Here is a 121896-nt window from a genome sequence, read left to right as displayed (position 1 = left end):
CATGGCGTGATGCTGCACAAACGCAGAAAAGGTTTGGCGTGAGCAGCATGTTGCAGGATCTTAGGGCGTTTTTATTTGCCGTTGGTGTTTTGATTGCATTGCTTTGTTCATTAAACCAAGCTTGGCTGTTTATGAAACGGTTGACATTAAAGACAAAAATAATCGTACAAAGGAAGATCGTATTGTGGCTGATCGACCAAAGGTGTTTGGTATTGTTTGGTGCAAAAGCTATAACATTTCTTTGGAAATTTAAATTAGTGCTCTTGTAATTTACCAGCAGCAATTTTTGTACTTTACATATGTAAGTACCACCGAAAATTGCCCGAACAGTCTCTCCTAATGGTAAATCCATAGCTAGTAAACCCTATGTCCAATTAAGGCATATATTTTTTAATGGGTGGACATCGCGTCAACTGTTGGCACGGCCTTCGGCGATTAAGAAGACCAGGTAACAATTACACTCCACCAATGACTACTTCTGGTTTAATCGGACATTTGTCTGTCCAAATTTTTTCAAGCAAGAGCTATTATCGACTTGTTTCACCTATCTGTGCTATTTTAAGTTTACGATGTTACGTGAATTGGTTGAACAAAAACAGGATTTTTGTGACTGAAAGACGTTTTGAAAGTCCACGTGTTGTACACAAATTACGTAAAAAACCTTTGTGGGCATTTTTTTTATTGCGTCACAATTGCATTTGTGTGACGTTTTACTGCCAACATAGATCACCTGCGCCGATTGTACGTACTTTTACGACGTTCTGAACGTTGTATTCCCAGCTATTATCCAGTTCTTCCCCTTGTTCACAAACGGGCGTTAACTTCCACACGTGAAAAGGCAATACTTAGATTAATGTTTGCAGATAGTAAATGCATTACAGGAGCATGACTTTACAAGCCTTGCATATTTCAGGATATTGCAATTTCAGAAGTTTTGGTTGATGTTTCCACTGTAGCATTAAAGGAACTTGTATGTTATAGTTGCAGTGCTCTTTGCGAAAATAAAATATATGTAGATTCTAAGGTAGTCAGAACACAGAGAAATTAGCAATCCGAAATTAACTCATTTTGTAACTCGACCTGTGAATATAATAAACTAATAAAAAAATTAATATGAATACTTTGGAATTGTAGTAATTCTTCTTTAAGGAGATTGCAACTAATACCCAAAATCCTATATTAGCAGGATAATCTTTTCAACGCATTAGGTTCCTAGTTAAACAATAACACATCAACATGTCGGGTAAATCTGGTCGTTCAAGCTACAGAAATACCTTCGGAAGCCAAACAGCTTATTCCACTGCTGGGTCGAAGAGCTTTGGCAGCAAATCAGGATTCGCCGTGGAGGAGCCTGTGACGTCAAAGAGAGTGTCGTACAGTTACTCATCTTCGTCTTCTGGTGGCGCTGGTGCTTCAGGATCAGGTAAATGTGAATACCGGAATGACGTTTGTTGGCATAATGTCTAAGATAATGTGGAATTTTGAGAGCAACTGCAGTGATGCAGATTCCAAGGTCATCACGATACGCCAGAAGAGCAATCCTGTTTGAATTGTTTTCACGATTTGTTTAAACCCATCTGACCCACAACAAAGTGCAACCTGCCAAAGTGATATTATGTCTAAACTATATATATGTACTTAAGTGTAGGAAATCAAAAACTGAGTTTTGGCTTGGAAATCCCAAAGAACTGATGTCACTTTTCGCATTTACATGTATACCACTTTTGTGTTGTAAGGTCATGGCGGCGGATTTTCTTCTTTCGACAACGATATGTCCCGGCTCAAGCTTAACGAGAAGGAAGTGTTAAATGGAATCAACAACAGATTTGCAAATTACATCGAGAAAGGTAAAATATCACTACCTTGATAATTTTTCGTGTTTGCAACATTTTGACATTGCGACTTTATTGGTGACATTGGTTTCAGTTCGTTACCTGGAACAGCAAAACCAAATGCTCGAAGAAAAAATCAGATTGGCTGGAGCTAAGAAGCAAATCGAGCTTGGGCCAGACAAGCTTGAAAAATTGCGCCGTCTTCGTGCACAGGTGGACGAAGCGACTCTGGCCAAAGTGAGAACCGAAATTGCGAGAGATAATCTTCGTGGAGAAGCATCTGAACTCAAATGGAAGTAAGTTTCAGACAGCAAGTGCTATAGCAGCACAACAGGAAATAACAGTGTATCAAAAACTAACTGTTAAAAATCGGATGAGGTTTTGTACGAGGCTAAGTTGCCTGGTTGCATGCATTATCTTTGGTGTGAATTAACGTTTGGTCATTCTGAGGTTATAGGTATAAAGTAGTTATTGCTTCACATTACCCCTGTTTTGTATACAAATTTGCCGAGCAACGTTATTTTGTCGGGGTGAACGCCCTGCATGACACGTGGCAAGCATACACGTTCGGGCACAGACTGCTAAATGGAAAGACAGCCGCAACACCAGAGGATAAAAGCTCATGCGTGGGAGTCATACGCCCAAGGCTAAAGCTGACATACGTTAAGTCGCTGCGGCTACGGATCGTCGAATCTCTCGTCCGGTTGTTTGTTTAATCAATGTGGGATTCAATTATACATGCAGTAAAATGAGAAGAGCGCTGTGGTCATTGTGAGGTCTTATCTGTTTACTCCAAACTTTATCTTATTCGGATTAAATTTATTTATGTTTTTGCAATCCGTTTATTGCAATTATTCGGGTAGGCGACGAAACATAAACGAGCGTTCTCCAAAATCGCAAAAGTATTTTTGCAGATTGGTTTTACTCCGTGACTCCATGGCCAAACAACCTTAAAACCAGCAAATAAAGCAGTGCCAAACTCTCTTGTCGTTTCCGTTGTCTTTCATGCAAATGTCAAACTGTGAAATGGAGTCTGCGTAACAGCCCTCAGGGGACATTTTGCCGGGTCATGTGTCGCCGTTTACGTGAAATCCATCACTACAAGCGAACTTTGGTGGTTATAAGATCGTATATCAATGCTCCTCTGTGTGAAATTACTTAACACAGACCGATTGCACTGAACACGATAACAAATCGATTTGATTTGTGATATCAGAGAAACTTTAAAATATCGAAAGCCCCGACTGAATAATTTATTCTGGTGTTGAACAACTTCCACGCTGTAAATCGTGTAAAAACATGTTTCATTTATTAAAGATCTGCAATTTTTTCCTCTATTGAAACTGATGCTAAAATTGCCTTTGTGACGTCACTATAGATTGGATCATGAAGGCCGACTTCGATCCGAGCTCGACGACGAACTTGGAAGATTGAGGAAGGACGTTGATGACGCAACAATGGTGCGCGTTGACGTGGAACGAAAGATTGAGACGCTCCGTGAAGAGCTGGAATATGGAAAGAAATTGCATGAAGAGGTAAGTGTAACTGTCGAGCACGTATAACAATTACATGACCGCATCCAGTTCTAATAGTATTTATTGATATCTCCGCAGCGTCTTTAGTGTTTACAAAGGTGAAAGACTTAAAATTCTACTTTGAATCCCCGAAAAACTTGCTATTTTTGTGCCAATATAACATAGGGGTACTCAAAGGAGAAACTCCACGGTGTGATAAAATTGAATTTGTTTTAGGAAATTGAGGACTTGAAGGAACAAATCAAGAACCAAGGAGTAAGCGTGGAGGTTGACGGTATCGCACCTGATGTTGCGGAACTTCTCCGACAGATTCGTGCTCAGTATGAACAGATGGTTCTTAAGAACAGAGATGAGGCCGAGCAATGGTACAAGACCAAGGTATAGATAATTGCTAATATTTTCTGATAATCAGGATGTACATAAGTAATATTTTAAGGATCTCCATGTGATAACATACAATAGCTTGCGGGGCAATTTGATTTTAACAATGTGTATCCTCCAAAAAAAGCTTTGCAAAAATTTTGTAACTTACTTTAACCTACAAACACATTTTTGCAACATTACCCTTCAACAATAAAGCAATGACAGTTATATAAGTGCCGCTTCTCATTCAAAACCGATCAGATAAAGGCGTCAAGTGAGTGCAAAACACTGGCAGGATAGTCCGTGACGATATGACGTTGTGTCTGCGTTTTTCACAGTCTTGTTTGTAAATTCCATAGCTTAATGTCGGGTGCATATCAGTGATGACTCATTGGCCGACGCCTCGGGGCGCATGCAGTGCCGGTCTGGTTTTATGTCTTGCGAAAAAGCAATAAATTATCGGTGAATTACGTGCGCCGAAGTGAATGCGTTGCAACGTGTTTTTCGCAATGAGTTTCTTAAGCAAATCAACTCTCACTTTATAGTGTTGTCAATAACAATCAACCTGTATTATTGCCGTATGGACATGGAAAGTTTGCATAAGGTTTGCCTGCTTGAGTTGCAAAGGCATATGCAACCTCAATCTCCGGGATCCACTCATCTGTTGATGAAAGTTCATGCATGTCGATGCCTAGCAACATGCATCATTGCAATTAGTACCTTTTTCCACTAACGACTCTAAACATTGCTTGCCTTATATCAATGGTTTTTGTAGCCACGAACCCTGCGTAAAATGCATCTAAATCTAAAATGCATCAGTAACTGACTTAGTTTTACATTTCTTTAAGTGTGGAAATGGGGATGACGCAATAAGTAAATTAGAAAAAATTGGTAACCTATTCTTTTTTAATTAACAACAAAAATAAGAACACTAAAAATACACAAAAATATACGTAAATTTGAACGAAAAACCATCTCTTGCTTATCCCCGGACCCCTGCAACAATCTCACGAACCCACTGGGGAGGTCTGCGAACCCAATAGGGTGCAAATAGTAATAGAGCCAATCATGAAAAGTACACATACTTGCTAGTTTGCTGGCTTCGCAGCCAAGGCATTGCCGCCAAAGCTAGAATGGTCATTTTTTCGGAGCAAAATTTGAAATACCAAGCTCCTGGTATTTGAATTGAGTGTTTTCTCAATTATTAAATACTTGCACCACTTTTCCAGTTTGAGGATTTGGAGGACCGGGCGAAATTGAACTTGGGCGAGTTGGAAAAGGTTCAAGGCGAAATGAACGATTACAGAAAACAAGTCACTCAACTCGAAATGGAGTTGGAATCTTTGAGAGGAAGCGTAAGTTATTGCACTAACAATCAAAACATCCGGTTATAAACATTATTGCAACTATGCACAATCAAGCTCACTTTTAGTCGTATAGGATTCATTGATCAAAAAATATGATCAAAGTGTTACGTTTTAAACTTATTTTTAAACTTTATATATCATATATATCACATATAACTTGGTAAAGACACCGCTTATAAGCTTACCTGAATATAACAGTTCTAACTTAAACGCTGTAAAAATTAAGCGCGAATTATAAATACATATCGCTGGGAAAATTGCCACCTTCCAGTAGTCGTCACCCCGCGTTTGCGCAAGGTCATGCCGGTTTGATGTATTTAACTTGTCACAATTACACGATACTAACATCATAACAATTGTATAGGTTTGTGAAGCAAACTCAAATTTTTATAAATTTATAAACACTACAACTGTCCTCAGCCTTCTGCTTGCGAATCTTTCATCTACAAAATTTGGTGAAATTGAAAACATATGTTTTTTTCTCGATGACGTCATTCAGATAAACCTTCTTACCTTGCGCTGGAAGGTCAAATAGGTTGGCAACGGCATGTAAAAATGAGTGTCGCAAACAAATGGGCCTGTGCCATTACCTTTGGAGATAATGTCGCTTCGAAGAAGTTGATGCAAATAATAGATCGCTGTGTTTGCTATATTATTCCATCGACCTTTAGTTCGAAAGCGATTTGCGTCAAAACTTCATTCACACGCAAACATGGCATTCTCAGTCGGTGGCGTACCTGTGTGCGTAACAGCGAAAAACCAAAGAGAGACCGGCTTACTTCCATATAAGGTCACCTTGAATAGGCTTATGCTCCAATGCGGAGAGTGATATCAGGTTTGCCTGGGGGGTTTAATACATGGACGTCTTGCCGTGGCATTGGCAGCCGGCTCATCCCGACGATTATCGGCAGAATCAAACCAAAGCCAAGTGTTCGTGCTCTCTTCGTTTGTTGACAACATAAACTTCTCAAGATAGCGTTATTATCACATTACCAATTGCAGTAGATTTCTTAAACTTGATTTAGTGTCTTGGGCGGGAAAACTTACGACTTGGTGATGAGCACAAACGGTATATTGAAGGCAAACTTTGCTGGCACAATAAAGTGTTTGTGAATGTTTTGCTAAATGATTCAGGACTTTATCAAAATTTGCTTGGTGATAAAACGCAAATTAAATATTAGTAGCAGACAAAAGAAGAATATATCTATCGTTTTGCAATCTAATAATAAACAATCCTAGTTTAATTAAGCATGAAACCAAACATATGAATTCAGCTCACAAGATCCTGGTTTGGTTTGGATTAACTGTTGCGCCTTTGTCCTCGGATGATTATAATCCTGACGTTCATCACGGCAGAGAAACAAACCCTGATCAACTATGGCCGACCGATGATGTTTTCGAATGCTTTTTCCAAGATAACAATTTCAAAGTGATTTTTTACAGAATGAGTACCTCGAGCGCAACCTAGCGGATGTGGAGAAGCGCTACGAAACCGAGGTGTCAAGATACCAGGCGAGGGCTGGTGGGCTAAGCATGGAACTTGATCACGCTACGTCCGAGATGAGGCGCCATCTAGCGGAATACAAGAGGCTGATGAGCGTCAAACTCTCTTTGGAGAAAGAGATTATGACCTACAGGATGTTGCTTGAGGGCGAAGAAAAAAAGTGAGCTCAACATTTAGGAAATTTCGATGTTGGAAATTAGGATTGGATAAACGTGTGCAAACGCTCAATTCGCAATGTGAAAGTATTCAAACAATACATGCAAAACTTCGTTTCAGATTGTCAAGCAGTGAGAGTGAGAGCGATTCCGATAGTGAATCTGTTGTCAAAACTAAAACCACAAAGAAGGTTATCGTGAAAACAATTGAGACCAAGTAAGTAAAATGACACAAATCAGTGACGCTTGTTAAATCGTTTACAAAAAGTAAGATCAAGAAACAACATATACCTTCGCACAAATAACAATAATTTTTTATATATATTTTGCCTGTGTTGTGCATGCCGGGCGTGGCCTTAAATTAATTACATTTTCAGAGATGGAAAAATTGTATCTTCTTCTGTATCCGAGAAGCAATTTGTTGAGGGTGGCTCCGAGTCTGGTTCCTCTTCTTCCTCCTCCTCCTCCTCCGACGAGGAATAAATACAGCCGTAAATTCATCCGCCCGTCATATATATCCGTATTGCATTACGCCTACACGCTTTTGCAAAACCCTTATTTAGTAATTTAGTGGGGTAGCTTTGTACAGGTTTTACGTGTGTTTTCCACCAGTAAAACACAAAAGGTTTGAATGCACTTGGATACAGACTATTTGCCCAAACAGCATGCAGGTATTTGCGACTGTTTGCTTATCATTAAGTTTAAGGCGAGTACTTGTCTAAAATGCTGCACAAGCTACGCTGCTTTCGCAACTTCTTGTAAACGAAATGTATATAAAGCGATTTGTTGTACAGATCTGCAAGATAAAGCTGTTTAAATATGAAACAACTTTCGAAAACTTTGAAGCAACAAATCACTCACATGTAAAAAATATTGTATATTTTTGGTCTGAATGAAGGAAAAAAATATCCTGTACATGTTGGAAATAATTTTGACATTGGTCAGAAGAAATTTTGCCAAATATGTCTCGTGGTTGCCGAAGAAAATTGCCAGTACATTTGTAATCATCTGTGATTTTCTTTTCATTGTTTGTACAGCCAGTGATAACCCCACAAAGTTCTTGAGTTCAAAAACTCGCTTTCTTGTATAATCTGTAGCCTATTGTACAACATACAAACCATCGTCTGTAATTAGTATAAATACTGGCTCATTTATACATTTCCAAAATGACATCCCCGATGTGCTGTATCTGTATGCTGTACATGATGTGTCCGATACGGTCGTACTAAATGTAGTGGTGTGTCCTTGCAAATACATTTGCTTTTCTGAGTACAGTATACACTATGCCGAAGCGCCTTGGCGAGTTGCTTGCATTGTAGCGATTCCTAAATAAAAGTCAATTTATAAACGCTTTTGTCGGTGCGATTGTTTCGACCGAGGTCAGCCAGTTGAGTAGTCCTGTTATTAAGATTGCCACAATTCCGAATCCAAAAACTTCTGGAAATAACGGAATCCTAAAGGCCCGTTTACACACGAACACAGTTTGGCACGGCACAGCACAGTCAGGCACATCCCATCCCAGCACAACTCAGCACGCGCGCACAATAAAACAAACACGGAATCGTCTGTAGTGTAAACGGGCCTTAAGTTACCGATGCCAAATTTTCCACTGTAATTATTACCCTGACTTCTTCAGTCTATTTAAGTTTAGTGTAAACCCGTACAACTACCGCTAAATATGTTCGAGCATGGTGGTTCACATTTATTTGTGAACATTATTGTTGCAGTACTAACTCTTTTTTTATATAATTTTTTTCTATTTGCCAAGTGGCCTAAAAAGTGGTTTTCTACCTTTGCTTTTTTGTGAGCGTTTGTTTGTTTTCTATGACTGGTGGAAATAATATTGGCGGGAAAATTGTTTCACAAAATATTTTGTGCGCAAAAAATAAAAACAACAATAACACGAAAAGTCGCTTGTAAAAAAAAACGGAATAGTACTGACGGTCTACAAAAGGTCAAGGAAGTATGCAGGAGTTTAGCAATTTTGCCGACCGGCTTGATATAATTAAATTCGTTTAGTCTTGTTGATATTTTAAAAACTAAACTTAATTTTTTAAGGCGTGCCATTTTGTTTATTAAATGTTAAGGAAGTTAAAAATGGATGTTGATGAAATGAGAACGCCAGTTATGTTGAAACATGACAGGATAAATTCACTTCGAAGTCAACAAGATTCTCCCTGCATTAGAATTCCTGCTTCCCCATTCATGAAGCACCTGGGATTTGGCACAGGTTGATTTCACTTTTTTAAATTTCTATAAAACTCATTAGGAAAACAAAAAGTATTTTAAAACAATAGTAAAATAGATTGAAAAAATGTCACTTTTGCAAAAACAGTTAAAAAGCCAATGCATTAACACACGATAAACATTCTGATGATCCTCGTTTTGAAAATTGCGATTTTATTGACTAACAAACAAAAAAATTTTATTTTTCCAGTTGAAATTGAACAAATCTAAAGGAACATGATAATGTATGGATAATTTTCTTTCATTTTTATTTTTTGTTTGGCACATTTAGGTGTGAATGTTTATCTTGTTGAGCGATCTCCCAAACTTGGTCAATACCGATCACCCTGGGCAGTTAAAAAAATCAACAAAAAATGTAACAGTGATGGTGTTTTGATGGAGAAAAGGTAATATCAACTTATTGTGCATAAACAGTTTAATTGTTTGATTTTATCACACAAAGACTTCAAGAGGAAGCAAGAATTTTGAAAAGCCTGAAACACCGTAACATTGTTGGATATCGAGGATTCAGCAAATCTGTTGATGGAACAAGCTGCTTGGCGATGGAGGACGGAGAGAAGTCTTTAATGTCATTAATTGAAGAACGCATGGAAAATGGCTATGGTAGGGGGCAACCAAAAACGATATCAGAGTTTAACAATGTGACAAGCTAACATAGAATATTTGATAATCTTGCATAAAACAATTATTCGTTTGTTTTTTTCAGCGTTGTGTTAATAATGAATATTGTGAATATACATTTTTTGCGATAGATACATTCCTATCTAACATTTATATTTAATATATACAGGACCATTTCCAGCACAAGTCATCCTTTGTGTAGCCCAGCAATTGTCAGATGCTTTGTTGTACCTTCATGAGGAAAGGAACTTGCTTCATGGTGATTTGAAAAGCGGAAATGTTCTGATTCGAGTAACTCCCAGTTTTTCTTTGTCAATGTTGAAATTTTGATAACCGCAACAGGATTTTAAAACTATAGGGTAATTTTGAGGAGGTCAAGCTATGTGATTTTGGAGTTACTATTGAACTGAACAAAGACCTGAAAGCAAAGGATCACAATGCTCACTATGTTGGTACTGAGTCGTGGTCAAGCAAAGAAGTATTAGAAGGTGCAAGATAAATTACATGTCTTAATTTATGTGGGCAAGTGGAAAGTTTTAATGAACACAAATTTTTTGTATTTACTTTTCTTCCAAGTTATGTTTGACAATTGTGGTAACTGTTTATTGTTCAGGAACTTTGATAAGTGATAAAGCAGATATTTATGCATTTGGAATGATTTTATATGAAATGTTGACCCTTGGAATACCGCATATGCATGTCTTTCCCGAGGAAACCGATTTTGACAATTCACAAGAGTTTGAACGTGAATTTGAAGCTGCCGAAGTTGAATATGAAGAATCATTAGGTACGTCAGTAACATAGGCATGTTGCAGAGCTGTTATCCCGAACATTAATGAACAGGTTTTTAAAGAAGTTTTAAACGCAGTGAATTTTATTTTGCGATTGAAATGTTGTGTGCAGAATTTGGATGAAACCCACATGTTTTTCACTGATGTTGGTGAAGCTTTCCAATGTTGTAATAATAGACATATTTTCCTACCTTTTTGGGAAGTGTTACTTTTTTGTGCTAAAACTAATACAAAAAGGGTATATTCGTTTTTATTTTCTCTTGTCACGTCAATGCAAACAATCATGCAAGGTTCTTGTTGTAGGGACAAGGCCACCACTTGTTAACTATGAGTTTGATATGTCATATACACCAGTAATTGAGCTCTTCTGGGCATGTTCACACCAGCAACCCTCAACCAGACCAAGTGCAAGACAAATAGTGAATATTTTTCAACAACACATCCATTGTACTGAACCTTTGATGCCTGATCCAAAAGGAAAATTGGAGTTTTAATGCATCGTAACTTTTTTAACTATTTTGCCCTGCCATTTTTGTAGTCACGTTTGTTTTTAGATTTCTTTCGGTGTCCTGCCATTCAATGCCTCAGTAAAGATTTTTCAAGCAAAATCATAGTCATCTCTTTCATCGTTGTACTCCAAAATGTGTTGACGTATCTTTGAGGTATCTTTCCATGTGACAAAATCTTCCAAGGATCTGAAGAAAAACATAGTTTTATTTATTTAGACACAATAAAAAATACTGGATTATCTATATCACACACCTGGTAACGAGAAATGCTGGGTCTAAGACCACTTTTGTTCCAACTCGAACATCTAAATTTAATTGTCAAAGAATCTTGAACTAAGAAAAATATGTCAAAAATCAAAAACATCTGTTAAATACAAAATTGGAAAGTTTTGCTATTGCGCTGAGGATTTTTTCAGCGCGTGTTTATTGTAGTGATTACCAAAACATTTTTTCTATGTTGATTCATTAGAAAACTCATTTTCCAATCTGGGGATGATAACATATCATTTTAAAGGATACGACCCTGTTCAATGAAAGTGGTAGCATTTTTTAAAGACTGTGCCATTTTCAGCTTGACCATGACAACAGGCAATCTTCGACGGCAAAATGAGGATGCCGTTACTTTGTCTGCAAGCTCTAAATTTTCTTTTGTTGGTATGACACCAAGATTGTAAAGTTTTTCTACCAAGTCATCTGTGCATCTGGTTCTAAATGGGTCGTTCTGATCAAGATCACGTATCTTTCTGCAGATTGTCCGAACCTCTCTGCTCAATTTGTTGTACCTATATATTACATAAGAAATCAGGTAGGTTAAAAGCAATATGACCGCAATGACTTGTGCGGTTTCAGTTTTAACTAGGGCAATACTGCATCAAATTGATAGTGCAAGTGCACCACAACTAAAAAAGATAGTGCAAACTTACGCAGTGTAGTGTTCTCGCTTCTGTATTCGGTATTTTCGCATTATTTTTACTTCGTGCAAATTGTTATCTGCTTCCCATGAGAAGAAGTCAACCTTCTTCAACAATTTTTTTTCATGAAATCGTAGTTTTCTCATTTTGTATCGCACACAAAACCGTCACAAACTTCACTAATGCGACTCACAAACCAACACAAAAAAGATCTCAAAAGTAAGAAGCGTGTGTTGTGCAAACATTTACGTATCCTGCAAAATTACCAGCAACAATATTTTAAATTTTTGTAACGGCGGCCCATAATTTTTGCCCGAGTTACACCATAGAATACAACTAAGACAGTATTCTAAAGCAAAACGCTGTTTTAGGAAGAGTGTGTGATTGATGACATTTATTAAACCGAATGTATAAAAATGTTTTATTTGCAAAAAGGAAAATAATTAAGGATGATCTCCTTTTAATTCACAGGAAAATGTCAATGAATGTAAAGTTTGGTATCAAGATATTGTTTTTAACCGCAGGCTTGTGAAATGACCTATTAACTTACAAACTCATGAAGGAAGAAATTCTTTTCAGTTTTGTCAGCTGTGTACTCGTGTGTAAAGTGTAAAATACTTGCCAGCTAGCCAGCGCCAAGCAGTTTCGGCAATCAGTTGTGGTTTGCACGTAAACGGATAGGAAGTGTTGTTGCCATTGACCGAAGAACGTCTTGGATGGGTACGTACAGTTAATGTTTAATTTTTATCACTGGGAAAGCTGTTTTCACTAAAGCGTTGTTTTTTAAACATAGATGGAGCGTCCTTCGCACGTAAACAAGAAGAGATGTCGGACAAGAAACAAGATCAAACTAGTAAAGCAGCAGATTGAATTTTTCTTTGGTGATGCAAATTTGCAAAGAGACATGTTTTTGCTAGGAAAGACTGGACCATTAGGAACGAACTATGTTCCTATTAACCTTTTGTTACAATTTAAAACAATCAAGAATATTGGTGCCACTACAGAAGCCATTATTACAGCAGTTGAACAAATCAACTGGCTTCAATTGGATGAGTGTAAGCAGCATATCTGCCGGAAATTTAAGCTGAAACCTTGTGTAAGCAATGATCATTGCACAATATATATCGAGGGTTTACCTGACGACGCCACTGTAGATTGGATGAAGCAAGTTTGCCGTAAACTTGGCAAAGCAAACCATATTTATTTGCCAAGGTTTAAATCTGGACTTGTCAAAGGGTATGCCTTTGTAGAGTTTGATCAAGAGGAAGATGTTTACAGAGCTTGCAATATCCTGAACTCACCACCAAATAATTTTTTTCCCAATCGAACGTCAAGTTTTCTTATGCATCATAGCAAAACTGTTAGTTCACCCATAAATAGCCCAACTTCCCCAAAGTTATTAGAGTGTGATTTCCTAACAAAGAAACGGTGTTCAAATGCAAATGTGAGGCCATTTTACACTTCATCCTCCACCGGTTTAGGTCCAAATACCTCTCGCACTGAAATCACTGACCACACCTACTTGGAGGACTGTAATTTAGATGAGATGTTGTTCGAAGAATTTCATGCTTCTGAAAGTGATAAGGAGGATGTTTTGCATATGGATAATAAAAGTGCTCTTCAACAGACGAGCAATCATTCTGAAGCCAGTGTTATGTCCAACTCATCACGTAAGCGAAGTGTAAGTGAATCAATGGTAAATACTAATGATCACAAAATGAAAAAGCTGAAATTTACCAATTCTTTACTAATGGAAGATCCCTCGAGTAGCAATGGTGCAGCAACCACAGACTCTCTGCCAAATAAACTTCAAAATCATCACCCCAGTCGAAAAGACAAGTCAAGGTTGCTAAATGTTGAGGGTATTGTTTCATATGGTCGGTTACTTCAAAAAAGCATGCAGAAATCTGAAATTGCTGTAAGCCATGTAAACAGTGAGACTGTAAACAGTTGTGGTTTAATGTCTGTTGTAACTGTGCCAAAGACTAAAACCTCAAGGAAAAAAAGGAGCAGAAAAAGAAAAATTGATGTGCCGAAGCAAAAGACTTACCAAAACCCGCCACACATAAAAGCAATACCAAAAATTATATGGCTTAATTTAAGGAAAACCTACATATCAACACAAAGAGAGGAAATGGGAAAATTAAAAAGTATACTGCAACACAATGCATTTTCGAGTTGTTCTGCGTCAACATTTATACACAAGCATTTGGCATTAGAAGAGAATGTATCATCAGAAGAAATAGCTTTGCCGTGCAATGATAATCATGATGTTGCAGCTTCAAGATCATTGCAACCTTGTATTAAAGGACCAATAGGCAAATGTGGAACAAATTCATTTGTGCCTGGAGTAATTGTCCATGTTAGGAACTACAAGGTGGAAAACGATCAAAATAACTCAGTTCTTATCAGCCAAATCAAGCAACATTTTTGCTCATATGGACCAGTAGCTTATGTTGACATTCAGCGTGATAAAGGATGTTATGTCAGATACACAAATGCACAATCTGCCCAACACGCTATACTAGAAGAACAAGACTATAACTTATGTTTACTGACAGGCGTAGCTGAAGAAACATATTGGGATTATCTGTTGGCTTCGAAACAGGCAAAAAGGAGCCGCGAACGTCCCAAAACAAGGGGACGACAAAAATTGGTGATGAAAGCCATGAAATTAACGTGCCAAACACGAAAACAACACATTAAATTTAATGAAGACTACTGAGTAATGCAATCGAAAAGTTTATGGTAATGATTACATTGTGTTGGTGCATTGTTATGCATGAAATAAAATCTATTTAATTGAGTTAACGTAAGAGTATGTCAACTTCTCAAGTAAGATGTGTTTGTTCACAAAGGAAATTAGCAAAACAGCCTACTAGTGTGCATGGAGTAGTAACAAAAACCTCCTAAGTCGGTTGGAAATTCGTCTAAAATTGTTTTTATTTTAAAAAATAACGGATTAATTCTCGGAGAGAAGGGATGATATGTTTGTTTTTTTAGTTTGCAGAGCAATTTTTTAAGTCCTATGTTTGTTGTAATTCATGACCTTGAAGTTTACCCAGCGTCTTTTTTGCTGGCGGCTATCATGAAAAATAGCCTACTTGCATTGTGTCGTCATAAACGCTTGTCACACAATATAACACACAGCCCAACAACGTGCTTACTCTTTACTGGTATAGTTGTGGTAGAGTACTTGATTAGAAAAATTAGTAATGCACTGTGTCAGTTATTGCATTAGATCAACCGAAGGATTAAGTAGCATTTTACGAAATTAAACATTTTTGGCTGGTTTGCAAAGGTTTCCGTAAAAAACTGTCAGATGGCGTAACAAAATCAGTTGTAACATCTGGGCTTCTGCAATCACTATGGAACTATAAGGTAAACGACTAATTTATTTTTGTGGCAACTAAGTAAGTTTATGATAAAGTGCAGATATTTGTTAAGATTAGAGATTGTTTTATAGTCGCCGTTGCACTGATATGTGGAAGTACTTTTTAATTAGGAAAACATTGTAAGTATCATAACATACTTTAGCTTGTGACGCCAATGTAAATCTTGTCAACTCTTATGACCGATTTTTGTTTCAAAGGATCGCTCGGAATTGTAGCTTTTTGGGGTTGGCACAAAGTCAAAGTGTCGCTTTTCGATAGTACTGTTTTTTATGAATATGACTGAAAAGGTGCAGTAAAGTTAGGCTGAAAAGAATACTACTGGAAATGCTTCAAAAAAACTTCCACAAAGTTCACTAAATAGTAAAAAAAATCATTTGTCACCAAAACATCCACCATAAAAAGATCTTTTTGCTGGTGCGATGTAGGGGAGACCGGAGATACCTCGTACACGGGGATACCTCGGACCAGGTATTTTACGTCACAATTAGGTATTGTTAAGACACTTTTACAAAAGCTTTATGTCTCCATCAAACGTTAACAGGAACTTTGGAATTAAAATCATGTCTGCTTAAAAAGTTATAATCGAAAAAGTCAATTTATCAGTGAAACCAAGTTTTTTAATTTGTATGTGGAAGGTTATATATCTGTCACAGTTAATCAAAATGCAGTAATTTTGGGTTCAAATATGTATTCTTGGATAGGCCAATGATGATTTTGTGTAACCTTTACAAATACGGCCATATTTTAATAATTTATATGTCGTCACGTGGTCGGGGATACTTCGGACATCATGGCAAAAAATCACGAGAAGGCAACAATTTTTGAGTTTTATGAAAAATTATCGGTCCTAGTAGAGAATAAACAGAGGCTGGATGAAATGATTGAATTTCGACAGTAAGAAAAAGTCCCAAAGATAAAAAATCGTTTGTTGACTCTAAAATCTATGATATCCGTGCTGCCGTTAAAAGTACACGATTTACCCAAAGCATGAACGTGTGGAACGGTCGAAACGATAAGTGGCCACGCCCCGATTCCTGAAAGCTTGAATGATATTTTATGTGCAAATGCCCCAATGCTGATATTGCGCCAAGTTTGATTTCAGTTATTTGTTAAATAAACAAAAAAAAACTTGCTGTCCGAGATATCCCCAGTCACGTCAGATGTTACCACGGTACCGGGGTGACTTCGGACATTTGAGACCTGTTTAAAAAATGGGCTGAATAAACATTTTTAGTGAGCTAAAACGAACGAAAAACCTTTTGTTTTTGAGTAATGCTTTACTTATTACAACAAAATAAAATTTAAGAATGTGGTTCATAATTAAAAAAAAAATATGAGCAATTTTCCCAAAACCGTCCGAGCTATCCCCGGTCTCCCCTATTGATCTCTACCTCACGCCCTGCATTCTATGAGTAAAATGCTGTGGGTTTTGACGTGTGTTTTAGTGTGGACAGAGGTATTCTTGGCTTATCACTGTGGCAGTCTGGGCTGCATAATTTGATGTTGTTTCCTTTCGTTTTATAATCTTTTGGCTTTTTAGAAGTACTGCCTGCAAGCAGTTTGATCGAACTGCATACTCCAATATCTGCGATTGCTAGTTTATTGGCAAGGGTATGAATAAGCGCTTCAAGTTTTACGTCTTTGTACACAAGAAAGACTCAACAACGTTGACTTTCAATAGAAAAAGTCTATTCGGATGTCAGGTGGAGAATTTCAGTATTGCACACTCCAACACAATCTTATCCAACATTTTGTACCGTTTGACGATCCGTTAAGCTTATATACAGAAAAGCGTCGATAACGTGCATACATTTCGGAAAAAAATCTACGTTAACATGTGCACAAGCTGGTTATACGTTGCAATGAAAAACAATACAGATATCGTGTCAGTTCAGTTCCATTTTGGTCAAATATCCTTTAGGTTTCTTCACACAACGTCTGTGTACAGGAACACGCCATCACAACCGAAAAATCGTAGCTCCTGGCGACACGGTCGTCGCATATAAGGCTTTCGGTCCGGTTAAAGCTCATCGTAGGCAAACAACACTGGCATTCGCCTTGTCAAAAAAGTGGATCGGTTAAATTTACGCAATAATATTTAGGTATTTTACTGCAAAATGCCACTGTCGTGTTTAAACAGCAACTTCTTTTTTTTGAGCGACCTTAATTCATGTGTATTAAGCTAATCTGATGTCGTAAGGTAACACTAATTTGCTTTGTGGCGCTTTTTACTGAATGGCATTTTACCTTCCATCAATCCGGTGGCCAAGTTGATTGAGTGCTTGGTAGGACATGAACCAGTGCAGTACTTTACAAATATTTCGCCGGTGGAGGTGCAGCGGTGTCCATCTATATCAACGGCGAGTACTTTCCTCTCCATGCCCACCTCGCAAGGGTATGTCGCATTTTCACCTGTATGAGCAAGTATAGACTTGTATATCGTTGGCTGTTAACTTTTGGTATGTTAAAGTGGTCTAAATTTTGCAGAAGTTTGTGAAGTGTTAATTTATAGGATTCAAAAAGCGTCCTGAACTTTTCGATACCCTAAAGATAAATTAATTGCTTACGTGCGCGTGTTGTATTTCATGTAAAACTGTTTTGAATCTTTAATAACTCACAGTAATTGCAGCAGGTCGTTGCGTTGGTTCGTACCTTTCCTCCGATCTGTACACAAAAATTCGACGAATTAGAGCAGAAATTAAAAAGTGAAACCACCCTAATTTGTAAACACAAAAGTTATTTCACCAGTTTCAGTTTTATTTACCTTGATGCAATCCATTTGGTCGAAAGAGGGGCATACTGTTTTTTCGGTAATTTTTACTTGTGGACATTGTGTAGTGGCATTCAGTACACACTCGCCCTTATAGCAATGGTTGTCCAAGTTGATGGTTGTGTTCACCTATGATAACAAGACAAACATAAATTGCCGGTCAAAAAGTCGTGCCAATACGCCATCAGCCCCTGCATATCTTTAACATGAAAACTTGTCCGGTCATGCTTTTATCAATTTTAGCCTTTTGCGTTCTACCCGCGTCGCACACCAAACTGACTCTGTTTTTACACTTCATGTGTTGCGTTTCGCTTACCTGGAAATCATTCCCTTCGTAAGCGCATTTGTCGCATCTACACTCGTATATTGGACAGCATTCAGATTCATTGTTAGTTCGCACTCGTTTTTCTCCAAGTGAACATGAGTGATTCCAGTGTGTGCATGTCCGAGCAAGGTCAGTAGTTGACAGGCACTCACATGTGTATCGCGGGCAACAGTGACCTGTAGTAGCGTTTCTAGTCTGTATCTGTAAAACAACGCAACAACAAGTGAAATTTGGAAAAGGAGTTACATTTTATACAAAAAACTACATTCTGCTAATTCACCTGTAGAACCGCTTAAAAATTAATACAAAAAGAGTCAGTTACCGTGACTCGCGATTCTCCAATCGAACACGTGTAGTCTTCCCATTGGTCACATTTTGTTTTTAATACTGCGTCGTCTTGGCAGATACACCTGAACCGTGGACAACAGTCTGGAGAATCTATTTCTTCGGCAATTTCGTCAAAATGACATATTTCGTTTTCAAATTTTTCCTTTGTGTCACATGTCTTCTTCTGGTCGTATGTTGTGTTCAGCTTGTAGCACGATCCTATGTCAGTTGTCTCCATCTGATTGGTACAAATGACTGTTTTCGCGCATTTGTTCTCGTCGAAAATTCCCTCTATCTCATCAATTTTGATGTATCTTCCGCTTGGAAGTTTGCATGTGTCACAAATGCATTTATAGGATGGACAACAGTCATCTTTTTTCGTTACGTTTACTTTTGTTTCGTTCAATCCACAACTGGTTTCGTCAGCTTTGCACTCTTTGCACGTGCATTGGAACACGGGACAACAAGGGTCGATTGGATCTTTTCCGGCGGTAAGGTTTACTGATACCTTCATGTTAGGGTCTGTGCACTTATCGTTTGTGTCGTTGTATCCTGGACATTCTGATTTGAGTTTCTGCATGTCTGTACCACATTCGCAGCTGTATGATTTGTGACAGTGAGTTGAGTTTGGTTCGTGGGTTTGTAGTGTTTCCCCTGGCTTATCGCAAGAAGGAGTCTCTGGTGCGTTTGTGTAGTTGCAACCTGTGAATACAAATTTGAAGCGATTAATTAATTAATGCCCTGCTAGCTATGTTTTGTGTTACTTTTCGATTTTTGGTTAGGTTGGATGTTTGTTACAAAAATTTACTACTAACAACTGCAACATTCGTGCATAATTACAGCGTACTGCAAAAGCAGAGCCATATACGGTGTGATTTCTGTGAAAATTATTTAGGACGTACTATTGACATATGAAATTTAGTCGTGTTCCATATCATATCGCGTTACTTATTGCCTGTAAATACTCGTTTTCAATGAAATGATTGTAAATAATAACTTACTGCATTTGTATTGTTGGCAACAACCCATGGAGGCGATTTCATTTGCAGTTTCGCCAACTTTACATGTTTCTTCAAATTCTTCCTTCGTTTGGCAGGTTTTACTCTGGTCGTATGTTGTGTTCAGCTTGTAGCACGATCCTATGTCAGTTGTCTCCATCTGATTGGTACAAATGACTGTTTTCGCGCATTTGTTCTCGTCGGAAATTCCCTCTATGTCATTAATTTTGATGTATCTTCCGCTTGGAAGTTTGCATGTGTCACAAATGCATTTATAGGATGGACAACAGTCATCTTTTTTCGTTACGTTTACTTTTGTTTCGTTCAATCCACAACTGGTTTCGTCAGCTTTGCACTCTTTGCACGTGCATTGGAACACAGGACAACAAGGGTCGATTGGATCTTTTCCGGCGGTAAGGTTTACTGATACCTTCATGTTAGGGTCTGTGCACTTATCGTTTGTGTCGTTGTATCCTGGACATTCTGATTTGAGTTTCTGCATGTCTGTACCACATTCGCAGCTGTATGATTTGTGACAGTGAGTTGAGTTTGGTTCGTGGGTTTGTAGTGTTTCCCCTGGCTTATCGCAAGAAGGAGTCTCTGGTGCGTTTGTGTAGTTGCAACCTGTGAATACAAATTTGAAACGATTAATTAATTAATGCCCTGCTAGCTATGTTTTGTGTTACTTTTCGATTTTTGGTTAGGTTTGATGTTTGTTACAAAAATTTACTACTAACAACTGCAACATTCGTGCATAATTACAGCGTACTGCAAAAGCAGAGCCTTATACCGTATGATTTTTGTGAAAGTTATTTAGGACGTACTATTGACATATGAAATTTAGTCGTGTTCCATTTCTTATCGCGTTACTTATTGCCTGTAAATATTCGTTTTCAATGAAATGATTGTAAATAATAACTTACTGCATTTGTATTGTTGGCAACAATCCACGGAGGCGATTTCATTTGCAGTTTCGCCAACTTTACATGTTTCTTCAAATTCTTCCTTCGTTTGGCAGGATTTACTCTGGTCGTATGTTGTGTTCAGCTTGTAGCACGATCCTATGTCAGTTGTCTCCGTCTGATTGGTACAAATGACTGTTTTCGCGCATTTGTTCTCGTCGGAAATTCCCTCTATCTCATCAATTTTGATGTATCTTCCGCTTGGAAGTTTGCATGTGTCACAAATGCATTTATAGGATGGACAACAGTCATCTTTTTTCGTTACGTTTACTTTTGTTTCGTTCAATCCACAACTGGTTTCGTCAGCTTTGCACTCTTTGCACGTGCATTGGAACACAGGACAACAAGGGTCGATTGGATCTTTTCCGGCGGTAACGTTTACTGATACCTTCATGTTAGGGTCTGTGCACTTATCGTTTGTGTCGTTGTATCCTGGACATTCTGATTTGAGTTTCTGCATGTCTGTACCACATTCACAGCTGTATGATTTTTGGCAGTGAGTTGAATTTGGTTCGTGGGTTTTTAGTGTTTCCCCTGGCTTATCGCAAGAAGGAGGCCCGGTGGTAGTTTCGTTGCACTCTATAAAAATATGAAAAATATTTCAATTAGTTTGTGAGGAATGTAGTTAGTATGCACAATACGCAAGTGCCATTTTATCGGTTCTTTATATTGGCATTCAAGCAATTTGTCTTTCAATCCGTCATTGCTGTGTGCATTTGTTTTATTCTTGAAATTTGTTGTTTTCGATTTGATAAATGCTAAGCAGTATTCCCGGCGATGGACAAAACATGTTTTTTTTTTAATGCCGAAAATGCGATACGTTTACGTTTCTATTCAGCGGTGTTTTTAAAGTAAGCACCAACGTCCATTTTCCTAATTAAGCCTCGAAAGATTCCGACTGGTTAGTATATAGTGCTTACCACACGCGTAAACGCCACAGCATTCATTTGGTGTTGTGTTGTTGGCATATTCTCCTGCTTTCTCGCAATACAGCTTCTCGTATTGCTCTTTGGTTCTTAAGCATGATTTTCGAACTGAAACAATTCACGGTTTTCGTTAAAAGTATTTGGAAACTTTTACCATCGTTAATGAAATACTTGCATATATAACGCAAAATTATTAAGCCTCCTTGTGTGTGAACGTGAAGTTGCAAAAAAATAAAACATATAGCAGGAAAATAAACATACCGCATTGGTATTTAGGACAACAAAGTTCCGGGTTGTCCGAAGGACTTTCAATTTCTTCAAGTTGCTCACATTTAGAGCAGTTTTCAGTAGGGCAAATGGGCTTCCTTTCGGGAATAAAACATCCTTCGTCATCTTTCTGATTTGTTTTAGAGCAGGTGACGTTAAACTCGCATTTGTTTAAAACACTTTTCAAGGTTGTTCCAACCTCCACAGTCTGGTTACCAATTTTACACGATTGACAGCGGCAGTCCGTTTCATTGCACCCGCACTCGTTAGTATAATTGTAAGACTTAAAGCCAACGTTACAATTTTTGACTCGTGTTTCGTTGCATTTCTTGCATTGGCATGTGTATTCGGGGCAACAAGGTTCATCTTCGCGGGGAGTGGAAGGAGTGGAGACGACCACCTCCTTTGCGGGTTCATTCCGACATTCCCTTGCGGCATAGAAGTATTCAAGGCAGACTGTTTCGTAAATACCGGAGTCGTTGACACACGCACATCGAGAACATTTTGTTGTACCTTCCTCGTAATGTTGTACCACTTGGCCGTTATAGGAACAACTCGACACGTTTCTGCACCCTGTAAAAATATTATGATTAATGTTGCGCTGCTGTATTTACTATTTAAAAGTGAAGATACTCAAAACAAATATTTTAAAAAGACTACGGTTATGTCACCAAAACTACATAACTTTGTCTTTTTGATCATCGCCAAACAACAATAATCTTACGGCATTCGAATTTCGGGCAGCATCCTGAAGAAGCAATTTCAACTGCAACTGTATCGTTTTGGGAGCATACGTCTTCTTGGAATTCATCCAGTTTTGTGCACAAGTGGCTTTGGTTTTTCAACACCATTTTCTTCAAGCATGAGTTCGCTCCGTTTACCTTTTTGTTGGTGCAAAGGTAGTCAATAGAGCATCCGCGCTCGTCGGTTTCGTTAAACTGTTTTCCGACTTCGATTGGTCCAGCTACTCCCTCACAAGAATTGCATGTACAATTCGACCACTCCGAACAACATTTCATTTTCGTTTCGACTGACTTGTATCCATCCTTGCACATTGGTTCTTTGTCCGTGCACTCTTTGCAGATGCATTGGAACACGGGACAACAAGGGTCGATTGGATCTTTTCCGGCGGTAAGGTTTACTGATACCTTCATGTTAGGGTCTGTGCACTTATCGTTTGTGTCGTTGTATCCTGGACATTCTGATTTGAGTTTCTGCATGTCTGTACCACATTCGCAGCTGTATGATTTGTGACAGTGAGTTGAGTTTGGTTCGTGGGTTTGTAGTGTTTCCCCTGGCTTATCGCAAGAAGGAGTCTCTGGTGCGTTTGTGTAGTTGCAACCTGTGAATACAAATTTGAAACGATTAATTAATTAATGCCCTGCTAGCTATGTTTTGTGTTACTTTTCGATTTTTGGTTAGGTCTAACAACTGCAACAATCGTGCATAATTACAGCGTACTGCAAAAGCAGAGCCATATACGGTGTGATTTCTGTGAAAATTATTTAGGACGTACTATTGACATATGAAATTTAGTCGTGTTCCATATCATATCGCGTTACTTATTGCCTGTAAATACTCGTTTTCAATGAAATGATTGTAAATAATAACTTACTGCATTTGTATTGTTGGCAACAACCCATGGAGGCGATTTCATTTGCAGTTTCGCCAACTTTACATGTTTCTTCAAATTCTTCCTTCGTTTGGCAGGTTTTACTCTGGTCGTATGTTGTGTTCAGCTTGTAGCACGATCCTATGTCAGTTGTCTCCATCTGATTGGTACAAATGACTGTTTTCGCGCATTTGTTCTCGTCGGAAATTCCCTCTATTTCATTAATTTTGATGTATCTTCCGCTTGGAAGTTTGCATGTGTCACAAATGCATTTATAGGATGGACAACAGTCATCTTTTTTCGTTACGTTTACTTTTGTTTCGTTCAATCCACAACTGGTTTCGTCAGCTTTGCACTCTTTGCACGTGCATTGGAACACGGGACAACAAGGGTCGATTGGATCTTTTCCGGCGGTAATGTTTACTGATACCTTCATGTTAGGGTCTGTGCACTTATCGTTTGTGTCGTTGTATCCTGGACATTCTGATTGGAGTTTCTGCATGTCTGTACCACATTCGCAGCTGTATGATTTGTGACAGTGAGTTGAGTTTGGTTCGTGGGTTTGTAGTGTTTCCCCTGGCTTATCGCAAGAAGGAGTCTCTGGTGCGTTTGTGTAGTTGCAACCTGTGAATACAAATTTGAAACGATTAATTAATTAATGCCCTGCTAGCTGTGTTTTGTGTTACTTTTCGATTTTTGGTTAGGTTTGATGTTTGTTACAAAAATTTACTACTAACAACTGCAACATTCGTACATAATTACAGCGTACTGCAAAAGCAGAGCCATATACGGTGTGATTTCTGTGAAAATTATTTAGGACGTACTATTGACATATGAAATTTAGTCGTGTTTCATATCATATCCCGTTACTTATTGCCTGTAAATACTCGTTTTCAATGAAATGATTGTAAATAATAACTTACTGCATTTGTATTGTTGGCAACAACCCATGGAGGCGATTTCATTTGCAGTTTCGCCAACTTTACATGTTTCTTCAAATTCTTCCTTCGTTTGGCAGGTTTTACTCTGGTCGTATGTTGTGTTCAGCTTGTAGCACGATCCTATGTCAGTTGTCTCCATCTGATTGGTACAAATGACTGTTTTCGCGCATTTGTTCTCGTCGAAAATTCCCTCTATCTCATCAATTTTGATGTATCTTCCGCTTGGAAGTTTGCATGTGTCACAAATGCATTTATAGGATGAACAACAGTCATCTTTTTTCGTTACGTTTACTTTTGTTTCGTTCAATCCACAACTGGTTTCGTCAGCTTTGCACTCTTTGCACGTGCATTGGAACACAGGACAACAAGGGTCGATTGGATCTTTTCCGGCGGTAAGGTTTACTGATACCTTCATGTTAGGGTGTGTGCACTTATCGTTTGTGTCGTTGTATCCTGGACATTCTGATTTGAGTTTCTGCATGTCTGTACCACATTCGCAGCTGTATGATTTGTGGCAGTGAGTTGAGTTTGGTTCGTGGGTTTGTAGTGTTTCCCCTGGCTTATCGCAAGAAGGAGTCTCTGGTGCGTTTGTGTAGTTGCAACCTGTGAATACAAATTTGAAGCGATTAATTAATTAATGCCCTGCTAGCTATGTTTTGTGTTACTTTTCGATTTTTGGTTAGGTTGGATGTTTGTTACAAAAATTTACTACTAACAACTGCAACATTCGTGCATAATTACAGCGTACTGCAAAAGCAGAGCCATATACGGTGTGATTTCTGTGAAAATTATTTAGGACGTACTATTGACATATGAAATTTAGTCGTGTTCCATATCATATCGCGTTACTTATTGCCTGTAAATACTCGTTTTCAATGAAATGATTGTAAATAATAACTTACTGCATTTGTATTGTTGGCAACAACCCATGGAGGCGATTTCATTTGCAGTTTCGCCAACTTTACATGTTTCTTCAAATTCTTCCTTCGTTTGGCAGGTTTTACTCTGGTCGTATGTTGTGTTCAGCTTGTAGCACGATCCTATGTCAGTTGTCTCCATCTGATTGGTACAAATGACTGTTTTCGCGCATTTGTTCTCGTCGGAAATTCCCTCTATGTCATTAATTTTGATGTATCTTCCGCTTGGAAGTTTGCATGTGTCACAAATGCATTTATAGGATGGACAACAGTCATCTTTTTTCGTTACGTTTACTTTTGTTTCGTTCAATCCACAACTGGTTTCGTCAGCTTTGCACTCTTTGCACGTGCATTGGAACACAGGACAACAAGGGTCGATTGGATCTTTTCCGGCGGTAAGGTTTACTGATACCTTCATGTTAGGGTCTGTGCACTTATCGTTTGTGTCGTTGTATCCTGGACATTCTGATTTGAGTTTCTGCATGTCTGTACCACATTCGCAGCTGTATGATTTGTGACAGTGAGTTGAGTTTGGTTCGTGGGTTTGTAGTGTTTCCCCTGGCTTATCGCAAGAAGGAGTCTCTGGTGCGTTTGTGTAGTTGCAACCTGTGAATACAAATTTGAAACGATTAATTAATTAATGCCCTGCTAGCTGTGTTTTGTGTTACTTTTCGATTTTTGGTTAGGTTTGATGTTTGTTACAAAAATTTACTACTAACAACTGCAACATTCGTACATAATTACAGCGTACTGCAAAAGCAGAGCCATATACGGTGTGATTTCTGTGAAAATTATTTAGGACGTACTATTGACATATGAAATTTAGTCGTGTTTCATATCATATCGCGTTACTTATTGCCTGTAAATACTCGTTTTCAATGAAATGATTGTAAATAATAACTTACTGCATTTGTATTGTTGGCAACAACCCATGGAGGCGATTTCATTTGCAGTTTCGCCAACTTTACATGTTTCTTCAAATTCTTCCTTCGTTTGGCAGGTTTTACTCTGGTCGTATGTTGTGTTCAGCTTGTAGCACGATCCTATGTCAGTTGTCTCCATCTGATTGGTACAAATGACTGTTTTCGCGCATTTGTTCTCGTCGAAAATTCCCTCTATCTCATCAATTTTGATGTATCTTCCGCTTGGAAGTTTGCATGTGTCACAAATGCATTTATAGGATGAACAACAGTCATCTTTTTTCGTTACGTTTACTTTTGTTTCGTTCAATCCACAACTGGTTTCGTCAGCTTTGCACTCTTTGCACGTGCATTGGAACACGGGACAACAAGGGTCGATTGGATCTTTTCCGGCGGTAAGGTTTACTGATACCTTCATGTTAGGGTGTGTGCACTTATCGTTTGTGTCGTTGTATCCTGGACATTCTGATTTGAGTTTCTGCATGTCTGTACCACATTCGCAGCTGTATGATTTGTGGCAGTGAGTTGAGTTTGGTTCGTGGGTTTGTAGTGTTTCCCCTGGCTTATCGCAAGAAGGAGTCTCTGGTGCGTTTGTGTAGTTGCAACCTGTGAATACAAATTTGAAGCGATTAATTAATTAATGCCCTGCTAGCTATGTTTTGTGTTACTTTTCGATTTTTGGTTAGGTTTGAAGTTTGTTACAAAAATTTACTACTAACAACTGCAACATTCGTGCATAATTACAGCGTACTGCAAAAGCAGAGCCATATACGGTGTGATTTCTGTGAAAATTATTTAGGACGTACTATTGACATATGAAATTTAGTCGTGTTCCATATCATATCGCGTTACTTATTGCCTGTAAATACTCGTTTTCAATGAAATGATTGTAAATAATAACTTACTGCATTTGTATTGTTGGCAACAACCCATGGAGGCGATTTCATTTGCAGTTTCGCCAACTTTACATGTTTCTTCAAATTCTTCCTTCGTTTGGCAGGTTTTACTCTGGTCGTATGTTGTGTTCAGCTTGTAGCACGATCCTATGTCAGTTGTCTCCATCTGATTGGTACAAATGACTGTTTTCGCGCATTTGTTCTCGTCGGAAATTCCCTCTATGTCATTAATTTTGATGTATCTTCCGCTTGGAAGTTTGCATGTGTCACAAATGCATTTATAGGATGGACAACAGTCATCTTTTTTCGTTACGTTTACTTTTGTTTCGTTCAATCCACAACTGGTTTCGTCAGCTTTGCACTCTTTGCACGTGCATTGGAACACAGGACAACAAGGGTCGATTGGATCTTTTCCGGCGGTAAGGTTTACTGATACCTTCATGTTAGGGTCTGTGCACTTATCGTTTGTGTCGTTGTATCCTGGACATTCTGATTTGAGTTTCTGCATGTCTGTACCACATTCGCAGCTGTATGATTTGTGACAGTGAGTTGAGTTTGGTTCGTGGGTTTGTAGTGTTTCCCCTGGCTTATCGCAAGAAGGAGTCTCTGGTGCGTTTGTGTAGTTGCAACCTGTGAATACAAATTTGAAACGATTAATTAATTAATGCCCTGCTAGCTGTGTTTTGTGTTACTTTTCGATTTTTGGTTAGGTTTGATGTTTGTTACAAAAATTTACTACTAACAACTGCAACATTCGTGCATAATTACAGCGTACTGCAAAAGCAGAGCCATATACGGTGTGATTTCTGTGAAAATTATTTAGGACGTACTATTGACATATGAAATTTAGTCGTGTTCCATATCATATCGCGTTACTTATTGCCTGTAAATACTCGTTTTCAATGAAATGATTGTAAATAATAACTTACTGCATTTGTATTGTTGGCAACAACCCATGGAGGCGATTTCATTTGCAGTTTCGCCAACTTTACATGTTTCTTCAAATTCTTCCTTCGTTTGGCAGGTTTTACTCTGGTCGTATGTTGTGTTCAGCTTGTAGCACGATCCTATGTCAGTTGTCTCCATCTGATTGGTACAAATGACTGTTTTCGCGCATTTGTTCTCGTCGGAAATTCCCTCTATGTCATTAATTTTGATGTATCTTCCGCTTGGAAGTTTGCATGTGTCACAAATGCATTTATAGGATGGACAACAGTCATCTTTTTTCGTTACGTTTACTTTTGTTTCGTTTAATCCACAACTGGTTTCGTCAGCTTTGCACTCTTTGCACGTGCATTGGAACACAGGACAACAAGGGTCGATTGGATCTTTTCCGGCGGTAAGGTTTACTGATACCTTCATGTTAGGGTCTGTGCACTTATCGTTTGTGTCGTTGTATCCTGGACATTCTGATTTGAGTTTCTGCATGTCTGTACCACATTCGCAGCTGTATGATTTGTGACAGTGAGTTGAGTTTGGTTCGTGGGTTTGTAGTGTTTCCCCTGGCTTATCGCAAGAAGGAGTCTCTGGTGCGTTTGTGTAGTTGCAACCTGTGAATACAAATTTGAAACGATTAATTAATTAATGCCCTGCTAGCTGTGTTTTGTGTTACTTTTCGATTTTCGGTTAGGTTTGATGTTTGTTACAAAAATTTACTACTAACAACTGCAACATTCGTGCATAATTACAGCGTACTGCAAAAGCAGAGCCATATACGGTGTGATTTCTGTGAAAATTATTTAGGACGTACTATTGACATATGAAATTTAGTCGTGTTCCATATCATATCGCGTTACTTATTGCCTGTAAATACTCGTTTTCAATGAAATGAGTGTAAATAATAACTTACTGCATTTGTATTGTTGGCAACAACCCATGGAGGCGATTTCATTTGCAGTTTCGCCAACTTTACATGTTTCTTCAAATTCTTCCTTCGTTTGGCAGGTTTTACTCTGGTCGTATGTTGTGTTCAGCTTGTAGCACGATCCTATGTCAGTTGTCTCCATCTGATTGGTACAAATGACTGTTTTCGCGCATTTGTTCTCGTCGAAAATTCCCTCTATCTCATCAATTTTGATGTATCTTCCGCTTGGAAGTTTGCATGTGTCACAAATGCATTTATAGGATGGACAACAGTCATCTTTTTTCGTTACGTTTACTTTTGTTTCGTTCAATCCACAACTGGTTTCGTCAGCTTTGCACTCTTTGCACGTGCATTGGAACACAGGACAACAAGGGTCGATTGGATCTTTTCCGGCGGTAAGGTTTACTGATACCTTCATGTTAGGGTCTGTGCACTTATCGTTTGTGTCGTTGTATCCTGGACATTCTGATTTGAGTTTCTGCATGTCTGTACCACATTCGCAGCTGTATGATTTGTGACAGTGAGTTGAGTTTGGTTCGTGGGTTTGTAGTGTTTCCCCTGGCTTATCGCAAGAAGGAGTCTCTGGTGCGTTTGTGTAGTTGCAACCTGTGAATACAAATTTGAAACGATTAATTAATTAATGCCCTGCTAGCTATGTTTTGTGTTACTTTTCGATTTTTGGTTAGGTTTGATGTTTGTTACAAAAATTTACTACTAACAACTGCAACATTCGTGCATAATTACAGCGTACTGCAAAAGCAGAGCCATATACGGTGTGATTTCTGTGAAAATTAGTTAGGACGTACTATTGACATATGAAATTTAGTCGTGTTCCATATCATATCGCGTTACTTATTGCCTGTAAATACTCGTTTTCAATGAAATGATTGTAAATAATAACTTACTGCATTTGTATTGTTGGCAACAACCCATGGAGGCGATTTCATTTGCAGTTTCGCCAACTTTACATGTTTCTTCAAATTCTTCCTTCGTTTGGCAGGTTTTACTCTGGTCGTATGTTGTGTTCAGCTTGTAGCACGATCCTATGTCAGTTGTCTCCATCTGATTGGTACAAATGACTGTTTTCGCGCATTTGTTCTCGTCGGAAATTCCCTCTATCTCATCAATTTTGATGTATCTTCCGCTTGGAAGTTTGCATGTGTCACAAATGCATTTATAGGATGGACAACAGTCATCTTTTTTCGTTACGTTTACTTTTGTTTCGTTCAATCCACAACTGGTTTCGTCAGCTTTGCACTCTTTGCACGTGCATTGGAACATGGGACAACAAGGGTCGATTGGATCTTTTCCGGCGGTAAGGTTTACTGATACCTTCATGTTAGGGTCTGTGCACTTATCGTTTGTGTCGTTGTATCCTGGACATTCTGATTTGAGTTTCTGCATGTCTGTACCACATTCGCAGCTGTATGATTCGTGACAGTGAGTTGAGTTTGGTTCGTGGGTTTGTAGTGTTTCCCCTGGCTTATCGCAAGAAGGAGTCTCTGGTGCGTTTGTGTAGTTGCAACCTGTGAATACAAATTTGAAACGATTAATTAAATAATGCCCTGCTAGCTATGTTTTGTGTTACTTTTCGATTTTTGGTTAGGTTTGATGTTTGTTACAAAATTTTGCTACTAACAACTGCAACATTCGTGCATAATTACAGCGTACTGCAAAAGCAGAGCCATATACGGTGTGATTTCTGTGAAAATTATTTAGGACGTACTATTGACATATGAAATTTAGTCGTGTTCCATATCATATCGCGTTACTTATTGCCTGTAAATACTCGGTTTCAATTAAATGATTGTAAATAATAACTTACTGCATTTGTATTGTTGGCAACAACCCATGGAGGCGATTTCATTTGCAGTTTCGCCAACTTTACATGTTTCTTCAAATTCTTCCTTCGTTTGGCAGGTTTTACTCTGGTCGTATGTTGTGTTCAGCTTGTAGCACGATCCCATGTCTGTTGTCTCCATCTGATTGGTACAAATGACTGTTTTCGCGCATTTGTTCTCGTCGGAAATTCCCTCTATCTCATCAATTTTGATGTATCTTCCGCTTGGAAGTTTGCATGTGTCACAAATGCATTTATAGGATGGACAACAGTCATCTTTTTTCGTTACGTTTACTTTTGTTTCGTTCAATCCACAACTGGTTTCGTCAGCTTTGCACTCTTTGCACGTGCATTGGAACACGGGACAACAAGGGTCGATTGGATCTTTTCCGGCGGTAAGGTTTACTGATACCTTCATGTTAGGGTCTGTGCACTTATCGTTTGTGTCGTTGTATCCTGGACATTCTGATTTGAGTTTCTGCATGTCTGTACCACATTCGCAGCTGTATGATTTGTGACAGTGAGTTGAGTTTGGTTCGTGGGTTTGTAGTGTTTCCCCTGGCTTATCGCAAGAAGGAGTCTCTGGTGCGTTTGTGTAGTTGCAACCTGTGAATACAAATTTGAAACGATTAATTAATTAATGCCCTGCTAGCTATGTTTTGTGTTACTTTTCGATTTTTGGTTAGGTTTGATGTTTGTTACAAAATTTTACTACTAACAACTGCTACATTCGTGCATAATTACAGCGTACTGCAAAAGCAGAGCCATATACGGTGTGATTTCTGTGAAAATTATTTAGCACGTACTATTGACATATGAAATTTAGTCGTGTTCCATATCATATCGCGTTACTTATTGCCTGTAAATACTCGTTTTCAATGAAATGATTGTAAATAATAACTTACTGCATTTGTATTGTTGGCAACAACCCATGGAGGCGATTTCATTTGCAGTTTCGCCAACTTTACATGTTTCTTCAAATTCTTCCTTCGTTTGGCAGGTTTTACTCTGGTCGTATGTTGTGTTCAGCTTGTAGCACGATCCTATGTCAGTTGTCTCCATCTGATTGGTACAAATGACTGTTTTCGCGCATTTGTTCTCGTCGAAAATTCCCTCTATCTCATCAATTTTGATGTATCTTCCGCTTGGAAGTTTGCATGTGTCACAAATGCATTTATAGGATGGACAACAGTCATCTTTTTTCGTTACGTTTACTTTTGTTTCGTTCAATCCACAACTGGTTTCGTCAGCTTTGCACTCTTTGCACGTGCATTGGAACACGGGACAACAAGGGTCGATTGGATCTTTTCCGGCGGTAAGGTTTACTGATACCTTCATGTTAGGGTCTGTGCACTTATCGTTTGTGTCGTTGTATCCTGGACATTCTGATTTGAGTTTCTGCATGTCTGTACCACATTCGCAGCTGTATGATTTGTGACAGTGAGTTGAGTTTGGTTCGTGGGTTCGTAGTGTTTCCCCTGGCTTATCGCAAGAAGGAGTCTCTGGTGCGTTTGTGTAGTTGCAACCTGTGAATACAAATTTGAAACGATTAATTAATTAATGCCCTGCTAGCTATGTTTTGTGTTACTTTTCGATTTTTGGTTAGGTTTGATGTTTGTTACAAAAATTTACTACTAACAACTGCAACATTCGTGCATAATTACAGCGTACTGCAAAAGCAGAGCCATATACGGTGTGATTTCTGTGAAAATTATTTAGGACGTACTATTGACATATGAAATTTAGTCGTGTTCCATATCATATCGCGTTACTTATTGCCTGTAAATACTCGTTTTCAATGAAATGATTGTAAATAATAACTTACTGCATTTGTATTGTTGGCAACAACCCATGGAGGCGATTTCATTTGCAGTTTCGCCAACTTTACATGTTTCTTCAAATTCTTCCTTCGTTTGGCAGGTTTTACTCTGGTCGTATGTTGTGTTCAGCTTGTAGCACGATCCTATGTCAGTTGTCTCCATCTGATTGGTACAAATGACTGTTTTCGCGCATTTGTTCTCGTCGGAAATTCCCTCTATGTCATTAATTTTGATGTATCTTCCGCTTGGAAGTTTGCATGTGTCACAAATGCATTTAAAGGATGGACAACAGTCATCTTTTTTCGTTACGTTTACTTTTGTTTCGTTCAATCCACAACTGGTTTCGTCAGCTTTGCACTCTTTGCACGTGCATTGGAACACGGGACAACAAGGGTCGATTGGATCTTTTCCGGCGGTAAGGTTTACTGATACCTTCATGTTAGGGTCTGTGCACTTATCGTTTGTGTCGTTGTATCCTGGACATTCTGATTTGAGTTTCTGCATGTCTGTACCACATTCGCAGCTGTATGATTTGTGACAGTGAGTTGAGTTTGGTTCGTGGGTTCGTAGTGTTTCCCCTGGCTTATCGCAAGAAGGAGTCTCTGGTGCGTTTGTGTAGTTGCAACCTGTGAATACAAATTTGAAACGATTAATTAATTAATGCCCTGCTAGATATGTTTTGTGTTACTTTTCGATTTTTGGTTAGGTTTGATGTTTGTTACAAAAATTTACTACTAACAACTGCAACATTCGTGCATAATTACAGCGTACTGCAAAAGCAGAGCCATATACGGTGTGATTTCTGTGAAAATTATTTAGGACGTACTATTGACATATGAAATTTAGTCGTGTTCCATATCATATCGCGTTACTTATTGCCTGTAAATACTCGTTTTCAATGAAATGATTGTAAATAATAACTTACTGCATTTGTATTGTTGGCAACAACCCATGGAGGCGATTTCATTTGCAGTTTCGCCAATTTTACATGTTTCTTCAAATTCTTCCTTCGTTTGGCAGGTTTTACTCTGGTCGTATGTTGTGTTCAGCTTGTAGCACGATCCTATGTCAGTTGTCTCCATCTGATTGGTACAAATGACTGTTTTCGCGCATTTGTTCTCGTCGGAAATTCCCTCTATGTCATTAATTTTGATGTATCTTCCGCTTGGAAGTTTGCATGTGTCACAAATGCATTTAAAGGATGGACAACAGTCATCTTTTTTCGTTACGTTTACTTTTGTTTCGTTCAATCCACAACTGGTTTCGTCAGCTTTGCACTCTTTGCACGTGCATTGGAACACGGGACAACAAGGGTCGATTGGATCTTTTCCGGCGGTAAGGTTTACTGATACCTTCATGTTAGGGTCTGTGCACTTATCGTTTGTGTCGTTGTATCCTGGACATTCTGATTTGAGTTTCTGCATGTCTGTACCACATTCGCAGCTGTATGATTTGTGACAGTGAGTTGAGTTTGGTTCGTGGGTTTGTAGTGTTTCCCCTGGCTTATCGCAAGAAGGAGTCTCTGGTGCGTTTGTGTAGTTGCAACCTGTGAATACAAATTTGAAACGATTAATTAATTAATGCCCTGCTATCTATGTTTTGTGTTACTTTTCGATTTTTGGTTAGGTTTGAAGTTTGTTACAAAAATTTACTACTAACAACTGCAACATTCGTGCATAATTACAGCGTACTGCAAAAGCAGAGCCATATACGGTGTGATTTCTGTGAAAATTATTTAGGACGTACTATTGACATATGAAATTTAGTCGTGTTCCATATCATATCGCGTTACTTATTGCCTGTAAATACTCGTTTTCAATGAAATGATTGTAAATAATAACTTACTGCATTTGTATTGTTGGCAACAACCCATGGAGGCGATTTCATTTGCAGTTTCGCCAACTTTACATGTTTCTTCAAATTCTTCCTTCGTTTGGCAGGTTTTACTCTGGTCGTATGTTGTGTTCAGCTTGTAGCACGATCCTATGTCAGTTGTCTCCATCTGATTGGTACAAATGACTGTTTTCGCGCATTTGTTCTCGTCGGAAATTTCCTCTATCTCATCAATTTTGATGTATCTTCCGCTTGGAAGTTTGCATGTGTCACAAATGCATTTATAGGATGGACAACAGTCATCTTTTTTCGTTACGTTTACTTTTGTTTCGTTCAATCCACAACTGGTTTCGTCAGCTTTGCACTCTTTGCACGTGCATTGGAACACGGGACAACAAGGGTCGATTGGATCTTTTCCGGCGGTAAGGTTTACTGATACCTTCATGTTAGGGTCTGTGCACTTATCGTTTGTGTCGTTGTATCCTGGACATTCTGATTTGAGTTTCTGCATGTCTGTACCACATTCGCAGCTGTATGATTTGTGACAGTGAGTTGAGTTTGGTTCGTGGGTTTGTAGTGTTTCCCCTGGCTTATCGCAAGAAGGAGTCTCTGGTGCGTTTGTGTAGTTGCAACCTGTGAATCCAAATTTGAAACGATTAATTAATTAATGCCCTGCTATCTATGTTTTGTGTTACTTTTCGATTTTTGGTTAGGTTTGAAGTTTGTTACAAAAATTTACTACTAACAACTGCAACATTCGTGCATAATTACAGCGTACTGCAAAAGCAGAGCCATATACGGTGTGATTTCTGTGAAAATTATTTAGGACGTACTATTGACATATGAAATTTAGTCGTGTTCCATATCATATCGCGTTACTTATTGCCTGTAAATACTCGGTTTCAATGAAATGATTGTAAATAATAACTTACTGCATTTGTATTGTTGGCAACAACCCATGGAGGCGATTTCATTTGCAGTTTCGCCAACTTTACATGTTTCTTCAAATTCTTCCTTCGTTTGGCAGGTTTTACTCTGGTCGTATGTTGTGTTCAGCTTGTAGCACGATCCCATGTCTGTTGTCTCCATCTGATTGGTACAAATGACTGTTTTCGCGCATTTGTTCTCGTCGGAAATTCCCTCTATCTCATCAATTTTGATGTATCTTCCGCTTGGAAGTTTGCATGTGTCACAAATGCATTTATAGGATGGACAACAGTCATCTTTTTTCGTTACGTTTACTTTTGTTTCGTTCAATCCACAACTGGTTTCGTCAGCTTTGCACTCTTTGCACGTGCATTGGAACACAGGACAACAAGGGTCGATTGGATCTTTTCCGGCGGTAAGGTTTACTGATACCTTCATGTTAGGGTCTGTGCACTTATCGTTTGTGTCGTTGTATCCTGGACATTCTGATTTGAGTTTCTGCATGTCTGTACCACATTCGCAGCTGTATGATTTGTGACAGTGAGTTGAGTTTGGTTCGTGGGTTTGTAGTGTTTCCCCTGGATTATCGCAAGAAGGAGTCTCTGGTGCGTTTGTGTAGTTGCAACCTGTGAATACAAATTTGAAACGATTAATTAATTAATGCCCTGCTAGCTATGTTTTGTGTTACTTTTCGATTTTTGGTTAGGTTTGATGTTTGTTACAAAAATTTACTACTAACAACTGCAACATTCGTGCATAATTACAGCGTACTGCAAAAGCAGAGCCATATACGGTGTGATTTCTGTGAAAATTATTTAGGACGTTCTATTGACATATGAAATTTAGTCGTGTTCCATATCATATCGCGTTACTTATTGCCTGTAAATACTCGTTTTCAATGAAATGATTGTAAATAATAACTTACTGCATTTGTATTGTTGGCAACAACCCATGGAGGCGATTTCATTTGCAGTTTCGCCAACTTTACATGTTTCTTCAAATTCTTCCTTCGTTTGGCAGGTTTTACTCTGGTCGTATGTTGTGTTTAGCTTGTAGCACGATCCTATGTCAGTTGTCTCCATCTGATTGGTACAAATGACTGTTTTCGCGCATTTGTTCTCGTCGGAAATTTCCTCTATCTCATCAATTTTGATGTATCTTCCGCTTGGAAGTTTGCATGTGTCACAAATGCATTTATAGGATGGACAACAGTCATCTTTTTTCGTTACGTTTACTTTTGTTGCGTTCAATCCACAACTGGTTTCGTCAGCTTTGCACTCTTTGCACGTGCATTGGAACACGGGACAACAAGGGTCGATTGGATCTTTTCCGGCGGTAAGGTTTACTGATACCTTCATGTTAGGGTCTGTGCACTTATCGTTTGTGTCGTTGTATCCTGGACATTCTGATTTGAGTTTCTGCATGTCTGTACCACATTCGCAGCTGTATGATTTGTGACAGTGAGTTGAGTTTGGTTCGTGGGTTTGTAGTGTTTCCCCTGGCTTATCGCAAGATGGAGTCTCTGGTGCGTTTGTGTAGTTGCAACCTGTGAATACAAATTTGAAACGATTAATTAATTAATGCCCTGCTATCTATGTTTTGTGTTACTTTTCGATTTTTGGTTAGGTTTGAAGTTTGTTACAAAAATTTACTACTAACAACTGCAACATTCGTGCATAATTACAGCGTACTGCAAAAGCAGAGCCATATACGGTGTGATTTCTGTGAAAATTATTTAGGACGTACTATTGACATATGAAATTTAGTCGTGTTCCATATCATATCGCGTTACTTATTGCCTGTAAATACTCGGTTTCAATGAAATGATTGTAAATAATAACTTACTGCATTTGTATTGTTGGCAACAACCCATGGAGGCGATTTCATTTGCAGTTTCGCCAACTTTACATGTTTCTTCAAATTCTTCCTTCGTTTGGCAGGTTTTACTCTGGTCGTATGTTGTGTTCAGCTTGTAGCACGATCCCATGTCTGTTGTCTCCATCTGATTGGTACAAATGACTGTTTTCGCGCATTTGTTCTCGTCGGAAATTCCCTCTATCTCATCAATTTTGATGTATCTTCCGCTTGGAAGTTTGCATGTGTCACAAATGCATTTATAGGATGGACAACAGTCATCTTTTTTCGTTACGTTTACTTTTGTTTCGTTCAATCCACAACTGGTTTCGTCAGCTTTGCACTCTTTGCACGTGCATTGGAACACAGGACAACAAGGGTCGATTGGATCTTTTCCGGCGGTAAGGTTTACTGATACCTTCATGTTAGGGTCTGTGCACTTATCGTTTGTGTCGTTGTATCCTGGACATTCTGATTTGAGTTTCTGCATGTCTGTACCACATTCGCAGCTGTATGATTTGTGACAGTGAGTTGAGTTTGGTTCGTGGGTTTGTAGTGTTTCCCCTGGATTATCGCAAGAAGGAGTCTCTGGTGCGTTTGTGTAGTTGCAACCTGTGAATACAAATTTGAAACGATTAATTAATTAATGCCCTGCTAGCTATGTTTTGTGTTACTTTTCGATTTTTGGTTAGGTTTGATGTTTGTTACAAAAATTTACTACTAACAACTGCAACATTCGTGCATAATTACAGCGTACTGCAAAAGCAGAGCCATATACGGTGTGATTTCTGTGAAAATTATTTAGGACGTACTATTGACATATGAAATTTAGTCGTGTTCCATATCATATCGCGTTACTTATTGCCTGTAAATACTCGTTTTCAATGAAATGATTGTAAATAATAACTTACTGCATTTGTATTGTTGGCAACAACCCATGGAGGCGATTTCATTTGCAGTTTCGCCAACTTTACATGTTTCTTCAAATTCTTCCTTCGTTTGGCAGGTTTTACTCTGGTCGTATGTTGTGTTCAGCTTGTAGCACGATCCTATGTCAGTTGTCTCCATCTGATTGGTACAAATGACTGTTTTCGCGCATTTGTTCTCGTCGGAAATTTCCTCTATCTCATCAATTTTGATGTATCTTCCGCTTGGAAGTTTGCATGTGTCACAAATGCATTTATAGGATGGACAACAGTCATCTTTTTTCGTTACGTTTACTTTTGTTTCGTTCAATCCACAACTGGTTTCGTCAGCTTTGCACTCTTTGCACGTGCATTGGAACACGGGACAACAAGGGTCGATTGGATCTTTTCCGGCGGTAAGGTTTACTGATACCTTCATGTTAGGGTCTGTGCACTTATCGTTTGTGTCGTTGTATCCTGGACATTCTGATTTGAGTTTCTGCATGTCTGTACCACATTCGCAGCTGTATGATTTGTGACAGTGAGTTGAGTTTGGTTCGTGGGTTTGTAGTGTTTCCCCTGGCTTATCGCAAGAAGGAGTCTCTGGTGCGTTTGTGTAGTTGCAACCTGTGAATACAAATTTGAAACGATTAATTAATTAATGCCCTGCCAGCTATGTTTTGTGTTACTTTTCGATTTTTGGTTAGGTTTGATGTTTGTTACAAAAATTTACTACTAACAACTGCAACATTCGTGCATAATTACAGCGTACTGCAAAAGCAGAGCCATATACGGTGTGATTTCTGTGAAAATTATTTAGGACGTACTATTGACATATGAAATTTAGTCGTGTTCCATATCATATCGCGTTACTTATTGCCTGTAAATATTTGTTTTCACAGAAATGATTGTAAATAATAACTTACTGCATTTGTATTGTTGGCAACAATCCATGGAGGCGATTTCATTTGCAGTTTCGCCAACTTTACATGTTTCTTCAAATTCTTCCTTCGTTTGGCAGGTTTTACTCTGGTCGTATGTTGTGTTCAGCTTGTAGCACGATCCTATGTCAGTTGTCTCCGTCTGATTGGTACAAATGACTGTTTTCGCGCATTTGTTCTCGTCGGAAATTCCCTCTTTCTCATCAATTTTGATGTATCTTTCGCTTGGAAGTTTGCAGGCATCACAAACACATGTCCAATTGCTACAACACTCATTTCCCCCAGGGATTTTGTGCAGTCGTTGCCAGCTCATGCAAGTCGGTTTTTCTTCACATCCGCAACCTGTGCAGAAAGTCGTCTTTGCTTTTGTTAACTGCATTTGTGGTTAAGCCTTTAAAGTTTTATACATTTGAATATAGACACATAGCTAACGCAAAATTGTTGAATAATATTGAAATAAACTTTAGGTTGAAAACACACGTGTTGGTTTGATTAACACCTCGTAATCTCGCTTATCCTTTCCTGTACGTACATTCTTTTTTGATGCATTTCGTGGATCCAGCGTTTGGCCTGACATATCCATCCTTGCAAACACATCCAGATACGAGGGCGTTGTTAGGGCAATCGCCCAAATATCTTTGGTAGTTCTCACATGTTTGGTCCACCTGGCACACGCTAACGCATGTTTTGTACTCTGTGCCCTCGATTGTGCATTCCTCGACTGCCGCGAGATAAATAGTGTAAAAATGACAATACAAACATGTCTGTATTCATTAAAAATCGAACGCTCTATTTAAATTAGCAATGCATTGCAATAGTAGTAATTAACGTTTGCTGTCGGTTGTCTTAAAATGTTTTTTTCTTGAGAAATAACTTTAGCAGTAAACAATAGACAAAGAACGTACGCAGCTGCGCTATTTTGAAGCTAGTTTGATGACCACGATTAGTGCTGAAAGAAGGCACCACAATGGTCTACTACACCATGATAACTGTTGGACTGAAGTTTCGTACCTGGGCAATCTGATTGTTTTCGCCAATCGACACAGATTCCATTTGCAAGGCAAATGTCGGCGAAGCTCGACACAGCGCTTGAGTTGCACACAGAACACTGCAAAATGGACATTGGTTTATACACGGCAAGTTATATACAACCAGCGCGCGACAACTGCTGTTTGTTTGAACGATTGACATAAAATATGTTTCATCAACTCTTGCATGCGGTTGTCAAGAAAGGCATGATTTTGCGTAAATTTGGCTTGCGTAATTGTCTAACTAAATATTTGCCAGATGCCATAGATAACAAACGACAATCGTTGTATGCCCAAGTGTTCCTATGTAGATATACTACAACTAACCCGTTTGGTTTTGTTGACGTCGTACACGCAAGCTTTTTGGTATTCGTTGGCATCGGCCATATGCTCGCATTTCTGTAACTCGGTTTGGTTGAAGACGTTGCAGATATCGGCAGAACACGACTCGTTGGAGCATCGCTGCGGCAACGGCAGTCCCTCCTTTTCCAGCCTATTGTGAAGAGATATTTGCTTGGCGTTGTCGGCTAACAACGCTTGAAAACTTACTCTTCGCAGGTCTTGCACGAGTCGCAGACTTCACAGTCTTTACCAGGGACCTTCCAGTCGTAACCAAAATCGTTTATATTGTCAATAACGGTATTGTTCCTTATTTCAAAATCGTCTTCTTTTCTGTTAGAGCAAGTACCTGTTGAATGGGTACCTCGGTTAACGAACAGTGTAATCAGATTTCAATAGTTGACTAAAACACATGATCAATTTCGTGTACTCAATAGCAAAATACTGAAATGGATTTTAAATAGGTTATCAATTGACATAAAGCTGCAGGTTGGACTGTAGGAAAAAATATTATGCCATGTATTATTTTTGAAGGAAAACGGATATATATATGCGATACGGATTGTTAACACAAGTTTTTAAATAAACGATGACTCTTATCCTGTGTTGTCAAAATCAAGCATAGCAATATTGCCTGCATATTTCTGTAAAAACAAACAGCAAGTTACCACACAATCCAACAGTTCTGTTGAAGAGAGTCGATGGGTCCATGTTAATCAATGCAGACGGATATGAGTACTTATTCGCGCTGTAGAGGAGCCACAGGTTAATTTCGGGTATGACAACCTCTATCCTATTAGCGAAAATATCAATCAAGATTCCCCCGTCTTGCCAAGGCAGATTGATGGCTTCATTGTTTACCCAAACCTGAAACACAAATGACTCCGTGAAAGCGAGAACCTCCAATTTGGTTTGACAAACAAAATAAAAGATTTTTTTTCAGAAATGATATTACGAAATTTGGCTTAATATTTGTGAAAGCTTTGTGTTTGTGTGTAAATACGGTCAACATATAGTAGGGGTATCTGCTATATCAAGAGGAAGAAAGACCATGATTTAAAGTATGTTCTAATGGTAACTAAAACTTTGATAGAGCAAAAGCCTACGGAGTTCTCAATAAGTGCGTCTTCCTTCCGATAAAGTTCAACCAGGTTTTCCTCCCATTTGACGAAAATCTTTTTGATGCACGTGAGTGGGATTCCGTTATTTTCATAAGCGCACACTGTGTTTTCGCTGCAAAAAATGTTAATGTGAAATGACAAGGTGAACTGGAAGTGAGCAATTTGAACCATAAAATAAGCAAAGTGGAGCCAATAATATGAATTGTGTAAGCTGCAGACAGATGGCCACTGTTTCGACCTAAAAGGTCTCATCAGTGCATCTGGTGTGGCTTTCAGACGACTTTGCTGACCAACAGTGTGTAGGCTACTATATATGGAACATGGAAGCTGTTGTGCATTTATAATTAACATATAGACACATAAGGCTTGGACAGAACATTGTCAGTCACAAGTCAAAGCCACGTTTGTACCGGAACAGGAGTATACTTACATGACCAAAATTTGACCCTACTGTAAATTCATGAACCATTTTAATGCTGTTGAACAGTTTGATCAGATATATAAGTTTCTGAAAACCCACAGAAAAATCAGAAGTTAAGCTATAGGACCTAAATCAAGTACCACATCAAATTGGAATGACAACAAACGCAGACAATACCTGTAAATGTGAAGTCGATCTGTATCCCTGTAAGTAACCAGTGTGTAAAAGCAGTCTCCCATGAAGGTATATACCTGTCCGTCGAATGTATTGTAATGTGGATCACCAAACGCTGTACAAATACCTGGCAATACACAATGGCTTTCAGTGCTTTGCGATGTAATCTTTCGCAATACGACGTATTAATGTCTCCGTTTTATGATAGAAAGTTGCACGAACGAAAGGTTTACTTGGCAGAATGACAAGTTTATAAAAATATATTAGCAAATATAGTCATATACAAAATATATTAGTAAAATAAAAACGTCAAACGTAGAAATTGTTTTTTTGGGGGGTTGTCTACAAACAGCATAGATAGTTATTAAGGCCAAATATTTTAATTTTTAAACGTTGTTTTTCAGTTTCAGGCAATAGTTTGATAAGTGAGCCTTACCTTATACTGGCTTAGCGCTACTTAATTGAATAGTGTTTTTTTTTCACCACAGCTTAGCTTGTAACTTAAGTACGGAAATATGTGAAAGAAAAGCTTTATCATCACGGAACTTACATCGACATTGGTAGTTAGGGCAGCACGGGTCGTCAGTTTCCACCTTGTTTCGCTGCATGCCGTTCACACATGTAGGTTTTATTTGACCCTCGCAAACAGGCGGAATCTCCTCTATGTGACAATCTTGGTTACAAGCATCACACACACATCTTTTCTTCAAGCAGTTTCCAACTGTCCAAGTCTCGTCGTGCTGAAAGATTTTGGTGCGTAAATACGAATTAGGGTACTAGCTATGCACATAAAGAGGCAATTATTAATTACCCCATGTAGGCCCATAGTGTCGTAGCAACCTTTTACGCAGCACGTGGATTCACAGCAGTCATTGCTTTCATTTGCATTGTGGATGCGGACTTGATCGCTGTTGCAATCAGGGTTAGAGCAGTTCTCACGGAGATCTGTGCTATTGATAATCACCGGACAAGGTGGTGCAGCAATGCATTTCTATTACAGAGGGTCAGTGTTATGGATGCTTCTGCTTTTGTACATTTTACATTAGAAAATGCAGAGCGTGAATAAGAAATAGTCCGATGGCTTGTAGAAAAGTGTATGATGGACTAGATGGAACTCAACCAACATTTGTTAAATTACTCAACTGCAAATTTGTTTTTCATTTACAACATATGGAATTAGCTAAGTGATAATGAACATTTGTGTGGATGTGGGCATAAACTCCCGATTTAACAGATACTGCAAACCACCTTTCAATTGGTATCTAACATATCACAAACATTTCCAAACACTGCATTGTTAATCCTCTAATTGTTAAATACCGTTAAACTTAAATGATCTTGCACGGAAAAACAAAAAATGTAACACTTGCATGGAAAAGCTTGCCGACCTTTTTCGAAACTTATACCTGTAAACGGCAAAAATCCTTGGGGTCATTCCACGAATCGCCAATTTCGTGTGGTTCACCATTTCCATCTTCGCATCTGACACACTTGCATATCTTCTTGTCGCAGCATTCGTTAAGCTTGCCGTCCTGTCATGAATTTATCGATTAATTCGCAAGTCGTCACAGAGGCACAACGTTTTCTTCGCGATATTATCTCTTTGTGGAAAATGCCATGCTGTGTTTTGGCGGTTACATGAACAAGAATCAGATAAACTTGGGAACATGTCATTAAGACAACAGGAATCATCCTGTTCTGTTTGATGGTACCGAAGGATCTGTCTTTTATTCTATTTGAAAAAGTACAAAAACTGACGATAGCGTTTGGGTAAAATTAATATTTTTGGTGACAGATGAACGTGTGTTTAAAGTTGTCCATTGCTTGAAAATGCAATTTTCTCAGTTTTGCCCACAAAGTGCGCAAAATTACAAATTATTGGCTTTTTAAAGTGTAAGGAAGAAAATAACTACGAGGTTCTCTACCGAAACGAGATCATCCGCGACATTGCAGCTTGGTTGGAATTCTTGGCACTTTGTATCGTTGCACGTACAGTTGTAGGAAGAACAACATGCGCCTTCGGGCATCCAAGGGATCTGAGAAAACGAAACTGTGGGAAACTGCAACGCATCAGAGCGGTTTGCACAATTCGCCATCACATATTCAAACAATGATCGAGATTTTTAACTCTGATGTTTCACCTAGTTTAACTCGAAAGGCAACTAACTATATAGCCAGTCTACATACCGTTGTTGCGTGATGACTTTACAGTTGTTCCAAAATCTCATAACTTACCAATGTTCGCATGCAAGGGTAAACTAACCTTATCCTGGTAATCTTTGCAAGTTGTATTGTCTTCCTCGCAAGTAATAGAAACACATTGGTACTGTGGACAACAAGTGTTGTCCTCGCATCTGGTATCGTTTTCTCCAATAACGTCACCTGGGGTCGTTTTCAATTCCTCACATGCGCTGCATGTGGTCGCGAGAGGGCAGTTGGCAGTGTTGCAAACTAGCATTGTAAATATATTGGTGAAGAAAAACCTAATCGAAATTCGTGGCCAGGATATCTGGGTTCGAATCCCGGGTTGGCAAAAAATTCCGTTGTGGAATATATTCACTTTTAGCAAATGCTGTTTGTTGCTCCGTTTCTGTTCCATTTTTGCCCAGGCTTACACCAAGTAATGAATAAGCCGTTTGCAATGACTGTGTAATTTACAGTAGCGACTAGTTTAAAAAAGTGTCGTGTGAACAACATTCACAAATCCAAGTTTAAAAAAGCATAACACAGTTTGAAAAGACCAATGCCAGGTTACCCTAACATCCAAAAACGAATCATTAAAGTGTCATGCATAAACCTTGGCAACGGATACGAAGTAGGGTAGGGTATACGTCGCTTAGTATACAATATTACTATGTTTACATAACATGGCGTAGTTTAGCTGGTAGACTAGCAGGCACACAGATTTTCACTTTGTGGTACCTTTCGGTCAATCGTCGATATGTTGAGTACCAAACTAGATAGCTGGTCTACCAGCTGGCCCTGTGCCACAGTCACCAGCTGCCCTGATAAGACCTTACAGGTCGAAACAGTGTGTACACCTATCTGCAGCTCTCATTAACTATTATGGCTCTTTTGCGCATATAATATGACGCATTTTTTTTGTTAAATGCAAATTTGTTGAGCGAATACACAATGCTGCCTTTAATTGAAATTACGAGACTTACCGCATTCGCTAGACGTCGTACAACCGCAGTTTTCTTCACTGGTAGAAGCACAACCATCCGCCGGACATAGGGTTTCATTCACACAGTGGTTGTTTATCATTTCGTCTTGTTCGGGGCACACGCACGAGGCTTTCTTGCATACCAACTCTCCATCGGTAAAGTTCTCCACATATTTGTAATGGGGGAAAGTGCATTCCAAAGCATCGGCTATTTCGGGATCGTGTTCGTAGTTGCAAACTGCAAACAGAGTTTTCGGGGTGATGAAAAACGGACAAATTAACAACAATGCCAGAGAATAGCAAACACGGAAACCGGTATTTTGTAGATTGAATAACGACCAAAACGTCGATCTAATTTTGCCAGAAGAGCTTTTATGTTAGTTATCTTCCTCCAAATATTCAAGAAATATGTTAAACTTGATTTTGCGCAAAAACAAAAGAAAATCCGATGAAGCTAACCTCCAGGAAAAACCAAACATTTTAATTGATAATAAATTAAAACTTCACTATCATATTCAGCATGATAAAGCCTTATTTCCTCGACTACGTTACGGTTCTTTCTTAACCACACAACTTACCACACGTTTTAACATCGCAGCAACCGTCTCCACTACGACCATTTGTTGTCAGTGTGGAAAAGTCTTGACAAGTTGGTTCAGGACAAGGGACTATTCGGGTCGTGACGTCATAGCACCCATTGTCATTACTAGCACAGGTGAAAATAGTGCAGTTTTCTGTCCACGTTGTATTTGGGTCCTGCGTCATTGACAATAACCTTAAGTCTGCCGGATTTAATTTCAGGAGAGACTAACTGAATATACTTGCCGTAAGGGTGTAAGGCAGTTAGCACGTGACACATATATATCAGATTTCCTAAGGCTGTTAAACGGCTTTATAACAGTCTGCACATTCTCGTCAACTGACAAGAACAATTCCTTAATACAACCACTTCTTCTAACCTTGATTTGGTTGTTATGGTAACAGCCAATACATTTGCACTCGTATGTATCACAGCAGGAGTCTGAACTGTTCGTCACTAACTGCTCGTTGGGCTTGCACGTGGGTGCTGGTTCGCAGTGGGAATCGTTGCACTTGGGCGGCACGCAACTGCAGCAGTTGACCTGAATCTCGTAGTCGTCACAAAGTCTAGCGTCCTGTGAAACAAATATATACATAGAAAGAACCTCTTTTTTGATGCTGTACGTTGGCCACCATTACGACGAAGGCTAAGTTTCATGGTATAAGTAATTTTCTGATTGCGGAATTTGAATGTCTGTGAGGCGGGTATTTGCTTGACTTTATATGTCAGCACATATAAGGTTGTTGTTGCAAAATCGCATTAGTAGTTGCATAATAACAAGAATCCATTTCTTGTAAGCCTAGATTTTGCAAGAAAGCAAAAGTATAACGTTTTTTATTTAGGTTTTTGCAGGGGATGAAATGAATGTACACTGCGTTACATTATCCAACGTACCGAATTGTGACAAACCAGACCGTTTTCAAAGTCACAGGTCACATTGTCTTGAAGGGCCGCGTCGTGGTTTAACTTTCTGCGGCAGTTCACATTCCTGGCATAGTAAGGGCATTCTTTGCCCAGATTTTCCACCGCCGTCATCGCGCTCTCTACTTCAACCGACTTAAGTATAAATGGTTTGCTGTTGTCTTGCCATTCTGAGAATCCACAGACTAATTGCTCGTCCGCCTTGTCACATGTTGCTGTAATTAAAAGTAGTACGAACAGCTTTAAGCTTGCAACTTAACCCCAACGGCAGCAATAATATTTGTAGGCCTAAAATAATGCCCTAGTTTATACGATATCTAGCATGACTGAGAAGAAAAACTCTGGACTCCAATGCTATTATTTGTAATTTTTTTTAGGAATTAAACACTTACGGGGTACGGGCGGCGTTAATTCGCATACGCATTTGTCTGCAGGAACACACGCCTTCTTACTACGATCGTACAAGTAGTTTGGAGCACATCTGCACAAACGTAAAACGTAATTAGAAACAAACTAAGATATTAAGAGTTCAGCACAAAATCCTATCTGCTATTAAAAAATCTGATACATGTTAGTCCCATATTATGCACAAAAAACGAATGGAATGAATAAAAAGTGATAAAAATATGATATATGTCTACAGCCAGTTTCAAGTTCGGTTTTCTACCACAAAACACATGTTTTGTTCAGGCATATATTTATACTGGTTGACACAAAATCAGTGGACTTTAGATACAATTTTGTACAACTCAACTCAAAAAATAAATATAGGCTACTTCAAAAATGCTGGGACAGGAACACTTTTTGATTGAAAAATTGAACAATATGTTGTTATCTCGACCGACATGAATGCTGTTTAGCCTGGCAGCATGATAAACAGGGACAAACTAACTGTATATGTCGATGATATGTTTAACATCTCTCCAAAATACCAGTTTACTTACTCTGGCTCGCAACCTTCTGTGCACCCATCCAAGCAGATGTTTATGTCGGAGCAGCAATATTTAGTGCACACTGTACATGGGTTGTACTTCCACGTACACTCGCTTTCCTTGGTGTTAAACGATTCGCACATCATTGCTGTACAAAAATGTAATGTGCATCATACGCAATAATGAAGCAAAGAAATGTGGCTCTTTTTCTGTTTTAAGTGTTTGACCATGATACTGTAAAAAGTAATATACGTGGTGCTATATTGTCTGTAACAAGATGAAAACGTGGTTGATTTCCCTCAATTCCTCGGCAGACGGACTTTTCAGCGAGTAGGTAAATTTGAAAAAAGTTGGCAACACTCACGACAAACTGAGGCGCTTCTCCACCGTACGGCGATTCCTTGTCTACCGCATTCCATCGCATACTCCGACACACTTGTACAGAAACACTCACAATTGCCGCCAGTGTCACACGAGCATGTTTCGTTGGTGCATTGGTGGTAGAAGAAGTCAGCATTGATCTGGAATTAAGGGATGCACTTTACATTTTTAAATCGAGCAAAAAATTTGCAGAAATAATTTTATTTTCGCATCTCCAACTATCATCCAGATCACATTGAAGACAAAATTGCTACTGAATTCGTCATACCTTGGCACGGCACTCTAAAAATGCGTCCTCGTAAAGGATGTTGCATTTCGTCTTGGCCCAGGCCAGCTTGGAACCACAGTCTTTTGGCTCTGAAGGCTGGACGTCAAGACACTGCTCTGTGACTTTCCAACTATTGCCAAATTCAACGGCGGACGTTGTGACGTCATTAGTAAGCATTGTAAAGTCGTTTGATGCGTCGCCGTCCAAGTGGCCGCAAAGTCCGCAGGCAGGCGTCATCTGTTCACGACGCACATGTTTAAGATATTTATATGGAGCTCACTGCTATGGTGTAGCCCATGCATTCATATGTTGCCGAAAAAGCGAAACAAATTTCGTTCAAATATTATCGTTCCCTGATTTATCCCAACACTACAAATAGGATTTATTTTAAACAAAGTGGAGCCAATAACATGAATTGTGTATAAGCTGCACGCAGATGGCGGAAGTGGAAGTCTTTGCTTGGACGTTTCGTCAGCAAAGTCGTCTGATAGTCACACCAGCTGCACTGATGAGACCACTAAGGTCGAAACAGGGGCCATCTGTCTGCAGCTTATACACAATAGGATTTATTTTGTTAGAATGGTGTGTTAAATATCTTAAAACCGAAAATACTGTATCGCAGTGGGCGCACCCTTTTAGTGAACAAGTTAGTGGTCACAACCAAACAAGGTATATGCTGAAAAAATCAAGACTGCAATTAGCGGGACGCCATTACCTGCATTTCTTTTGTGAAACGGACGTAGGCTGTTGCTTTCTTATCCCATATCACCCGACCAACCACCTTGTTATTCAACTTAAACACGGCTACTCGTAAATCGTCAAGATCAAAAACTGACATAAAGGCATAGTAAAAGACGCCGGCACGCCCATCAATTGACGTTGTGTGTTCGCTTGCGGTCTTGCTGAACGTAACTTCTTGGAACTGAAATATATGCAAAATTTCTTAAGATTTTTTTGGTGCGTTATTATAGCTACAGAAATTGGCAAAGAAGATATTTTAAGGCCTATGTCCATATAGATCGCAGGTTAAAAAATTATGCTGTACCTCTACGATATCTATGAGATTTTACATGCAAATGTAGACTAGAGCTGTGTATGGCGCACAAATAATTATATGTCAAAATGTCCAGGCAAATAGGAGTCATTTTTTATTTTAGTAGCAGCTAACAGTGATGTATAGCTGCAAAACGTACCCCAAAAATAATATGCAATGTGGTTTCACAAATAGCGTTGTTGGAACCCTGGCAGTCACGAGTTTTCATCGTAATACGGTACAGGTAGTTGGAAGATGATGTGGCGGGGATTGCGGATGATGCGCAGTCGTCTGACGCCAGGAGGTACTCACAGGTTCCACGGAAATTATATCGCTTGCCGTCAAATGTCCTGAATGACTTTCCAGCAAACATGCTGCATTCGTCTTGACAGTTGTTCTCGTTAATTGACCAGGTCTGGTTGCTCGTACAAGTCCTTTAGTAAGATAATAGAGCCATAAATCGTATTTTTTAATATATAAAAGTAAAACCATGATTTTATTATGTCAACAAAAATAAACAGCTTCCTTAAAATGCCATTAGATAAACGATATTATCCAATTGTTATACTTCTAATTTATTTGTTAACAAACTGACCATATTAGGATTATTGAATCATTTCGGGTCAGATATCCATAATACATACAAAACAACTGAATGTCACAAATTTATAAAAACAAAACTTTATGACTGCGCAGTTGCAGTTTCAATTTGCAAACCAATTAGAAACAACGGAAACTTACAAGATGGTGCATCCATCAGTGGTAGTTTCACCAATTTCGTAATATTTCTTATTGTGTTCACAGGGACATTTCAGTGGTTCCACACAAGAGTCGTTGAGTTTTGCCAAGCCGTCCGGGCATACGCACCCTTAAAATACGTCGAATGCTTATTGCTATTTACAATCGATACCCAATCGCGTTTTGACAAACGATGCTCAAACAGGTGTTAAAATGAGCTTTCTGATTAAGACTGCACCATGGTATGGCAGCCAGCATTTAAACAGACAAAAAGCAATTTTCATCCATACGTATTGCACACAATTTGCAAGCAAAGGTTTTCATTTTTTACACGATCGGTACAACTATGTGGACTATGAAGTTGTGCAACTGTTTTAAATTGAAGTTGTGACACGGACTGGTCTAATAACGTTGTTCCAGCGCCTACTTGCGGTTTAAAGAAACTAAAAAAAAACAAATTTTGGCAACTCAAAAAATATTTGGGCCAAACCGACTCAACAGCTTAGGCAGACGTGACAGTAATTTAAGTAATGTTGTGTTTAGACTTTTTCACTTGATGGCGCTAGTGGTTCAGGGTTTGTTGGCAACACACAAAATGGCGCATTCTCACATCAGTCAAGGCCCCAACCCATATTACAAGTAGAAAAAACCTAATGGAAATCCCCTAGGTCAGCCTGGGTGTTAAAACAAAAGCAGGGAGTATAATCAAACAACCGTCAAACTCTTTTTCTCGTGTGTAATTCTGTTACATACTACATAAGCTTACATCGAAACTGAAAGCTTGTTGGTATGTAGAACTCTTAAAACATGTATGGGAATCTCCCGACAGTCTTATGGCAACAAAGACTGGGCATCTGATTTTTTAACAAGTTATATAGCAACAAACCTAATTCCTTTGTCTTTCTGTTGTTTTTGATAATATGAAAAAAACAACATAAACACAAAGGGCTTAGGTTTGCTCTAATATAACTTGTTGGTATTGTTGGTATGTTTTTAAAACACACAAATAATTTCGTAAGAAACGCCAAAATAAAAGCAAAGAAGGCGCTATCGTTTGTTTCTTACGCGTTTATGTGTCAGTCGTCCGTATCGTGGAAGTAAAACTAATATATGTACCTGGTATACAGTTAGTCACTGGGCTTTTTTGATGAAGATAAGCGCAATCCTTGGCCTTCTCAATACCACTTCCTCCATCCGAACAATTTTTAAGAAGCATTCCTTCAGGGCAAGTTATTTGGCCAACTTCCTTTTCTGTAAACAGAATTCGTTGCATGGAAAATTTAGTAAACAAACTGGATGGGTACGATTTACACGAAAATTCTGCAACAAATCCAAGTTCATCTCGTGCTTGAAGGACAGGGATCAGCATTTAATCACGTGTATGGAGATAGGATTGTAAAAAAAAATAGGTTCATGGCGCAGCTAAGCCGAACGACAAACAAAATTTCCAAGTTAAATACCAGTTTACAGCCGAACGCTTTCCGTCAGTATGTTACCGTGTGCAACGAAGCAACAAGTCTAGCCAATAAGCAATCGACCGCTATGCACGCATTTCTATTCCGCGTAACAATGTCTGTGAAAAACTTTATCTTTAAAATAAATGGTTGACATAATGTAGTCGTATTAGGACCATGTTGGTTTTGCAACTCTTCTGCTTAAATTCGGCTTGTCACAAATGAAATGTGAAACACAAACTTTTTTTATAGAGCTTAGAGCAGTGGTTTCCAACCGGTGGTTCGCGAATTACTAACATGGTACATGAAAGGAACCAAGGTGGTACGCGAGAACATTTGACTGAAATATTTAGCGCATGAAAACTTTACATTAAAAGTTAAAATTATTTTGAATCATTCACTCACATACGCGACGAACGCAAGGTTTTAAAGTGGTTCGCTGTGCAGGACTTTTAAGTGGCACGCAATAAAATTTAATTTGGGAACCACTGGCTTAGCGGGACAAGTTTGTCGAATTTCCGCTGAATGGCACCAAAGAGTTAAAAGCGATCGGCTTGAAGTTCGAACGGTTGGCAACATCGGTTAAAGCCCCGATCCGCATACCAAAAACAAAACCTGATCAGTATTCCTGTTCAGGAAATCCTGGGTTCGAATTGCGGTGTGGTAAATAAATAACACCGCGAATCAAGCATTTTTTTACGGTTGAATTCGTTTTGACAACGTCATATTCAATTGTCAATACTGAGTCCCCAGAATTCTGGTTCCCGGCGACGAATAAATCCAGGAAAATCATTACTTGAATTCCATTGGGGGCAAGGATAAAAAAAACTGATCAGGTTTGGGTAATTTAAGTCTGCTGCGATGCCTGCGTTGGTTTTCGGGCTTACATTCCACGTTAAGCGTGAATAGTTCGATGCCGTCCGTTCCTGTGAGTGATCTGTTTACGTTGGGTCTGATCTGTGTTTTATTGGGCAACGATAGCGAGTGGAGACACATGGAGGAACAAACGTGACCTGCGGATATTTTTAAGTTTGTTTTGCAACTCAAGTTATTCGTCAATGCCATTGCTTTCTAGGCTGTTATTTACGTTGCGTTGATGTTTTATGCGTTTCCAACATTGAAAGAGATTGTCGAATAGCCAAAAATGTTGACATAAGCTCATATATACAAACACATGGGTCTGTTTCCATATCTCAAATATTACTTTTTTAGGATTTTTATGAAATATGGCTTTTAACAATAGGGGATAAAGTTAGTTAGTTGCTTGGGGCGCCAATTTAAAATACCCTGGCTTACAGAGAAAATCATGGGGAGGGATCAACAGCGGTTAGGTGACTTTTCTGACAGATTTCTGCGGTTGGGAATTTTGAAGTCGTTCAAAATAACTCGCAAAACGCAAAACACGGAATTCGCCGAAACACGTTGGCAAGTTCGCTTTTACCGCACGACATCATGCAATGCTAGGTTAAAGGCCTTTTCGGGTGATAACACGCGCGAGCTGTCAGATACTTGAAGGACAAAGAATATTCCTCCTCAGTGTGTGTGCAAATAACATGGAACTAATTGCTTTCGACAAACAAGAATTCCGCCGTCTACTGGGCGGTTAGGGTGCGCACCTCCGCCGATGCGCCGAGCTCATTGACAGACCAGAGACCGTGCACTCCGCCTGTTTCCGGCCCAAACCCGCTTCTAATGCGTAACTTTGGGCCTGACGACTTTACGTTCGAAACGTTTGGGTTGAGAACAATGGCCCGCACGCAAGCGTTGGGACAATAAGATAACTCGAAGGCAACACATGATAAGAACAAACACCATTTCACTGAACCGCAACGCCGGATATTAAACGTCGGAGCGCAGGACTCTGCACGCGATGTGATGAACGTGCCCTTCGTTATTGGATACGTGGTTTGCAATACCCGTAGCCCGTGACCGTGTACGTGATTGTGGGTCCTCCGCTGCGTTGAAACCGACCAAGCCGTCGGATCCAATTACTCGGGATGCATTTAAATAAGTCTTAGACGCAGAGAGTTGACGTACATTGAGGAGGAACGTATGCATTCCCGTGACGGCTGTGCTATTGCTTTTCGCAAACGTTTCGACGTTTTTGAAAGGAATTTGCCCTTTCCGGTACGGGAATGTACATTGGATCGTGAGTTAACGCACAAACAAACTAAAATAGATTTGTTGTTCGGTAGATACTGTTCGAACTGGTTAGATGGGCTAGTTTTTCTCGTTGCCGTTTTTGATGTAAAAAATTACGGAAGATGATGACAATGGGCCATGTTTCCACAAAAGCAAAATTTTTCTGGACTTTTCAGAAATTTTAATAATTTGTGCTTGACTTACCGTCTTTTCTGCTGCACACTCGCATACCGTCCTCACAAAGGCTGCAAAATGCAAAAGTTTAAATAATAAAACACTTTTGAATTGATTTAACACCAAAAGCAAAAACTTGTTCGCGTATCTATACAAGGTAAACAACTTTATTAAAGATCTTTTTACAGGAATGTTTAATGTTGCTTATAAGCAAAGTTAAAAGTCGGATTTTGAAGCAGGTCGAACAAACAAGAATCATAATAATTAACTTTCCTACAAAATAAGTTTTGAAATTTTGTTCCTAAATTACTGCACTCCTTGTCGTATCGTTAAAGTAAGGAAAGGATAAGTTAATTAGTGAGCATAATAGCAGGCAAAGGGTAACCCACCAACTTGCTCCATGCCCGGGGTACCACCGACTACCAGGTTCCAACCATTCTTGGTCCACGTAACACTGGCAGTTTTGCCTTTCCACACACTGTCCATCGCGGTGAAGGTACAGACCTGACCGAGGTAAAAAGGAAATATACAAATTGCCGCAAAATATTTTCAACTAATTTAGAAGCACGCAGCACACCTGCTGGACATGAGCAACCTTCCACAAGAAAATCGGGGTCGCACACTTCTTCGTCCATCAACGATCGACATGTTCGCCCACAAAGAGTCGTATTTGGAAGGAACACTTGATTTGCCGTGCAAGACCGCTCTGAAAAAGGAACCATTTGGTTGTTGCTGGACAATTTAGCTTTGATTGATCATAACTAAAGTCTGAACTTAGTATAGTAGAAAAGCGTGAACATTACGCCAAGTTTTAGATAAATTTGGTGGTTAATCTGACGATGCCTGTGTCTTGGCAGCGATACAAGTAATCAGTTGTATGGCAGAAAAACGACTTGATAATAATAACAAGAAACAAAAAAGCGTGTAGATCTTATTGCTTCCACGCAAGCAACACACACAATTTTCAACAATTACCACAAGAAGAATTTTCTCTCCAATTTACGACAATTCCTGCCATGAGACATTCTTGAGCGTAGAGAGCCACCGCTTTGCAGTAGCAATCTGTGCCTGTTTGGCAAGCGCACGTGTCCTTGAGGCAGTTTTCGTAAAAGGTTTCGTGCTCCACAAGCTTCCTGCATTTCTCGAAGACGTCGCCTTTCAGAATGTAGCACTTTTGTGTTGCTTTAGCCACTGTAAAAAATGTGATAGCTGTAAACTTCCATTAGTCCCGGAATTCTGACCGGTGTTTTATTTAAAATTGTACCTTCTGGTGCTATACATATTTCCATAATAAATGTTATCAGGGTATGAATATACCATTTCAGGTGGTTTCCTAGCTTAGTCTTAGATAAATTAATTAAAGCCTGCTTGAACTTAACTTGCGTGGGGTACACTGCTTATGAATAGCAAAAGTTCAATACGCCGAAATTGACGATGTTTACGCACAACTACACGACCCCGAATAGGTTTTCCAATTTCCTAAGCGCGTGTACGCTTTGCTTCAACTGTTAACAACGGAAACACGTTCATGTTAACGTACGAAGATGAATGCGGCTTCGGTCGATTTAAATGCACTGACTCATGGAATTCGAAACGCATTTCACGATAAATGAGCTTTTAACATACTGGCTCCAGTTTCAGAATAACAAGCGTTTTCTTCCGCTAATGTCGGATCGACGTCGGTGCTGCCGTAACCCCAAGAATTGGCGAAAACAGTTGGATTTTGCGTCACCATGCCCGACTTGTCGATGAAATCGTCTGAGCTCTTCTCGTTAAACTTTCCAACCAGACCGTGTATTTTTCCTACAAAGACAAAAGTTTGACATGCAGTGTAAATGATTCCTCCTAAAAAACATTTTCCTTCTAAACAAAGATATTGTTTTGTTCTTCATTATTTATGTATGTATTAATGCCGTTTGTGACCGCAATGCATACCAAGGAGCCATCGTAATGAAGCTTAAACTTCAAATATTTTATGTTTACTTTCATGATAGAAGTTATTTCAAAAAAACGCAGAAAACAAGTGCTGACGAATGACAAGGACGCGAATTCTCCAAACCTGACAAACAGCACCGGAAAAACACTTGACCCTTGCGTCAGACGGAAGGTCATGGGTATTTGAGACAAATGACGCATGGCAACTGTCAAGTGCAAGTCAAAGCACGTCAACACTTAGATCTCACGTTTTGTCATGGGTATTGAAAATCGTCCTACGCGCACGTGTCAAGATGAGGATTAGTGTTACGTGCTTTTGCGGCATTTCCGTGCCACAAATAGCAGCTGGTGAAAACCGAACTGTTTTGTGTTACGCGCAAACAAGTTATTGCTGGCAAAATTTTAGCTGTGTTTGAGCACGAAACTACTCAACTCGTTTAACTGGGAACGAAAAAATTGGAGTTTACACGGAATAGAAAAGTCACAGCTATTAGTCATTATCATGCAAACGTTTCGAAAACTGCTGTGCTCATCAACAGTGCTGTGAACTAATTGTTTACTTTTTACTGACTTGTTGTAGATTTTCTCCAACCTTGAACGTAAGCATAAACATAAAAGAAGAAAAAGACCTCTAGTTTTGTATGCATTCATACATGGTTATGACGGACAGTACACATTTTTGCAATGATACGTGTAAAAATTATAATACCTTGGAACGAGTGTGGAACTTTCAGACGCAGTGAATATCCGTTCCAGAGAACTTTTACATCGGTGTTGCCAATCACAGCTTCGATGTAGACCGAAGACAGCTTGTGCACTGAAATTCCCCCTGTTGAACAATAACATGGCGTTTGAAAGCGAAACCTCGCTAATTGTGCAGCAGTCGACCGCAGACTGCGGTGATGCTGGGCCCAAAATCTCGGTAAACTCAAAGATAGAGGAAACAGACGGTTACCGCATTTAGGCGATTGAGATCACGTTTAAAACTTTCCGAGGTTTACAAGGGATTTCACAGATCTTTATCAATGCAATAAATATTTGGGGCAAGCTCTGAACCGCAGCTCTCCAAATTACTGACTCAAATTGAAGAAGAGAAGTTTGCGGGCATTAATGAACGGAGTGGGAATTATAACCTTCATCGCCATTGTCTTCACGTAATTACAAAATCATTGTCTGTGTCATTATTACAGTGACATAAAAAATGTTAACAAGCGCGGAACCAGTTTTTTTTTAATGTCACTTCGTAAAAAGGTCAGAAGCTGTCGAAGCGAAACTTAGGAACATTTTTTCCAAATCACATTTATCGCCAACAAGTCTGTCTGACCGCGGATGCGCTTCTGTTACAATTGTTAATGGCGGGACTTTTTTCCCAAAGTAGAGGCGCATCAATCACAAAACAAATATAACCCCGGAAGAATTCTGCGGCCTCAGACATCAACAGTTTTGATACGTGCGTGACGCAGTGAGTCTGGAAATCACCCTCAAGTTCAAACCAGCTTGATCCTTATAATCATTTTTTTACAGAAAATTGCAGCACGCTATTCGCTCTTTTTTACCATGTATGGTTCAGACTTTAGTGCGGGTCATTTTCTTTACGACCCGCAGTTCAACACAAAAGATTAAACAACCTAGAAAAAATTGTGCAATAAACCACGAGAGAGTAGTGTTTTTTGGGGGGTGCAAAGTTATCTATGGGGTAAAAAATACTCTCTGACAAACAGACTTATCTAGGACGTCGCAAAAAAGTACGCTCAATTCATTGATGTACTTATTATACCTCCATATGCCCGGGCTGGAGGTATTTTATGTTCAATCATGCAACGTTTTGTATAGGTTACAAAGTAATGCTTTACCTTCGCTTGTGGGGAGCTTGATTTCCGTGTTGTCTGGCAAATGCACACTGTTGGCTTCCTTCAGAGTCAAGTAATATGTTTTGCCGGAGACGCTGTGCGCCACTATCACGTTCCTTCAAGTGTTTAAAAACTTAATTTTTAAAACTTTTTTACAAATACCCATTTAAACTTGCACAACTATATGGATGCAACAATGTATAGAGATATCAATGCAAAAACATGTACAGTGTAAAAGCACAGGGTTCAGCAAACCCCTGGCAAGCGTGCCAAGTTTGCCACATCCGGGATTGCATTGCAACATGAAAAAACGATCATATACTGCAAACGTATGAATTAACTCATTAAAATTGTTGTATTCATATAATTAGGCGGTAGCGACGCATTGGTGACTATATCTGATATAGCAGAAAAGTCAACATATGTGTGCGTATAGATTAGCACGCGAAGTCATCAAAATTTGACCTTTTTTATACGTGGTGTTCAAAACGTTGCCAAACCCAGCATCAGTAGGCCCAGAACTGACAAAGCTATATAAGTAATAGGCTATTGGCGCAATTGTGTGTTTCTTATTCTGCATAAAGGAAGTTGGTTCATGAAGAAAGGCATATGGGACATGATATATGATATTCCAGGAACAAACTTAATGTAAAGTTTACTAGTTTACGAAACCCACTTGATGCAGGAGTACTTGGTTTGTACGCCACACTTGGACATTGTGATCCACACAGAGAAAGTGGACTTGGGTCCGCTCTCTTCGGCGAATAGGTAGGGATAGTCTAACCCCGGGAAATTGAACCACGAACCGTCCAGAGTCGAAAAATGTCCAAAACCAGATGCAATTGCCTCCGCTGTTTAAACGTTGTGGTTAACTGTTTGCCTTTCCAGTAAAAACATAAACTTAACGTGCATGCATTCTTCCAGGCGTATCCACCATACTATAATAGCAAGTAATTTACCTGGACATTCAATAGGCGTGACTTTCCACACCGAGCCTTCACACGTTCTACATAATACAAATGGAAAACGTCATAATCGTCTGGCTTGTAGGTTTATCAGTTGCAGAAAGCCGGTATTGGGATGAAACTAATGTATGTTTAGGTTCAAAACACTCTATTTCATACATAGAGTTGTAGTTTAGCTGACAGGGTTTAAAAACCAACAATTGTTTGTATGTTACACCAACCACGCTGTATAAACAACTGCAGTTTAGGATAAGCCGCCTAATCTTCCATCACTAAGCTGGCGACTTGGATCAGGATTTTGAGTTGACGACTTGGATAAGGAAGTTAAACAAAGTGCTTGGTGTGGAGTTTAATTTAACTATACTGCATTTTCAATTTTGTGCAACTCCGGTTGGCAAACCGCTGTGGTTAAAGGAATTCGCAATATTGATTTCGAAATTTTGATTAAGTTTGGGGTATAAACAGTGTGTCGTTTTTCATTCCTGCATAGCAGCTCGAACAAAATCAAGCGAGTGAAGTTAGTTTACAGCAAAAACTGTATATGACAGGACATGATATAAAGAGAATAGCTGCATGCCGAACGCACAAACATATAACTCTTGGCAAAAATAACCGCTCCGGCAAACCACAACCAAAATCACGTGAATTCTCACTGTACCGGAATTGTGGTAACGTGTTTTAAAAACTCACACGATGATGAATCTACTTCCTGAATACCAGGAAAGCATTTTCCGGTCTTACCGGACGAACGAAAGAACAATTTGCACCACAAAATCAGGCCCTCGTGCTGCCGGCTTTACGGTTGAGTGTATCACGTTTGGAAGAAGGTCGTTCTAATATGACTCACGAACGTTTGTGTCTTACTTCTTGTTTTAAATGAATTGAAACGCGTGTGGTTTGATTGGCAGAAAGCGTTGTTATTGGTGAAAGATCGCCATTCGTGCAACACAGGTTGGAACGGTTTTTGTTAGATTTTTGAAAAACTAACCCTTCTATATGCACAAAAGAGCCATAATAGTCAATGAGACCTTGTCTGCAGCTCTCATTAACCCAACTAAATTCAACAGTTTAAAACTTAATTTGGATAATAAACCTTTAATCTACTGCTTACGAAATAAGCACAAATAAAGTGACCACTGATCATTCTTACCTTAATTTGCAAGATTCTCTGATTGTTTGTCCGGGTTGATAAACTTCGCCAGCGCGCTTGCAAGGACATTCGGCCAATTGTACGCAGTTCGTCTCATCCCAAAATGTGCCTGAAAACATCAAAATATGCAATCATGCGTGACACGACGAACCACGTGGTCGCTTTGTGCCCTTCAACCGTTTCCGGAGTGGTGCCAGACGAAAGGTAAAGTTGGTGCACTGAAGCGCAATCCAAGGTGTGTAATTAGTGTAATTTCAGTCTGTATAAATCTTTGCAAACGATAACGTTCAGGTTTGAAGAAAGCATAACGACCTGTTATTTTTGGTTATTTATACGAATTGAAATACTACACTAAACGATAGCAATATTCGACAGATTTATGTGTTACACAGACTTAAATGTGATGCCGACCTAGCTGTAAGGTGGTTGTGTAGCATTTACCGGCAAAGTCAAGTGGGCCCCAGAAGTCGGAGGATGTATTAGATTACGGTAGTTTATTTGCAGGTCGTTGTATGGTTCGCATACGGCGTGACAAAACTAATGCAAAACTAAACGAAGCGCTTGAACAGCTCACGGTTTTAAATGCCACAGCGTTATTAGTTTCAATTGGGCTATTTGATGAAACTGCGCTGCGTACTATTACACCAGTGTCGAACGGACTCACGCGAAACGTTTTGTATCTCACCTTCAGGGCAGTGACAGCCTTCCAAACATACGTTGTGGTCACAGTTTCTGTTTTCTGTCCGTTGGCAAGTTGCTGGACAGTTTAAGGAGCATTCCTTGTAAACCTGATCAGTCGGACACTTCCGCTCTGAGGAGACACAACGTAAACATGCTTGCATGTGGTTTGTTGTGCAAGCAGTGGTGAAAATAAGTCGGGGCGGTTCCGGTGAAATGATTTTTGCGAAAAATTTTTTTGTGTAAGGTCATATTTCTCTGAGTTTGCAAACAGAAAATGTCGCAAAGTATCTATTGCATCTGAAATAGGGTGCGGCACACAAACGTGATAACGACATAATAATCTTATTTTAAGCAAAATTGACGATAAAAAAATACTGTTTTGTATGCTATTTTTCCTTGGTGAGCTACGTTTCACGGGGCAACTAGTTGTGAAAGAACCCAAAAAAAAGTTCAAATTTAAGCACTGAACACTCACCACAGGAAGTAGGCGTTCTCCATTCACCGACTGGTATACCGGCCCTAGCACAAATCCTCGCATACTTCGAGACGACCGCGCAATGACAATCTCCATGTTTCAGCATTTCACACTTGCAAACGGTTTCCATACACTCTTGGAGATAATCTTTCGCTTCGATTTTAACGTTGCAGGCAGAAAAGGCATCGGAGTAGAGAACCGCGCATACTGTTTCTACACGCTGCAATTGTATAGTTTCTATGGGATTAAACAAAGCCGAAAAAACAGTCATTAAATAGCAAGTTTATGTTTCATTTAATGAAGCAACTATCATCAATTCTATAAAAGATAAGATGTGTAAGTGTTATACGATGCCCGCGGAAGAAAAAATGTATCGTGGATAAGAACCTCCAACTTACAAAACCAAATGTTTTATTGTATGTGGTGCTACAAAGTATAACGTCGCTTTCACAATCATCGAAAAGATGGTAAACTAAAGTTAAAATTGTATAACTCATTGAACCCTTCGGCATATTCTGTTACGCCCACGCTTAAAAAGTACATGCTAATGTGTTTATACATTTGCGTAAAAGAAGGTTACCCGCTGTTCTTGTTCTTGGCAGGCAAATGGTTCTGGCATAGGAGCAGTGTTGCAGGGTGTTCCGACTACGTCCTTTTTATAAGTTTGTCCCCAATCTGTGCAGAAACACGGTCGTTGAAATACATTTAGTCTTAAGCCAGTGATTTCAATTGATACAAAACATTCAATACGACACCCTGAGTGTAAATTATTTGATATTTTAAACAAATTCGGTAAATCGATTGATGCAAAATGACCTATTAGTATATGACTTTAACTGTATAGTGAATCACAGAACTTACCAGATTTTCTTTGTCAGTCCAATGTATTATTGGTTTACTATAACAAACTCGAAAAAAAACGTACTTTAAAAAACGATTAAAAAGCGTATTTGATTCTGGCATAAAAATTATTGCGTAAATTGATATAAATGCTAACGTTTAAAAACAATACAAACCTTGTACGTCGTCTTCAGGATCTCCGTTCCTATTTCCACACAATCCGTTCACTGGTCCTGTACCGTCTCCCACACTGAGGTGAATCGAAAAATGTGTTTTGTCGATGGTCATCTTTATGTTGGAGAATTCCACCAACCACCTCCAGCCCGTTTCCATGACCGACAACCCATATTCGGAATGAGGCAAGTCCACCCTGCATTAATTTTTAAGAGAGTCAACGACTCATATAAAAGTGAAAATAACTTTTATTCGCTGCAAAATACATGATAAAAAAAAATTACAAACAAAGTTCGTTTCATCTGTAGCATAACCATAGAAATGCCCTGAAGGATGTAATTAAAACAGTACTTACAATTTATCGTTAAAGCGAATCTGCTTATTCGATTCGATATGGACAATCAACACCGACTCGAAGTGTACTTGGATTTGGTGAATGCACGTTCGATCAGATTGTAGGCATGGGTCGTGGTAGTACGCCCGTACCTGAAAGTAGAACCAAATTTATGTGGACCATCTATACGGTGTTATATCTGTTTAAAGATATTCTATCACGGTTAGTTTAAGGCATGGTTTCTATAAACGGTGACCTATGGCTCACTTTGGGGGCACACGGCGGGGCCACAAACAAAGTCTGCACTGATAACGTCGTATAGAAATTCGATAAAACGGTTTTGTTTAGCTGATTTTCGCCTGCCATCTGCATTTTTTGTGGGTGAGCAATATGGCTCTTGGGTGTTATACTCTACATAGCTTCAATATAGTTGCAACAACACGAGTTTTGATTGCTGTTGCGTGACTTACTGTATTGGTGGCCGTAATGTTTATATAACTATGAGGTAATTTAATAAACTGAAAATGTACTCACGGAAAAAGAGTCAGACGAAGATTGGTCCAGAGATTCTGCTACTACGTATTGACAGTTGCCAATAAACCTGAACTTGTAGCGGTCAAAGGTTTCCACGTAGTCGTTGTAGAGCGAGCATACATTTGTAGGGAAGGTGACATTACCAATGCCTTCTACCTTTTGAGGATGAAATCCTCCTGTAAAGAAAAAAAATTATAGTCTTGTGGGTAGTGTGAGTTATACTGGTAATAATGACCGCATTTTTTGTTTGAATAAAATGCTGTTAAAAAGAACCTTGCTTTATATTGTTGGTTTAACCAATCAGTTCGCTTTCAATGGAATATCGCTGTATTAATATCTTACATAAACACAATTCAACTATGGCACGAACGCATTTTGGATGCAAAGCGGAAAATTAGGGCATGAAAAAAAGAACAAAATGTAAATGTAGAAAAACTTACGGTAAGAACATCTGAAGCCATCGAAACCGTGGGCGCAGTCACACGTATCAATTCCAGAGCAAGCCCCACCGTTAAGACAAAAGTCCTCGTCACAGCTTGCTGAGAACGAAGATGCGAAAATCGGTTAGGTGAATATTTGATTGATGTACGATAGGTTAAGACGTTTTCTGTGCATTTTTCAAATCGAAAATCGGAAATGTTTGCATGGTATTTGCTTGTGTTTTTGTGCCAAAAGTTCAACAGTTTTTAAAACTTACTGGTTACATACCATTTACAAACTTAGCAGTTTTACCAAAACTGCAAGTTTGCTGCCAAATTTTGCGCATGTGGATTTTCAATATACTTACGTGTAACTTCAGTTGTATACTTGATCTTGAAGCCAGTATCTTCCATCATTGAGTCCGTTTTAAAAATCAGTGTTACCACATTGGACTTTGACGTCACAGAGGCATCACCGTACTGCGTCCCACATTTGACCTCGTCGCGATCGGACACTCCAATTATTCTCAAAGCATCGTTCCTGCATGGCAAACAAAATGTGTTCGTACTTGATATACATATATATATATATCCCCATCATTTACTATTGCTTTAGTACACATACACTAATGACATTCTGTGCACTGATGGCAGGTAACCTCATGGCCACTCTATTAGCCAAGTTACCGTGTTTATTACATAGTGCAGGTGCTGAGGTGGATATGAGCGTTTGAGTCTTAGCTGAATCGAAGCTGTTTATCGTTTTGTTATTTTAGTGTGGGTCTTGGCTGTATGACGTGGCCTATTTCGACTACTGATAATATTGGACGTGCTCTAATAGTTTTGGGCGTTTTTGAAAGCCTTCAATTAGAAAGAAGTGAATCACGCAGTTATGTGCAATATAACAAAACATTAGAACTTCGGTGAAACCTTTGATATAAAGAACGTACCTGCAATCGGGTGAGTTTTGAAGTGCAAAAGCAACAACATCGAGGGAAATTTTGTAATGTTCGGGCGCCTTTATTACCCAGGTACAGTTCAAGTGTTCCGGATAGTTGTTGGGATACCGAGGCGACTTGATTTCTCCTTCTGATGCCGTTAGCTCGCTGTAGCCGCAAGCTGCAGACACAAAACAAGGGTCGTGAGTTAACCTGCAAACGGCGTTGGCCGCAAAATACATTCCACTGAAGCCACTGGCAACCACTTGGCGCCAGGTTTTTTTTTCCACGTTCATGCATTGCGGGCTCCAAAATGTAAGCGATATTTTTTATAATACCAATATCATTAACATATGGTTTTACTTTAATAGATATATGAAATAATAAAAGGTCTTGTCTGAAGAAAAATGCTGTCGATCAATAATCGATCGCCACGACATGCCGCAACTTTATATTAGGCTTTCATTTAGCAAATGACTAACGACAAAATATTCAAACTGCAAGGACTGTAATACATACTTTCGGTGTTACAGGGAGGTCCAGTACAAGTTTCCGTCAAAAAATTTTTCTTCGGTTCGGTGCATGGTTCAATGTCGTTGTTCATTCTTGCGAGGCACGATCGCAATCGGGACCTGACACCTACATCGCAGGATGTACTGCAAGGGCCCCATGAATGCCATTCGCCCCATGACATGGCACTTGCAATGCCTGCGAGGGCCAACAGCCCAAAGACAAGAGAGCTAACCAACAGATAGCTTCGATCCATTTCGAAATCCCTCCTTCCGCGTCACTTTCGAAAAGATTGGGCAGATCGTACCCAACCGTGTGAGTTTAAATCGCCCCCCTTGGGTCTTTTATACCCAAGTTTTGAGTACGTGGAAACTTCAGGTCCCTTTTTTGCTCCGGCCCGTTGGTGACGTTACATGCGTGGAGAGGAAGTTTAAAGTTAACGCACGTTTGCGTGGCCACAATGAAGCAAAAGGAGAGGAACCTAGAGAGCGTACGAAAAAATGAGCCGTTTCGGATTTAGGAAATGCGGAGAATAAAAAGTTTGAAAATGATTTTGGTTAAGTGTGTAACCGGACTCGCAACACCCTGCCTGGCAAAATCTCTGCATAAGTGTAATCTAAACGATTAAAAAAGCATCAATTTATATTTCTAAGTTGTAATAGGGAAAGTTTAAGCAATCTCACTGCCCTAATTGAAAAGTGTCAGATATCTAAGTTGCTTAAAAAAACGTAGTGGGTTACGCAATTTTCGTGTAATCACTGCAAAGAGTTCTTCGTTTTTGTAGCGTCCAGTTTTATCTCTTTCTGTGATGTCTTAACGGCTTTTTACTAACTTGTGCCTTGAAGTACTTCACAAGGATGAAGATAGGAACATGTCATAGTACTGAAACCCTGCAGTGATATACAAGCAGGGTTGTCTTTTTTCCTTTGTCTGGCGCAGGTTTGGGAAATGCAACCATAGTTTCACTTTCGTTTTTTATTAAAGTATATTTTTTCATTATTTTAGTTAAGGATAACGAAAGCGAATTGTCCTTGATCATAACTGTTATTCTCTTTTGCTTATGCTCCCCAACGCAAGAGAGACGCAAACCATTGCATGTGAACATAAGGCAGTTTCTTCTATGGAATGACCAAACTATTTTCTGCATCAGAGATCAGTAGCCCGGCCATATGTATAAAAAGCTTTATTTGCTTTGTAATAATTGTTTCAGCTTCCTCTCTGTTTGGAAAACTCTGCTTGGTTTAAGCGGGCAGTAGTATTTTCCCAATTTTTTTCACAATTACATTTCATTTTGTAAAGGTTATTTCCTGATGGGCGGGCTGGATGCTTCCCGGGCGTTGCCGACGGGGTACGTCATAGCATAGCGAAAATTCAATAAAATGTTGTTATGTCATACTGCACATTAGGATCCGGTTTATGACTGCTAATCACCGGAACAACGTTGCCGCAGTGTGAATTTCTTTTTAAGGGGACACTTGTTATTGTTTCGCTTTATTAGTTTCGTGGCATTATTTCTATAGTTTCGTATTTTCAAGGACAACGTCAGAATATAAACGCGAGTTTTGTATTGGAATTTCATTACATTATTATGTAAACCTTTTGATAAGGATAATCATTCTTTGAGGCTTTTTGGTATCAACTGCAGGTGACGTGTGGTTATTTTCTTTTATTTTCGTGACAGACATGGTTATGTCTGACTTTTATTTCGCATTTCAGTTGCAACAGGAAAAAAGTTCCATTTCACCATTTCATTAGTTTTAGATATTACTCATGTAGTTGGCCAAAACAAAGTTGCTTTATTTAAATCAAATTTGATATCAGATTTGGTTTGTTAGTGTCGCGGCATTCGTTGGCGAAATTGATATCCTGGTCCCGAATTTGGATTTGCTGTACACGGTTAGCAAAAAGAGTGTAAAGTTTCGGTACAGTTCTCTTCTTGTATGCAAGTTAATGTACAAATCGCAAGCGCAAAGGGAGGGTTTGAAAAATGACATAATGTCACTAAATTCTAGCATTAGACCGACTTTTCACAAACATTTTTCGACACATAATAAAAGCATCCGGGGAGCTTCCAGCTAGAGACGAATGTGATGCAATTACATGCGTGGAGCCACTCAGCCTCCATAAACCGCTATAGCATTTTTATTTAACTGTTTTATGCTTTCATGCGAAAAGCTCTAACACTTGAAACAACAAATATTGCAACCCTGAAAAGAATAATTTCTGATTTAATTAGTTTTCAGCACATTCACGTACGACGGTGACCGAATTTAGCAGCACATAAAGCGACGGAAGTGATTTTTCCAGCACCTTTTAGTTGTAACTTAAATATGGGTGAAAGTCTTACCGTTAATGAGGCACTTGCATCAAGCAGTGCAACTGTCCACAGCGGGAGCTTTAACGCAGCTCAACGAGAATACTCTCGCCGAAGTATTCAATACGACAAGGAACACGAACTGCTGGGCGCAAGTGGACCTTAAGTAGCATCAAGCCTCTGTATGAAATATATCACCAACTCTGACGTCACTGCAGTTTTAGATGTTTGTGCTGGTAAGAAATTGTTCCAATTTCTTTTAAGTTAGACAGTTTGCCCTTTTTAGTATTTGATATATTAGTGTCACGGCATTTATCGAGTTCAAATGTGTTTTAGGCACAGGAAATGTAATGTTGTATATCCGCAACAATGAGAAATTCGTGGGTGAAATTGACATTCTGGACGCAAATATGGATATGCTGTACATGGCCAGCAAAAAGAACTTAAAGCTTCGGTAAATTTACCTTCTTGGATGCAAGTTGATTTACTAATCGCAAGCACAAAATACGAGGGATTAAAAAATGACATAATGCCACTAAATTCTAGCATTCGACCGACTTTTCAGAAACATTTTTCCAAACAAAACAAAAGCATCCGGGGATCTTCCAGTTGCACCAGACGGATATGATGCAATCACATGTGTGGAGTGTTTCTGCCTTTGTCATCTACCTCCGTCCTCATTTAGCGTGAGTAGGCATACCGTATACGTTTCGTCCTTGTTTTAATCTGTGCTCTGCAATATTACCACCACATTGACAATTTGTTACTGATGTGGCCAGGCAATGTGTTCAATGGATTTAAAAAGCTGTACCGGCAAAATAACCGTTTGTTTGACCGGCGTTTCTGTCGTTATTCAATGGACCTTCATCAGTGCCATATTCACATTTAATATGTAACGTCAACTTTTTTCACAGCATATTTTCAGCTCGCTCAGGGTCAGCGGTGTGTTAATTGTCAACACGAGAGTGGATGAACGGTCTCATTACAACCAAGAACTTGAAGAAGTTATCCGTTTGCTGGAGGACGGCACAATGGTTGAAGTTGAAAAGAAGGAAATTGTTACCTTTCACAATGAACTTCTATCCATGCCCACATGTTTTCGCGTATTTCGGAAACTTTAGTTCACTTCATCCATAAAGTTCAATTTGAACGATTTGTTAACATCATATACATAGTAATAATAAAGTATCCACACATCAAACGTAATGCTTTGGGGACTGTTTTTATCAATAAACCTACAGACCTATAATCAAAGTTTGCCGAACAATGTTGCTGGGCCCTTTAATTTTTAACAATAAATTCGACATTCTTTATGCCACATATATATATCAAAATCAAGTTTCCGAATAGATTAATTTTCGATGCAAAGGGGAATACCAAGACGTTGTAGGCCGTGTGACTTCTTTAATCCAAAACTTAAGTAATAAAGTTATTTAGGTGGCCCGGGTTTTTGTCTGGTTCCAACGCATGTACCTTGTTTGTCTGCTATTTTTTTTTACTGCACTTGATTTAAATGATATTCTACGCCTTTGTTTCAATCGGGTTAGGGTTAGGGTTACACTTGATCTTCACAAGCCACAATTAGCTTATTTTCTTCGGGGTGGTGCGCAAGAGAATAAACTGTTCAATTCGACCGAAGATTGAGTTTGTGTTTTCACAGTGGCTTAAACTAAGTTCCACATTTAAACAGAGCCATCTTCCGATCCGCTGATGACATGATTCTTTAAGATTCTGCATACCTTGGCGAATGGATAAAGAGTCTGTGCCAATCGGACAAGAGCTTTCATGCGGCCAACAATTCCTTTAATGCCACCATCCATAGGTTTGTCACCCTTCATTTCGAGAGTATCATTGGTGCCAAGCCCTATGGCCACAACTTCGACGTCTTCCACGATGGGAGATGAAGAAAGTTCCTGTATTGCATGCCAGACGGTACCACCAGGCATGCTTAAAGCTGCAAATTGAAAAGAAAAAGAATTAGATAGTTTTACCTCATGAGGCGAAACGTATTTCCGAGCATTGCTGTCGGAAATGTACAGCAACCGTTTCCGGCTGCGTTCTTACCTTTGGCTTGGTACAAATATTCATGAGCCAGTTTCGAACAATCGGCTTCTCCATAGCTTGTTTCGTACAGTAGCCTACATGTCGCAGCTTTGCCGTTTGTAAATGGTTTCTCAATGGGAATGAATAACTTTCGGTTTGTGTTGAAGAATCTATAATCACCCAATTTGTGCCGATCAGAAAACACGCCGCCCGATCTTGAGCCTCGTAGCCCCCGATCTCTCTGCCCGCCGCACGGTAAATATAATGTTGTTAAAACAACTGATGAATATGTTTTTTTTTCATAATTTTGATATCGTTAGAAAAGTCAGCCTATGAACTTTTACGTGTAAAAATCATGCGTCTACCTCGTAGGGCGGCTGAGTAACCGGCGTTCAAAGTTTTGTCAACTGGCGATTTTTTTTTTGTCAACTAACATCCCTCTGGTTGTCTTTGGTTGTCTACCAGCGTCTTTTTGATAAAGCAAGCAGCGAACAAAAAATATACTCATCTATTTATTTGCCATCATTGTGAGCATAACTTGCAGCAACGGTTAACTACGCCAATGTAAAAACTTTCAACAATGGACTGGTTTCGAAGTAAAAGTGTACAGCCCTCCTATCCTGTAAACAGACGAAGAAATCAAAGAGCAGCGCATCCAGGTCCTCGGCCTCAGTTTGGCTGTGAAACAGCAAGAAGGACATTCACAGGCCGCCAGAGCAAAAACATATGTACTCATATTTCTCAAAGACAATTCAGCGGCAAAAAATGTTTGCAGTTTCTCAAACAGGTATGACCAAAAATATATGTCTTTGCATTATGGTCATCAAATAAAACCAAATAGTCATCTGGCAGTTTTGTAAAATACCTATGTCAAGAAAATAACCTTCTATACTGTCGCCAAACAATTTAATCGAGTTATCATAATTGCCACAAACAGTTAGCCCTTCCCTTTTCCAGGTTCCTGTTGACTTGTTTACTGAAGAGAACACTGGAGTTGACAGGGAAACAGTAGATGCCTTGTACTCGACTGCTATTTTGCAAACAGAAAGATGCAACGATATTGTACCACTACTCAATACAAATCTGAAGGTATATACATACCAGATTGGAAAGTTTGTTTTTTGCGCGGAGGATTTCGTTTCGGCGATCGTTAATTGCGCGGACGATCGCAACGTTTTTTGTATGTTAATGCATTAGCTAATTAATATTGCGCGGATTATCGCGAATTTTTGCAAAAGTGGGCGGAGGATATATCCTCCGCGCACGACATTTTTTCCAGTCTGGTATACATATATGTGCAAAATGTTAAAAACTTATTTCTACTATCAACAGTTTGGAACTATAAAAAACAAATATAATGTTTCTGTTGCTGCCAGGCATAATGTAATTTAGTAGTCTGCTCTTCTGGCACAATTCAAACATAACTTTTATTCACCGACATTTTGCCTGTTATCCAACAAGACTTCCTCAGGGTTATGGTATTAGTACAGCATACAACCAACAGTATATATATTTAAAACTTTTATTGATTTGCAGATAATCACACAAGCAGCAATGAGATTACCCGACTGTGTTGTTGCCAAACTTTTTACATCTTTCCGACTTGTTGAAGTAAGGAGCTCACTTGCATCGCATTTTTAAAGCACCAAATGTCAATCATGCAGCCAAAGTGAACTTGGAAATATAGCTGTTGTTTTTATGCAGATCCTTTTCGATATTTTGGTATTGGAATTGTTTCATCTTCGCAAACTACATGAGAAAAACAAAGTGCCCAAAAAAGTCATGCTGAAATGTCCTCCAGAAAACCTGGACACAGCCAAGCTTATAATACAAATTATTTACGAATGCTTACAAATGGTAAGGGACGAGTCATCTTTGGCACACTGCAGTTTGGTTAGTTTGAAAATTAAGGAAGTATTTTAACAAGTGAAACTTCATGAGCATTGCCTGTAACATTTTCATAAATTGCAAACATCATGACCAATTTGTTTTTATGTCTTTTTTATCTCTTAAAAATCATAATGGAAAGATTCTCTTAAGGTTCCTGGATATGCGTTAGACAACCTTAGCCAAAGACATCGTTTGCTTGAAGTGCTATTCTCCCTACTCAAAGAAGGCAACAGCCATACAAATTCTTTCACAATGTGGCTTTTGGAAGAAATTATGATTGCATCACCTGCAAAGTCTCCCATCATTCTTAAAGATGTCATCGGTCTATCGTTAGTACCAAAACTTTTGAAATATTTGGGAGTGTTATGTTGTGTTGCATGAATGACACTTTAGTCAAAATACACTTTTACTTGTATGGCAATTGTGTTAAACATGTAAACAAGGCCAACAAACAAAAAACATGCGCACTGGGTTATTTAAAGACTTATGTGCAACATTTGCAACTGATTATAGTGTACAGGTTATTGCTGTCCCCAATGTAAATTCTGTACATGTGTATGCAAACATTCTTCTTTGCATAATAAAGGGGCATTATTTTTTGTTTCAAAATTCTCTGTTTTACAACAATTTTTAATGTTGGAAAGTTGCAATTGTTTAGAATTAAATTGTTAAAAGTCATGAGTCATCACCTTGTGGTGTAGTGTTCATGGGTTTGTGTTTGGTTTTTATTAAGAGCCAGCCGCTTCAGTGGTGACCCCGACGTCAACTCGCTTCAACCTTTGCATTTTATTGCAGGGAACTTGTTGAAAAGCTCAGTGGGGATCAACTTTTCCAGTTCTATCATTTACTATCAGCTTTAATGTCTGATGTAGAATACGTATCTTCCCTCCATTCTTCCCTTGAGAAACACGATCAGTGGCTTGTAACCACAACAGTGAATGTGTCCGAAGTGAACCAAAGTAAGAGGCTATAGTGACAGGGTGTAGAAATAAAGTCCAACCGCATTTGTTTTACCTGACATTGTGCCCACCTGTGTGTATGTGTATAGTGAATAGTTGAAATATAAGTTGTTAGTGAGGATAAGCTACTGTCCCCCATATTGGTGTACATAAACATAAAGTTTGTTGTGAAAAACTTAAATAGGCAAAGTTAGGCCTGCATCCAAATGTGTGAACCCACAGTTATGTTAATGTCATTTATATTTCATTACAGAATTCCTGCTATCTGTCCCCACCTTTTTGGAGAAGATGTGTAACACATTATGTCAGCCCCTACTTGCAAATCGCAGACGACAAGTTGATTATGTTACACATATTTTGACTGAGACCCTTGGACTCAGCAATTCTGACATTGGAGTGTTGATGGAACAAAGCCTTGGTACAGCCTTGATATAGTTAGTTAGCACCAGGCAACTGTTGATGTTTATTTTACTGCAGCCACTGTGTAAAAAAAAGGAAAGTTTTCAGATATTGTGTGTTTATTTTGTCGCAGGTGAGCAAGACAATGTTTTTTACCAGATGAACTTGTTCCAGGAGAAAACCACAAGGGCTGATATATTTCTGATTGTCAGCCTTCTGTTGAGTGGGAACTACAGAAACGAGGTGATGATTTGGTAACTTTTGCAAAACAATTTGGTTGTTAGTAGGTTCTTAGTTCTAACATGTTAAAAGAGATTAACAGCTCCAAGACGTTTTGTGCGTTTTACCTTTTAACCTTTGCTGTAACTTCACTTCTTTATTTCTGTTTTCACCTGTAGTAGTAAACTGATGATGCCTTGTTGGGTGAAATATATATATTTTTTCATTAAACGCCAACTGAGCTAGCTGCGTGATCGTTGTCTCGTACATGCACAGAAGTACAAATTGTAAAATGCTGATCCACCGCCTACCACACTATTTTGTTTCCAATAGATCCAAATTACTTTACTATTCTGCAATACTGTTGAACAGCTAAATAATTTGAAAAGAAAAAGAAAAAAAAATTCAGGTTTTGTTACATAAGTGCAATTCCTCCTGTGCCAATGTTTCAGAATTCTTTTCCAGATTTTTAATTGTGGTTTAAAACTTATTAATTAAATCCTGTTTACATCTTGTGTTATTCATGCCAACCGTTATTGATGCGAAGGTGCAGGATCGTCTTGTGCAACTGAAATTTATGACCAAACTTCACCGAGTGTTCAAATCGGTTGTTTGGGAAAACTTGCTACAAGATCACTTCAATAGTGAACACCATAGTATGGCTGGACATGAGGACTGTCACCCTGTAAGCTTACTTATCTGTAGCATTTATAGGCAAGCTATGCTCGCAATATAGTGTATAATTAATGTTATTCGTGCAATACTTTTTCTTGTTGTTTGGTTTATAGAACCTTCTAAGAACACAATATTATTATTTGCTATGTGTATGAGAATACCACTAGACTAATGCTTTATGTTGGTTTGCAAAGCAAAACATCTTCCAAAAGCAATTATGCTGTAAACTTTTGAACACACAGAATAGTTGTTTTAATAGCATAGTGAATTAATGTTTGTGATTTATCGCACCTGTATAAACTTAAATGATCTCAATATCATTACAGAACACTGTAATTCGAATTCAGTTCCTGCGTCTTATTCATTCTGTGGCAGATAGCCACACCAACCGCTACTTTTTGCTGTCTTGTGAAGAATTAGAAGAACTGCCAAGGATAGCGTGTGAGTAAAACAGGATTTTGCTGTTTATTTTCAATCAGAATCTAGGGACATGGATGTGGAAATAATTTCATTAATGTTCTGCACAAGTGTGAGAAAAATGAGAACATGTTTAAAGTGCATGTTGGTGGAAAAACGTACAACATCTTTTTAAACATTGTCGCAATCTTGATTTTTTTTAAGCGTTTACAATGTGACATTTCAAAATTAAAAAAAAACAAACAAACTATTTTTCCACAAAAATGTCAGTTTTTGGTATAATTCCCAAAACACACTACTTTCACGCTCACATGCATCCCATAAGAGCTGAAAGCCAACATAAAGATCATAACACCCTTTGTCGCGCAATATTACAGTGAAGAAACACATAGAAATGCCGCCGGACCTGGCAAGCTTCGATTCCTCCAAGCTGTTTCAAGGTGAACGCGGAATTCTCAGTGAAATTGTGGATCTTCTCAAATTGGAGCCCTCGTCTTCGTGTGTGCGTTTCTGGATAACAAGAGCGATGGAAGCCTTTCTCCGTGGAGAGATGTACGTCCTCGACCAGTATTTCTTGCTCGAAAAGGGTCTGGTGGAGGTATGACATCATGTTATTGTTAACAATAGATTCAGAAAAGGGCACAATTCGTATCTAAGCGGTTACAAAAAAATCCTTTACAAAAACGTTGCATTTACGATTATAAGTGGTTCCACAGATCCAGCTATCAGCTTTACATTCAGTTTTGTAAAACTTTAGTTGTATGTCATCTCGATCAGGAACCGAAACCGGAATGCGTCACACAACTAAAGGTTCCTCTTTCAGAAGAGTTTTTGTAAATGCACGCAAACTTGCGCAATGATTTCGAAAGTAAAATACCGATTATTTTTCTGCTCGGTACACAGTCAACTCGTAAACCCATTTAAAAACATTCGGGCATTTTCAGCATGTATTTCTACGCTGCATGTTTTGTTGTAACGCAGGAAATTCTGGAGCAGCTGATATCAAGTCAACCACGGGTAGACATGGTCGCACAAGGTAACTTCGATTTTCTGTCTGCTGTCATGCGGAAAAACGTGGAAGCATTTGAAAGATGCGAGCGAGTGTTGGACTGTTTCAACAAGGTGGTTCCCCTAGTGTGCGTAAACACTACAAGCGCAATAAGGTGTGACATTTTATTTCAGTTTCAAAGGCTCCTGGCGGCTATTGATCTAAGCTTGGTCGATTCGAATATGTTCATCCGATGCGTGATGCTCACAGTTAACTTTATTCGCTGCAACAAACCGCAATATCGACGTGAGTTGTAAGGTTTATGAATGTGGCAAGTGTAGTTATACTATATATTATATAAGATATCCACATATATACCAATAAGAGTTTATATAGACCGGTAGCATATATGACCATTCCCTGTGAAGTATAAGTTCTGTCTATTTTGCGAATTGGTGAACCTGTATTCAATTGCCAATATTAATGATAAGAAAATTGTTCACATTGTTTCACAAACCGCTGTATATCCGTGCAGATATGCTGGAGAGTTGTCGCGTGTTAAACCACTTCAGCAAAATGCAAGTATGCATTGAAATAACGACAAGAATGGTTGGTCTTTTAACTGTCTCCACCCTGTCTCAGGTAAGTTGGTTCGACATTAATGCCTAAATTCCCCTTTTTAACAGTGTTTAAACTCTGCTTTTCTAGGAAAACGTAAGCTGCTTGAACACCAGTTTATTGGTCTTCATTCTTGCTAGTAGAAACGGGGAGCTCGCCAAGTAAGTCAAGAGGCTTGTAGTGTGGTTTGACGTAAGATATCTGGCGTTGGACATATTCGAAATACAAAATAGTGCACGTCCCTGTAATTACTTGCTCTGTACACTCACCTGAGCAAGAAGGAAATTTTTAAGTTTTTGTTTTGTGCAGATATTTGCGAGCTTTCAGCGAATCAAGCGACGATAACGAGGTTTTATGCAACTTTATAAGACTTTTAAGGTTTTGGCAAGTTCATTACACTCTGCCCATGAAAAAGACTGACTGCAAGTCGTTGGAAATGGTATTTTTTGAACTTGCTGATAATGTTACAGCATTTATTTGGATTATAGACATAGGTACAGGGTTACCATCGGTTAAGGACCCAAATATAAGCACACTGCATTTTAATGCCAAAGTTCGATGATATTCCTTCGCTCGAATTTTGAGGATAATGTGCAGTGTTAATTTAATGGCGACCAAACCTAGCACATTTAGAAGAAAAAAACGCAATCCAAAATAAACACATTACTCAGACACAGCTGCCAAAAATAGGCGTACATCTCAGAAACACAGCACGTATGGTAACCCTGCCTATGTCACATTGCACACAATTTTCCTCCATCTGAACGCACAACTGTTTTTCAGAGTTCGGGAATCAAATTTGTCGAATGGTTGGACGTCGTCCAGCTCATGCTCAGCGACGACACCACGTGTCCACTTTCGATCGCCCATTACCTCCAATCTTCGCCGACGCATAAATACTCCAACACAATTCCTAAACAGACATACCGAACTTCCTGATAAGAAAATGTTGGGCCCTTTTTTCGTTCTCATGACCCGCCATGCTTTATTTTTTATGCGTATAAGCATGGTGTTGATTAAAATATGACTATATCTTTATGTACAGTAACAATTTAAATTCTTTCAATTATTTTTGCCGATCTTTTCCCCAATCAACGTTTGCTCGTCGAATTGAATTCAAAAGGGACTTCACTAAAAAGTCATTCTTGTGGAATAGATTTTTTGGGAAATTCGTTTAATTACGTGGTCAACAATGCTTAACTGTTTAGTTAGTGGCTGGATGTAGCTTAGAGCTGTTCGTTGCGTGTGGCCTTTCTTACAGTGTTAAATGCTTCGCTTTACAACTTGTTGCAGAGCACTGGAATTTGTTTATTACTGAAAGCTGAAATACAAGGCAGTCATATAGCTGCTACATCAAACGATTTGTACAGCGTAAAACCTGAAAGCATTTGATTAAATCGCAAATTATTTTACCTATTAGGATGCATTGGAAAAGCGAAAGGATGAAAAGTGTTTGCACAAAAGCACACAAAGAATGGCTACGAATTGAAAATGCTGCGGTTTGCTACGTAAATGTATTCCCCTTCAAATGTACAGCGGAAACGTTGTCGGGGTGTTTTTTTCTCAGAGACGCAGAATCCAATGGCGTTCTATTCGTTCTTCTCAACGCTTGGCTTGCTCGTTCTGAAAGTTTGTAGCATAATTTAGACAAAATCTGAAACGAACCTTGAGTGCAGGGGTTGCACAACCTGCGGCCGTGTATGCTAATTCATGCGGTTGTGTACAAATGTTTTATAATGCGGCCGTTCACTGTAAAAAAAACTTAACAAGTTTTGCCTGGATGTTTGGTTTCTGAAATGGTCAGTCTTTGTTACAAAACAGAATAAGATAATGTATATTTATGTGAGAAAAATTGTTAAATATAACATTTCATTACATTTTTAGACGTGAGCAAATGCGAAATTATCAGTTTGGGCTCACTGGTGGGCCGTTGGTGAATAAAGTCTGTGCGATGCGGCCGACATTAATAAAAAGGCTGTGCGCCCCTTCTTTAGTGTATATTGGTAATGTGTAAACTGTCCATGATTAGGCGAAAGTTTGCTAATGCGTGTGGTTTTTAGGTTGTGACGGCAAACAGTTTACCGTGGCGCCAAACGGTTGTTGACAGACGCTCTGACAAAGTCGATGCCCGGTCGAACTTTGTGCACATTGGCATTCACACTGGGTTGCAACGTTTCCAATCGCCGAAACCCAGGTTTCTCCCTCGTCGTAACCACGCAGCTGGTCGTGACAATCTAAGAAGAAGACGAAACAATTCATTTTTGATAGCATTTATCATCTGCATTTCAGACATAGAAACGAGGCGTAACACAAAACATTTTATGTGGAATTAAAGCTGTACTATTATTTCAACTATGACATTGCCTATAAACTGGAACTCTCAAATATCAGCTCGTGTCTTACACTAAGGCCTATTGGTAAAGTTCCGAAATAGCCAAGGAAACCAGCAGAATTCCGTCGACTAGGTAAGATGTGTTTGCGAAAGTTTGATCAGCATTCAGGGAATTTCGTGGATTTGTTTCAATTAAATTCAATGCACGGTACCGAAATGTTTGCCAACGAAAGAGCTACCATTCAAAGCGTGAATAGCCTATTCAATAATTAAAATTTTCAAAATAAATTTTTATCTTTTTCGTGCTTCTTTCGCCTTTTTTGCCTTTTTTTGGCGTTACTAATTATCTCCGTTTTGGTGTTTCACTTTACTTGTCCTGATGAAGGTCTGTTGAATAACGACCGAAACGTCGTCCAAACAAGTTTTTTTTGCCAAAATAGCCTTAAATTATTGAGTAATATGTCCGGGGGCATCAGCAACAAACTGTAAATAGCCTATACATTTATGGTTTAACCAGCTCTTACTTGTTGGTTCGCAGTTATAGCCATTTCTTCCTCTACAAGTGCAGGATTCCCTCAGGTTAAAGCCACGCACGCGAGTCCACGTTTGTCCGGGATCGTATACCTGTCCGTCGGCGTGACACCATTCGGCTGTGTCACAGTTGTACTGCTGAGGAGCGTGACACGTACAACGCAATCTGAAGTCGCCCGAAACCGTATTCCAACTCTGCAAGATGTGGAAGGTAACTTTAGTGTAAAAAGGTAAAAAGTCACAAAGATTTGATGGTGCCGACGGATCTGTTTTTACTGATCAGTTATCCAAAGAGTCTACCACAATTTGTGAGTAATTTTGGGTGTACAAAGTCAGTTAGAAACGGTAATGCGTTTGGAATGGTAATGCGTGTAGAACAATAGTTTACTTGACCTAAGAGGTCAATTTTCGGTTGTGCAATGGAATGATCGATACAGGAACGTGTAAACAAATTTGCTACTGAGTGCATACAAGTTATTAAAATTCTTTTGGCATGAAACAGGTTCAGGACTAAACATATTTTGTGAGATAGATTTTGAAGCACGCTGCCCATTTAAGACGGAGCAGAAAATAACAAAAAAATTTTTGTGGGGAGACAGCAAGCAGCAAACTTATGAATATTCTTACATCTCCGACATTGTATTCAGCCCCAGTCTCCAAATCTCTGCAGTTGGCTGGTAACGGTTCCGGAACATCGATAGTGAAAACAAGGATGTGACTGCGGGCTGCCCCACGCTCAGCGTAAAATTGGATTTCATAAGTCGTTCCTAAGTAAACAAGACGGAAAGAAATATTACACATAAAGGCCGATTGTGAGTTTTGTTTCCATTTCCCTGACACTAATGATATGTTTAACATGTTGGTTGTAAACAATAAAAACGTATTTGCCTGGAGTGGGTGATGGAATGGTGTAGGTAGTCGAAGATGAATCTAATGTTCTTGTTACAAAGTCGTTGTCATCTTCCCTGTACTTCACAACGAAGTTGTCAAGCTATAACAAAAAAAAACTTTTTATAAGACGGGTATGTATTCCTAATTATAAGTTGATCATGTAATAAAACGCTACTGCTGCTGCTTTTTTAGTATTATTAAATAAGTTACAGTGATCGCTAGGCCTGCATCTGCAGTTTCGGGCAGATCCCAATATTTCAACTTTTGAATTCAGTTTTTATAAGACGGGTATGTATTTGGTGCAATTTCCATAAGCTTAGGGATTTATTTCGTCCCAACAAAATTTGCCTTTCCACAAAACATAAATAAGAAACTAACATATAATACTGACCCCTTGGGTTTCATGCCAAGTTAAGACAATGCTTCCATCTTCTAGACTTCTTATTTGCACACCAGTTATTTCGGGAAGCAGGGTCGTGAAGTTCAGTGTTATGGTGCTCACCAAATTGCGCTGCCCAACACTATCATCTGTTTTCGTGAAACAAAAGGGAGTATAAAGTAAAAAAATAGCCTACACCAGGTTTCGTAGTTCGCAACACAAGCATTTCTACATCGGCTACTTAGAAAAAATCTATTTTTGGTTTCGTTAACTATCCACGTAACTATAGGCACTTACAACTTGTGGCATTAAGTCGTAATGTGTAACGTTCTCCTGGTTCGAGATTGTTTATCGTCGCCATGTTTTGACCCGGTATTGGTTGTGGCGACACCTCGCGGAAGGCGCTATCTGGTTCAGATTGCTGCTTGATGTACAAGACGTATTCTGCAAAAACAAAATGTCTCAGGCGTTTCCTCGAGGCGTTTATTCAAGGTTCTAACAAAGCCTTGCATGATGACTCTTGGTGTCTGCTGTGAGTGACTGTTGAGCAATAGGCAGTAAAAAACTGCTGTTCAAAGTTTATTTGTTTCCGTGCATTTTTCAATAACTAAAATCATAGTTATGAGAATAAATGATGTAAGAACTCATCGAATTTAAAAAAAATAAGCTCTAAGAAATGCTTAAACACGTTGAATGCAATACCTTCCACTTGGAACCACGGCCGATTCCACATCAAAGTCACGCCGTCCGAGCGAACTCGCGGCACCCTTAAATGCCATGGGAACGTGTTGACTGTGATGCCCTGAGTGGTGGATGCAGGAATGTGGATAATTCGAGGTTCCCCGTACAGTGATTCGCCGTAATTGGGGTAAATCTTGACTATGTAAGCCACACCATGACGAAGGTTGCGCAACTCGTGCCTGGAAGAGATAAAACCATGTTAAAAAGATGAAAACTTGATTCTTGTTTTGAAGGTTTGTTGTTGAACGACGTGAAAAGTTCACTATAATAGTTTTTGGGCGATGTTGTTGTCATGAATTTTGAAGCTTTGGTGTGTGGATGATGCCTCGTTGTGGAAAGAGACAAAATATAGAAATTTATCATTTTGTCTATGATACGCTAATTGCCCGAATGGAAAAATATGCGTAGTCCAATGAATTTAAACTCGTTTGTGGTTGATGAAATCACCCAATGCAAATTCATACGTCGGGATTTTGTCTGTGCAAATATGTTCACTAACGTGCATTCTGAAACATCTATGCATACAATTCAACTTTCCGTAAGATTAAAACCCAATTTTTAACCGGATTCCCAACAACAGATTTATCACGTTTGCCGCTACAATTTATGCAGTAACTCACCGTTTGTCATCTCGCCTCAGCGTCGTTTCGTACCCGTCACTGCCATCTTGCGGTTCTACAACAACCTTCCAGTTTTGTACGTACCGTGCCGCGCTTTGCCATCTAACCAACACACCACCTTCGGTTGGCTCGCTGTTATCTGATGTAATGACAGTTCCGGTGGGCGCCTGAAATATCGTTTTTGGTTAGTTTGTAGAAGTGTCTAAATGTACTTACTCTTTTTTCTGCAAACTGTTGCGTTTCACAGCAGAAACAGTTTCATCAACATAAATTTTAACTACTAGTTGCCCCAAACAGAAATTATATTAACATGTAAATTTTAACCCCTCGCAAAAATATCAGTTTGTTTTGGTAATGCGCAGACACTAAAAAGATCACGACATAATTTCGCTAAAACTCCGCCGCTTAAGTATATACACTGTACTGTTGTTGATATTGGAATACAACAATACACTATTAAGGGACAAAACACATTCGAGTAAAACAACAAAATACCTCCAAAGTTTGGACCCAAGTCATTGCCGGTGGACTGTCTCCATCTTTATTTCTGGCGTACAAGCGAATGAGGTAGCGGCTTCCAGGCTGCAAACCCTTAACGTGTGATCGAGTTGCTTTGGCACCAGGAGTTTGCGGGTTCGTCATTTCCGGTCCTTCGCCATCTATTTGTCAACCACAGTGGTTGGTTAATTTCAACTTTGACCAATACCACATGTGTAAAAGTACCCAGTTTGAAATACCAAAAGTAATTTTGCCATTTTGATGATTAATAACGTCATGGACAGTACATAACACGAAAGCGACCAGGAATTTGTGGTGCTTTTGATCAGTGCGTAGGGGTAAACCTTACTTAGCTGGTAGGTGAGACTGTATCTGGTAATCTTTGCCAGCGGTGGTGTCCAACGAAGTGTAAAGCCGTTCGGGCGTAGTTTGGATACTTTGAGATCGGACGGTGCATCGACATCTGCCACAAAAACACGAGGTGAATAAAAGTAGCAGCTGTATACCATCTGTCATTTGCTGTCTTGGTTAAATTCCAAGTAAGACTAGCTTGGGAAATTGACGGTAAAAGGTTTAACGTTTATCGAAATAGTGAAAAACATTATCCCCCGTTGTGTTGTTAAGTCCACAAGCAACACTTATTATACATTTGCTCACACCAGGTTTGAACAAATACCTGTTGTGATTGTCATCTCATCAACGGGGTAGTAAACATCAGAGATTAAACCTTCAATCAACACCCGGTATCTTGTTCCAGGGTAGAGTCCGGTCAACCAAGCATGAGTATCAATCGGGCTTATATCAGTGAAGACTTGCTCTGTTGCAGGCTGTTGTAGAAAATGTGCTGTGTTATGATTTTGCATCTACGCACCAACAAGCACAATATCGTTATTTGCAGGAGAAATTTTGATGTCCTTAAAGTGCACAACTTCCATTTTCTTTGTATTTCTGTTTATTCTAAAATTTCACATTTACCAGTGGTCGCATGTGTTGTTCTTGTCTTCATTATTTTTTAAACTTACCGAGTTCTTCCTCACTGGAGTGGCCGTGATCCTGAACGACTCGTAGGAGAGGCTGGTGAGATCCCATTCAATCGTTGCACTCCTGTCGGTTGAGAAGGCTGCAATATATAAAATACGTGCATTTTGAAGGTAGGCTAATACACCTAAAAACAGCGATATGAATATTAGAAAAAGGTTTTAAAGGCGCACAAACACCCAAAAGGTTATGGTTGGCAATAAAACATGCAGTGAGACCAAATAGATCTAATGGCCCTGCAATGTAGCTCATTAAAAAAATCAGTGCCATAACTACTCTTGTTCCTACTGTACTTATGACTTTTCATACTTGTAAGTTCAGTGGAGCCAACTTGGACCTCTCGACCGTCTCGGAGCACAGCATGGACGGTGACGGTGTAGTCGTTGTTGGGCACGAGGTTTTGGAGGAGCAAGTTTGTTTGGTAACTTGGCACATTAATCTTGACAAAAGTAAAGCTGGTTAACTGTGTATAATGTTTATCAGCGAAACACTTAAAAATCATTTGCTGTCGTTGTTTTGTACCTGATTTCTCTGTCCAGAACCTGAGACGCTAATGACCTTGTAAAATCGAACTGCTTCTGTTGGCGCATTCCATTTTATGCTGAGCAAAAAAAGAATTTAATTACGACAAATCTGTAAAAAGGCAGACGCATACAGGGGTCAGAGTTAACATATACGCTACGGTTTCCAAATTGTAGCATGCAGTCCAGTAGTACATCGAAAGATTGCGTGCAATATTTGTGTTTGAACTATCTACCTGTAGGAAGTTTCGTTGATAGGGTTCGAATCGAGCGGTTCAGGTGTCTGCTGGGTTGTTGATGCTCCTACTGGTTGAACAGGGGTCGGTCTGGTCCTTACAGGAATGTTAGTAGCTGGCCTGGTTCTAATCGGAATGGTCGCGGCCGGGATGGTTCTAATTGGAATGGTTATGGTAGGAGTAGTTGTGACAGGGATGGTCGTTGCAAGAGTTGTGAATGCCGCTTGAGTTGGTCGGGATTCAATCTGTCTGTACAGGTTCATCGCCACTATATCTATCAGGTACTCTGTGTTCGGTTGTAGATCTGAAACGAATGACAGGATTATGCTGCAGTCGGTTGTTTTACGTTATCAGGAAACCGATGTTCATAGACCACATGGAAATACTGTTCGAGTTTCATGCCCAGTATTGTAACGTTGGTTTCTCAAGTGTAATGCTTTAATTTTTTCCTTTTGTGTGCGCCTGTGATACTTTTGGCTGTTACGCCATCTTTTATGGGACTAGTAAGAACAATGTGTTTTGTATTTAATTTCACCTATTCTTCTGGCACAAATAAACGTATCTTTTTTAACCGACGTTTCGCCTGCTTTACATAGGTTTTGTAGTCTGGTTTTCACGAATTTTTTCCACTAAACAGTTCTCAAATCTCAAAATTGCGAGTCGAACCTGTGAAGGTGTATGTGGTGACTGGTGCGTCCGTAAACACAGGATTCTGTGACGCCGTGAGTTGGTTCGACGGCCTCAAAGTGATTCGGTAACGATCTGCGTCACGTGTTCCGTGCCACCTGACCAGCGCTTGATCGCTCGTGACCCTTGTGTTAACGTTGTTTGGTCCTTCCATGGCTGCAATACAGTATTCTCATGTTTAACAGAGACCAGCGTCCAAGTAAGATTTAGGAATGTACTATTATAGAATGCATTACAAACATCCGTGTTATGTTGTGATGGAAAGAGAATGTTTCAACATAATGCCTATTAGTGCTACATTACTTACTAGTTGTTACGTAGGCCGTCGTTGGTGCACTAGATGTGACGTCAGTATGGGCTGTGACGTCTACTTGATAATTGCGACCAGGTTCAAGACCTGTTGTATATTAGATACTTGAAATAAAACTTAAAATGTTGGCCAGAAGGCAAATAATAGCATTATTTTCGTAATTTATTTTGTATAGTCAAAATTATTGTAAACAATGCTGGCCTAATGGCTTGTGTAAATGAGCAATGCATACCTGGTGCAGAACGATTACTACAGATTATTACAGAGATAACAAAGAAGGCAATGTCATATATACCTGTAAATGCGTAGGCAAACGGGAGGAAGGATGATACACGTTCTGTGATGGCGCTGTTAGGATGGCCCATGGGAAAAACCTTTGCTGTGTAATAAGTGACCTCGTCCAAAGGCTCTGCGTCCCATTCAACAACTAGGCTCGTCTCAGTCACGTCTTTAAGTGTTACTTCCGTCGGGCGGGGAACGACTACAATAGAAGTGTTTTTTTGTGGTGAAGTGCGTTATAGAAAAGTACACATGGCATTAACCGGAATTCGTACATTTCTTTTAAATAAAAGTGTGAACACATTTCTAGGTTTTTTATTGAAACATAGAAGTGATGTACTATCGTGAAGTATATTTGAAGTGTTTTAATTAAGGACTACGCAGTTTTGTTTTATTATTGTCACGATACTACTGTAACAGATTTAAAAATTTAGCGGGTGAAAATCCTGTTCAAGTCTTGGAATATATAATATCGTACCTGTGAAAAATGTTCTAGTGATAACATCTCCCGTAGGCTCGCCTTCCCCGGGGTAAATAGTGATGCTGTACTCCACACCAGGATGGAGACCGCTCAGGGTATGGGAGGTTGATCCGGGTGGAGTGATGAAGCTGGAGGTGCTGTTTTCTTCCCCAACGGGATGGAAAAGTATCTGTAAGGCAAGTAAAATTTCTACTTTGCTTTTAACTGGTCTATAGAGTTTAGCTGCAAAACGATGGAGTAAAAAAATATATAATCGTCAAGAAATATTGAATGTTTACCGTGTAGGAGTCGTCGGAGCCTTGAGGGAGTTCCCACGTCACAAGGTAACTGTTCAGACCAGATCGAGGCGTGTGATCCACGTTGACATTTGTGGGCAGTGCGGTTGGCGGTGCTGTTGTAAAATCATATACTTATAAATGGTTTGTTTTTCATGGAGAGCTTGTTTTTAGGCGTTTTTGAACACACGTCCATCAGCTCTTTACCTCTGTCTGTCCATTCGCTTTTAACTGCAGCCTCGCTGAACACCTCGTCAGGAATAACGGCTTGTACTGTTATCACGTACAATGTTTCAGGTTCCAGATAGGGAATTACAGCCCGGTTCGTTGTGGTTTGCTGTTCTCCTATAAGTCCGCCTACCTCTGGCTGATACGTCACCAAAAATCCTGCGAAATTTTTGAATTTTTGTGTTCAGCCCCGAAACCGTTCCTTTTAAAGTATCATGTAGGAACAGCTGACGCTTCAACATAAACAACCATTTTCTGGCCTAATAAATAATATTGATTTTGACAGACATCATTTTGATCTTTCAAACGCCAAGATCAGGATTATATGAGTATTATTTCTGAGCGTGTAGACTTACTTGAAACCTGATCATGATCCCATTCCATTACCAAATGATTATGGCTGCTTTGAGTCGAGCGAAGATTGGTTGGTCGAGTTGGTTTCGTCTATTTGTGTGAAAATAACTCAGATTTACCACAAACACGTGACTAATATACTGGTTTTCAACTGGTTGAACTTACAGTAAAAAACAAAGGCATTGATTGTCTCATTCTAGTTCCTGTTGTAGGAACCGAGGTGACCACCACTCTGTAAGTACTTCCGGGTTGCAAGTCCTCAAATTCGAATCTGTGCTCACCAGGCTGCAGATAAGTTTCTGAGCTGCCGCCCTGTGAAGAAGTGGAAAAGCCATATTAACTGTTTTTCCATTTTTCTGTCATCTCAAGAGGTTGACACATTGTTGGACAAAATTCAAACAATGTACAATGTGGGCCAGAAAAAAACCCATCAGTATACTATGTAAACATGCAGCGTATTTACCGGCAAAAGCGGTGAACTTAGCACAATGCGATGTTGAAGTTGGTCGTCAAAAGGTTCCCACGTAACAACCACGCTGGTGTCAGTCAAATACTCCGTTTGTAGATCTTCAGGGGGACCTGTAATTTGTATTATTTTGTTCAAATTGGGTTCCTCTTTGGCTATTTGACCTTTAATGGATATGACAGGAAGTGGTCAGCTTCTATTTTCCTAGTGCACCATACCTTTGAACAGTTGAACACCGAATACGTTTGTTAAACCTAATGTAAGGGGCGAATGCTTACCCACTACGCTGTTTGTTGAATGGGTTTCGACAACCCCGTCGCTCATTCTTCCGTTTTGCACAGAATGGACGGAGACCGTGTAATTGGAACCTGGGTTGAGGTGTCCCAAAGTGGCCTGGGTTATGTTTTTGACACGCAGTCGTCTGCTGTCTGGATTCCCTGTTGGCCAGTAATCCACAACAAAATCTGTTGACAAAGTCATGAGAATGATTTGTATTTTCCAAAGCCACCCAGGCAATGAAGCAGAAAAAGAATTTGTGGAAATCCAGCGGCAAATGGATCTCTTTACCGCTGTATCATATAACCTTATAACTTACTTCCATACAATAGGTTGAGCATAGTGTACCAACAAAGACTCTGTATAAACACTGGAGTTCTGTAAATTATTATTTTTTCTGTATTGTTTTCCATGTATATTTGCGCGATGCTTCTGACTATAAGAAACCTGTTTGTTTTCCACCAACATCGCATAATATAATTGTTTTGTATCAGAACGTTTTAAAAAGACCATCTTGAAATGTGGTTTCGTGCTCCGTATATGACATCGCGATAACAACACATCAGGTAAATCTTACCATTGATTTCGCCATTAGGAGTTTCCCAAGTCACAGTCATAGTCGTTTCGGTTACTCCGCCGAAGGAAACGCCTGTGGGGTTGGGGACCTCAGTGGTTGTGGTGGTCGTCACTGGTATGGTCGCAACACCATCCAGTATTGACGTCACAGATACTTCATACGGGGTACCCGGTTTGAGGTCATCAAGGGACTGCATTGTTTAAAACAGTCACACATTTCATCTTTGTTATACTAGATTTTTTGTAACTTAAAACCGTAGCACTTACAGCGGAGGTGACGTAAGCTGGAAAGGTGTAGTTTATCGCTGGGGTGTCCGAATCGCGTTCTTTTACAGAGACAAAGTATTCGACCAACAGCGGGTTTTCGGGCGTTTCTGGTTCCCAAGTGACAGTAAATCCGTTGTCCACAACGTCAGTGATGTCAACACTACTTGGTGCGTTGGTTCCTACATTAAATGACAATTAACGATTATATAATGCTTATTAAAAATCTTGCGTTTCTTCGGTTGAATTCGAAACTTTTCAGGTTTATTATTGATTTCGCTTGTTTGCCTAAAAGTGATTTCGAGCGTATGCCTTACACCCCTTAGCTAATTGTGCAACTTTGAGCTTTGGCACTTATCTCAGCAATTCAGAAATTCTTGAAGTTGTTGAAACGTGCAATGAAAAACTAGTCAACCTGTGTAAACCCTTCCGACGAGCGGGGAGCTTTCCTGGATTCCTCTCACTGCGGTTACCACAACCTCGTACAGAGTGTCGGGTTCAAGTCGTGTGAATAACGCATATGATGTTGGGAGATTGCTGGATACAACCAACGATCCATCATCAACCCGGCTTAACTCGACTCTGCGGAAACAAGAAATTTTGTTTTGCGTTACGTATCACAAAGGAAAGTGTAAGTGTTTAAATAACACTTTAATACTGTAAAAAATGGCATCATACACATTGGCTGTTCATAGGCCTGATATTACACATGTAAACGTTTAGTTACAATTCGGTCGGTTGCTAAAAACACCTCGATAAAACCAAACAGTACCCAGTAACGCATTCTAACAGTACTAACGCAAGAAAAAAAAACACGAAATATAAAGGGTTGTCAAGAGACAATTCATTATATTGAAACTGGCACCAAATAAAAAAAAAACACCAAAGCCAAAACTAACCTGTGAGTGTCAACATCAACATTTGGGGAAGGTGACCAGTTGGCGGTCACCTTATCCGGTTCCACATCCGTAAAACGGATATCAGTTGCAGGCTGGGGAGGAGTATTTGGTGGCGTTGGTTCCGGTTCTTCAGGGGTTGTCGTGAAACGGTGGACTACTGACATGCCAAGCTCTTTCGATTCGCTAGTGAAAGCAGACAGATATTGTACTTTTTATCTATATTTTTACGTGAAACTTAAAAAATGTGTAGACCAATGTGTCAGTATGGTATCATGCAAAAGAAACCTTTCAAGTTTACCTCTGAAACAATTCAAAAGGCGAGATTAATAATTGATTTTTTCATATTAAACTATTATGGAATAGCAAACAACAAACGAAGCATCTGCAAAAGTATACAGTAGTAATGTAACGAAATGTTGCAAGGGTAAATGATGTCAATTCAAGAAAACGAGTTTGTTATTTAAACTCTAATTTCTATCAACATAACTTAGTTTTAATCGCAACAATGCATTAAACGAAAATTAGTTTTTATACAATATTTTTACAGGTTAGTTATATAAAGTAGAGTACTGGGGTCACTGGAAAAAGTAATATTGTTTAACCAACACCAAGCTTTAATGTTGCTTACTTTTTAGAAGTATCGTTAAATGTGGGAGAAATAGTAATTTCATACAGCGTCTCAGGAACCAAACCAGTGAATTGATATTCGGTGGTGTCTGGAGTTAGCTCAACTTCTGTAACATCCCCTTCTCCACCAACTGGACTGTGTGTCAAAAACAAGTAAAATTTATTTTGTGCGAAAGACTGCAACATAATTGAACTATGTGTACAAAAGTTGTAATGGCATGGGTACCAATAAAACCTTAGAGGATATGAGGTCAGGCGCCCATTGTATTACTACGTTTACGTCAATGAGCGTAAAGAATCCTTCAGGCGCTTGGCATTGTTATTGGCCTGTTTTGTTATGTGCTAAACATATTAAACCTGGGCATTATCACTGTAAAACAACGCTGTTTTAAAACAGAAGTAACGTTACAGTTGACCATGTAGTGAAGAGACGCGCTGTTAACCAGCTAAACGATTGCACTGTTATGTTGAAACTTACTAGCGATGTACGACGTAACCAGTGATGTCGGAGTGTGGTTTTTGCCATGAAACGGTGGCGGTGTTTGGAGCGACTTGCACGGTCTGAATATTCCTCGGTGAGTCGGCTTTGGTTGTAAAATCGGTTCTTCCAATCTTTAAAAGTTTACAAACAAATTCACATAGGTTTTTATGTTTATTTAACTTTTTGGATAGTATCAAGTCATAATTTTTCTTTCTGGAAAAAATGTTATTTTGAAAGGTTTACGGTCACGGCTAATTTCAGGTCTGCTTTACAATTCTAGTCATTTGTTTTTGGCAAACAAATTTGACTAAACATATTTTTCAATGAACAGAGTCGCCACTAACCTCTCCACCTTCGGGCGTAAGAGCAATTATCGTGTATTTCTTTCCAGGCTGTAGATCTACAAGGTTGTAGGTCGTGGCAGTGTCGGTTAGAAGAATAGGGATGCCTACAATTCCCTCTTCGTCTTCGACGCGCAAAATCCAGCCTGCAATTCGCCACATTAAAACCATACAAATGGAAATGTACTGGTCTTGTTTCACTTCAAACGTGGCTCTACGTTGTTATTTAGAAAAATTAGTGTTTTCCATAGTATCTGCTGGAAGAATCGCAATTCTGGGATAATCCTAAACTAAAATCAGTTGTTCAATACTTCGTCAAAATAAACTGTCATTCACTTGCGAACTAACACAATGTTTAAAGTGTGGTCATACCATTAGACGGTACGACGTCGTCGCTTAACGTAACAACACCCTCATAACCAGTGATCTCCTCCACTGCGATTGGTTCTCCTAAGATGACGTCACCTGAACGTAGCATACATTAGACAAGTAGGAAGCGATGTCAGTTTAAGAAATCACGCAATCACGGAAAATGAATAACAGGATGAACTGTTATTAAACTAAAGTTTGCATTACTTTCATTTTAATATATAAAATCTGCAAAAAAAGTGTATTTAAAATTTTAGGAAAACCTGGCGCTCTGATTATGACGATCGTTTCTGCTGGAGGCGATTGGATTGTTCGACCAAGTGACGTTATCCTTACTTCCAGCTGTTCATCGTCAGGTGAAATGGGAACCACGTGTCGGGTGGTGTCGGGATTGAAGATTCGCTCCCTCCAGCTTTGTCCAGGCTTCAAAATATATCAGTTTAAAATAGCGTAGAACCAAACCTTTAAATCATGATAAAATACTTAAAACAGTTACAGGCTGGTATTAATGTTCCAACTAAGATCTAAAAAAGTATTTTGGTTTTGCTCAAACTAGCTTTAAACAGCCAGTTCGAGCGATCATCGACCACATTTCGGAACCCCTTCTTTCCATGTACCACCGACTCATAGATCCTACTGCGTAGTTACCGCCATAACCTACGAACCTCAACCAACCTTATATGACTTTTTACATAATCCCAAACCCTATTTTGAATAGAAAATATAACATCACTGTCAATAATAATTAAAGTTTTTATAGTTGAACGCTTTATCTATTTAAAACTGCCTTTCTTAGATAGTAAAGCGTTAAATAGGTGCAATGAGAAAGAAGTTATGTTTCATTTTAGGTGAGTTATACAAGGTCGTACCCTTCGTGTCTCGAACCGCGTTCCGAGGAGGTCGCCTTCAGGGTTTTCCCAACTAATAGTTACACGGTCGGTTTGCGGGATTCCAACCAGGTTGTTCGGTGCTTGCAGCTGGAAAGATAATGGTTTTCAGTAGTGATGCAACGAAACAGCAATTTTTTTATTCGGCCTAAACCGAATATTCGGCAAAAGTTGCCGAATCAATTCGGCCGAATAAATCGAAACTAATTTTGGTATCCGTCTCTTTAAAATCGCAAAAAATTTAAACAAAACATGTGCTGGAATGGATCTATGATCCTATCATACAACCTTTTATTGGCACTTAAAGAATGCAGTACCAAATTTTTAAAGTTGATTCGATGACAAAAACACACTAGTAGAGTTTGAACAATGATTCTAAACTTTGTGTATCAGTGTTGCTTGCAGTTAAAAAGTTTTCGGTTTCCGAAACCGAATAATTATAAAAAACTTGGTTTCGGCCGAATAAATTCGGCAAACCGAACTTTCGGTGCATCCCTAGTTTTCAGTCACGATTGTACCGTAACAGTAGATTAAAGTGTTTAGTGAATACACAATTGAAAATATGTTTTGTTGTTTTGATACCACGAATTAGCATGTAATTACAATCTCCATTGAAGAAGTTAGTTGTTTGTAGTTATGTTCGAATATATTGAATTCAATACCACTGCGACAATAACACCAAACGTATTAAATGTAAACTAATTATTAAAAAATACACAAAAATTACGAATTGGACCGCTCTTTTCTGATTCTAATATACAATATCGTACAAAAATTCATCCTTGGAAAACAGCTGCAGAAGTAACAAAAACATCTTCACTCACAACGAAAAAAAAATTTCATACCCACATTAATTCACACCTACCCTGAAGAACCTATAAACCTATGAAGTCGTTGTTACCTGAGTGATGAACGTAGCTAAAGCAGGAGCAGATTGTTGGTCACCCCTAGTTGCAAAAACACGAACTTGGTATTCTGTCCCAGGGATCAGACTTGGGAGGTTTGTTTCTGTTGCCGAGTTGGGAAGTTCCACTCTCTGTAATTATTGTATCTGTTACTAAAAACTGCATGCATCGAGTAACTGTGGCTTATCCACAAAAAAATAAATCTTTGCCAATTTCAATTTGTGTTTTTTTTTGTGAAGCTAAATCAGGCTAAAGTTAACTTTCTTTTAATTGTGCACATTATTTAGCTGCTTCGATTATGGTAAAGATAATGAAAGCAATAACGATAAACGTTCAGCTATTAAAAATCAATTTTCACACATTAACAGACTACAAACTATAGGCACCTCAGCAGGACCATGGCGTGTAAAAGTGGGCTCAAATTCCACTAAAAACCCATCGATTTCTTCTATGTCTCCCCTAGGCTCCCAAGTGACGTCAGCGTCATTATCGCCTCTCCTGGTTACAACCAGACTATGCGGGCTTTCCAACGGAAGAGGCAATGGCTCCGGTTCATCAGTGGGGATAGGTTCTGGACTGGCTGGTTGAGTTCGCACTACAACTGTTGGGCGAGTGGACGACGGTTCTGTCACGGGTTCAGGGGTCTAAGCAGTATAAATCAGGTTTACGTATGTTCTCAGAAATACCACTGTATTATTTTCTCGATCGAGTATGTGGGAATGCGTAAACCGAAAGAGAGTAAAATGTCAGTTCAAACGAAGTCCTTATCTCAACTTCTGCTCTGTCACTGTAGTCGGTATTGATGAGCAGTTGTTTTCAATATAGAACTTTTTTCGTTAAAGACTCACTATTCCCATGTTATATGTGCTATATATAACAAGCTGGATGCACACTTTAGAATTTTTGCAATCGTCGGTCAGCAGACATGGTGAAAAATACTTTTTTCCGCGCGAAACATTTAATAAAAAGTTTATATGACAGAAAAATTTTGATCTCAGTCTTTTTAAAAATTTCTTTTACCGTTCTGAAGCTGGTGGTGACCGTCGGCCTTTGGCGGTTTCTTCCAATAGCAGTCAAATTCACGGTGTATTGAGTATCAGGTACGAGATGGGTCAAGGTCGTGTACGGAGTTGTAGCGGCCACATGTTTTCGCTGAACAAATTACTATTTGGTAAAAACGGGAAGTGATTTGCTTGCTGGAAATTATCATGAGTTTAACTTACAGTGACAGGTAGGTAGTCGCGCGCAGTCTCTCGGTATGAGAAAATGTATCTGGCAACTGCGTCTGGATTTCCTGGTTGCACCCACTCGAGCGTTGCTTGGTTCGGACCGACTCGGGTAACTCTTAGATTGGTTGGAGCAATTGAGCCAACGATGGGGGCCTGAAATTCAAACACACTTTTATATGATTCTGACAAATCTTTTTTTATCAATTTCTTGTGTAAGGTATAGAATTTAGTAAATGCTTGTGTGCTTAATGGTAAGTTAGTATAAAAAGTTTAATTCATTACCTCTTCAGGGCTTGTCCGGAAGGTTGTGGCTACGGGAAGTGATTCGAGCTCGTTATAAACTGCAACAACTCGCAACTCATATACGGTAGATGGAGCAAGTCCGCTGATCGTGAGGTCGTTGCTGGGGTTGTCGCGCTCCTAAACGTATGTAAATGAGCCCCTGCTAAGATAGTTTATTCCTTTTTTTGCTTCGTTTAGGTTCATGTTTGTAAATCTTTCAACCGCATGTATTGTTAGAGAGCGTTGCTTGCGTCAAACACGGTTTCAACAAATTTCCATATTTTAGTATTAGTTCGGTTTAAGCGAATCAGATTTTGCAATGAGTTCTCCAAAATGCTTTTGTTTCAACTTTGGTGCCAATCAGTTTCTTTCTTCCTAATTTTTAAAATTGGGTACATTAAGATTTCCACACCGATGACATTCATTTCAATACGAAGTTGGTTACAATGTGTTTGTTCACATACCCTCACGTTCCCAGGTTCTCTAACTGGATTCCATTCAGCATGGAAGTATTCAACATGGTCAATTGGGCTTTCAATGAGGAAGTTGATGCTAGTGGAACTCTTGCCCAACTCACGAAGTCCAGTCGGCTGAGAGGGCTGCGTGGAAGTCTGTTAAAATAAGTTACAATTTCTTGGTTAAGTTCAGGCAGCAATATATTTCTAGTACACAATTTTGTTGTCATGTTACCGTTTGACATTATACTGCAACATTGCATCTAAGTCCAAAGTTAAGTGAAAACATGCATCCAGTGTCATCATGCAACTTAAGGTCACACCATGAAACACACCTATGTAAATACAAACTTCAATCATTCACTAATACCGATTTTCTGATCTGTACTTTTCTGCAGCTAAGGTGCAACGCCTACGTTCATTTTTTTAAACTTACCGGAGTAGCGACCGGAGTTTCAACAACGTTTACTACAGGTTGAGATTCAATGTTATCATCTACCATAATCAACTCCACAACATATCGAGATCCCGGTTGCAAATGGTCAATGGTTAGATCTGGTCCAGTTAGTACCAATTCTGTAAACTGTAGAGTATATTCTTGAATGAAAGGTATTCCACCCCATGTAACCTCTCTTTATAATCTCTTATATTATACTTTGAATTTAAAATAGCTTACTTATTTTTTTTCACATAATCCTGCATCAACGAAGCAAACACGTATATTTATATTATTGAATATAGTTTTTAATATTAAGACAGTTTCGTTTTTGTGAAAATTTAAGTAAATTGAGATTTTTTAAATCAACTTTTTACATCAAGTCCACTTTAAAAAACGGGAAAGACACTTTTACGTGTCTACCATATAAAAAAAAACGTAGTACATCGTCCTCGTCTTCCAACCGATATCTGATGATGTAGTAATCTGCCTGGTCGTTAGGATTCATGTGGAAAGTCACTTCATCTGGCAATCTACCGACACTTTGAATGTTGTCCACCGTGAAACCTGTATCTTCGGGCTGCGAAAGCAAAATACAGCTTACACCAAGCAATGCACCTTTTTAGGATTAGGCCAAAATCATAAGGGACAGCAGTACATGTTATCAACCCTTGTTAGACTAATTAAAGAAATTATAAACCAAAGCTTGGGCTTCCAGAAACGAAACTGCGTTACACATGACGAAACAAATGTAATTTAAAGCGAAACATAGCAAGAAAAAAGCAAAACGATGAACCTGAATTTAAACGTAAAATCGTTGCTTACGTTATGGTGATGAAAAGTGTATGTTCAAAACTTTTCGTAAATGGTGCAAAAAATACCTGATCCGGTTGAGTTTCAACTGTCGTCTCGATTGGCACCGACTCCACATTATCTTTTACTGCAATCAGAGTCACCAAATACCTGGTGGTTGGGACCAGGTTGGTCAATGTGATGTTAGGGCCAACTATAATGGTTTCTGTCTCCTGTGCAAACGAAAGGCAACGTGTTAAGTAGTTAGAAGCAAGTTAAATACGAAAATGTAATGCAGTAAATACCTCTACTTCGCCTTCTGGTCTGTACCTGACGATATAATAGTCAACGTCTTGATCTGGGTTCAAGAAAATCGTAACCTCATCCGGGAAAGTCCCGACTTCCGTGACGTCACTTTCACTCAGAGGGACAAGGGGCTACGCAGATCACGCAACAATTATTTTCCGCACATCATACTTTTAGGTTAAAAATGTATGTGAAAGTCAAATAACTAACAATGTAAAGCTTACCAGTGTACGAAATTGTCCCTCCAACTTAGGCGAATGGCCGCCCGAACCAACTGCTGTCACAGACACGTAGTAATCGCTGTCAGGAAGAAGTCCAGGTATCACCATCGTCTGTTGGATACCGGGAGTCTCTCGCAACTACACATACACGTGAATGAAAGAAGTTAGTGTGCGACTTCTAATCAATATACGCACACATACAGTAATGAGCTAAGGGCTTTACAACGTTTTTCACTTGCCCAAACAAAGTATTTTTAAATTTATTCTGGAAGAGAGTTTTACTTACAGCCGCCACAGTGTCTTCCCTTAATCTGTATGATATCGCATAATACTGGACGTTGTCTGTGGAACCAGTCCACCGCAAGGTGACGCTGTCCGATGTTGGTTCCAGAACAGAGAAAAACAGTGGACGAGCAGGTGGCGATTGTTCCTATATATAAGAGAACGCTTGCTTTTTTTGTGGTCACTGATTTTTTTGTACTATTTTGCCGAGGTAATCGTTGTCTTCAATTTTCCATCTGGGCCAGTAAGTAGGCCCAATCTATTTTAAAGATGTGCGTATTACTAAACTTCTTCGCAAGGAAAACGTCAATACTTGTCACTAGCAATTGTAAATTTATTAGTTTTTAGAATTGTTTTCAATTTGCTTCAAGTTCTAATTCTACGAAAAGGGGTGCGCTTGGTTGAACTTTGTAGTAGTTGTTTTACGGTGGGAAATGTTGAGCTTACAGGCGGTGTGGTAAAAACGGTCCTTAGCAGAGCCGATTCTCCTCCTTCTCTGTTCAAAGCCCGTATCGTCATTTCGTATTGGACGTCAGGTTCCACAGTCAGAGTCACTCTATTGTCGAGGGGATTTGCACGGTAAATCTGCAACCAAAATATGCTGTGGAATCGGCGATCTTTGTTGTGTTTGTAAAACTTTTGTTTGATCAATAAACCTGGAGTTCCAGCTGTGACTTTCAGGTTCAATTCAAATTAACGTTTTTCTGGCAATTAAATCACTGACGACATATTACCGTCATGCCGAGCAAAAATGTAGGCATATCCAAAATCGTCGTAAATGCGCTTTTGCAGCAATTTGGGAAAATAGTCCCTGACTTGCAAATGCCCCTTTTCCTTTGGACTTACCTTTTCTGTCCCTCCTATTGTCGGCACGTATCGTATTTCATACTGATCAACGCCAGTCCTACTTCCGACAATTTCGAATGTTATCCTTCTTGGCTGGACCTCGATGATCGTGACGTCAGTAGGGGTAGGTGGCCTCCTCTGTCGAATATGAGACATACATTCATTGTATTTGTCGTATTAGGTTTAACACACATTGGATTTGATTTGATTTGGAACGGGTTTTATCCTTAAATGTATATGGTTAAAAATGAGCTATAGAGCACGGTGGAAACAGAACTTTCACACATACCTTCGGGGTGGTCATTTTCGCGCGGAATGGCTCCGACTCTACGTTGTCTTCGACCGAGGTCGCGCTTATAATGTAAGGTGTGTTTGGAACCAGTTCGGTGAGGGTGATTTGATCCGTCGGGGAAGTCCCCTCAGCCACCTGTATTAAGCCGAACATTTGTAAAGAAAAGACTTAGGTCAGGTTTCTACAATTGAACTAGGAAAGCCACCTTTTCGGGAACGCCCGGAATCGGGGTCTCAGGGCTGTAACGAATCCGGTAAAAATCAACGTTGCTGGGTCCTTGTACAACAATCGTAACCTCGTTAGCTGAAGGGTTAACGACCCTGAGGTTGGTCGGGGGGTTTGGTCGGTCCTGGAATGAAAACGATATTGTGTTGTTCAATGTAGTGTTTGTAAATTGCGATGCATGCATTTTTAAGGTCTTTAGATGTCCCAAGTAATCTTCATTATCGTTTTCCAAAATGGTGTATTGGAATCATTTAAACCAGGTCTTTTTAAGCCGTAGGTCGCAGCCCCATTTTGGGTCGCCAAAAGTGATTTTGGGGTCGCGGAACAATTTAACTTTTTGTAGAGTCAATTTCCTATATCACGCTCTTAGGTGTATTCTAAAGGTCGAACAAAAATGTATTGTCAGAATGGGGTCAAAATGTTTGAAACGCCCAGATTGAAACAATCGTCGTTTTTGAACGATATCATACCGATGTGGACGTGGTGAAATAGAATTGGGTTGGCTCAGATCTTCCGTATCTGTTTTGTGAGGTCATGAATCCTTCGTAAGTTTGTCCTGGCCTTAGTCCTCGAAACAGGAACGATCGTGACCCTCTCGGCACATTAAAAGTTGTGTACGTTGGCGAGGTTGCCCCGCGCTGCAAGTAAACAACACGATAATCACTTGTCATAAAAACACTCTAGCACGGGATTGCAACTCAAAGACTGGTATCTGTGCTTGCTCTGATCCATTTATTTTAGATAGTTCCCAAAAAATCTGCATCACTATTGTTGATGATTCATTCAGTTTTTTCCAAAAAATGTTGTGTATTCGGCCACTTACACGTCGAACTTGGAGCTCAAAGCCTTCCGGTTGAGGATTCGGTTCCACTTCCCATTCCAATACATGCGTGCTCTCCTCTGGGCCGTCCACCGGCGACGTGAACGTTACCTTGGAGTAATGGACAATATGAACTAACAGTGACATATGCGCTTTAAATCAAACTTAAACATTGCCATATAGCGACTGTTTGATCCCTTCCTAATTGTGACATGTGTATAACAATTATGGGAATATCCGTTAACCGTGTCACAGAGTTTCTTGAGATTGTTATTAAACTCTATTCCTGAAAAATAAGCAGTTTTTTGCAACTTACAACGCAGTGATAATTTACTTGCAAACGAGGCCCTTAGTAATGTGGTAAACCTGACATAACTTTTACTAGAAATGTATGGATATGTACCGGGCCTGGTGGTCCGCTGATAACAACAGGAGTGCGTCCATTGCCGCCGCCGGTTGGGTACATAACCCGGCATTCGTAGTTGCCATGATCTGATCCTTGTAGGTTCGAGATATCGAGTCTGGATGCATCGCTGGAGGAGAGGCGTCCCGCGAAATTAGACGACTCAATTTGCTGCTCATATTATATCGTTGTTTGTTATGTTGTGTAAGAAAATAAAATGCAAATATTGTATGCTAATGTGCAGAAGCTTGAAGTTAACTACACGAAATAAAAGAAACAAAGCTAATATGCTAATCATAGTAGAGCAAACGTGATAAACACAGCAGTGTTCTACTATGTATCTACAAAACTATGTATGTTTCAACAAACAACTTTGAAATTGTGTCGTTATAGCTATACCAACCTGTCTGCCGGTAGATGTATCATAGGTGTATATGATCCCTGGCTCAGCCCCATCTAACTTGTACCACGTAACAACCGGTTGTCCGGGTGTTGTTGTGTCGTATCTGCAGTAGAGAGTGGCAGTACTTCCAACCCTGTTTGATCTCCTGGGGTTCGAAGCTTGGACCAGGATACGACCGATTGGCTCTGTAAGTACAACGTAGTCGTTTAATTGGTTCAAACACTGATGCTATACTCGTTGCGGCTCTGGATAAACATCACTCGTAAAAGTTTTGCAATTCACGTTCGATTTCGTGCATTTTGTATTTCATCTTGATTTTGTGCATGCCGTGGTAACCAAAGGGCCAATGTTTATTCAAGCACCGAGAAATTAGAACGACTAATCAGTTCAGTTTGAAATTAAGAGATGTAGAAATTGGCAACCGACGCATTCAGCGGGTCGGTGCAGTAGTAACTGCACTCTAATAAATTTAGATTCATGAAAACAGAACGGTGCATATATTCTTGGGCACGCAGAGTCTACACAATTGACATATAAATCAACATGAGGCGAACAAAGCAGACTTAATGAAGAACAACTAAAAAAACGGTTCCTAACCTGTGAATACGTCCCTGACGTTTGGTACACTTTCCAAGCCATCTCGTACAGCGTAGACCTTGAACACGTACGACTGACCAGGTTCCAAGTTGACCACCCTCAGATATCGTTGTACAGTATCGTACGAGGTTGGGGCTTCCCGTGTGCCGTTCCTCTTGTATTCCACCCTGTCAAAAAACAGAAAAATTAAACTGGGCGACACCCTGGCGGATTATGAGGCATACTATAGAAAATGACAAAAGAATTAAAAAATTACTGATCCATAAGATTCAAGCATTTTTCTTAAAGACATCTTACCTAAGTTTAATAACTAATGAAACACAGCAGCAGGTTCTTTTGGCACTTGAAATTAATCAGAGAAAACTACACCAAAGTATGCAGAAAAGAACAGTAATTACCGGTAGCTGTCAACAGGATTAACATCGAAAGGAGGAGTCCATCTTGCAGTGACTGTCGTTCGACCCTTGGAATCAAACCTAAGATTAGTGGGTTGGGATGGAGCAGTTACTGGCGCTTCGGTGACAGGTGTGGCAGCTTGCGTCGTTAATTCAAAGTTGATCGGTTCGCCGCGTGCACCGTTTCTGTGGAATAACAAATAAGGAATTACAATAAGGATAAAAAAGGTTAATAAAAACTACAAAATATTTCAAATGCTTACAACACAGGTATAACAGTGACTCTATATCTTGTCGATGGAAGTAGATCGGCGATCTGGACAGTAGGGTTGTTTACAGTGACGATGTGCTCCCGTCCGTTATTGGTGATATCCCTGCAAAAAATTCCTCAGTCAGCGCGAGACTTGTTGTATACTTATTTCTCTCATGTGTACAAACATCTTATTTTATTCAAATCAACTGAAATGAAGCAATTTACTATTCAAACAATTTAAACCGCACAGAATTGCGACGATTCACTTTGGCTGCGATGCCAGTAAACCTTATAAGTAAGTAACTCACGTGTATTTAACAATATAGCTTGTTGCTTCTTGTGGTGGAACTTCCCAAGTGATGGTGACAAAATCTCCATCAGTTTGGAACACCTGAGGTGTGGACGGAATAAAAAGTAAGCTGGTATCGCTTCGATCGGTGATCGTTGGAGTCTAAAAAAACAGTGGTTTCGTTATGACTTTCGGCATCTCAAAACTCCATTAATTAAGTTCTATGATCACAAGTCGCCAGCTTCATGGTAAACACAAACTATCAGCGTTTGTGCTGATTAAAAATTGTGCCCATATTGGCATAATTACTGTACGTTTGAGGCTCTTCAGCAACCCAAAAGCAGATTGTTTACAAACTCGCCATCCAGAAAGTCTAAATCATATTGTGGAAAATATTCCGTTTTGGAGCAGTTGGTGCAGCTTTGAGCCACTTACCACCGATATTGAAGTTAGATGGACACTGGGGGCAATCCCAGGGTAAAGCACTTTACACTCGTAGGTGCCACCGTCGCTGGCTCGTACCGGCTCGACAACAAATTCAACTTCATTGTCCATACTGATACGACCACTCATGTCGCCTGCAGTGCGCTCCTGAGGATTTAAAATTATACGTAAAATGCGTATTGTAGAATAGTAAAGTAATCTGTAACTGTTGGAACCAAGGTATTCTGGCACGCTGTCATTTGCGCACCGTATTAAATCTTATATTCCATTTTAGGCGAAATATATATTTCTGAATTAAACGCCAACTGAGATGTTAGCATGATATTGTCTCGAACTTACATAGAAATAGAATTCAAACGGTACGCACTTGAACTTTCATAGCAATTTATCCACACATTTTTACCTCGTGACCGTATGTTTGTGGGCCGTGGTAAACATACAACAACTGTTCTGCCCCATCAACAATTTTGCTCCATTCAATAGTAGGCCGAGTTGGTGACGTCGTTTCGTGCGGGCAGCGCAACACAAGCCTGCCACCTACCGACTGATGCACGACTCCAGCCGGTCGTTCAGGGATTGTTTCACCTGAAACCAATTTAGAAGGTAAAATATGTTCGGAGCATTCGTATTACTTAGAGATCTGCCATGTATGTAAAAATGAATTGAAAAGGTATTTGCACTGATAAAAACAAGGGGTGTAGAGCTGGACATCCCAATGAAACGTGATTTTCTGACAGAAAAAAGGTTTACTTTGATCAAATGAATTTCATATATTTCGGGCAATTTCAAGTATTTGGCTATCAAGTGAGCTGCAAACGAGGCCACAATTTTGGCCCATTATGTCTAATCAGTGCAGCTTGTGACTAGTGATGATGTTTCTCTTCAAACAGAAAGGCAAGACATAGCCTTCACCTGGCCGTTTGGCGGGCAAGATCATCACTAGTTACCAAGTTGCACTATAGACGTATTACACTTAAGATAGCAGGAAATACCTTTCATGGTTCTACTTCATTCACAAATGCAGCCGCATTGTATGAAACTCGCGGTATTACCTGTAGAAATGCATGTGATATCCCGCATCAGCGTACATGTGCAGTCCTCCAGAGTGCGACCGTCTGCCGCAGGTCTTCTCCAAGTCTCATTCACAGTGTGTTGTACTCCATCCACAAGACAAACTAAACAAATAGATAAAACCTTTGTAATTAAATTCAAAGCAAAGAAAATGTTTTGATGCAAGTTGAAGGGTACATATTAGTCTATATCCGCAAGTTGTTATTTGTCAGTAAAGGCGCTAAACAAAGTTTTATAAAATGCTTATAGTTTATATCTACTTTAGGGTGCGTTGATGCTGAGGTCTTAAAACCGTATGTGCGAGAACTGGTCGGTGTTTTAAAGAAGGACTCACAGGAAAAATGTCAAAAATTAAGTTTTTTCGGTCACTATTTAGAGCTAACTAGTGAATTTACATTGTCACTCTTAGTAATAACCCTTTAACTAATACAACCCTCATAAAGGATGTCGCTATTCTAAGTTAATACATTCGTAAAAAAAAACATAGTTTTAACTCCTCACTAATTGGTTCACAACGCCATCGTCCGCCTCTAATCTTTCTGAAGCAAGTACAGTTTTGCATATAACCCCTCGGGTTCCGCTTGTAGAACTTCTCGTCGGCGGCTCTCCAAACTCCTTCCACTTCACAAACCTCGTTCACTGCAGACAAAGTGACAAAGTTAGAAAGAGTTTTCATAGTATTTTTCAATTTAATTCAATTTTCACCAATACGACGTGTCAGTCTCAGATCTGTAACTTCTGTAGTTACTGCTTTTGAAAGCCTTTTAGGTGATCAGTATGTCCGAAAAGTGCACCAATTACTACAGAATTTAATTCAATTCAGTTAATAGAATAGTCATAACCTCATGTACCTGTAGTCACTGTTTCAGTAACTTCCGGGCTCTCCACGGACCCTGAGACCGCAACAATTGTTAAAATATACGTGCGTCCTCCTTCCAGTCCTCCAGCGTAAAATACCGGATGAGTAGCGACAGTTTTGTAAGGACGGTCGCCCATGATGTACGAAGCAGGCTCAATGCCGACACTGCAACAGGTCACAGAATCAGTCGTTTATGTTTTTTTCTATTGACTTTTGGTATTTAAAAAATCGAGTATGTAGGCTCCTGAATCATTTGTTGCAGATACGAATTGGACGAACATTTCCTTTCCATATGTGGCAAAAAATGTTTTATTTCCTCTATTACTCGCAGCCTTTACAGCTTTAAATGCTTGGTATTTTAAGTTTGAGTACATCTCGCACGTTGCAATCGCAAAAGTTTGTGTCTTGAACGCAACTAAATAACTGCCGCTTGTAGGCTTGATTACTCGCGTGGCTTAATTTGTCTGCGCCAAATCAATAGTTTACGTTTGAGAGCGAACGTTTTATGTTGCCGCGATAGGGCCCTACTGTCGGTAAGTGTGACTTATATTGTCAATTGTGTACTTTATATTTTTATCGTATGTATTTGTTTGCAGAAAAACTTACTTTTACAAACTTGACCGCACCAATTTAATAAAATAAGTGGGAAAGTGTGCCTATGAGTGGAGACAGCGGCAATTCAGCAACACACCACAGCTTCAATTTAAAAGGCTGCGGATACACACGTAAAAATGCGTATGTGCGTATCTACAGGCACAAACACGGGTACGTTTTTCTATGTCTTACTTGTAAAAATCCACTTCTTCTCCTGCAGCTGGTTCCCAGTTTGCGACGAACGATGAACGTGTTACGTCACTTACAACGAGATTGGTTGGAGCATGAAGGTGGGTGGGACGACTTCGAGTTGCTGGGGTTGTCACAGTTATTGGGGTATAAACACCTCTCACGTTATTCCTAGATATAACATTAAAATCAAACATTGTACACCTGGTATACATATGGTAAACTTGTTACCAATGTCAGTCATGTTTTTTGACAAGACAATAGCTTTGACTTATTCTATTTAGTCATATTTTTAACTCTTCAAAACAACAACTTAAACTATAAACCTTTAGCTCTCTAGCATTGAACTTACGTTATAGGAGTAATATGGAAGTCGTAAGTCGTTCCAGGCTGAAGACGCCGTTCTGTCACACGGGGGTTGCTCGAAGCTCGGATTCTGTATTTCTGCCACTGGCTGTTCGGTGCGGTTACATCCCTGAAAAAAACAATATATGAACATATTTACAAAGTTACGAATTTCATGATTAATGAAAACTGTCTCCCTTCTGTTTCTTCAGTGATTTTTTTCCTAAATTACCTGTTTTTACAAAGCTCAACCATACACAGCACTTCGGAAATGGTTGCTGTGACTAAAAAGACACAATTAACGAAGTTTGTGCCGTTTTCATTTTCAAACCTACCTAACACCAACATCCATTTTCATACATTTGTAAGTAAAAAAACTTGTCTTACCTATATGCCACTTCATAATGTGTAACTGCCTGTTCAGGTGCAGGCCAGCTCAACGTCACGGTCGTTTCAGTGACGTCACCCAGTTCCACGGGTCCAGTTAATTCGGCCGGAGTCGATTCTGTCGTTGCGTCGGCGGATGCAATCTAAAACATATTCAACCGCCATCACATGCAAGTTTCAGAATAATGATAAAGGGCGAATGCACTGTATTTTAAACTATCTTACAGCTTAAAACCGTTGTCACGAATAGATAAAGCGAAAGTACTTATTTTTAAGATACTCGTCAATTTCCCACCTCAACCTCGGTCCCATTAACAACTGCGTAAAGTGTAATTCGGTACACAGTCCCAGATTGAAGTTCTTCTATGCTGTACGTAGTGGTTCCGGGTTCTAGCGTTACTTCGTTTGTTTCCTCTGTCCCAAGGTCAACGTACACGATACGCCAGCCTACAAGACACTCTTGGTTTAACCACAAACCACGTGCTAGTATTATATTATAATGTTGTGAACATATAAAGCTTTATATAAGGATTTATTTTTGTTCAAATAAAACACTTTCAACATTATTCTTACCAGTTACTTGGACATCGGGCAATGGCTCATTGAACCAATTGAGGATAATCTCATCTTCCTGGACACGTGGTGCCGCCAAAGGTTGAGCTGCGGACAAAGTGGTCTCGCCAGATGAACCGGGTATTGTACGTGCTGTAAATTCAAAGCAAGTCAGTGTACAAATACTAATAAAAACCCTTTAGTAAAAATACCTGGAAGCTGAGGAAGCATAAAGGTCAAAGTGGCTGGAATCGAATCCTGACCTTCTATGATCGCATAAATCCTGGCTGTGTACGTTTGGCCGGGAAGAAAGCGACGGTATATCACGTGGCTTTCAACCCCAGGAGATAAGCGCACTCTGCCTATCGCATTTGACCCCTCCTGCATATGGAGCAACAATTACAAGAAAGCAGTTCTAGTGTGTATGGTAGGAATTCTTAAGCGACTTGTACCTACGTGTAGATAAGAGATATATTGTGTGCATGCGAAAATGAGTAACGTGGGAAAGATTCGATCGAGTATGAACATTATTGTATCTTGTCTTACCTGTTGAATTTCCAACCTAAGCCCATCGATCTGTGCTTCCGGATTGGTCCATTTAAAAGTCACCTGACTTATGCGCGGGACGTAGGTAAGTTTAAAGTTTGTTGGAGACGAGCCCTAAAGAAAAGAACATATCAAGACATTAATTATAATTTCATTGTATATGTTCTGGTATTACTACATCTTACAATTTTGCAAAAAAACAACAATTCACCATACAATATCAATAAAAAAACTAATAAAAACTCATGTTTGTGTTTTTTACTATTGAAACGTCGGTCCGTTGTGATGTAGTAGTGATTCCTGGGTAAGAGGCCTCGCATTCGAAGGTTCCTGTGTCGCCGTATTGCATATTGGCTATCTGAAGCTCATTAGCATTGGGCATGGACAGCCTAGAAGAGTAAAATCCAGCTGTGGGAGCCTGAAAAACACCAGAAAAGTTACAAACATTTTGTTCCCACAGCTTCTTGATGTTTTATCTTTGTGTTAATTAAACTAACCACGTAAAGGTGCGGGTGTTTAAACGAAATATAATAAATATTTTTGCCCAATGTTCTATATGTAGGGTACAGTGTGGAGATGAACAAGAAACCGGATTATATAAGAAGCCGTATCAGTCTTATGACACTGAACCATACGTTTTTGGTTTGTCACTGATAAAAAGACTGATTTTTATTTTCTAAAAAAACATGAGGTTTCGCGAATTCCTCTCGCTTCATCAAGAGCAAACCCAGTGAACATTTGATAAATGTAAAAATATGACAAGAAATATGATATCTAAATTGGCGTGGACATCCGGGCTTACTGAAAAGGAAATAAAAAAGATGTGATCTACAGTGTACATAAAATCCTATGTCGTACCACTGTGCCAGTCTGGGTTGCTACATCGTATGTGAAGATGTGCTGTCTTCGGCTGCCAATGAGTTTGTACCACTTTATAACAGGTTGAACGGTCGCAGCTTTGTTGTAGCGACAATACAGCGTAGCTGTTTCACCGAGTGCGTTGTAAACGGCGTCAGAAGCTCGCTCGCCTGCAAGATTATATTTCATGCAAGTTATATCCAAAAAATTATTCTTACTTATTGTTTACCGTAAATGAAACTACTTTATTTCTAGGTAACGGGCTACACCCTACATAGACTAAACCACACGTGTTTTGGGGTCAGGCGCTTTCAAAAGGTAAAAAGTAGAGTCACGACGACGTTCGGTATAGTCTGGCTGTGCAGGCCAAAGCAAAACCCAGTGTATAGTGTGGTTGTGAATGTGAAATTATTGAAAACCAGGAAACCGATTATGAAGTGGTTAAAGCGACCACATTCCTCGTGTAATATAAGCAAATGCCCTTGTATGCAAATGTATGTTTCCATGAATTGACTTGTAACTCCTGATACTGCACCACGAACATCCATGTATGCATACGGTTGAATTTCAATTGAAACTAACTATTTGAAATCCAAGCGTCGGATTCATAAGATATAATACTGTTCGCCAGAAGCCCAAAAGACATCCTACCATATAAACTCACCGATACAGTAACCGAATTTTTGGTCCGCATCGTAGTTGGCGGTGGTAGCGCACCAACGAGAACCAGAGCTTTCGTCAGTCTGGCAAGTGTGGTATTGTACACTGCCAACAGAGAAGGGAAAGTGACATCGGGCACCGTTGGAATTGCCACCATGGGTAAACACGTATCCATAATATTGGTTCAACTCTGCAAAGAACAGGAGTACTCATTGCCACAATTTTCTTACTTTTGGCTTTATTTAATATATATCAAACCTTACACCCTAGTACAGTAATTCTCAATGACCCAAACAAAATCACTTTTTACAAAATTAAAAGATTTTTATTTTAAACGTGATGCATTTTGCTCGTGGCCCCAAGGAATGGCATCGTGGGCCCTTAGGGCATAGGCCATCGTCGAGAAACACTGCTATAGTGCATGGGATTTCTACCAGAAGAAATATAATTCTGACAGAACCCCAGGTCTAATGTTAAACAAATGGAATTTACTTGCAACAGAGATAATACGAAAGTCGCCAGTGATACAAATATGTTCACAAACCTTCGATGGTGGTAATGCAATCAGCGACAACTTGTGGGTAAATCCTTGCTCTGCTGGTGGCGCAGAATGGTTTGCGTGTGGGGTCACCCTGGGTCGTGCAAGTGGAGTAAAGTCGACCAGCCAAGTCGAAAGGAAACTTACAGTCTTCACCAGAAGCTGTCGGGACTGAAATAAATCAAAACATTCTATACGTTGTGCCAACTTCCCGCGAGCCTCGGACGTACTATGCGTGTTCATACGTTTGTCGATCAGTAGCATAAACGCTTATTTGTGGGCTGTTTTTGCTTTATTTTTCATGCAATTATGAATTTCAAAGTCATTACAGAATGAAAAAAAATGGATCAATTTAAACCAAAGGACCCCTGGCAGCCCGTCGATCACGCACCGCATCGATATGCTTATATGTTCAAATTAGCAAATTTGGGTTTCTAGTCAAAGGCAAACGTTCGATTCAAGGGGGAAACTTGTCAGTATGTGGTCAAGTTGCTAAATTTGCGGACATCAGAGAGTCATACCTGAGCAGGTTGCTGTTGTCCCGTGACATGTGCACAGGGCGTAGTAACCACCAGCTTGTTGGATGGCAAAATACTGATCGGCTTGAAACAGGGATTGTTGACATTTCAAGTCAGCATCGTCGGTCACCGCATTGTAACCCAGGTGCAAATTAGATGACCTACTCTGTGAAAACGAGACCCAACAAGTTTAAACAAGTTTTTCATTGGATCCTAAATATCAACGTTGAACTACAAAGATAGCAACTTATTATGGATAAGTAAAATATCCACACAGTTGCTGCAACAAGTGGACATAAAGAAAATCTACGAAACTGTGTAATTACCATAGATTTGCAACCGGAGATGTATTGCTATTACTTTATATATTACAACTCTTACACGTTTGATCATTTGCAACAACACTGTGTCGCCGAGAAAAGGCACCAAACCACAGGCAACAAACCAACTTCGTCAGGTTTCGCTGCTACTGCGTTTTTTTCTTCAGGGAAGATTTGCTTCTCTTTGCTATCAGTTAATGATGCTTTTAACAGGACGTCTTTGCCGCCCAAAGCGTTTACCGACGGTAATCACCGTGGTGTTGCAGAAATGCCCAAAGTTTTGATTTTAAATTAGTTGCACTTGTTGATTATTTCAAACCCAATCCATCACAAAGAAAGTTTTACTACCAAGCGAATTTCTAATCGTCAACTTAGAGTAATTTCCCAACATACTGAAACACTGGTTTTACTGGCTTTACATTTGCATGAAACATACAAACCGCACCGAGGAGGTGATGCGCCCAGATCGACAGCTCAGACGCGCGTTTGAGTCGCACGTGCAGTCCATCAATACTCCGTTTACGTCCATTTTCCATTCGCTGTTCAGGGCGTAATACCGACCCTGGTATTGACAACGAGCTAAAACATAAAAGTGGTCGTTGAAGAAAAAGTCATCGACGAAACACCACGATAAATAAATTATTTAATGTTTGTTAAAATACAGACTCATCCATACAATATTTCCAAAAAACGTTTAAAAAATCAAAATTTTAATTGCAAGGCTTGTTTGTGCTATGGAACAGTATTTTTTGTTTTTGTGTGGCTTCAAAGTTTTAAATTTTTTTTATTACAAAACTCTTTAACTGGCATTACATTTAGTATTACATACTAAGGCACTCTCAACACCTACTTGCTGCCAAGGAGCGGTAACTCGTGTCGTACCCCGATCCAGTTCGACCAGATCCACGGTGTTCAACTCCAGTGCGACAGGACAAGCGTGTTACCTGACGATCAGCAATATAGGAACAGGTGCACTGAGCGCCGTCGGTCCTCGTGAATTGCGTTCCAACGGGGTAGGTATTGCCCTCCTTGTCTTTGCACCGGAGATTCGTAACATCTGTGCAAAATAACATTAAAGTTGACGTTTTTTAAGTAAAATACCGTTGCAAACCGCTCCAGTGGTTAGTACTTGTTTTCTCTTTGTGTTTTAAACATAAACATTGATTGAATATATAATTTTTCACACTATTACTGCTTAATGACGCTAAAATATGTAACTTTGAAGCAAAGACCGAATGTATGTCATTGGACGTCCAATTAACATCCCATCCAAAATGTAGACAAATAGCATGGTAGATTGCATCGCATATTGCTATTGAATATCTTTAAAATAATTAAACACAAGTCACTATTCTATGATTACTCACGTTACTAACTACATTTCACTTACGCGATGTCATTGGCATGGCCTGCACGGCGACCAGCATAAACACCGACAGGCACAGAGGCCACAGAACGATGTTCATGACTGCAGCTTTGCTGTTGGCGGCCCTTTGCACGCTTTGGTGAATATCGTCGGTGGCTTTAGAACTGAAGGTCTGGTTTCCGTACCGTACGTCTTATGATGCAGGTGCAACCCTTCTACGGTTTTTTAATTACTCCCGTCGGCCCTATTTTTACTTACTCTTGCCAGAGCAAAAGTCCTACTTCAGGGTAAAAACAAAATAAAAAAGATGAAAAAGTTAGCAAAAAACTGCCCTAATGCTCATTTTCGGTATGCGCGTTTTAGTTGCAAACTAAATTGCATTGTTCTATATATGTATGTTGCACAGACGCCTTCTACGCCTATCTGCTTCTTATGTGGTTACGAGCAACGTGCTGCTGCAAAGGAATTTCGGTATGCTGCTCATAGCTAAATTTGGGCCGAAAGCAAATAACAGACGCAGCAATTGGTTGAAAACATGAAACCGATAATAAATTTTTTATCAAAGCAAATGCTGAACGCTTGGTGGCCCCCAAAATCTCAACGATAAAAATTATCTTCTGGCTTCTTGATGCGAAAGCAGTAATGCAACCTTCTAACACATGCAATTGCCACAAAGCCATATGACCTAGCATCCTAAACCCAGGCACCAGACTGGGCCACGATGTCGGGTGCACCTGTTTTTAACCGGTTCCAGTAAAAAGATACGAAGAACAAAGGCTTTCAACCGCGGGGTGCCGGCGTGCGAGCTGAAAAACTTTTTTTGTCTTGTTCCGGGTTTGCACATACCCTCCCCTACAAGTACCGGCCTCGGCGCAAGTTTAGACAAGCGGAACGAACCCAGCGGGAAAGTCACAGTCTCAGATGATCGCTCTCTTTGCCAACAAAAACAGGATGCCTTCATTATTATGTAACTTTTTTTCGCACAACTGACCACAAGCTTTTGCGAAAATGTCACCATGCTTTATTTTTGACGCAATTTTCGACTTTTGTATTGCTGTCGTTTGTTCTGAGGAGAAAAGTACAAAATGCATATTATCAAGAGTTTTGTTTGCGTCTCTTGTTAAAAACACTGCATTGCCACTTGATAAGTTCTCTTGGTGATGATTTTGTATTGTTAGCAATTGAGAAACGTTTAAGTTGTTTGTAACTGTAAGTAACTTGCAATCTGGCGTACAAAGTAAAAAAGACTTCTTTACATTTTACACCACAAAAGAACTCTCTCCTTTTACAGTACTGTTGGTGTTTTTTTTACTTCTTAAAGTGAACACAAATCGTCGTTTTGGTCTGGAAAGATTAAACACCGGTGACTGCTACCTGACGCTTTAAACTGACTTCAGATGAAACGCCTTCTGCACATGTGAGGTTAAACCTGAATTGCCAGATGTGAACGAAGAGTCCGACTTAACAGATGCACTTTGCACCTTTCCGGGCATTCAACAAGCCCTGGCGTCACACCGACGAAGTCCCGCTCGGCGAAGAAGTAAAAGGACGGAAGCAGTGGCGCCGGTTGTGAATGGAAGAAGACAACGGAAGTGCATGGGGTGTTATTGACCGTACAGACTGGCACGCAGTTCCCGGCGGGACCTATTCAGTCAGTCCGCGGGATGAATATTAAAACTTGGTGATTTGAAACGTCGCTGTGGTCGTATAAGTTAATAACAGGCCGAAAAGAAAAACTCATCTGTCTACAAAATAAACAAAATGTATTACGAAGATGTAGAAGGCTGGTAGGCATTTTGTACAAAATGTGACGCTAAAGGAATCAAGAGTTGGAGATTTGCTCAATACAAAACTACTTCAAACGTTCGTACAAAGTTTCCAGACAGCTATTGACGTTCAAGTCAATGTGTTTGCCAATGCCGCGCCGTTGATCGTTTTGCACCGGACAACAAGGAGCAACATATTATTCCCAGTAAATTCATGGAAACGCCGTAAATCGTCATGAGTCATAAGCGGTTTCCACAATCAGCAAAACTGAACAAAAAACACTCCCAAGAAACGTCATCAGTTTTGCCAAAACAACACTCATGTCATCGACCCTGTTACGTCACTTGACCGCCTTTCCGCCTGTCTATTGCGACATGTCGCGCTTGACTGCACACGACGACGCAGCAAAACAGTTTCAAATTTGCGCAAAACAGTGCACACGGCCGGCGGTTTATCACCGTGAAAACCTTGTTGTTTTACGCGGCTGTAGGTTGGGATTTTGAAGCACTGCTTTAGTGAAAACAAGGCGCCCGTTAAGTAACACAAGGGTCGTCTAGGGGCCAAGACGGGGCGTTTAAGTCGGACCCAATAAACAAAGCTCAACCTTAAGAATACATAATTACATCTGGTTCTATGCCTAAAACCAACACCACCTTTAAATGCATTGTCTGACAGTTAAGAATATAGTTTCCAACCTGATCGGTTCGCAGTCGCTGAACGGGTCTGTGTGTTTGTTGCAGGTGTCTCAGCACGACGATAAGAGCAGCTTTCGCCAATTTTACATTCATTTTTTGGTTTCTGATCTTTCCGACCTGTGACTTCACACCCATTTCTACATTTAAAACTAGTTGCAAGAGCTTCAGCTAAATTTTACGTGTGGTTTCGCAAAATTAATGATTTTATAAAGAGGGCCTAAACTGCAAAACGGTTGGATACCGATCTCTGGAGCCTATAACTGTACCAATGTGGGGATTTGGTTGTCTTTGATAGGTTAGGTCAAGTTTGCTACGTAGCAAACTGTTACATGTAAGTATACCAGCCAGTAGTGCTCTGACAAAGCAAAGACATCCCTAATTAATAACATCAACAACAGTGATTATGTTCCCTCACATACACTACCGACCTGGACTAACACCCACAAACTACCAAAATTCACAACGGTAACATGTCCACCAAAGCAACCAGTGTTTGGGCTGATAATTACCTCGCTAAGTCACGTATTATTTCGTTGTCACTGATGCAAATGCTTTGTAACGAATCTAACGATTCATATAGAAATGTTAGATTTATCACTAGGGAGCGTAATATGAAATTAAGGTATTTAAAGTATTACAAACTGTATTCGTTTATGCTTTTATTGTGACACACTGCCACGGTCGGTGGCGGCTGAGCGAGAAAAAAAATTCGTCCGTTAATTACATTTCATTTTATCGCGCCTTGTTTTTAATGCAAGGTGGGTACGTCACGTTTCGTTAGACCTGGGAATGACACGTTAATGACGTCATCACCGGCTACATGCTTGTTATTCTTGTCATGTTGGAACGATTGGCAAAAAAATGTTGAATGTGGTGTGAAAAATTACTTTTGATGCAACTAAATGTGGATGGTAAATAGATATATATTGACGAAAAAATACTATTCGACACGAAAATGTTACAATACATGAAGTAGATGAAGGCACGTTGATCGGCAAACAAGTGATTTTATGATCAAAATAAGAATCGAATTAATCAAATTAATGTTTTGTGAACGACATTGTAAGGGAGATGTCTTGAACTTTTTTTGAGTCGAAAAACCTGCAGAAAAAAGGACAACATTAAAAATATAATGTATTTACGATTTACGGCATACTTAATGTTTGTGTAAATAATTTGTGCAAAATTAGCATTTTTATGTGTTATGTTCGTATTAAATAGACAGTGCTATCTTCAATATTTTATGTTTAAAAATATATAAGCCCTACTGTAGCAAAGCTGAAACATATAGAGATTACCTTAGCATCCAGGAACGTTGTAAGGCCAGTCACAAACGCCTTTGGTTGGGTTGAAAGCAGTCCCAGGGGCACAGGGCATAACGTACAGAATGCCTGGAAACAAAAGAAGTATAATAATTGAAGACGAACCATTTGCTGTTTGGAACAAAAGGCCAGGCACAATGGATCTTGAAGTTTGTAAACTTCAACCACGCCGTTACATATATTTCCAAATTTGGTCAACGCAACGTATTGCTCATATCTGGATTTGCTATTCATGTACGTATCTTGTGTTTCCGGCAAACCACTTTGAATTTCGTTGAGTATCACGCAAGTTTTTTAAACGTTGGTATTACGGAACGCAATCATTCGCCCTTCTTTTATTCTAAACCTACCAGCGCCGCATTGGTAGAAATGGTCGCAATCTCCTGGCTTCTCAAACGGACTTGTACTTAGAGGTTCACCATTATCTCCCGTGCAGCTCGGTTCTGTAAGTTATAACCATGTGATTACACGTTTTGTATGGATATATTTTACAATACAAGGCTTTTTATAATCCAATACACTAGCTCCTGACTAATGTCATTTTCAGACTGCATATAAAGGAAGGTTTAGGAGGGAAGAAAAGTAAAAGGTTGGGAAAAGACCATCGACGGAGGAATCGCATTCTCCAGAGCACAGAAATCGGACTTTGTAGTCAAGACAGGCGTATCCATTTCTTTGTTCCGAGTTACGACACGTAAGTCCGACCTCCTTGTTGCAGGTCTGAAACAAAAAAGGGGATTTTCCACATATTGGGTCAATAAAATTACCGCCAGAGGTCGATAGAGGTTTACTACAGCTTTGCGAAACACTTTTTTTTGTCACAAATTGTTACCGGTCTGTAAGTACAAAAGGGCGCCATGAACACAATAGCTTGATTTGAAACTGAGGAATTTCATCGAAAATACTCGGTATCCGTACAATGCCATATTCGATCTCCAAAAACGGGCCTCGCAGCGGCACATTTTTCCTCTCAAGCCGTTCGTTGTAGGTCCATATGCATGTATGTCGCATTGCCTAATATGCATATCCGCGACACATACGTTTTACTTACCATGATGTCACTAGTTTCAGTCCAGTCGTCGCCAGATTCAGCGCATTTGCATCTTACGTCGGTGATCTTCTGCCCAGCCTTGGGACAAATTTTACCCAGTGTACGTTCGATATGCGATATCTGCTCAAAATCGCCAGAGGTCAGATGGTTGGTAGGATGATGTGTGTTGTACCACTGCGACCATTCGAGTGCGCAATGAGGCGGAGGGCCTGTTTTAATAAAGTATTGTAAATTTTGGAAATAAAAACTTTAATCTTCAGATTTTTTACAGTTCAATTTCAATTGAATTGTACACAACGGGGTGTCTGCAATAGATTATACTCAACAAAAGCACCATCTTTAAATTTGGCGATCGTTTTACAATGTAAAAATCTTGCAGTTTTAAACAAAATTAGAGCCCTTCACTGAGTTTAAAATAGTTACCCACGACTATTAGTAATGATGACCATGATGAGAAAATTAAAAATGGTTTGTTTTTCACACATTGGCATGATTTTTCGTTGAAAAATCACATGAAAACAAATTAGTAATTCACGTTGTTTATCGAAGAAAACAACGTACTTTTATATTAAAAAATATGAAGCATTCACACGAAAATCAACAACACAAAACGTGACAAAACAAATAACTTACAACATCATATCGCACTATGAAAAATTGAATACACCAAGCGTCAAAAGCAATCACAGCAAACCAAGCAACAAAGCAGAAGCGAATAATTATTTTCACGCAGATTGGTCACTCCAGCAGGGTGGTACTCTACCTCGCGGCGTTCCAGTCCACGTGAAAACACTCGATCATCCATGCGTGTCCGAGAGTTGCCAAAATCAGATTTAAAGACAGAAGATAAGAGGGAAAATACACAATGAAAAGTCGAGGTATAAGCAACGGTACAACCCTGGGGATTTAACTAGTAAAAACTATACAAATAACGTTCTACTAACTTGTTGTGTCTGCGCAGTTTGGTACATTGTATGGCCAGTCACATACGCCAATGGCAGGATTAAAGACGGTCCCTGAGGCACATGGTTGTTCATAGCGATAACCGTTTGAACACTAAGAGAATATGGGAACAATTAAAGCAACTAACCTTTGCAGATGTATTGAGCTATTAAAAGCTCTTTATAAATAATCAAATACCTGATAAAAGTGATCGCAATCGCCTGGTTTTTCAAATGGTTTGCCACTAATCGGATTTCCATCAATGTCAACACAATCGTCTGCAAATAATTTAACGTTAAGATAAAGCACAGAAAATTTAATGCAAATAGTCTGATGAACTGCTTAGTACCATCAAATGGAGGAGGTGGTGGTGGTGGAGTTGTGGTTGGTGCATTAGTTGCACCACATCCTGGTACATTACTTGGCCAATCACACACGCTGAGTGCTGGGTTAAACACTGTTCCAGCTGCACAATTCTGCTCTGATCGGTACCCATTGGAACACTGCAAATTTAGGTCAATATTAAAAGAAAAATTGCTAAATATAACTGTCAAAAAGATAATGTATAACGGTACCTGATAAAAGCTGTTACAGTCCCCAGGTTTCTCAAATGGTTTTCCACTTATTGGGTTTCCAGCATTATCAACACAATCATCTGAAATATAACCACTTTAGTCATCAGAAAATCTTAAATTTACATATTCATATTTACCATCAAATGCAGGTGGTGTTGCTGGTGCTTGGGTGGTGGTTGGTGCATCAGTTGCACCACATCCTGGTACATTACTTGGCCAATCACAAACACTGAGTGCTGGGTTAAACACTGTTCCAGCTGCACAATTCTGCTCAGTTCGATATCCATTGGAACACTGAAAAAAAACATAAAGTAAACAATGAGTTGGTATTATCTGTATTAAATGAATGCAGGGCAATTGTTACCATATTAAAAGGAAAATTGCTAAATATAACTGTCAAAAAGATAATGTATAACGGTACCTGATAAAAGCTGTTACAGTCCCCAGGTTTCTCAAATGGTTTTCCACTGATTGGGTTTCCAGCATTATCGACACAATCATCTGAAATATAACCAGTTTAGATATCAGAAATTCTTAAATTTTTACATGATCATATTTACCATCAAATGCAGGTGGTGTTGCTGGTGCTTGGGTGGTGGTTGGTGCATCAGTTGCACCACAGCCTGGTACATTACTTGGCCAATCACAAACACTGAGTGCTGGGTTAAACACTGTTCCAGCTGCACAATTCTGCTCTGTTCGATATCCATTGGAACACTGGAAAAAGCCATACAGTAACCAATGAGTTGGTATTATCTGTATTAAATGGATGCAAGGCAATTCTTACCTGATAAAAGCTCTCACAGTCCCCAGGTTTCTCAAATGGTTTTCCACTGATTGGGTTTCCAGCGTTGTCAACACAATCATCTGAAATATAACCAGTTTAGTCATATGAAATCCTTAAATTTACATGATCATATTTACCATCAAATGCAGGTGGTGTTGCTGGTGCTTGGGTGGTGGTTGGTGCATCAGTTGCACCACAGCCTGGTACATTACTTGGCCAATCACACACACTGAGTGCTGGGTTAAACACTGTTCCAGCTGCACAATTCTGCTCTGATCGGTACCCATTGGAACACTGGAAAAATGGACCATCAAAACAAGAAAAAGCATTATTTACAATTGTAAATGAATGTAAGAAAATGTTACCTGATAAAAACTGTCACAGTCTCCTGGTTTTTCAAATGGTTTTCCACTGATTGGGTTTCCAGCATCATCAACACAATCATCTGAAATGCATCCACTTAAGATAAAACTTATGAAACAAAACAAATGTACATCAACTAGCACATTTTTACCATCAAATGGAGGTGGTGTTGCTGGTGCTTGGGTTGTGGTTGGTGTGTCAGTTGCACCACAGCCTGGTACATTTTGTGGCCAATCGCAAACACTGAGTGCTGGGTTAAACACTGTTCCAGCTGCACAATTCTGCTCAGTTCGATATCCATTGGAACACTACACAACAAAATTCATATGATAATTAAATCATAACTAACAAATGTATGTACTGCTTGCATGTTGTTACCTGGTAAAAGGAATCACAATCACCAGAACTTTCGAATGGTTCACCACTAATGGGATTTCCATTGCTATCGACGCAGTCAGCTAAAAACAGTTACAAGCATGACAACAAAATCAAAACTATGATGTTTATGAAAAAGCAAATAACTTGCATGTGTAAAAAAATAACATGGAAAAATGGTTTACCATCAAATCCAGATGAAGGTGGACCAGTCACAATTGAAACCGTGGTCTGTCCACAGCCAGGAACATTTTGTGGCCAATCACATACACTGAGGGATGGGTTAAATACAGTCCCTTCCGCACAATCTTGCTCAGATCGGTATCCATTGGAACACTAAACATGTACACGGACATGTTTCAATGTAATTATTGCAATATCACATAGCGTTAGTTTGACAAATTCTTTGTGAAAATCAGAAGTGATATTAAAACATATTTCATGGAAGTTCCCTTGCCTGATAAAAACTGTCACAATCACCAGGTTTTTCAAAAGGCTCAGAACTAATAGCATTTCCTGCACTGTCAACACAATCCGCTAAAAAACACATATATTTAAAATTTAAATGTAAATCAATTTCTCAGTAAATGCTTCTACCATCAAATGGGGGTGGTGTTGCTGGTGCTTGGGTGGTGGTTGGTGCATCTGTTGCACCACAGCCTGGTACATTTCTAGGCCAATCACACACACTGAGTGCTGGGTTAAACACGGTTCCAGCTGCACAATTCTGTTCAGTTCGATATCCATTGGAACACTGAAAAAAGCCATACAGTAAACAATGAGTTGGTATTGTTTGTTTTAAATGAATCCGAAGCAGTTGTTACCTGATAAAAGCTGCCACAGTCCCCAGGTTTCTCAAATGGTTTTCCACTTATTGGGTTTCCAGCATTATCGACACAATCATCTAAATAACATCTAGTTTAGATGTAAGGAAATCTTAAATTTAATGACCATATTTACCATCAAATGGAGGTGATGTGACTGGTGCTTGGGTGGTGGTTGGTGCATCAGTTGCACCACAGCCTGGTACGTTACTTGGCCAATCACAAACACTGAGTGCTGGGTTAAACACTGTCCCAGCTGCACAATTCTGTTCTGATCGATAACCATTGGAACACTGAAAAAAGCCATCAAGTAAAGAAAAATAATTTTGTTACAATCATAAAAGAACATAAAAAATCTTACCTGATAAAAACTGCCACAGTCCCCAGGTTTTTCAAATGGTTTTCCACTAATTGGGTTTCCAGCATTATCGACACAATCATCTGAAACGTAACCAGTTTAGACATACGAATATCTTAAACCTACTTGACCATATTTACCATCAAATGCAGGTGGTGTTGCTGGTGCTTGGGTGGTGGTTGGTGCATCAGTTGCACCACAGCCTGGTACATTACTTGGCCAATCGCAAACACTGAGTGCTGGGTTAAAGACTGTTCCAGCTGCACAATCTTGTTCAGAGCGATAACCATTAGAACACTGAAAAGTTAAATCATCATGAAAATTGTGTTTTCTTCAGCCATAAAAATCATTTGTTTCTGAGTTACCTGATAAAAGCTGTTACAGTCCCCAGGTTTCTCAAATGGTTTTCCACTTATTGGGTTTCCAGCGTTGTCAACGCAATCATCTGAAATATAAACAGTTTAGACACAAGTGAAAGAATCAAACTAAACTTAAGTGATAATTACCATCAAATGGAGGTGGTGGTGGTGGTGGAGTGGTGGTTGGTGCATCAGTTGCACCACAGCCTGGTACATTACTTGGCCAATCACACACACTGAGTGCTGGGTTAAACACTGTTCCATCTGCACAATTCTGCTCTGTTCGGTATCCATTGGAACACTGGGAATTTATTTTCAGTTTGCAGAAATTTTTTTATGTGTTTTTAATATTGTGCTTTTACCTGATAAAAACTGTGACAGTCGCCAGGTTTCTCAAATGGATTTCCACTTATTGGGTTTCCAGCATTGTCAAGACAATCATCTAAAATATAACCGGTTTAGACTAATGAAAATCCTAAACTCACATGACCATAGTTACCATCAAATGGAGGCGGTGGTGGTGGAGTGGTCGTTGGTGGATCAGTGGGACCACATCCTGGTACATTTTGTGGCCAATCGCATACATTTAGTGCTGGGTTAAACACAGTTCCTTCTGCGCAGTCTTGCTGTGTGCGATATCCACCAGAGCACTATGGTAAAATAACGCTTTATTAGTATATCTTGGCATTCTTGAGGTTAAATTGGTATGAATTGGTACATATATTTTTTGAATGTGAAATATCATTTGTTTACCCTTTACATGATTACTAATTCATAAATTCATGGATTTAATTCGTGAAAAAATGAAATCATGATTGGTGATGGGTCTAACTGATCAGACACAAAATTTTTATCTACCTGGTAGAAGCTGTCACAGTCTCCAGGTATTTCGTAGGGTTTTCCACTGATGGGGTTTCCATTAGCGTCATGACAATCAGCTATTAAAATATACACAGTTGCCGAACCGATGCCAAAAATATCAATACTGAACTGAGTTTCTTCCACTGTAAAACTACAAATGCATTCCAGAGAAACAAATACAAATGGGGAATTTCCCTTTAGGGGGTTAATTTGCCAGAGAAAAATAAACTGCTGTCAACAAAACAAAATGTATACAGGGAAATATCGCTAACGTACAACTTACCGCTTAGTTCCGGTGTATCACGCCTTTCGCGAAACAGGGGGTTGATAACTTTCTGCGAGAAAAAGTTTGAGTTCGATCAGTCAAAATAAACCTTTTAAATTCAGCAAATTTATCTTTCGAATGATTGCATTTTTCAATCCAAATAAAATCCTTTAGACATACAACATGAACGAGAAAGCCCGTGTAACTATAACAAATTTACCTATTAGCGTAACCATTTGAGATAAGCTTACTGATTGTTAATGGACGATTGTATTTTAACAACTTAATGAAACATTATCAGCCTTCAAAATTAAAATCAACCTATCTTCACCTCCAATTTAGACACAAACCTAAGGCTTTAATAATGAGAATACTATGCATGTATTTACCTTCTCTGCCAACTGACGAGGTCTTCCCAAAACCACCAAAACGCACACGCTAAAAATTAGTGCCCGTCTGAGCATTTTGTCTGAAATCTTTTATCTTTTGTCACGTATTGTCGAGTTGTCAAATTCCGCAAGAATTCTGTTATAGTGTGTCCAAACCCAATGCCCAGCGACGTTTATAGTTGCCCTGTGTTTGCTTTCGAATGTTCTTCTTGGGCGTAGCTTCTGTTTGCTGGGACGTTAAATTTTGCGTTGCGCGGCGTAGGAGCATTCTTTCGCAATCAATCTGGACGTTGGAGCAAACGGGTGTCACGGATATTGACCGTTTGACGCAGGGACTAGCAACTAAAGGTTTGTCAAACATCGTAAAAGCTGGTGCACTTTTATGGAACGACACAGGAAGTGCACTTTTATTGAACCACATCCTTCGCAATGGTGGACATTGAGATCAACATCATGTCATCATCACGTTTGAACAAAGTTCTGTTCTATTTGTTTTTGCGATGATAAAAAGATTTTATTATTCTGATTAAATGTGGTCCACCCTCCTACACGTTGATGTTCTGAATAAAATCATATACCTACAGAAATTTGTTCGCCTCTTGGTTTTGATATTAATTTTGACAAAAAAAACAGTTTTAGCCTACCTCAGGATGCTACAAAGGGCGCCCTTTTTGCTTCCGAAAGCATAACAAGAACCGATTTAAAGAAGCTCACTTAAAACCACAGATTGTCGGACCAAACACACTGTCCTGTGGTTCAGACAGGGTTAAATTTTGTCGTTTAGTCTTTCGGAATCCTAGGTGAAGTGGACTGTAATATAATGACCTGCTTTAACAATGGTCATAAAGCTTAGTTTATCGACCAGTCGCAAATCGCCATACCTATTTTGGTCGTCGTACGGGGATAAACTCATTTCACTTCGAAAACTAAAAGTCAAGAATGTCTGAGGAATTTTGGAACGAGGCAAAAACAAAGTACCTTTCCCATGACGTTAACACGGGTGAACAGGGTTTGTTCCAATAGTTGGCAATATTAGTTGAAACTATGTCCTGGATACCGTGCATGAGATTAGGAAAAACAACGACCAAAAGCAAATAAAGCATAAAGATCATCCGGAAGTCATTTAAAAATACCTATCGAGAAACGAGTTATCGTGGGTTGTGAGCAGCACCGTGGGAGAATCAGTTCTTTTCGCAAGGTCGCAGTGTTAACTGCGGCAAACCTTGCGCAAAAACCTTTTGTTTTTGCTTCTCTTGGTTTGGCCTAATAAAACCATGCATTTGCATTGAAACGTTTATATTTATTTTTCACATGAATGCGCGTGAAAATCATGATGTTTTGGATATGGGGATGAAACGGGGCTTATACTCATTTTTTCTCCATTTTTGTGTCACGTACGCACCTCCGCATGCCAGGTAGGAGTG

The 121896-nt window shown here is 39.4% G+C and overlaps 9 protein-coding genes across 9 annotated transcripts in view; 4 read left to right on the top strand and 5 right to left on the bottom strand.

The window, feature by feature from the left end:
* Window positions 1–1184: 1184 nt before the first annotated feature.
* LOC145914821 (glial fibrillary acidic protein-like) lies at window positions 1185–8109 on the top strand. Its single transcript, XM_083002669.1, has 9 exons — window positions 1185–1423; window positions 1737–1847; window positions 1927–2128; window positions 3211–3367; window positions 3584–3745; window positions 4960–5085; window positions 6541–6761; window positions 6878–6973; window positions 7134–8109. Exons 1-9 carry the CDS (start codon window positions 1237–1239, stop codon window positions 7237–7239), a joined length of 1368 nt encoding a protein of 455 aa, XP_082858795.1. The 5' UTR covers window positions 1185–1236; the 3' UTR covers window positions 7240–8109.
* Window positions 8110–8824: 715 nt separating this feature from the next.
* Window positions 8825–10909, top strand: LOC145913336 (lymphokine-activated killer T-cell-originated protein kinase-like). Its single transcript, XM_083000958.1, has 7 exons — window positions 8825–8986; window positions 9275–9389; window positions 9446–9606; window positions 9794–9915; window positions 9983–10112; window positions 10238–10411; window positions 10719–10909. Exons 1-7 carry the CDS (start codon window positions 8836–8838, stop codon window positions 10907–10909), a joined length of 1044 nt encoding a protein of 347 aa, XP_082857084.1. The 5' UTR covers window positions 8825–8835.
* On the bottom strand, window positions 10870–12039 carry LOC145913337 (U3 small nucleolar ribonucleoprotein IMP3-like). Its single transcript, XM_083000959.1, has 4 exons — window positions 11848–12039; window positions 11444–11706; window positions 11178–11229; window positions 10870–11110 (listed from the first exon to the last, which is right to left on the bottom strand). The coding sequence occupies exons 1-4, from the start codon at window positions 11979–11981 to the stop codon at window positions 11014–11016; spliced, it is 546 nt and encodes a 181-aa protein (XP_082857085.1). The 5' UTR covers window positions 11982–12039; the 3' UTR covers window positions 10870–11013.
* A 424-nt stretch (window positions 12040–12463) lies between these two features.
* On the top strand, window positions 12464–14627 carry LOC145913570 (la-related protein 7-like). The gene is made up of 2 exons (XM_083001286.1): window positions 12464–12555; window positions 12629–14627. The coding sequence occupies exon 2, from the start codon at window positions 12629–12631 to the stop codon at window positions 14558–14560; it is 1932 nt and encodes a 643-aa protein (XP_082857412.1). The 5' UTR covers window positions 12464–12555; the 3' UTR covers window positions 14561–14627.
* Window positions 14628–16814: 2187 nt separating this feature from the next.
* On the bottom strand, window positions 16815–19348 carry LOC145914694 (otogelin-like). Its single transcript, XM_083002512.1, has 6 exons — window positions 18648–19348; window positions 18317–18526; window positions 17995–18129; window positions 17849–17894; window positions 17478–17642; window positions 16815–17287 (listed from the first exon to the last, which is right to left on the bottom strand). Exons 1-6 carry the CDS (start codon window positions 19230–19232, stop codon window positions 17148–17150), a joined length of 1281 nt encoding a protein of 426 aa, XP_082858638.1. The 5' UTR covers window positions 19233–19348; the 3' UTR covers window positions 16815–17147.
* A 248-nt stretch (window positions 19349–19596) lies between these two features.
* LOC145914574 (uncharacterized) lies at window positions 19597–65060 on the bottom strand. The gene is made up of 68 exons (XM_083002398.1): window positions 64762–65060; window positions 64255–64423; window positions 63673–63845; window positions 63326–63424; window positions 62886–63061; window positions 62373–62503; window positions 62020–62213; window positions 61584–61678; window positions 61004–61223; window positions 60533–60658; window positions 59848–59956; window positions 58692–58738; window positions 58409–58583; window positions 57736–57848; window positions 56592–56711; window positions 55574–55750; window positions 54923–55138; window positions 54525–54653; window positions 54337–54451; window positions 53978–54018; window positions 51294–51428; window positions 50181–50307; window positions 49600–49873; window positions 49122–49328; window positions 48407–48643; window positions 48122–48278; window positions 47770–47905; window positions 47218–47306; window positions 46799–47040; window positions 46284–46478; window positions 45903–46080; window positions 45326–45562; window positions 44422–44609; window positions 44084–44194; window positions 43565–43690; window positions 42970–43149; window positions 42709–42898; window positions 42162–42285; window positions 41549–41675; window positions 41111–41309; window positions 40653–40791; window positions 40431–40596; window positions 40087–40183; window positions 39608–39796; window positions 39061–39417; window positions 38141–38761; window positions 37221–37841; window positions 36301–36921; window positions 35381–36001; window positions 34461–35081; window positions 33541–34161; window positions 32621–33241; window positions 31701–32321; window positions 30781–31401; window positions 29861–30481; window positions 28941–29561; window positions 28021–28641; window positions 27101–27721; window positions 26181–26801; window positions 25261–25881; window positions 24341–24961; window positions 23421–24041; window positions 22530–23147; window positions 21800–22378; window positions 21533–21646; window positions 20574–21191; window positions 19654–20274; window positions 19597–19607 (listed from the first exon to the last, which is right to left on the bottom strand). The coding sequence occupies exons 1-68, from the start codon at window positions 65006–65008 to the stop codon at window positions 19597–19599; spliced, it is 20397 nt and encodes a 6798-aa protein (XP_082858524.1). The 5' UTR covers window positions 65009–65060.
* A 4454-nt stretch (window positions 65061–69514) lies between these two features.
* On the top strand, window positions 69515–76426 carry LOC145914049 (short transient receptor potential channel 4-associated protein-like). The gene is made up of 17 exons (XM_083001827.1): window positions 69515–69896; window positions 70067–70198; window positions 70646–70720; window positions 70814–70966; window positions 71150–71328; window positions 71795–71958; window positions 72212–72376; window positions 72491–72600; window positions 73124–73261; window positions 73578–73692; window positions 74046–74266; window positions 74650–74790; window positions 74851–74962; window positions 75192–75298; window positions 75365–75435; window positions 75584–75713; window positions 76058–76426. The coding sequence occupies exons 1-17, from the start codon at window positions 69690–69692 to the stop codon at window positions 76211–76213; spliced, it is 2376 nt and encodes a 791-aa protein (XP_082857953.1). The 5' UTR covers window positions 69515–69689; the 3' UTR covers window positions 76214–76426.
* A 132-nt stretch (window positions 76427–76558) lies between these two features.
* On the bottom strand, window positions 76559–109844 carry LOC145914048 (tenascin-X-like). Its single transcript, XM_083001826.1, has 80 exons — window positions 109564–109844; window positions 109024–109230; window positions 108619–108752; window positions 107857–108019; window positions 107342–107506; window positions 106802–106987; window positions 106138–106307; window positions 105542–105697; window positions 105280–105393; window positions 104946–105114; window positions 104755–104886; window positions 104477–104628; window positions 104182–104324; window positions 103802–103924; window positions 103453–103620; window positions 102659–102831; window positions 102309–102446; window positions 101789–101911; window positions 101140–101321; window positions 100728–100883; window positions 100312–100454; window positions 100014–100124; window positions 99754–99936; window positions 99356–99522; window positions 98759–98943; window positions 98356–98526; window positions 97956–98063; window positions 97603–97770; window positions 97113–97256; window positions 96905–97042; window positions 96616–96753; window positions 96217–96354; window positions 95774–95917; window positions 95491–95625; window positions 95266–95397; window positions 95050–95193; window positions 94614–94748; window positions 94169–94315; window positions 93742–93888; window positions 93278–93415; window positions 92990–93148; window positions 92787–92918; window positions 92153–92410; window positions 91763–91897; window positions 90844–90951; window positions 90238–90397; window positions 89978–90070; window positions 89609–89751; window positions 89262–89395; window positions 88785–88919; window positions 88157–88339; window positions 87673–87839; window positions 87261–87439; window positions 86995–87184; window positions 86420–86605; window positions 86139–86254; window positions 85841–85987; window positions 85678–85765; window positions 85301–85480; window positions 85097–85209; window positions 84816–84987; window positions 84354–84539; window positions 84056–84145; window positions 83728–83904; window positions 83062–83365; window positions 82827–82905; window positions 82614–82743; window positions 82289–82386; window positions 81943–82093; window positions 81616–81729; window positions 81264–81427; window positions 80769–80935; window positions 80110–80327; window positions 79705–79851; window positions 79420–79556; window positions 79026–79128; window positions 78765–78904; window positions 78131–78332; window positions 77357–77508; window positions 76559–76897 (listed from the first exon to the last, which is right to left on the bottom strand). Exons 1-80 carry the CDS (start codon window positions 109637–109639, stop codon window positions 76877–76879), a joined length of 11904 nt encoding a protein of 3967 aa, XP_082857952.1. The 5' UTR covers window positions 109640–109844; the 3' UTR covers window positions 76559–76876.
* A 2898-nt stretch (window positions 109845–112742) lies between these two features.
* Window positions 112743–121896, bottom strand: part of LOC145914573 (uncharacterized) — a 16244-nt gene continuing 7090 nt past the window's right edge. The window contains exons 7-34 of the mRNA XM_083002396.1: window positions 119457–119579; window positions 119320–119399; window positions 119105–119258; window positions 118964–119043; window positions 118739–118895; window positions 118602–118681; window positions 118377–118533; window positions 118241–118320; window positions 118014–118170; window positions 117874–117953; window positions 117602–117752; window positions 117420–117499; window positions 117193–117349; window positions 117044–117123; window positions 116816–116972; window positions 116679–116758; window positions 116452–116608; window positions 116313–116392; window positions 116029–116185; window positions 115892–115971; window positions 115666–115819; window positions 115515–115594; window positions 115319–115430; window positions 114375–114583; window positions 113926–114043; window positions 113674–113766; window positions 113300–113392; window positions 112743–113102 (exon numbers count right to left, since the gene is read on the bottom strand). Coding sequence (XP_082858522.1) covers window positions 113301–113392; window positions 113674–113766; window positions 113926–114043; window positions 114375–114583; window positions 115319–115430; window positions 115515–115594; window positions 115666–115819; window positions 115892–115971; window positions 116029–116185; window positions 116313–116392; window positions 116452–116608; window positions 116679–116758; window positions 116816–116972; window positions 117044–117123; window positions 117193–117349; window positions 117420–117499; window positions 117602–117752; window positions 117874–117953; window positions 118014–118170; window positions 118241–118320; window positions 118377–118533; window positions 118602–118681; window positions 118739–118895; window positions 118964–119043; window positions 119105–119258; window positions 119320–119399; window positions 119457–119579 — 3185 coding nt within the window. The 3' untranslated portion in view covers window positions 112743–113102; window position 113300. The remainder of the gene's footprint in view (window positions 113103–113299; window positions 113393–113673; window positions 113767–113925; window positions 114044–114374; window positions 114584–115318; window positions 115431–115514; window positions 115595–115665; window positions 115820–115891; window positions 115972–116028; window positions 116186–116312; window positions 116393–116451; window positions 116609–116678; window positions 116759–116815; window positions 116973–117043; window positions 117124–117192; window positions 117350–117419; window positions 117500–117601; window positions 117753–117873; window positions 117954–118013; window positions 118171–118240; window positions 118321–118376; window positions 118534–118601; window positions 118682–118738; window positions 118896–118963; window positions 119044–119104; window positions 119259–119319; window positions 119400–119456; window positions 119580–121896) is intronic.

The sequence above is a fragment of the Ascidia mentula genome, chromosome 9, assembly GCF_947561715.1.
Source record: "Ascidia mentula chromosome 9, kaAscMent1.1, whole genome shotgun sequence".
Lineage (NCBI taxonomy): Eukaryota > Metazoa > Chordata > Ascidiacea > Phlebobranchia > Ascidiidae > Ascidia > Ascidia mentula.
The sequence above is the reverse complement of the archived record's forward strand: the minus strand, read 5'-3'. Positions and strand labels throughout refer to the sequence as shown.

Coding starts and splice junctions, on each gene's coding strand:
- LOC145913570 (XM_083001286.1), top strand. CDS start 12,629: ATGGAGCGTCCTTCGCACGTAAACAAGAAGAGATGTCGGACAAGAAAC.
- LOC145914821 (XM_083002669.1), top strand. CDS start 1,237: ATGTCGGGTAAATCTGGTCGTTCAAGCTACAGAAATACCTTCGGAAGC. Junction 1,848..1,926: donor TGCAAATTACATCGAGAAAG/GTAAAATATCAC, acceptor CATTGGTTTCAG/TTCGTTACCTGGAACAGCAA. Junction 5,086..6,540: donor TGGAATCTTTGAGAGGAAGC/GTAAGTTATTGC, acceptor GATTTTTTACAG/AATGAGTACCTCGAGCGCAA.
- LOC145914048 (XM_083001826.1), bottom strand. CDS start 109,639: ATGAACATCGTTCTGTGGCCTCTGTGCCTGTCGGTGTTTATGCTGGTC. Junction 79,852..80,109: donor GCCGTGGTTCCAAGTGGAAG/GTATTGCATTCA, acceptor TTGTTTTTGCAG/AATACGTCTTGTACATCAAG. Junction 78,333..78,764: donor CTGAATACAATGTCGGAGAT/GTAAGAATATTC, acceptor CACATCTTGCAG/AGTTGGAATACGGTTTCGGG.
- LOC145913336 (XM_083000958.1), top strand. CDS start 8,836: ATGTTAAGGAAGTTAAAAATGGATGTTGATGAAATGAGAACGCCAGTT. Junction 9,390..9,445: donor GGTGTTTTGATGGAGAAAAG/GTAATATCAACT, acceptor TATCACACAAAG/ACTTCAAGAGGAAGCAAGAA. Junction 9,916..9,982: donor GCGGAAATGTTCTGATTCGA/GTAACTCCCAGT, acceptor TTAAAACTATAG/GGTAATTTTGAGGAGGTCAA.
- LOC145914694 (XM_083002512.1), bottom strand. CDS start 19,232: ATGCAGAAACTCAAATCAGAATGTCCAGGATACAACGACACAAACGAT. Junction 17,895..17,994: donor ACCAAATGGATTGCATCAAG/GTAAATAAAACT, acceptor TTTTGTGTACAG/ATCGGAGGAAAGGTACGAAC. Junction 17,643..17,848: donor AACGACCTGCTGCAATTACT/GTGAGTTATTAA, acceptor TTGCTCATACAG/GTGAAAATGCGACATACCCT.
- LOC145914049 (XM_083001827.1), top strand. CDS start 69,690: ATGGACTGGTTTCGAAGTAAAAGTGTACAGCCCTCCTATCCTGTAAAC. Junction 69,897..70,066: donor GTTTGCAGTTTCTCAAACAG/GTATGACCAAAA, acceptor TCCCTTTTCCAG/GTTCCTGTTGACTTGTTTAC. Junction 74,963..75,191: donor CAACAAACCGCAATATCGAC/GTGAGTTGTAAG, acceptor ATATCCGTGCAG/ATATGCTGGAGAGTTGTCGC.
- LOC145913337 (XM_083000959.1), bottom strand. CDS start 11,981: ATGAGAAAACTACGATTTCATGAAAAAAAATTGTTGAAGAAGGTTGAC. Junction 11,707..11,847: donor AAGCGAGAACACTACACTGC/GTAAGTTTGCAC, acceptor TGTAATATATAG/GTACAACAAATTGAGCAGAG. Junction 11,230..11,443: donor CACTTTCATTGAACAGGGTC/GTATCCTTTAAA, acceptor AATTAAATTTAG/ATGTTCGAGTTGGAACAAAA.
- LOC145914574 (XM_083002398.1), bottom strand. CDS start 65,008: ATGGATCGAAGCTATCTGTTGGTTAGCTCTCTTGTCTTTGGGCTGTTG. Junction 64,424..64,761: donor ACCTCCCTGTAACACCGAAA/GTATGTATTACA, acceptor TTGTGTCTGCAG/CTTGCGGCTACAGCGAGCTA. Junction 43,150..43,564: donor AGGATTTTTGCCGTTTACAG/GTATAAGTTTCG, acceptor CCTCTGTAATAG/AAATGCATTGCTGCACCACC.